General features: G+C 36.2%; 9 protein-coding genes across 14 annotated transcripts; 4 read left to right on the top strand and 5 right to left on the bottom strand.

Annotated features, from left to right (window-relative positions):
* Nucleotides 1–11912: 11912 nt before the first annotated feature.
* LOC137723203 (uncharacterized) lies at nt 11913–12675 on the top strand. The gene is made up of 2 exons (XM_068462375.1): nt 11913–12376; nt 12429–12675. Exons 1-2 carry the CDS (start codon nt 11913–11915, stop codon nt 12673–12675), a joined length of 711 nt encoding a protein of 236 aa, XP_068318476.1.
* Nucleotides 12676–35335: 22660 nt separating this feature from the next.
* LOC137721868 (vacuolar-processing enzyme-like) lies at nt 35336–37944 on the top strand. Its single transcript, XM_068460895.1, has 9 exons — nt 35336–35586; nt 35685–35849; nt 35956–36112; nt 36242–36324; nt 36424–36620; nt 36772–36820; nt 36930–37121; nt 37277–37483; nt 37622–37944. Exons 1-9 carry the CDS (start codon nt 35398–35400, stop codon nt 37769–37771), a joined length of 1389 nt encoding a protein of 462 aa, XP_068316996.1. The 5' UTR covers nt 35336–35397; the 3' UTR covers nt 37772–37944.
* Nucleotides 37945–39496: 1552 nt separating this feature from the next.
* LOC137723202 (uncharacterized) lies at nt 39497–40993 on the bottom strand. The gene is made up of 4 exons (XM_068462374.1): nt 40853–40993; nt 40141–40243; nt 39952–39996; nt 39497–39837 (listed from the first exon to the last, which is right to left on the bottom strand). Exons 1-4 carry the CDS (start codon nt 40991–40993, stop codon nt 39497–39499), a joined length of 630 nt encoding a protein of 209 aa, XP_068318475.1.
* Nucleotides 40994–46982: 5989 nt separating this feature from the next.
* LOC137721870 (vacuolar-processing enzyme-like) lies at nt 46983–49422 on the top strand. The gene is made up of 9 exons (XM_068460898.1): nt 46983–47206; nt 47325–47489; nt 47592–47748; nt 47878–47960; nt 48074–48270; nt 48422–48470; nt 48577–48768; nt 48924–49130; nt 49270–49422. The coding sequence occupies exons 1-9, from the start codon at nt 47018–47020 to the stop codon at nt 49402–49404; spliced, it is 1374 nt and encodes a 457-aa protein (XP_068316999.1). The 5' UTR covers nt 46983–47017; the 3' UTR covers nt 49405–49422.
* Nucleotides 49423–49751: 329 nt separating this feature from the next.
* LOC137721871 (uncharacterized) lies at nt 49752–52486 on the bottom strand. 3 transcript variants are annotated; one of them, XM_068460900.1, is made up of 5 exons: nt 52465–52486; nt 51478–51556; nt 51129–51282; nt 50419–50519; nt 49752–50271 (listed from the first exon to the last, which is right to left on the bottom strand). In XM_068460900.1, exons 3-5 carry the CDS (start codon nt 51224–51226, stop codon nt 49766–49768), a joined length of 705 nt encoding a protein of 234 aa, XP_068317001.1. In that variant the 5' UTR covers nt 51227–51282; nt 51478–51556; nt 52465–52486; the 3' UTR covers nt 49752–49765. The 3 variants fall into 3 exon arrangements, with proteins under 3 accessions (XP_068317001.1, XP_068317000.1, XP_068317002.1); XM_068460899.1 differs by having other exon boundaries at nt 51478–51553; XM_068460901.1 differs by having other exon boundaries at nt 51129–51350; nt 51478–51553; nt 52465–52485.
* An 8955-nt stretch (nt 52487–61441) lies between these two features.
* Nucleotides 61442–67243, bottom strand: LOC137723498 (uncharacterized). Its single transcript, XM_068462691.1, has 10 exons — nt 66876–67243; nt 66211–66370; nt 65562–65623; nt 64006–64165; nt 63792–63912; nt 63472–63553; nt 63283–63392; nt 62041–62119; nt 61904–61954; nt 61442–61785 (listed from the first exon to the last, which is right to left on the bottom strand). The coding sequence occupies exons 1-10, from the start codon at nt 67128–67130 to the stop codon at nt 61702–61704; spliced, it is 1164 nt and encodes a 387-aa protein (XP_068318792.1). The 5' UTR covers nt 67131–67243; the 3' UTR covers nt 61442–61701.
* Nucleotides 67244–71944: 4701 nt separating this feature from the next.
* LOC137722830 (15-cis-phytoene desaturase, chloroplastic/chromoplastic) lies at nt 71945–80631 on the bottom strand. The gene is made up of 14 exons (XM_068461933.1): nt 80286–80631; nt 80058–80190; nt 79790–79878; nt 78895–78952; nt 77735–77890; nt 77151–77299; nt 76114–76233; nt 75529–75742; nt 75330–75432; nt 74753–74800; nt 74137–74182; nt 73601–73788; nt 72973–73135; nt 71945–72337 (listed from the first exon to the last, which is right to left on the bottom strand). Exons 1-14 carry the CDS (start codon nt 80478–80480, stop codon nt 72275–72277), a joined length of 1725 nt encoding a protein of 574 aa, XP_068318034.1. The 5' UTR covers nt 80481–80631; the 3' UTR covers nt 71945–72274.
* A 1831-nt stretch (nt 80632–82462) lies between these two features.
* LOC137722623 (coatomer subunit beta-1) lies at nt 82463–95897 on the top strand. Of its 3 annotated transcripts, none has more exons than XM_068461669.1 (6): nt 82463–82603; nt 89874–91930; nt 92739–93248; nt 94216–94301; nt 95246–95477; nt 95654–95897. In XM_068461669.1, the coding sequence occupies exons 2-5, from the start codon at nt 89888–89890 to the stop codon at nt 95448–95450; spliced, it is 2844 nt and encodes a 947-aa protein (XP_068317770.1). In that variant the 5' UTR covers nt 82463–82603; nt 89874–89887; the 3' UTR covers nt 95451–95477; nt 95654–95897. The 3 variants fall into 3 exon arrangements, with proteins under 3 accessions (XP_068317770.1, XP_068317769.1, XP_068317768.1); XM_068461668.1 differs by having other exon boundaries at nt 95246–95485; XM_068461667.1 differs by having other exon boundaries at nt 95246–95897.
* Nucleotides 95898–97584: 1687 nt separating this feature from the next.
* LOC137722599 (DNA topoisomerase 3-beta) lies at nt 97585–107909 on the bottom strand. Of its 2 annotated transcripts, XM_068461641.1 has the most exons (15): nt 107751–107909; nt 107531–107587; nt 106402–106505; nt 105708–105801; nt 105515–105614; nt 104686–104926; nt 103559–103721; nt 103357–103476; nt 102295–102374; nt 101281–101559; nt 100366–100534; nt 99944–100072; nt 99618–99830; nt 99176–99355; nt 97585–98335 (listed from the first exon to the last, which is right to left on the bottom strand). In XM_068461641.1, exons 1-15 carry the CDS (start codon nt 107772–107774, stop codon nt 97700–97702), a joined length of 2589 nt encoding a protein of 862 aa, XP_068317742.1. In that variant the 5' UTR covers nt 107775–107909; the 3' UTR covers nt 97585–97699. The 2 variants fall into 2 exon arrangements, with proteins under 2 accessions (XP_068317742.1, XP_068317743.1); XM_068461642.1 differs by lacking the exons at nt 107531–107587; nt 107751–107909 and having other exon boundaries at nt 105708–105796; nt 106402–106499.
* Nucleotides 107910–112583: the final 4674 nt, after the last annotated feature.

The raw sequence follows: 112583 nt of genomic DNA, 5'->3' as shown, positions 1-112583 counted from the left end.
CCATTTTTGGTGACCTCTATCCTTTCCAAAACTAGCATGCAAAATACCATCTTTACAAAACACTATCAAGATGCAATAAGAAAACCGAAAATAATACAAAATATTTTCGGAAATGGTCTTGCAAGGCTAGTGAAGTAAAATCTCTGCTGAGAGAAAAGAATTTAATTAAAGAGCGAAAAAATTAGTTCTGTATATCATCGTAGATCAAATTTGATCCTTTTTAATCGTTGATTTGGACTTTTGATGTGAAGATTCATCATTCGTTTCTCTTAAATAATTTTAAATCTGGTGTGCCAGTAGTTTCGTTATTTCATGAAAATGAGAAAACCTATGTTGGATTTGGTCTCTAGACTCCGATGGGAGGGAGGTACTTGTGCATTATAATTTATATAGTCTCGTCATACGCGAGGATTTCCAATCTCATATATTTTTTTATTAGACGTCATATCTAAAAATTCAACTAATCAAAATACAATACTAGTTCCAAACTAATTTCAGAATGACAGACAATCAACCAATTCTCCTCCTCTTCGACGTTCTGACTTGCCTTCTAATATTTCTCACCTTGCTTAATTGAAGACGTCTAGAGCTTCTCACCATTCGAGACATGCCCACAACCTGAACAGACCTTCCCCTGGACTTTAACCTTACATGGTGATGGCTACGAGTAACATTCCTAATTGAAGGGGTAAATAGAGCTCTGCAGCCTATCCTTTCTTCTCCCGGTGAATAACTTCCGCTTTCTACTGACGTTTAAATTATGATAGTTATCCCACATGTCATTTTCTTTACTCGAACTGAAGCCTTGTTCTATGTCTGGAAGTTGGCGGTGGCGATGGCAGTGAGGTGACGCAGTCGGCCTATCCGCCTAGTGTTCCTTAGCTTGTACCACAAGAAACAAGTAATATCTCCCAATGCAAACCCATACGTCTCACATGCAGCCCAACACATTTTACATAGGCTTTGTCCAATGCATTGGAAGATCCCCAGCTTGAATAATAGATAGAAGAACAATAAAGCTGAAAGAAAATAAAAGATACGAGTAAGCAACAAATCAACCATTCTGAAAAGTGAAGCTCAAATTTAAATGCTCTTCGGAGAATCTTCGAATCGAAGAAAATAGCGAAATTAAGATTAAACTAATTAAAGAAGGAAGAATTACTTATGTAGCAGAGGATCGATATCCTTAACAATCTCAACAGATTGGAGACACAATGATGCTCAATAAAACATATCAAATCTCCCCTTCTTTTCAGACTATGTTAGCTTTCCTAGTTTCCGCTTCTTAAATTAATGTGCATCTCGGCATACATGTTTGTCTCACTTTCTTGTTTTATTTTTTTCTTAACCTTGTGATGTTCCTTGTTCTGGTTTGTAGGTTTAGACCTTTAAGTTCGGCTTTAAAGGGGTTAGATTTCATGTTCCCCCCCCCCCCCCCCCCTCCAACCCTCCCCTCTTTTTCTCTCTCTTTTCCTTGTATCTTTGTTGTTTCTGTTTCTAGAAGGGTCAAGTTTATGTGCACCCCTTCTTTCATGTATTTTTATCCCTTTTTTTTTCTTGTAATAAGGGGTTAGGTTTCTGTCCTCCCTGACTAGGTGTACTATTTTTTTCGATATCAATAAAACTCCTTTCGTACCGTCGAGGTTTAAAAAAAAAAAAAAAAAAAGAATCTCCCCCTTCTTTTCATGTAATTTTTTTTATCCTTTTTTCTTTGTATTATAGAAATAGTAGTTGTGAAGTATCATTTACATATCTCTCTTCTATGCCTTTGTAATGCTCATATGGTGCATAAAAGAACATAAAAGAAGCAGGGCATAAATCAAATAGAAGAGACATAATTTTGCTGGGTTGTGTAAAAAAAAAAAAAAAAAAATCCCAGGGTTCTAAACAAACATCTCTGTGGAATCGAAAATATTATAGTAACCGTAGTTGTGAAGTATCATTTACGTATCTCTCTTCTATGCTTTGTAACGCTCATATGGTGCATACAAGAATAAGAAGCAGGGCATAAATCAAATAGAAGAGACGTAATTTTGCTGGGTTATGCCTTGATAATTCATCGAAGGCCTATAGTGTGTAGTATGTACATAAAAATGCTAAGGAGAATTTCCACGGACTTTTTGCCATTTTTTTTATTTATACAATACTTTATAATGTTGGCACATAAATTAACGTTAAACTGTAAGGTGACAGAGAGTCCATAAAAAGTCTCACTGTGAAAAAGTCCCCTTAGCATTTACGTACTATACAAAGTGATATAGTGAAGATACATATGTACATTTAAAGGTATCTCATCTATTAGTGTATTTATAATCCCTCATATCTAACATTTTGTTATTATCCTTCTTACTAACTTGACATCAATTCAGTGGGACTTGGAAATCTTTCACCCGAACATAGTCTTCATAATTCTTGGAGTTCTTTCACCCGAACACAGTGAAATCAATAATTGTTTGGCCATTTGACATTCGTATTTTCGTTTTAGGTTTTTATTTTTTATTTTTTATTTTTTTATTTTTTTTCCCCTTCAATCAGTTGACATATTTAATGACATAATACACACCAAATGTCAATAGTTCTCACTAGTAAATCATTTCGCATATCATTTATACAATATTTCTAATAAGATAAAGATACAAACTGATGAAACTTACACAAAACTTTGTATTATTGATCTTACACAAAACTTTGTATTGTTGATCTGAGACAGCAAAGCGACATTCCACGGGTGTATGCAATCCTTTCCTAGATGGAAGAAGTTGTGACCCGATAGCCCAAGATGACGTAGGACATTGTGGACAGTCCAGAAAGCAGTGAATAATATAAAACCAAAACCTATCAATTAATGACAAAATTTAAAGAGAACTGTTATTAGTGTTGAATCCCACATCGTCTATACTTAAAAATAAGTAATAGTTTAAATATCCTAACTCCATTCTAACTAATATCGATGTTTTTTTGTGATAAAACCCCACACCTGATGGATTGTGTAAGTGGTAATTACCAAGTTAGGGACAATATCGGTGTTGTTGGAAGTGAGCTGTATGGCCCGTCTCTCTGATAATTCTACATGGTATCAGAGTCAGAGAGTGGGTCCGTACTATACAACCACGTGATGGGTGGGCCCCCTTGGCCCCACGCGATGATGGTAGATACCTTGCCCCCACGTGTAAGGTGAGTCCCTTTGGCTCCACATGGTTGCCGATGTGTGAATCTTCCACGTGTGAGCCACTAATTAGGTCCCACGTGAGGGGCGTGTTGAATCCCACATCATCCATACTTAAAGATAAGTAATAGTTTAAATATCCTAACTCCACTCTAGCTAACATCGAGGCCTTTTGTGATAAAACTCCATACCTGACGGATTGTGCAGGTGGTAATTACCAAGTTGGGGACAATATCGGTGTTGTTGGAAGTGGGCCGTATGACCATCTCTCTGATAATTCTACATGGTATCAGAGCCAAGGAACGGGCCCGTACTGTACAGCCACGTGATGGGTGGGCCTCCTTGGCCCTATGCGATGATGATGTGTCCCTTGGCCCCGCGGGTAAGGTGAGTCCCCTTGGTTCCGCGTGTAGGGTGAGTCCCCTTGGCTCCACGTGGTTGCCGATGAGTGGATCTCCCACGTGTGACCCACTAATTGGGTCCCACGTGAGGGAGCGTGTTGAATCTCGCATTGTCCATACTTAAAGATAAGTAATAGTTTAAACATCATAACTCCACTCTAACTAACATCGAGGCATTTTTCGATAAAACCCCACACCTGACGGATTGTGCAGGTGATAATTACCAAGTTGGGGACAATATCGATGTTGTTGGAAGTGGGCCGTATGGCCTGTCTCTCTGATAATTCTACATGGTATCATAGCCAGAGAGTGGGCCCGTACTGTACAACCACGTGATGGGTGGGCCCCTTGGCCCCGATTGTAGGGTGAGTCCCCTTGGCTCCATGTGGTTGCCGATGTGTGGATCTCCCACATGTGACCCACTAATTGGGTCCACATGAGGAGGTGTGTTGAAGCTCGCATCATCCATACTTAAAGATAAGTAATAGTTTAAATATCCTAACTCCACTCTAACTAACATTGAGGCATTTTTTGATAAAACCCCACAGCTGACGGATTGTGCAGGTGGTAATTATCAAGTTGGGGACAATATCGGTGTTGTTGGAAGTGGGCCGTATGACCCGTCTCTCTGATAATTCTACAAAAAAATTAAATTTACGGCCTAATTTTCAAGTATTGCATAATTGGGAATATAATACATGTAATCCTTGTTCTTCAAGATAAACTAAAAAATGACATAAGAAATATCATTCCTAATAAATGACTCTAATATTTACACAATATTTACATTCCCATTCTAAACTAACTCACGCAACACTCCCCTCAACTTGGAGCATAGATGTCACACATGCCTAACTTGACAAGTGAGTCACCAAAAACTCTACTACACACGACATGAGTGAGGATATCCGCAAGATGCTTTTCTGAGTTCACAAATGATATTGACACAATCTTCTTCTCGAGCTTTTCCTTAATGAAATGTCGATCAACCTCCACATGCTCCGTTTTGTCATGTTGTACCGGATTCTCTGCAACTTCTTATGCCGACTTATTGTTACAATACAACTCTATAGCCTCCTTTGGTTTGAAACCAATACCCTAAAGCAACTTACGTAACCAAAGAACTTCACACACTCCATGCACCATATCTCTGAATTTGGCCTTCGCAGAAGACCTAGACACCACATTCTGTTTCTTGCTTCTCCAAGTAATCAAATTTCCACCAACGAACGTAAAATATCCAAAAGTAGAACGCTTATCAGTCACATCACCTGCCTAATCAGCATCAGTGATCCCCTTAATTTTTAGATGACTAGAATTTCTATACAAGATTCCTTTCCCTAGGGCCAACTTTTTAAACACCAAGATATGCATAAGAGCACTTCCCCCGTGGGAAACCCTCTCCCAGGCTATTCACTATTTAATTCACCTAGTGAATAGTAACTGCCTTTAATGAACAGTAACTACTTTTTGCATCTCCACCGTTGCACTTGAATAGCCCTGGGAATAGGCAATAAAATATTAATTTTTTAAAATAATATAAAATAATTTTATTTGTAATTTCGGATATGATTTTTAATCGGTCTCGTTGTACCATTTTCTATTAAAAAATTATTTTTATTATTTTTATTATTTTCTTTTGACATGGTGATGCCAATCCAAAACCTTTATTATTATTATTATTATTATTATTATTATTATTATTATTATTATTATTATTATTATTATTATTATTATTATTTTCTTCTACTCTTTCACATGGTGCGTTGGCACCATTCCAAAAGCCCAAACATTTTCTTTTCAACCCGTGTCCCCCCCACAACCCCACAACCCCCCAACGCACCCAAACCCTCCTCATCTCTTCCTCCATCTTCACCACCCCACCGCCGCCTCTCTTCCTCCATCTTCACCATCCCACCCACCTCAGCCTCCATAAACGGTCCCGATCTTCCCCGTTCCCTAACCAAACTCTCACTCTCTCCTCTTTCCCCAGAAAACAAATCACAAATCGTGTGATCTGGGCACGCTAATGGAAGGAGGAGGATCGCGAGTGCGTGGGGGCGAAGGCGGTGTGGGGGTGGAAGAGGATCTCTGCCATTTTTCTGTGGGTGTTCATCAACCTTGGAGACGAATTCCGACGAGAGCCGTTGAGTTCGAAGCCTGGGTTTTACAATTTTTAAATTTTTTTATTAATTTTACTTTTTTATTAATATTTAATATTTTTATTAACTTTATATTATAGATGATGTCACCCTGACGTCAGCCCATGTCACGTTGTCTTCAGGCTTTTGGGTTGGCAACTCGTGTCGGGCTTCTCCCTCGGGCCCGCTCGGGCTTCATCGCTAGCACACACTGGACTTGGTTGCTCGGGCTCTTTGCCACTATTCATGGGCCTGTCCCTCGGGGAAGAGCACACGATGGAAGTGCTCTAACAGTAGCCATATGATCCACACTTGGTGAGTGCATAAATTGACTCACCACACTCACTGCATAGGCTATATCTGGACGGGTATAAGCTAAATAAATTAGTTTTCCTACCACCCTCTGATATCCGCCTTTATCCACTAGTTCTTGATCCCTAAGTGATGTTTCTCCATAATAGGCGTATCCACAGGTTTACACCCAAGCATACCTGTTTCCTTTAGCAAATCAAGAACATACTTCCTTTTAGACAAGAAAATAACTTTGACGAAATCAAGAATATACTTCCTTTGAGACAAGAAAATACCTTTGGACGAACGAGCAACCTCAACTCCTAAAAAAATACTTTAAGTCACCCAAACTCTTCATCTCGAACTCAGCCGCAAGGTTCTTCTATAGTTTGACAATCTCATCTGAATCACCCTCTGTAATTATCATATCATCCACATAAATAATTAAAGCTGTTACTTTACTGTTCCTTCGTTTCACAAATATAGTATGATCAGAATGACTCTGATAATACCCATTCTTTCTCATGGTCTGAGTGAATCTTCCAAACCATGCATGAGGTGACTGCTTTAGCCCATAAAGAGACTTCCACAATCGGCACACTCTCGTTTTTCCTCTATTATCATATCCTGGAGGAAAATCTATATACACTTCCTCCTCCAAATGTCCATGAAGAAACGCATTTTTTACATCAAATTGTTTCAATGGCCAATTCAAATTTGCAGCTAATGAGATAAGAACTCGTACCGTATTCATCTTAGGCACTGGAGAAAAAGTTTCCTAGTAATCAACATCATACGTTTGAGTATATCATTTTTCTACTAACCGCACCTTATACCTGTCGAGTGAACCGTCAACTTTGTATTTAAATGTAAAAACTCATCGGCACCCAACTGGCTTATTCCCTTTTGGAAACTCCATTACTTCCCATGTATTATTTTTCTGCAATCTCTTCATCCATTGCTTCCACCCATTCTTGACTCTTCAAAGCTTCCTGTACCTGAGTTGGCACTTGAATTGACTCCACATTGTTCACCCAAGCTTGACGTTCAAGTGAAAGGTTTTCACATGACACATAATTTGTTATGGGATACTTTACTTTTCCTTCTGGAGAGAACCTGCCAGGAGGTACACCATGATTTTGCCTTGGTGGCAGTTTATATGTACTTATAACATCATTAGTTACATGAGCATCACTAGTACTTACCTCATGGATATTCAGAGAAGACAGATTGGACGATGGCACAATCGAGCTAGAGAAAGGAGGGAAGCTTCGGCATAAATCTCATGGCAACTAGCTTCGGCAGATGCTTGCGGTGAAGCTAGCTCGGCCTCGATAGCAACTGGCTGAACACCACCTGCAGCACAAGGGCTCTCAGTACAAGTTTCCTCATCAACAATCAGTGGCTGCCCATCTATATCATCTTCATGAGGAAGCAACCGAGACCCTGCTTCCTCCTTTGGCACGGTATTGTCATCTCATTCTGAAAGATGCACGTCTTGGACCTCCAACTACCCAAACACACCATTAAGATCACAAATAACACTCTACCCCTTGGGATCGGAAGGTGAGAATACAAGAGTGTAAAAATACTCAGATTCAGAGAAAGCCACATCCATGGTGACATACATGTGGCGGGTTTCAGGGTGATAGCATTTATAACCCTTCTGTCGGGATGCAAAGCCAAGAAAAACACACCATAGAGCACAAAAGCAACACCACTCGAGGAGTAAGAGTGTTGGTAGAGACAACCTGAACATGTTCTGTCAGAACTTGGAGTGGAGTACGGAATTCTACAACCCGAGATGACATGCGATTGATGACATACATAACATTCGTAATGGCGTCCAGCCAAAAACTCACGGACGCACCAATATCAATGTACGAGCAGTTTCCAAAATATGACGGTTTTTCCTTTCAACCACCCTATTTTGTTGCGGGGTATAAGGACAAGTGGTCTCATGGAGAATTTCTTGATCTCGGAAAAAAGAAGAAAGCTCAGAGTTAACATATTCACCCTCGTTATCATAACGAAGAGCCCTAATAATGAAGGAATATTGTGTAGCCACCATCTGAGAGAAAGACCGAATAATCATAATAACATCACTTTTATTTTTCAACAGATAAATCCATATCATACGAGTGCAATCATCAACAAATGTAATAAACTATTTAATTCCCGAAGTAGTTGTAATAGGGGAAGACCCCAACACATCAGACTATACTAGTGCAAATGAAGAAGATGCTCTATTCATACTTGGAGGAAATGAAGCACGATGACTTTTGTCTAAAATACATACTTCACATTTCAATTATGAGTCTTCAATACCACTGAACAAATCAGGTAATATATGTTTCAAATAACCAAACGATGCATGCCTCAAAAGATGATGCAATAACAATACCTTCTGTAGATTACGATTACGTGACTCACGAATCAAATTAGCTCTTTCAAGAACCACGTTATCCAGATAATATAGCCCATCTCTCTTAGTGCCACGTCCAATGATCTCCTTTGTTTGAATATCCTGAAGCAAGCAAAATGAAGGATACATTAATACAACACAATCCAATTGTTCAGTGACTTGAGGTACAGACAATAAGTGATGTGACAATGATGAAACCAATAAACAATTATGTAAGGGAAGAAAGGGTGTAAGAGACATTGTTCCTGCTCCAACAACAACAACAGTAGAACCATTGGCAGTTGCCACATACTTTCTACGAGGACGTGTCATAGATTGAAATAAGATTTTATTATACGTCATATGATCCGTTGCATCGACATCCAAAATCCAGCTAGTATTTGACATTGTAATAGCACACAAAAGTATTACAAGGCAACCACAAATACGCGACAATTATCCCAATACACGATAATTGTAGCAAGAAGGCACAATGATTACTGCTTCTAGGGCTTGATTACAGCTTCTGAAACACCACTCATGGAAATACAGACAAGACCACACGGCCACAGATTATCACCTGCTGCCAAAGGCAGCAAGCAGCTAGAGTTGAGCAAATCCATTTTTTATTTTATTATTTGGTCAGTACCTTTACATGTTGCAATCATGCAACAAGCAGCATCAAAATCCCCTTTTGTTTTGGTCAGCAACAGCAGCCAATCACTGTATAAAATCGGAAAAACCCGCATGCCTCAATACACGGCACAATTTGTACTTTGAAGCAGCAGCAGGATCACAGCCTGCAATACCAGGTTACACGGCCTGAACTGATTTCTGCAACAACTGTGCAGGAACCAATTCGACCGACACAGCAGCGGAAGGAAAAAAGTTTCATAGTTTCTAGGGTTACGGCAGCTAGGCTTTGATCACAAATTGAATTTACGGCTTAATTTTCATGTATTGCATAATTGGAAATATAATACATATAATTCTTATTCTTCAAGGTAAACTAAAAAGGACGTAAAAAATATCATTCATAATAAAGGACTCTAATATTTACATATTTCTATTCTAAACCAACTCACGCAACAATTAGTACACTATAAATCTTATTCTACACTCCTCATAAGTCATGAGTATATTTTTCTTTCTAATTATAAAAAATTTAGAATGTAAAATGAGATTTTTAGAATGTTAATAGTAATTTCCAATTTAAAAAACAAACCTATTAAAGCTAAACTTAATAAATCTTGAGGAAAATATAACACAAATTCAATGTCCCGCTGAAAGCCAGCAATGCCTTGTTCCCAACCACAAGGGCACAGGAACCAAATTTCTGATATGATGCCAGGCACAGAAGACAAGACAGTGCCTCCCCACCCTAAATATTCTGCTCCATCAAAACCCACACCCTGCCATGCCCTAGCGGCAATGCAATTATCGGATGCTTGTTACTGTAAATATTTTAACTATTAGAACTTTATTTAAAAATATAAAAATTAAGATTTAACGATTAAAACATCAAAAATAGTAGCTCAAGCATTTTTGATCCCCCGTAACCCATTAACATATCTCGTTAGACATTATTCGATGCTTGATACTCTAAGTGTTTTAATTATTAGATTTTTATTTAAAAATATAAAAATTAAGATCTAACAATTAAAACATCGAAAACAGTCCTCAGCCCAAGCATTTTTGATCCCCCATAACCCATCACACCAGACTCTACCATGCAAAAACCATGAACACTGTAGCTTACAAGGCTAGAAATAGACTAGGGGTGGTTCGGTATGGAATACCATACCGAAACTAGTATCCCGAATCCCAAACCAAAATTTTTTGGGACGGGAATTTGAAGACCAATACCAAACCAAATTTTCGGGAATCCCAAATTTCGGGAATTCCGAAATATTTTCGAGATTTTGGGACAAATCGGGAATCCCAAATTGAAATATGAAATTATGAATTGTTCTTCAAATATATAATTCAAGAACACATTCATGAACTAGGAATTTCATTTCATTCACACTACCATTTAATTGAACACTGGCATGCCTGACTGTTTTTATCATAATCAAAATTCAAATTAATTAAACCCTTTTTGCAATCTGTTGAGAGACAAAAGAATCAAGTCTTTTGAAATCATCAGCCATGGCAGCAACAATAATAAAATCCACATGAATATCAAACAGAACATGAAAAATATGCAAGGTGTAGGGCATTCCAGGTTGCAGAGCATGAATTAGAAACTACTAGCATCAATTATAAAAGAATAATATATATATGTATAAATATATATATATATAATAATTAACATTATATATTTTCGGTTCGGTATGGGATTTCCGAAATATTGAGAAGCCAATCCTGAATCCCATACCGAAATTTTGGGATCGGTTCGGGATAGCATCCCACGAAAATTTCGGGAATTTCGGTTTGGGATTGGGATTTTTTCGGTTCGGTTCGGGATTTTTGGAAATTTTTTTCCACCCCTAAAATAGACAACCTTCAGAACTTTATTTATTTTTTTTTTTTACAAAACCAAAATACTATAACAAAGGCTACACAATCCTTAAATACAAAAACAAACTCCTAATCAAAAGCAGAACTAGACGGGCTAAGCATACAATTAAGGTGACTTCAACTCGTCTGTTAAGCATCTCCTAGCTCTAGTTTTGTTAAAAAAATTGTAACCGACTCTATTTGTACATATCACCGTTCACAACTACTGTTTTTGGTGCCTGACGCCATGATCACTGCAACACATAGTAGTATTATCTTCTGCATTGAGCTGCGTGTACTTTTTGGAGGAGCCCTTGCAAAGCTTGACTTGGTATTTGATGGCATTGAGCTCCAGCTTTCGTGGTGCGGCTTTACCAAGATAATGCCACAAACGTCAGAGAGCCTAACCAGGTAGAGCAACACATCTGAGAGCTCTTCCCCCAGGTGTTGCTTCTCTTCCTCTTTCCAGTATGGCAGTCTTGGAACCTCTCCTTTCCACTGAAATATCTCTGATAGCTCTCCCACTTCTCCGACCTGAATGCACATTATACACCAAATTGGGAAAGGAAAATAGGGGATCTCTGACCAAGTTATAATGATTAGAATCTCATGAGTAATCACATCAAAATGGGGTCTTTTGACAGGAGAATTTTCACAGACACAAATAACTCCACCAAATCTGCAGAGGAATGTTGCACAAGTCAACCAGATAACAATCCTTCAATTGTCTCCACTCAGCCAAGATCTTCTTCATCATATTAAACTTGCTGATTGTATTACATTAATTGCATAATTACTTACCTGTAATTGTTATACAAAAGTCAATGACGTATATACTTATATATGTACCAATTGATATAGCAGATAATCAATTAAGCTATTCTCTGAATTACAGACTTATTACTTCCTGCACTCATTTTCTTTCCGCTGCACTCTCTGCTGGTCTCTCCTTTTCTGCATGGTATCAGCCTTAACCAACAGCTAACGCTACTGCATTTCGATCCTCTATGGCCTCTCCTACAGCCCCCTCAACCACCTCCTCTTCTGCTGCTCTCTCGTCCGACTCTTCTTCTATCAGGACAACAATCACCCCAACCCTTCCCACTACCTTCAATATCTCTCACATGATCAACACTCCTATGGATTGTAACAATTATCTCAGTTGGCGATCTCAATTCCAAGATGTTCTTGAGATTCATGGTCTTGAAGACACTGTGGTCTGCAATTCTCAACCCTCCAAAAGGCTTGACGACAGCTCCGTCAATCCCACCTACTCTCAAGACAAACTGGTCCTCAGTTGGATTAAAGCCACATGTTCCTCCTCCATCAAGCCTATCCTGCTTTCTTGCACCACTGCCTATGCTGCCTGGTCACTCTTGGAGAAGCGTCTCTCTCCCCTCTTTAAGATTCACCTTCGTACTATTCGAGACGAACTCCGTAACTTGAAGAAAACTCCCCGAGCAACCTATGAGTGAGTACTAATTGCATGCTCGAAGCCTTTCTGATTCTCTTCACTATGCTAGTTCTAGCATCACTGACGATGAGCTTATCGAATCTATTCTTGACGGGCTTGGTCGCGAATATAAGGAGTTTAAGACATCAGTTCATCTTCGTCCTTCTCTTTCTTTTGATGACTGTTATGATCTGCTGCTTCAAGAAGAGCATCTTATTCAAAAGATGTCGTCTCTCTCCTTGTCCAATGGCGCTGCCTTCAATGCAAAAAGGGCCACGGGTAATTTCCGAGACTCTCAGCATGGTGTTGTTTCTTAGAAACATGGCACAGGTCGTGGTCACGGCCGTCGTGGTGGTGGTTGGCGTCCTCCCAATTCCAACCGTCACCGACATTGGTCTTCTCATCAGACCCATCATGGCTCCTCCAGTGATTCTCGACCTCCTCTGCTTCCCACACCGGCATCGCCCCTGCCTCAGTCAAACTTTGAGTATGGAAAGCCCTGTGAACTTTGTGACAAACCTGGTCATAAAGCCAAGACATGTCCGCAACGTGGAAACTTTGCATAGCTCCCAGCCACCACTGCCGCTTCTCCCTCCTCCCTGGGTCGTCGATTCCGGAGCTACCCATCACATGACTAATGATCCGTCTCACCTCACTCAAGTTCAACCTTACACAGGTACTGATTCAATCATAGTGGGCAACGGTGAGCATTTACCTATCTCTCATATTGGCAAATCCTCCATTTCTGTCTCACGCGGCTCTCTTTCTCTTCAAGATGTGTTGTACGTTCCTGCAATAAAAAAGAATCTATTGTCGATTCGCCGATTCTGTTATGATAATAATTGCTGTTTTGAGATGGATGATATATGTTTCGTGTGAAGGACAAGACGACGGGACAAATACTTCTTATTGGGCATAACTATGGCGATCTCTACTATATTCGGGCTGCTTCTCACGTCACTCCCAAGCTTGTGTTCTATGGCGAACGAACAACCCGAGATGTGTGGCATGCTCGATTGGGTCATCCTTCTGATGCTATCTTTCGTGTTTTGGCAAACAAATACCACATCCCCATTGGCGGTGATGTTTCTTCTAATAAGAATTGTCACATTTGTCCGTTAGGCAAGGTATGTCGACTACCATTCAATGCTCGAACGACCGTGACTTCCCACCCTCTAGAACTTTTACACCTTGATGTATGGGGTCCTGCACCGACTTTGTCTAGTTTTGGCTACAAGTATTATTTATCTATTGTCGATGATTTTTCACGATTCGTTTGGCTATTTCCTCTTGTTCGCAAATCCGATGTCGCGACTACCTTGGTCACTTTCAAACGCATGATTGAGAATCAGTTAAATCACACAATTAAAATGTTACAAATTGATGATGGTGGTGAATTCATTAGTTTGGCTTTCCGGAATTTCCTCATTAATCGTTTCCTCTACATAACCTTGGGAATGTCTCTCCTTATGAGAAATTATTTGCCATGATTCCGGATTATCGCTTTCTTCGAACATTCGATTGCACTTGCTTTCCGTACTTAGTTCCCTACAACAAACACAAGTTGATGCCCAAATCAGTGAAATGTGTCTTCATTGGTTATGACAACAATTACAAAGGGTATCGTTGTCTCGATATGGCTTCCGGTAAGGTTTACATCTCTCGTAATGTTTCTTTTGATGAATTAACCTTTCCGTAACAAGAACTCAGGTCTCCTTCTCAGCCCGGCGAAGCATCGATTTCATCCCCACTCTTTTTGGAGTCTTTGCCCCTGACACAGCCTCGCACTGCCGCTCCTATTCACTCTACTGATCATAGCTCCGACGAGCCAGCCCCGTCCGTCTCTCACCATGTTGCCAGCCCAGCGTGCGCCACCAATAGTGACACTCACGCATCTGATGCTTCTCCAAATGAGTCTGTAGCTTCTTCAGAAGCACAAGAACCCGCGACCCCAGACCAAGCTTCTACTCCAGTGACGTCAGACCATGCATCATACCATGCTTTAGACCAATCTGATGCCATGCACAATTCCACCTCTATCCCAGTTGTTGCATCTCCAGATTCCTCTCCTGCTCATCACAAGTTCAAAAGTATCAATACTTTGACTTATGGCACGGATAGACACCCACTACCACACGGTTTAACAGCGGCTCTCCATGATCCTCTTTCCTTTGAGCCAACTAGCTACACTCAAGCTTCGAAACACCCTCACTGGCAGCAAGCAATGAAGGAAGAATATGAAGCCCTCATACAAAATCATACTTGGTCCCTTATTCCCGCCACACCAAAAATGAACACTGTAGGGTGTACAAGGGTCTTTCGAGTTAAACGGAAAGCGGATGGCTTTATTGGCAGACACAAAGCTCGCGTCGTTGTCAAAGGATACAATCAACAAGAAGGCCTCGACTACCACGAGACCTTCAGTCCTGTGGTCAAACCGGGAACTATTCGGACCATACTTGCCCTTGTTGATTCCAACAATTGGTCCCTCCAACAACTCGATGTGCATAATGCTTTCCTTGATGGGATTCTACATGAGGGAGTTTATACAAAGCAACCACCTAGGTTTGTTGATTCCCAACACTCTAAGTATGTTTGTTGGCTTCATAAAACTCTTTAGAGCAACTTCAACGTGGGAGCCCTCCCCCAAGGCTATTCACTATTCAATCCACCTAGTGAACAATAACCGCCCTTAATGAACAGTAACTGCCATTTGCATCTCCACCGTTGCACTTGAATAACTCTAGCAATAGGCAATAAAATAATAGTATTTTTTTTTTTAAAAAATAATAGTATTTTTTTATTTATAAAATAATAGTATTTTTTTCACAAAACTTGTCTTAACAGTTGCATCTCCACCGTTGATTTCATTTGCTGCTACTGCCTTTGTCTCTGCCGAAGCGGGTTGATGGAACCCTTTTGTCCTCCCCCACTGGCTTCCTCCGCCAAGCATGCATCCAATCTCATCCCAATTCCTCCCACCCTCTGCAGTGCCGAGCTCTAGAGCTCTGCTTCAGTGTGGCTCTGGAGCTGTTGCCCACTGCCCAAAACATGAGTCCTGGCATGGAGCCCCCCATCTCTAATGCTCTCATGGCCGCCTTGAAGCAAGCTCAGGCTCACCAGTGCCATGGCTGCCCCGAACAGCAGCAGCAACCTTTGTGGCCCTCAAAAAGCGTGGAGACGTCGTCCTGACGTCAGCCCACGTCAGATTGCCTTCGGGCGCTCGGGCAGGCACGAATCGACGGGCCTAGCACTCGAGCCTGCTCGGGCTCCCTCGCCAGCCAACGCTGGACTTCCTCCCTCGGGCAATCCAGCCCTGTTCCAGAGCCCGTCCCTCGAGCAGGAGCTCCCGCTGGAGCTGCTCGTACCCCCCGAGCTTGGTTCCAACGACTTAATGCTTTCCTATGCGAACAAGGATTTTCTCACAGCAAATCTGATGCGTCTTTATTTATTAATCACTCATCTACATATTCGTTGTATGTTCTCGTTTGTGTTGATGACTTGATTGTCACAAGATCTAATTCAGCTGCTATTCACATGTTTATTGATTTGTTGTGCGCCACTTTTGCTAGCCGCAAGTTAGGGGATCTTCATTTTTTTTCTTTGCATGGAGGTCACACGAACAAGAAGTCATCTTCTTTCTATCTTAGACTCATTATGCTTCTGACTTGCTCAAGAAGTTCAAGATGGACATGTGCAAGCCAAGTCCTACTCCATTTCTTTCCTCCACCCGCTTGTCCGCATATGATGGCGATCCCGTTTATGATCCTGAGTCTTATCGAAGTATGGTTGGTGGCCTTCAGTAGTTAACTTTGTCTTGTCCTGACATCGCTTATGCAGTCAATCAAGTATGTCATTTCATGCATAATCCTAAGTCCACTCATCTTCAAGCGTTTAAGCGCATTTACAGTTATATCAAGGGAACTGTTGAGCAAGGCATACTCTTTCGCTCCTCTCAAGACTACTCTCTTCGAGGTTTTTCCGACGCCCATTGTGCTGGTTTTGTTGATGATCCTAGGTCCATCAGCGGTCCTTGCATTTTTCTGGGTCCCAATCTTCTTACTTGGACCGCTAAGAAGTAAACTACAGTGTCCCGTTCTAGCTCTGAAGCGGAATACCGTGCTCTCGTTCTCGCTACCACTGCGGCTGAAATACGATGGTATCGTTATCTTTTTCGTGAGCTAGGCATTCCCATACGCACTCCACCTTGCATTCTTGTTGATAATATTTCAGCCCTACATATGGCTGCCAATCCCGTCTTCCATGCTCGTACTCGTCACGTCGAAATTGACTACCACTTTGTTCGTGAATTACTTGCTCAATGCGTTCTTCAAACTCGTCACATCTCCTCTCACAATCAGATTGCCGACGTCTTCACCAAAGGCTTTTCTCGCAAACGGTTCTCTTTTCTTACCTTCAAGCTCAATCGTTACTTCGTTCCATTTCGCTTGAGGGGGGATGACAAGAAAATTATCACAGCCACAAATAACTCCACCAAATCTGCAGAAGAATGTTGCACAAGTCAACCAGACAACAATCCCTCAATTGTCTCCACTCAGCCAAGATCTTCTTCATCATATTAAACTTGCTGATTGTATTACATTAATTGTATAATTACTTACCTGTAATTGTTATACAAAAGTCAATGATGTATATACTTATATATGTACCAATTGATATAGCAGATAATCAATTAAGCTATTCTCTGAATTACAGACTTATGACTTCCTGCACTCATTTTCTTTCCGCTGCTCTCTCTGCTGGTCTCTCCTTTTCTACATCTTTAACTGTGTGCAGAATCTATAGACAGAGATTGACTTATCGACACCTGGATCACGGTCTAATCCTGAATGAATAATATGATACCGTGTGTTTTAAATGTCCCACAAGGCATCTCGTTATTGTCTCAATGCACAGTGCTGTACCGAGGTGTAGGAAAGTTTCTCCCGAATATAGGCACTCATTTACCAAGATGCATACTTGGAGTTGTTCTAAAATTAATATTGGATGACTAGTACATTTATCTTTATATTTACTATAACCTTTTGATCCAACTCTGTTTGGGGCCTTCTTCCCTTCTTGTAGTTGAGTTCACATATGAAAAAGAACAATGATAAAAAACAAACAGTGAGAGACAAGCTATTCAATCAGTTGTACACATGCCTTCTTTCTTCTTTTTCCCTTTTGGTTCTTCCATTTTCTGCAGTTACAATTCATTGATGGGAACCAAACATCTGAGAAAATATAAACTCAACAACCAAAACCCAGAATTATAAATCCAAGAAGATAATTGAAAGTTTCTACATTTTCTATCCGTATCATTTCCTGTATAGTTGGAGAACAGAAACTAGATCTTACTATTTCCTTGATTAATTTAGTATTATATTTTCAAACTCAAACAAACGCAGAGTACTAATAGAACTTTACGGGAATTTTTCTTGTATTGCTTCTTTAGAAATATATACATGTACAATCAGTGTTCAACAAGGAAACAAAATAAAGCTTATAAACAAACCTACTTAATAAAGGACTCCTAGTATTTACATTCCTTTTTTCCTAATATTTACTCATGACTAACACTCCCCCTTAAGTTGGTGCATAGATATCACACATGCCCAACTTGACAAGTGAGTCATCAAACTTTCGAATACATACTGCATGAGTTAGAACATCTGCAAGTTGCTCCTCCGAATTCACAAAAGGTATTGACACAATCTTCCTTTCAAGTTTCTCTTTAATAAAATGTCGATCAACTTCTACATGTTTTGTCATATCATGTTGTACCGGATTATCAGCTATATCTCTTGCTGACTTATTATCACAATATAGTCTCATGGTCTCCTTTGGCTTGAACCCAAGCCCCTCAAGGAGTTTTCGAGGCCAGAGAATCTCACAAATGCCGTGAGCCATCCCTCGATACTCAGCCTCAGCTGAGGATCTTGATACTACCTTCTGTTTTTTACTTCTCCATATAACCAAATTTCCTCCTACAAAAGTAAAATATCCTGAAGTAAACCGTCGGTCATCCACACTTCCTGCCCAATCAGCATCTGTGAACCCTTCAACCCTCAAATGTCCATGCTTCCGATATAAAACTCATTTCCTAGGTGCAGACTTCAAATATGCTAAGATACACATAACAGCAACTATATGATCTACACTCGGTGAATGCATAAATTGACTTACTACACTCACTGCATAAGCAATATCAGGACGTGTATGAGCCAAATAAATTAGTCTCCCTACAAGTCTCTGATATCTCCCCTTATCAATTGATTTCTGATTCGAATATAAACATAGATGGTGTTTTTCAACAATAGGAGTATCTACTGGCTTACATCCCAGCATACCAGTTTCTTTTAACAAATCCAAAACATACTTACGTTGTGACAAGAAAATACCTTTCGAAGATCGAGCAACTTCAACTCCAAGAAAATACTTCAAATCCCCTAGGTTCTTCATTTCAAACTCAGCTGCAAGATTTCTCTCCAACCTTGAAATCTCATCAAAATCATCTCCAGTAATAATCATGTCATCTACATAGATGATTAAAGCTGTCACTCTTTCATGTCTCTGTTTAACAAACAATCTATGATCAGAATGACTCTGATAATACTCAATCTTTTTCATAACTTGAGTAAACCTATCAAACCATGCACGAGGCGATTGCTTAAGCCCATAAAGAGACTTACACAACCGACATACTCCGGTATTTCTACCAGCACTGTATCCAGGAGGAAAATCCATATATCTTCCTCCAAGTTCCCATGGAGGAAAGCATTTTTCACATCAAACTGTTTTAATGGCCAGTCCATATTAGCAGCTAAAGATATCAGAACACGTACCGTATTCATCTTGGCAACTGGAGAGAACGTTTCTTGATAATCTACACCATATGTTTGGGTGTATCCCTTAGCTACCAACCTTGCTTTGTACCTGTCTAATGATCCATCGGCTTTGTATTTGACAGTAAACACCCACCGGCATCCAACTGTTTTTTTTCCTTCTGGTAAGGATGTCACCTCCCAGGTATTATTCTTCTGTAATGCCAACATTTCTTCATCTATTGCTTTTGCCCACTTTGGATCCTTTAGAGCCTCCTCCACACGGGTTGGTACTCGAATAGCCTCCATATTGTCCACCAAGGTCTTGCGTTTTGGTGCAAGACCATTGCAGGAGACATAGTTGGCTATTGGATACTTCACTTTGCCTTCCGGAGAAAACCTATCAGGTGGCACACCCCGATTTTGTCTCGGTGGCAGCTTATATGCATTTACATCATAACTCGCGTTAGTTACATAATCATCCACAATACTTACCTCAGGTATATCCAGAGAAGATTCATTGGGCAGCACTGTGGAGCTAAAGAGAGAGGGGATTACGTTCGCAGACTTGTCAACGATCTGCCCTGACTGCAGATCACTCTCGACAGCAACCATTCCTGACTGCATGCTGCTCTCGGCAGCAATCATTCCTGACTCCATGCCGCTCTTGGCAACAATCTGCCGTGGCATTCCAACCCCATTATCACGCACGGCATCTATGATCACTGCCTCATTATGCACGGCATCAGCTACAGTGTTCCCTCCCAAGTCCAACCATTCCAGATCACCACTAGAGCTCTCCCTCTGGTGATCTGAAGATGAAGATACGGGAGCATAAAAATACTCCGATTCAGAAAAGGTCACATCCATGGTAACATACATATGCCGAGTTTTAGGGTGATAACATTTATATCCTTTTTGGTGAGATGAGAAACCAACAAACACACATCGGAGGGCACATGGATCCAACTTAGTGCGATGAATTTTCTGAATATGCACATAAGCCACACACCCAAATACCCGGGGGGTGAGAGTATGAGTAAACACCACTGGAACATGGTGAGTGAGGGCTTAAAGAGGAGTGCAAAAATCAACCACCCGAGAGGGCATACGATTAATCACGTAGACGACATAAGTAACTGCTTTAGGCCAAAAAATCTTAGGAACTGATGCGCCCAGAAGTAGAGCACGTGCCGTTTCTAAGATATGGCAATTTTTCCGTTTAGCCATCCTATTTTGCTGTGGAGTATAAGGACAAGTTGTTTCATGGAGAATGCCTTGATCACACAGAAACTCCGACAACTCACAATTAATATACTCACCACCATTATCAGAACGGAGAACTTTAATCACAGACAAGTATTGTGTCCGAATCATCTGAGAAAAAAATCGAAATATCATACCAACATCACTTTTGTTTTTTAACACATACATCCACGTCATACGAGTGCAATCATCCACAAACATAACAAACCACTTAATCCCAGAAGAAGTAACAACAGGGGAAGGTCCCCAAACATCCGAGTGCACAAGTTCAAATGGTAAAGCTCTTTTATTCATACTAGGAGGAAACGAAGCACGATGGCTTTTAGCAAGAATACATACTTCACAATGTAAGTCTGATTCATTTATTCCACTAAATAGACTAGGTAACATATGCTGTAAATACCTAAAAGATGCATGCCCTAACCGACGATGCAACAACCACACTTCTTGTAAATTACTAGACCGGGACGCTCAAACTGCATTAGCTCTGCCAGAAACGACGTCGTCCACATAGTACAACCCCTCTCTCTTAGTGCCACGCCCAATTATCTCCTTGGTCTGAATATCCTGAAGTAGACAAAAGGACAGATACATTAGAACAACACAATCTAATTGTTTAGTAACCTGTGGTATGGACAACAAGTGATGGGATAAAGAAGGAACAAGCAAGCAATGATGTAAGGGAAGTGACGGGGTGAGATGCACAGTGCCGGCACCACACACGGGTGCCAAAGTACCATTGGTAGTTGATATATTTTTTCTGTGAGATGTAGTCATGTATTGAAACATATTTTTATCATATGTCATATGATCCGTTGCCCCAGAGTCCAGAATCCAACCTGTATGGTGCTGAATTTCGGAGACTAAGTCGGAAGACGAGTCACCTCGAGTACGAGTCAACAAATTTTGACTAGAGTCACTGGGGCTAAGCACGGCTTCCTGGACTGTTGGTGTAGCCGCAGCAATCGAGGCACGGCCTCCACTGGACCCGGATGCTCCACGCTCCTTGGCACGCAATTTTTTCTTTAACTCTGGAAACCAATCAGGCACCTTATGCTTAGCAAAGCATGTATCTTCAGTATGACGGGTTTGTCCACAAAAAGTACACTTCAAATCATCTTTATTTTCTCGGTTAAAGGGACGAGAATTTAAAGATTGAGTAGAAGAATTACTAGGACGAGAAGCACCAACTGGCCGAGAGATCATGGCCATGGACGGCAACCCTCCGTGATTGTTATTTCCACCCATCATAGTAGCATGTTGTTGAGCTTCACGCCGAACAACATAAAACACCTCCTTAACAGATGGTAGGGGCTGAGTACGTAAAATATCACTACGCACTTTATCAAACACATCATCCAAACCCGCCAAAAAGGCATACACACGATCAATCTGAATTTCTTCTCGAAGTGTCTTGAGATCCACATCACATTCCATCTTGATTGGTCTCCGTTGATCTAACTCCTGCCAAATGGACTTGAGATCAGCATAATACACGCCAATTGGCCGACCCTCTTGACGAAGTCTGAACGATTTAACCTTCAATTCATAAATCTGAGAAATGTCTGAACCATCATAATAGGTTCGAGCCACCTCTTCCCAAATTTCTTTAGCGGTACGCAGGTGAATAAAAAATCTCATGATAGCAGGTTCCATGGAATTGATCAACCACCCTTTTACTATTGCATTTCCTGTCTTCCACGTCTCATACTCAGAACTATTCTCAGCCGGCTCTTTGGTACTCCTAGTCACAAAGCCCTTCCTACTGCGTCCAGCGATGTGGATCTCCAAAACTTTGGACCAAAGAGGATAATTTGATCCATTTAATTTCACGGTATTTGATACAACAGACGCATCACTCTGAATAACGACCAGATTCAATACTGGATTATTGGTTGAGTTACTGCCCTCTAACTTCAACATGCCACTGCCTCCTCCTGACGCCATTCGGTTTTTCCCAAAAAATCAACACTAATGCACGCACACGGCAAAATTGTGCAGAAACGCCAATTAAACACAGTCCAGCCACACACTGCTGCACACGCAGCAAGATCACCCACTCACGGCTACCCTGTTTTCTGCAGAAAATTTGCAGAAAACGCAGTCAACCAAGCACAGCGGAAAGAACTAGGGTTTCGGCAACTCTAGCTCTTGATACCAAATAGAACTTTATGGGAATTTTTCTTGTATTGCTTCTTTAGAAATATATACATGTACAATCAGTGTTCAACAAGGAAACAAAATAAAGCTTATAAACAAACCTACTTAATAAAGGACTCCTAGTATTTACATTCCTTTTTTCCTAATATTGACTCATGACTAACAGTACTGATGTCAAATATTACCAAGAAAAGAGAGATTTTTGTATCTATGTCAAGAATCAAACAAAAAATCCCACCCAAAGTAAAAATCAATAACAATAATAACAAGGTTTGACAAAAATACTCTTAAAAGGTGGTCAAAGGTTGTTCATCTGACAATTTAATAAGATTTTTCATAGACTTACCAAAGTAATTTACAGTGGACAAAATCAGGGTTTCATTACCATTATGCAATGTCAGAGACCATTTTGGATAAAAATAAAATTAATAAAAATGGATAATACTAGGAAGACTAAATTTACAAATTAAATGATATGTCACTAACAAGAATGAACAAGTTTATTAACGTTTAAGTAACAATTCAATCATCAACTCACATGTCATTTAATTTACAAAATTTTGTCTATAAATTTAATCTTCCTAACATTACTCAATAAAAAATAGGAGAATAATAGATAATGGGTATGTGGACAAACAATCATAGAAGCAGAAACGATGGATGTAAGCAAGTTTTACTAAGATTTCACAAATGGGTACTGAACTGATGTTAGGGTTTTGAAGTTGTACAAATTACTAGAGCCAAAAGCAGATTTCTAGGCTATGAAACTGATCCTAGTCTCTTTCCCTTGAAAACTCAGCCATTTTCTTCTTTATCTCCTGCAGAGTAACACCTTCTCTTTCTGCAACTCCAACTCCAGCCATATCTCCAACCGCTGAATAATCACCAAACCCTCGAACTCTTACAGACTCACTGTCAGTCTCAAACTCTTCTGGTGGTGGCTGGTCTATTTTCTTCATACAGGACCTTATTAGACTGGCTACCGGATTTTGCAGGTTCCATCCGGGGGGATTTTGATTTTCATTTGACAGGCACGCGCCGGTTTGCTGGTAGGGATTTGGGGGGACCAATTGTTGTTGGTTGGGGGAATATCCCCGATGGACATTTTTGGAAAACCGTATCGTGCAAAAGTGCAATGATGGCAGAACCTTTGGCTTCGGATGTGGATGGACTCGTGGTCACTCAAACACTAACGTCAAGTTGATTTCATCTTCTGTGTGAAATGGTGCCACACGGTTATCAATCTCTTTTATTTTCATGACGAATAATGTCAAGTAGATTAATTTTTTTTTTTTAGTAATGCTAGTTAGATTAAAATTGTAGACTAAGAGCTTGTTTAGAAATGTTTTTAAAATAATTGAATGAGTTTTTGGTGAAAGTGTTTTTAGGTTCTAAAAGCACTTAAAGTGCTTTATGCAAGAAGCACTAGTTATGTGTTTCTTGCAGAAAACACCAGTTATGTGCATCTTGTAGGATTCACCATTTATGTGCTTCTTGCAGGATCACTTGCACTTTTACTAAGAATTGGTTTAAAAAAAAAAAAAAAAAAAAAAAAAAAACTCTTCAAAAACGATTTCAGTCATTTTAAAACCACTTCCAAAAGAGTTCTAAATTTGCAAACTAAATGATGTGTCACTAATAAAAAATAAGCACGTTAATCAACACTTAAGTAATAATTCAATCATCAACTTTCATGTCATTTAGTTTATAATATTTAGACTACATATTTAATCTCTAGCATTAGTGTATCGTGCAAAAATGCAATGATGGGAGAACCTTCGGCTTTGGGTGTGGATGGACATGCGGTCACTCAAACTCTAAAGTCAATTTCATCTTGTGTGTATAGGGGTGTGACACAGTTATTAGTCTCTCTTATTTTTATGAATGCTAGGTAGACTAATTTTTTGAGTAAGCTAGTTAGACTAAATATGTAGACTAAGAGCTCATTTAAAAATGCTTTTAAAATAATTGAAGAGGTTTTTGGGTTCTAAAAGCACTTAAATTGTTTCCTGCAAAAAGCACCAGTTTTATGCTTCTTACAAGAAGCACTTCAAGTACATTTTTAGGATTCACTTGAATTTTTACTAAGAATTGGTTCAAAAAACACTTCCATCAAAAGCGATTTTAATCATTTTAAAAGTATTTACAAACGAGCCCTAAAGTTGCTAAAAGATGTGTCACCAATAATAAAAAAAAGCACATTAATCAACATTTAAGTAATAATCCAATCATCAACTTTCATGTTATTTAGTTTATAAAATTTAGTCTATATATTTAATCTCCTTTAGCATTACCGTATTGTGCAAAAATGCAATGATGGGAGAACCTTTGGCTTTGGGTGTGGATGGACATGTGGTCACTCAAACTCTAAAGTCAAGTTGATTTCATCTTGGGTGTACAGGGGCGTGACACAGTTATGAGTCTCTCTTATTTTCTTGAATGTTAGGTAAACTAATTTTTTTAGTAATGCTAGTTTGACTAAATTTGTAGACTAAGAACTTGTTTAGAAATGCTTTTAAAATAATTGAAGGGGGTTTTGGTGAAAGTGTTTTTGGGTTCCAAAAGCACTTAAAGTGCTTCTTGCAAAAAGCACTTCAAGTACTTTTTCAGGATTCACTTGCACTTTTACTAAGAATTGGTTTTAAAAAGACACTATCAAAAGCGATTTAGTCATTTGAAAATAACTTCCGAACGAGACTTAAATTTGCAAACTAAATGATGTGTCACTAATAAAAAATAAGCACGTTAATCAACACTTAAATAATAATCCAATCATCAACTTTCATGTCATTTAGTTTATAAAATTTAGTCTACATATTTAATTTCCTTAGCATTACCGTATCGTACAAAAATGCAATGATGGAAGAACCTTTGGCTTTGGGAATGGATGAACCTGTGGTCACTCAAACTCTAAGTCAAGTTGATTTGATCATGCTTGTATTGGGGTACGACACGATTATCAATTTCTCTTATTTTCACGATGAGTAGTGTTAAGTAGATCAAATTTTTAGATTGAATTTGTAAACTACATAATGTGTCACAACAAAAATAAGATGTTAATCAATACTTAAGTAAATCTGATCATTAACAATCACGTCATATGATTTATAAAATTTGGTATAAAAAATTTATCTTTGTAATATTACCTTTTTGTGATACAACGGGTCTTAATTAAGAGAGTTTGACCAGTATTTAGTAATGTCATTCCTTAATAAATAGAAATTAAACTAGTGAATTCCCAAGTATTATCTATTAACTTGACTCTTTAACGAATGAGAAGGATTTCTTCCCCAATTTACCACGTGTTTGATCGACGGAGCTTTATGTGTGACGACCAGTCCCTAATTTTCCATGTAATTTCCTTCCCGAGTGTGTAAAATGACGATTATGCCTTTGTTGGCAAAATGGAACCTGACGTTGACGTAGTTATTCGTCTTTTATATATTTTTCCTATTTTCGTAATTCAATAGTACTTGTTGTTACGAATGCGTGAGTAGTTAGACCCGAATTAGATTTGTAACAAAGAAGTTGCGATTAGTTAAAGTACGTTAACAACGGGTAAAATTGTACACGCGTGTGCTAATTATTTAGAGTTGGGAATACTGTTTTTGATAAGGTGAGCCGGATTATGTATTTTTATATTGTACCAAATCTTATCACTTTTTCTCTTTAAAAATTTGTCACGTGACCATACCTCACCACCAATCAACTTTTGCCCCATTTCTTCTTAACCAATCGGAGACCTCATTTTTGTCCAATCAAAAGTCTTCCCCCTCTCTCTCTATCTTCTTCTTCTCTCCCTCACACCGAGTCTCCCTTCTCTCTTCAACAACTAAGAACCATCATCAAACCTCACGGATTAGACCTTAAATCACCACCATCGTGATCCTCTCATTCCCACGAGTCTATCCGTACGAACTGATTAAAAAATGATCGAATTTTGAGCTTCCAACTCGGAGCAACTCAAAGCTTTGACTTAGGTGGTTCTCCAGTGACTTTCCACTCAAGTTGCAAGGTTTTGGAATGTTTAGATGTAACTATGCAACTCCCTGGAGTCCCTAACCTAAGTTTGAAGTCGAGCCAACGTGTAAACATGCGGCTTTGGGAAGTTGGAGTTGGTCCGAGACTTTTGAGCTATTTTCAGTCCATTTCCGTCCACCTTTTGGACTTTCGAAAGGTACAATCTTGTTCTTCTCTTCCCAAGTTTCATTTCCATATCAACTACATCGAAAATGGTTGAGAAATGACAAAGACATGGAGTTTTAAAGTTTTTACAAAATCTCGGCAAAATTTTCCAAAATCCGGCAAACCAAACGACGGCGGAAGACAATTGGAAAAGAAGGAGAATAATCTATTAAAGTTAACGAAATATTATGACGCTGTTAAGGTAACACTGTTAAATTTAATGGAATATTCTATCAAATCTGACGGAATATTCCCTGGGGATCTACCAACGCGTGGGCAAGCGTGACCTGCTCGTGGGCGCGCGTGGCCTGCTCGTGGGCGTAAGTGGCCTACGTGTGGGTGCATGTGGCCTGCGGATAGGCACACGTATGGCTGCGACTTGGCGGTGCGTGGTCAACGTATACGGGTTCGTGACGTCGACTAGAATGTTTTCATATATTTAAACCCTCCGTTTGAGCAAAACTATGGGGGCGATTTTCCTAGCCTTTTGGTGTATGTCCTAATTAATTAATTACTATAGTTGTTTCACATATAGGAGAGAATTATCCCGAGGAGGTACGAGGACAAACAAGGCTAGGATGCTACGATCCGACTACGTATCAGTAAGTGGGCATATATGTGTGTGTGTATATATATATAAAGTTTTATAGTTTCCAAAAATGCTTTTAGATTGATATTATGCCTATCATGCCATGTTTTATTTAATTTAAAAATGCTATTATATTGTTGAGATTTATAAATTGTCATGCATATTCATATACATTATACTTGATCATCATGCATGCTTGCATCGGTGTAGTACTCGCCCGGGCTAGGGCTAGGCTTCACATGTATGTTCAAATTGCAATGCACGCTCACCTTGGATCCATTGTAGGTGCTAGTCCTATCATAGGTTGCAATAGGCAACTAGGACTCGTATGTGATGCGCCTAGCGCCAATCTTCACGTGATTGTAGTACCAGAGTGTATATTATGATTACACCCAGTCCTGGTCATGTTAGAATCCCTCTGCATGAACTCGTGTGTTAGCATAGATTGATGAGCACTAGATTTTTTTTTTATGCCACGGTTAAGATATCATGATTTGTGTATTTCTAGAATTATTGTTGATTTACATTTGATATCATACTTATACGTAGTATGATTTTCTGGAAACTATAATTGTTTTATGGCTAGAGGACGGCTAGGGGTTAGTATGTTCAGAAAATAATTGTATTTTTAAACCTTTGTTTTTGCCCACTCACCCTTCTGTTTTTTCGCCCCTCCAGGACCTAGTTAGCTGAATTCTTTGTGGCGTACAAGGGGTTTATGACGGTTCTGACATCTTCATAAATAAATGTAGGAGCTTATTTCCGGTTGTGTAATAAGTACCTTAACTAGATTCAACTACTCTACTTAGGTCGTACTGTCATCTATGCTCTGACTACTTATGTTTTATGGATTCTTCCCACTACTGCGCACTCTCTTTATTAGCTTAAATAAATGCTACTTTGGTTAAATTGATCCATATTTTTATGCATCACTTCGTTTTGGCTACATCACCTTCAGGTGTCGGCCAACGTGCCTCGACTCCGGTCGGGGATGTGTCATTATGATTATGATCGGAATTGTTCATATTAGAAAGTAATTTGTAAGGATCACATGTGCAAAAAATAAATAAAATATGAAATAGTTTAGTCATCAAACCATTTTAAAATAGATGGATGGATTTTATAAACCGACGAGAACCGTCTATTTATTTCTAAAATGATCTTCGTTTTGATTAAGTTTTTGCATTGATAATTTTTACGTATAGAATTATAATATGAATGATTAACGTGAAATTTTATGAATCGGCGACTAAGTGAATTGAAGAGGAAGTCTTGAGGAGCCCAGATAACATAATTTTTTTTTTTTCAATGATGTCATACGAGATTTTATTAGCATCTCTCGAAATTGATTTAACAAGTTTCAGTTGGGCTTTGGAGTCAAGCCCACTATTATTTCCTATGGTTGACCTCGTCGTCAACTAAATGTGAAGAATGATTTTCTTCTTGGATATGTGGTAGTGGCACTACTGCTGTTTTCATGTCTCAACCTCAAGGATTTGTTGATTCTATTCACCTTAGTCAAAGTTGTCGACTGCACAATTTGGTTGACTTCTCCGTCAACTGATGTGGGAATGCTTTTCTTCATGAATATGTGAGCACTAATGTTTTTACTCGACCATCCCGGGATTCGTTGATGAGAAGTGATTTTCACACATTGTTTTTAACTTTTTATACAAATCCTTTTTAATCGTGGTTGTTGATTTTGTTCGATTTATTCAATCTGATTACCATAAATAAACAAGGGTATGTGAGAATCTGAGAATCTAAAAAAGATGTGTGAAAATAACTTCTTTTGTTGATTCTGCTCATATGTCACTTCCTCGAGATTGCCAACTGCACAAAGCTATTTATGGTATTGAGCAAACTGTTTGAGCTTGGTTTTAGTGTATCAGGATTATATCTTTTGCTTGTCTTCTGGTATTATGAATCAGGATTCTATCTTTTGCTTGTCTTCTGGTATTATGGTTCTTATATTGTATTTTGATGCTACGTGTTTCGACTAGCAATCAACCCTATCTTATTTTCTTAGTAACTATTACATGTGGCAATGAGTTCGAACTCTTTTATCTTGGTTCGGCCCGACCTCTAGGTCCTCTATCGATGTTGGACTTCGTCCTTCACAAACCAAGTATACCAGTACCTTCTCAAGTACCACAATATGTCAGATTGTAAGCCATGTAGTTTTCTAGTTTGTACCCTGAAATTGCTAATTTGGTGGATCGAGACCCAGTGCTGACAGTAGTTTCAATCCTACTGTAAAACAGTAAGAACAAACAACACAAGTAGCAGTTCGAAAGCAAAGCTACGAAACACAGATTTGCACGAGTGCGAGGGAAAACAGCTTTTTCACGAAGAGATGATGATGTGTGAATGAATGCTAAGTTTAGAAAACTTTCACCTCGTTGCTCTCAAAACCTAACATATGTTAAAACTCTCCTTTGTCTCATAGTATTTAAGTACTTTTATTTTGTTCTTCTCCCATTCTACAGGTGGGGTTTGGTCATCATCAAACCTTTGAGAGCCTGGAAAATAATTTGGGTTACGCGTTTTTTTTGTTTGTTTTTTGTTTTTATAATTTTTGAAGAGACGGATTAGGCGAGATTAGCTCTTCGTTAACAGTGGTGTGCGAGGCACCAACCCTCTCCCGAAGGAGAAAGGACCGTTGCACCCAGAAACTAGACCTGACATTAGTGTAGTGTTTTTCGTGTTCATGCCGTTTTCGTGACATACCTAATATCTTAATGAGTTGTATCGTGTAACACCCGTTAAAGTAAACGGATAATATGATCCGACCCGAAACCGGTATGTTAATGTTATCAAGTAATATGATTCGACCCATTATCCGTTAAGAAAAATATGTTTTAAATCAATAAATAATGAAAATGTAAAAACATAATTTGACCCTAAGAAAATTGAAAAAAAAAGGAAGAGTAAAATAAGCACGGGAGGAGAGACTAGGCCAATACCCACTAAAAATAATATATTCTAGTTTAAGAATTCTTTGACTTCCGTCACCTAAAATTGATTTACTATAAATCCACTGCTCATATTTCACTGCCAAAATCCACCTCCACAACAACAATTTGCTTTCATGAAATTTGGGTTACACGTTGAAAGTGATATGGAGTGCATTCATTATCTTTATTTTCATTATTAAAACTTGATGGGTCTAAATGGTCATTTCATATGGTATATAATTCATTTAGTAATAAATTTTAATAAAGCTCCTTTCACAATACATAAGGTGCTAATAAAAATAATTATAAAATAAAATATAAATTGTATATAAAAAAAACAATACATGAGGTGCTAATAAAAAAAATTATAAAATAAAATATAACTTATATCAAAAAAAAAAATGGTTGCATTTATTTCCTAGCGCAGCTGTTCTTCTAGAAGGGAAAATAAAATAAACGTCACACCGTACAAATTACTAGGTCATATAATTTTTTGGTAGACTACATATATATGGAAGACTATGATGCATGATATCGAAGATAAGCCCACTCCATTGTTGGTCAAATAAAATAAACATTACATGTTCAACGTTGAAATAATTATGTGAGCCATTAATTTGGTTCAATACAAGTAAATTTTTTTTGGTTCGAGAGGAGTTCGGATAAGTCACATAAAAGGCAGCCTAATTTGGTATCGAATTCGTCATCCACGAGATTTCGTTACCAATTAGCTCAAATCTCGTGAAGATGAATACCATCAGACCATAAAATTTAGAGATGATACAAGCATTCTTTAAAAACAAGAATTTTGAATTCTAATAACAACCATTGATGTAAGGTGGCTGTGCACATCAAATTAAAGGATGTCCTTTCCATAGCAATTTTTCATGGGTGTCACACAGCAATTCTGTGAGAAATGCCAGTACATAATCAGCAATGTATTCAATTGAACGGAAGAAATTTATCCAAATTTGCATGATTTAATTCCTCAGTTATAGCTACTAATTCCAATGTGAAAATAGAAGATCTATAGTCCAAAACCATGACCCCCTTTTTGGATGACCAAGAATTTTATTGGATGATCCTTGTATGGATGACTTGTGCTGAGAGGCAATTATACCATAGTAAAATATCCAAACCCAAAATCTTTTTTTAGGCAATTAGCTCAAATCAATCTAAGTAGGACATTGTATTAAACATTAAGGAATGGAAAATTTGGCCAAGTTACACAATGTGTTAGTCAAAATAATTTGATGTTAAACTTACTAGATCTACGAAGTCGAATGTAAGACCACTCACTTATAAGTAAAGACAAGTTTTTCATATACAACGATATTGTGGGCTGAAATTTTGGATAAGTCATACGATGAATCAACCATATTTTGGTATCAAATTCAAGGGAGTTGAAACCTATGACCTACCATGCACTTATAAGTGAAGAGAAATAACACTAGATTGTAATACTAAGCTTATCATTTTGAAGAATCAAACATAAACCTTATATTTAAAATATAGAAAAATACCAGTAAACTATACTGTAATAAACTAATTTTCATTATCTTTTACACTATATGAGGTTGACAAATGACAAATCGTTGTCCCTAATGGAGGAAAGGGATCATCTCTCCCTTCCACCAAATCCACTAATCCAGACCCTTGAAATTTGATCAAACAGTTAAAGTTATTATAACTTTTAAAGAGGGCCCTTGTTTTTAGTTGTTGAATCAAATTTCAAGGGTCCGAATTTGTGGATTTGGTGGAAGGAAGCCTGGAGAGGATCCTTTTCCCTAATGGATGGTTGTAGTATTTCATTATATTTGTTAGAATTAATCCATGATAAGTGGGCCACGTACGCCTAGGATCACAAAGTTGATGATGACGTGTTTAGTGAACAATACTTGGCTACTTAAAGATGAGTATGAATTCCTACTCAAAACTCTTAGTATTTTAAACACAGAGTTTTGTACTTATGATCAGAACCGTTCATACTGTGAATCACACTGTAAAAATCATCTCAGCAAAAATAAATTAAAATTAAGGTCGTTTAGGCAATCTATTGTAGCAAATACATAAACAGTTCATAATGCTTTTACCAATACCGTTCATTTGTTTTTAAATAGTTTGATGACTAAACGAACTTAATTTTAATTGATTTTTTGCAGAGATGATCTTTATAGGGTGATTTATAATATGAACGTTCTGATTATAAACACAAAGTTCTATAAATTGGCAATGAACAATTTTGAGGAATTTTAAGTAGAAGTTCCTACTCATCTTTGAGTAGCTAAGTATTGTTCGTGTTGAGTGGGTTGATAAAGTTTGAAAAAAATTATTCGTCAGAGGTTTTTGACATGCATATATATTTTAATCAACTTTCTTAATTGTACATCTCTATAGATAAGGAATCCCTTGTTTATGTCCTACCAAGTCCTAATTGTATAGTACATATGGAACCGTAAGTTTAACTACATTGGTTAGAGTAAATGAACTCCTGCTTGTACTGTTAAAATATAGAGCATAAACATTGTTATGCATTATTGTCTCTGTCGAGGGATGAATTTATCGAGATACCATCTTTGTTGAGTAAGAAGAAAACATTTTTAATCTATTTTATAACAAAAAATAAAATCCTAACCTTTGTACAAATGGAAGTCTTGCAAGAAAAGAAAAATAAATCACAATTCTATTTTAACTTAGATGTTGACTCACCCCAACGTGAGCACCCGCCGAAATTTGAATTTTCAACCCCAAACTTTAAATTAATTTAAAGTAAAATATAACTTGTATCGAAAAATAAATTGTACATTTATTTCCTAGCACAACTGTTCTTCTAGATGGGAAAATAAAATAAACATGCCACACCATACAAATTATTAGGTCATATAACTTTTTGATAGACTACATATATATGGAAAGCTGTGGTTGCATGACCTCGGAGACAAGTCCACTCCACTATTTGGTCAAATAAAATAAACATCACATGTTCAACGTGCAAATAATTATGTGAGTCATTAATTTGGTTCGATACAAGTATTTGCTTTTAGTATATCAATATATTTACACTAAAGAGAGTGATGAATTCAGCTAGGTAGCTTATTATTGAATTCGTCAGTTAAGATATTTGAACTTAAGATCTCTTATTTACAAATAAAAAGAAATACCACCAAACAACAATAATGAGTGACGCTACAAATATTCATTAAAAGCTAGAATTTTGAAATCGAATAATCACCATTCATATAAGGTGGTTATGCACATCAAATTAAAGGATGTCCTTTAAAGGATTTGGATCCTCTTCTGAGCCCAATGAGAGGATCCTCCTGACCAAGACACATGAATCGTTGAATTTTTATCCAACGGTTATAATTATTATAATTTTAAAGGGATCCCTCTGTTTGTAGCTGTTAGATAAAAATCTAACGGTCCACGTGTTTTAGTCAGGAGAATCCTCTTCTTAGGCTCAGGGGAGGATCCAAATCCGTCCTTTACATAGCAATTTTTCGTGCGTGTCACACAGCAATTCTGTGAGAAATGCCACTACATCATTTAATTCATCAGTCATAGCTACTAATTCCAATGCGAAAATAGAAGCCATGACCTCCTTTTTGGATGACCAAAATTTTTGAATAGATGACTTGTGCTGAGCGGTAATTATACCATATTAAAATATGGAACTTTAACGAAAAGTTTATGATACTGTTCACTTTAATGAAAATCACATTTTTACACTAAAAAGTCAATCTTGGTATCATTCACATTACCTTTTATTTTGTTCTTATCGTTAAAACTCAAAGTTTTCAAGTCATTTTCATGAGTTTTTCTATTAAAATATCCAAACCCAAAATCTTAATTAAAATATCCAAACCCAAAATCTTAACCTCTAAGGCAATGAGCTCAAATCAATCTTAGGACATTGTATTAAACATTATGAATGGGAAATTTGGCTAAGTTACATTGGTTCTAAAAAACTTTACCTGCCAGTCGGGCGGCGGACTAGGGCCTACTGCCTAAACGGCTAGGCGGGGGCTTAGGCATATTAGACGGATTTAAGTAAATTTATGATATATTGTATAAACAAAGTAAATTTATGATATATTGTATAAACAAGTGCCAATTTATACTTTAAAAAACTCAAAATTGTAATGGGATACATAAATTGATAAATAATATGACATATAGAATATAAAGTAATAGACAACCATATTGAAAATATGGAGAACAAGCATATAATGAGTGTTCATTCAAGTATTCAACAAGTCTCTTGAGAGTCACGATAGAGGTGGGTTTAGGAGTGCTAGGCAGGCTAGGTGGAAGCCTAAGCAGGTTTAGGCGCATTTTCTTAATTTTCAAATGCCTAGGTATTAATCGGGGTTATGTCCAGCCGCCTAGCACTTTGGTGGGAATTTTTAGAACAATATGTGTCAGTCAAAATAATTTGATGTTAAACTCACCAAATCTACGAAGTCGAACGTAAAACCTCTCATTTATAAGTGGACACAAATTTTCATATACAACAATACTGCGGGTTGAAATTTTGGATAAGTCATAATATAAGTCAATCATAATTTGGTATCGAATTCCAGGGAGGTGAAACCTATGACCTACCATGCACTTACAAGTGAAGATGAATACCACTAAACCACAATACTAAGCTTGTCATTTTGAAGAATCAAACATAGACTTCATATTTAAAATAGAGAGAAATACCATTAAAATATACTGTAATAAACTAATATCTATTTTCATTATCTTTTACACTATATGATAGCTGGCGTTTTTCATTATATTTGTTAGAATTAATCCATAATATGGTGGGCCACGTACGTCTAGGATCACAGTTGATGATGAAGAGTTGAGTGGGCTGATGAAGTTTGAAACAATTATTCCTCAGAAGATTTTAGACATGCATTTCCTTCTCGAGCACGTAGGGGGGATTTAATCTGAACCGTTCATTTCAACCGTAAGACATCTATAAATTGACTCCTTCATTAGAAGAACATGCAATCGTACTTGACTTGAGAGTTTGGGTATTGGTTAGTCAAGGTTAATCTGCAGATCATGGATAATCATGGTTATTGTGGGGTTTTACTGTCTCTTACTTTGTTAAGTTTGGCTATTCATGGAAGCTTCTGCTTCCCTGAAATTAATGGAGATAACAAGGGCTCTTCACGTACCACTACTGATAAGGGAAAAGGATGGGCAGTTCTGGTTGCAGGATCAAGTGGTTACAGCAACTACAGGCACCAGGTTTAAGCTTGTCCAAAATTTTGATTAATTAGTAACATTTTATGTTAATTGTGTTACAAGTAATAAAATTTAGGGCTAATCCTTGTCGTTCCATGCAGGCTGACATATGCCATGCGTACCAGATACTGAAGAAAGGAGGACTGAAAGACGAGAACATCATCGTTTTCATGTACGATGATATCGCATACAACTCGGAAAATCCTCGAAAAGGTGTCATCATCAACAAGCCAAACGGACCTGATGTTTATAAAGGAGTTCCCAAGGTCGTAACTAATTTTCTGAGTCTGATTTTTAATTTCTAGCTGGTTAATTTGTTAGTTTAACATTGTTTAGTTACCTGTAAGTAATTTTTTTTTTTTTCTGATGCAGGATTATACAGGAGATCATGTTAACGCACGCAATCTCTATGCTGTTATTCTCGGAGACAAAAGTGCTCTCACCGGAGGAAGTGGCAAGGTTCTAAGTAGCGGTCCGAATGACCATGTTTTCATATATTATGCAGACCATGGTTCTGTAGGATTACTTGGTAATTTGTAGCTTTTTTTTATTTTAATTTTATTAACTTTGAAAATATATATTTAGTGATCTTATATAGTCCCATAAATTCAGTAAATTTTGTTCTTCGGGTTGCATATAAACAGTATATTGTGTTCAGGGATGCCTAGCGATTATGTTTATGCGAAAGATCTCATACGTGTACTACAGAAGAAGCATGCTTCTAAAGGTTACAAAAGCATGGTAAGAATGTTCACTTGAGTAACAGTCTTACTGAAGTCTTCAACTCTTTTTTTGATGATTTTCTGAGTTTTGATGCATTTATGTGGAAAAAAAAAATAGGTATTTTACCTTGAAGCTTGCGAGGCAGGGAGCATGTTTGAGGGCCTCCTTTCAAGTAATCTGAATATTTATGCTACCACTGCATCGAATGCAGAAGAGAGTAGTTATGGAACATATTGTCCTGGTGACCGATCACTTCCTGACGAGTTTGATACTTGTTTGGGAGACTTGTATAGCATTTCCTGGATGGAGGATTGGTAATGCAGTGCCTTTCTTTTTGAAAATGCTGTTCTAATTTAACAGAGTACATTATTTTGTCAGTTTCAAACACATTTTCGATCAAATGCCTATACTAATTGCTTTGTTGTTTCGGTGACTTTTGGACCATATTTTCACATTTGAGAGCAGTGACATAAGTGATTTGCATAAAGAAACTTTGGAGAATCAATATGAAAGGGTAATATTTTGAAAGTTTCTCGTGTGTAAAATATTTATGGATATCATAATGTCTAATGTTGGTGAAATTAGAATAATATAACCATGTTACCATGTCGATTGAATTACAGGTTCGAAGAAGAACAACTAATTCGCATGTTATGCAGTACGGAGATATGAGTCATAAACAGGAGTTCCTCTTTGCTTACATGGGTGCAGATCTTTCTAATCGTAGCCATACTTCCACCAGCGATATCTCTTCACCCTCGATCTCAAGGGCTGTTAACCAACGTGACACGAAGCTCCTCTACTTTCAGCAAAAGGTTTCTGCTCTTCTTTTATTCTGAATTGCAAACTTCAATGTGTTTAATTTTCATGTATACACATATATGAATTGATTAGTACATGCCAAACTGTCCGGACAGAGAACTTTTCGTATGTTTTTGACAATTTGTACTTTTTGTTCTATATGTTTCAGCTGCAAAAAGCTCCTACTGGATCTCAAGAGAAACAGGATGCTCAGAAGCAGCTGCTGCTTGAAATTGCTCATAGGAAAAACGTGGACTATAGCATAACGAAACTAGGGGAGGTTTTGTTCGGACACGAGAAGAGCTCAAACGTTTTAATGAATGTTAGGCCACAGGGGCAACCTGTGGTAGATAATTGGGACTGCTTCAAGAACTTTGTAAGTTTATCTCCTGTAATTCTATACATCAAATTGATACAGACGACACGCAAGTGCTTGTGCTTCTTTGTTCAGTTTTTTAAAGTAAATCAACAACTTTTATCTCTGAGATAATGATTTTGAGTTCTTTCCATGCAGATGAATATTTATGAGAAGTACTGTGGACATTTATCTGCATACGGAATGAAGTACACGCGAGCTATAGCCAACATATGCAATGCTGGGATTACCACAGAGAAAATGGTTGCAGCATCTGATCAAACTTGTGCCAACAAACCCAATGTCTAGAACTTCCTTTTGATCAGATAAATGATCAATACATATATGTGTGATGTGTTGGATGCTAAACTATTTCTGGAGTTGATCTTGAAGTAATTGCAGCAGCTGGACTAATAAAGCCAACGGCTATTTCCTTTGGAAATGTAACGGCCAGTTTAAGTTAAGTGATAGTTTTTCTACAAGTGTAAGGCTTGGATTAAAAGCTCCAATGAAGGGCTAAGATTAGCTTTGTACGAACAGGTTGGTGAGCATTTTGTCAGCTAGCTCCAATGGAGATAAAGGCTGACTGCAATGCCAAAACCCTATCAATGACATATATATGTGTGTTATGAGCTGCCGGAGTAGCCGTCTCCAATAGCCGACAATCCCTTCTTAAATTCTGTGCAGTCATCACTATTTTTGGTGATCTCTATCCTTTCCAAAACTAGCATACAAAATGCCATCTTTAATAAGAAAACGAATTAATACAAAATATTTTCGTAAATGGCCTGGCAAGGCTAATCATATGAAGCAAAATCTCTACTGAGAGAAAAGAATTCAACTAAAGAGCGAAAAAAAAATTAGTTATGTATACCATCGTTGACTAAGTTTGATCCTTTTTAATCGTTGTGAATATTCATCCTTCGTTTCTCTTAAATAATTTGAAGTTTGATATGCCAGCAGTTTCGTTTTTTCATGAAAAGGAGAAAACCTATGTTGGATTTGGCAAAGAAAAGAGTAATATTATTCTTACTACAAATTTATACCACATTTCTTTACCATCTTAGGTGGCATATGAGTTGGACAAGCTACATCATTTAATTTCAATCTTTTTATTAATTAACACACTTAAATAATCTTAGGTGGCAGAATAAGTCTCATCGTATACCACAATCATCATTTAATTAAAAATCTTTTTATTAATTATTGATTAACATTTTGAAATTAAATGCTAAGTAATTTCGATGATGTGGCTATTCACATCAGATGCCACCTAAGGTGGTATACAATTGTGGTACAAAAATATGGTAAGAATAGCATTATTGCAAGAGTAATGTTATTCATACCATCTTTTTATACCACATTTCTATACCACCTTAGGTGGCATCCGATGTGAACAGCCATATCATTTGAAAAATTTGCAAAACCTAAGGAAATGAAAGAGAAAGACTCCTCGTATACCACAATCATCATCTAATTAACTAGTTTTTCTTAATTATTAGTTTATTAAATAATGAACTAATTTTAAAAATCTGATTAATTCAAATGATATGGCTGTCCACATCAAATGCCACCTAAGGTGATATGAAAATGTGGTACAAAACATGGTATGAATAGCATTATTGTTATTGCAAAGGGAATTATATTGCAAGAGGGAAAAAACACTTTTAGTTTTGCAGTTTTGCGAAATGAGGACAGAATAAGTATTGGGAAGATGTTTGGTTGGGCGATTCTTAGTTTGAAGTTCGGTTTCCCAGGCTTTATAATCTATCTAGTTTCCGAAATTCTTCCATTTGTAACATTGGGGAATCTTGCAGAGGAGTGGCGAAATGGAAGTTCAGTTTAGGACAGACCTGAAAGAAGATGAGGTAATTGAACATCCTCTGTTGAAGGTAATATGGGAGGGAGGTACTGCATTGTCTCGTCGTACGCGAGGATTTCCAATCTCATATATTTTCTATTAAACGTCAAATCTTAAATTCAACTAATCAAAATAAAATACTAGTTCCAAACTAATTTCAGAATCACAGACAATCATCTAATACTCCTCTTCGACGTTCTCACTTGCCTTCTAACATTTCTCACCTTGCTAAATTGAAGACGTCTAGAGCTTCTCACCGTTCGAGACCTGCCCACAACCTGAACAGACCTTCCCTGGGACCTTAACCTGACATGGCGATGGCTGCGAATAACATGCCTACTTGAAGGGTAAATAGAGCTCTGCAGCCTATCCTTTCTTCTCCTGCTGACTGACTTCCGCTTTCTGCTGACGTTTAAGTTATGATAGTTATCCCACAAGTCATTTTCTTTACTCGAACTGAAGTCTTGTTTTATGTCTTGAAATTGGTGGCGGCGGTGGCAGTGACCACGTCGGTCTACCCTCCTAGTGTTCCTTAGCTTGTACCACAAGAAACTAGTAGTATCCTCCAATGCAAACCAATACGTCTCACATGCAGCCCAACACATTTTACATTGGCTTTATCCAATGCATTGGAAGATCCCCAGCTTGAATAATAGATAGAAAAACAATAAAGCTGAAAGAAAATAAAAGATTTGAGTAAGCAACAAATTAACCATTCTGAAAGTGAAACTCAAATTTAAATGCTCTTAGGAGATAATCCTCGAATCGAATGAAAGAGTGAATTAAAGATTAAACTAATTAAAGAAGGAAGAATTACTTATGTAGCAGAGGATCGATATCATTAACAGTCTCAACAGATTGGAGACGAAATGATGCTCATAAAACATATCAAATCTCAAGGTAATGAGATTGACATAACTCTGCATTTTGATTTCTGACAATGAAAATCGATAGAAGTGTCCCTAAATGTGTCTACTGTAAATCGTTTTGGTTATTTCATACAAAAATTTTATCAATATTCTCGTTAAGTGAAGGGGTTAGTCTGACAAAAATACTCTTAAAATGTAGTCATGGGTCGTTCATGTGCAAATTTAATGAGATTTCAAAGAATGACCAAAATAATTTACGACGGAAAAAGTCAAGTTTTCATCATTATATAATGTTAAAAACCCATTTTGGATTAAAAAAAATTTTAAAAATTAAAAAACCTAATAAAAAGAATAATATTAGGGAAACTAAATTTGTAGACAAAATTTGCAAATTAAATCATGTGTCACTAATTGGAATAAGTAAGTTTATCAATGCTTAAATAATAAATCAATCATCAACTCTCACATAATTTGGCTTACAAAATTTTATCTACAAATTTAACCTCTGTAACACTACTCAATAAAAAAATAGGAGAATAATAGATAATGGGTCTGGAAAGACAATCATAGAAGCAGAAACAATGGCTGTAAGCAACTTTTACTAAGATTTGACAAATGGGTACTGAACTAATGTTAGGGTTTTGAAGTTAAACAGATTACCAGAGCCAATAGCAGATTTAAGAGGCTATGAAACTGATCCCAGTCTCTCTCCCTTGAAAACTCAGCCATTTTCTTCTTCAGCTCCTGCAGGTTAACACCTTCTCTTTCTGCAACTGCAACTCCAACACCAGCTCCATCCATATCTCCAACCGCTAGATAATCACCAAACCCTCAAACTCTCTTGGTAGTGGCTGGTCTATTTTCTTCACAAACAGGACGTCATAAGACTGGCTACCGGATTTTGCCGGTTCTTCCATGGGGGATTTTGATTTTGATTTGACAGGCACGCGCCGCTTTGCTGGTAGGGATCTTGGGGGACCAAACGTTGTTGGTTGGGGGGAAATCCCCGATGGACCATTTTGGAAAACCGTATCGTGCAAAATTGCAATGATGAGAGAAGGGCTGTATCGTGCAAAATTGCAATGATGGGAGAAGGGCTTTGGGTGTGGATAGACCCGGGCTTTGGGTGTGGATAGACCCGTGGTCACTCAAACTCTAAAGTCAAGTTGATTTCATCTTCCTTGTATGAAAGTATTTTTGTTCATCACCATTTAGAGTAGTGTATCTTACCATCCTATTTATCATCGTTATATAAGTTTAAATTTTGAGATTCGTATGTAGAAGTGCGACACAGTTATCAATTTCTCTTATTTTCATGACAAGTAGTATTAAGTAGATTAAATTTGTAAACTATATGATATGTCATAATAAAAAATAAGAACGTTAATCAATATTTAAGTAATAATTTAATCATTAACAATCACGCCATATGACTTATAAAATTTGAAATTAAACTAGTGATGTCATTCCTTAATAAATAGAAATTAAACTAGTGAATACCTAAGTATTATCTATTAACTTGGCTCCTCAATGAATGAGAAGGATTTCTTCCTTAATTTACTACGTGTTTGATCGACGGAATTTCATGTTTATGATCAGAATCGTTCATATTAGAAAGTAATTTGTAAAGATCACATGTGAAAATAAATAAATAAAATATGAGATAGTTTAGTCATCGAACTATTTTAAAACAAATGGACTGATTTTGTAAAAGTATTGAGAACCGTCTATTTATTTCTTAAATGACCTTAGTTTTGATTAAGTTTTTGCATTGATAATTTTTATATACAGATTTATAATATGAATCATTAAACCTGAAATTTTATGAACCGGCGTCTTGAGGAGCCCACATAACGCAATTTTATTCAATGGTGGCATATGAGATTTTGTCAGCATCTCGAACTTGATTTGACATGACTTTCAGTTAGGCTTTGGAGTCAAGCCCACTATTGTTAGATTTGTCTTGCATGGATCAATTCCCTTGGTTGCCCTCTTCGTTAACTAAAAGTGAAGAATGGTTTTCTCCTTTGGTTGACCTCTACGTCAACTGAATGTGAAGAATGGTTTTCTTCTTGGATATGTGGCACTGCTGTTTTCATGTCTCAACCTCAAGAATTTGTTGATTCTATTCACCTTAGTTAAAGTTGTCGATTGCACAATTTGGTTGATTTCTCAGTCAACTAGATGTGATAATGCTTTTCTTCATCAGTATGTGAGCACTAATGTTTTCACTCAACCTCTAGGATTTGTTGATAAGAAGTGATTTTCACACACTATTTTTAAGTTCTTACACAAATCCTATTTAATTATGGTCGTTAATTTCGTTTGATTTATTCAATTTGATTGCTATAAATAAAGAGGAATATGTGAGAATGTAAAAAAATGAGCGAAAATAACTTCTTTTAATTTCCTTTGCTTCTCTCATTCTACAAGTGGGGTTTAGTCATCATCCAACCATTCACTATATTCTCTCTGTTTACTTTGACTAACATGCACGCATGGTTTGCTTGTTTCCCGTTCAGCTTATAACCGGATCAACTTGTTGGTTTCTCAACCGACCTCTCCATGCACCGTTTGGAAGTTGGTTGTTTAAAATTCTAGTCCTTTCGGATCGATGGTTTTGGGAGGAGTGTTTGACAACCCACTTAATTTGTGCTTAATTTTTGTTTTAGATATAGTTTACAGTAATCAACTTTCTTTAAGTGTACATCTCTATAAATAAGGAATCCCTTGCTTATGTCCTACTAACTCCTAATTGTATTGTACATATACACGTGAGTGTAACTATATTGGCTAAAGCACATGTATTCTCGTTTATGCTGTTAAAATATAGAGCCTAAAGCTTATGGAGAATATTCTGTTATGCATTCTTCTATCTGGAGGCATATATTTTACAGAGATACAATTCCTTGCCGAGTAAGAAGAAAACATTTTTAATTTATACAATAGGAAATAAAATCCTACCTTTATACAAAAATAAATCTTTCAAGAAAAGGAGAATGTATCACAATCCTATTGGATGTTTTTATTTTTTATTTTTAATAAACGATATTATCTAACTAAAGAGAATGAGATGGGTTTAGCCTCATAATGAGCTTGTGGTTCAAATTCTCTTTTGAAGAAAATCAAACCTAAAATATCTCACTTACCAATAAAAAGGAACGTAACTAGACAATAGTACAAGTATACATGTTGGATGTTGACTCACTTCCATGTGCACCCACCTAAGTTTGAATTTCCATTCGGAATTTTAAATTAGTTTAAAATCAAAAGTTGTTTTATTCACACCATAAATATTGTTGAATACACCTCACATCTACTTTTTTCAATTGATATTCATCTTAAACAACTCACATTCTTTCTCATAGTACCCTCACACCCCACCCTTTCTAATTTTCTCTATGCACACCACAACCCACATTAACCTTTTGTGAACCATATTCGTCTCTTGATTTCAAATTAGATGGTGACGCTACTTCCTTTTGCGCAATTAACCCCATCCTAAGGATGTCTTTCTCTCACTGAGAGAGAGAGAGGTAAGGAAAAAAAAAAAAAAAACACCTTGCATCCATAACATATAACCTAACAGCCTCTTCTCCAACCATTTGGAAAGCAAAAGCAAGTGTACACTTAGTATTGACAGATTAGTGCTATTCATACATTCTTTTTTACTTTTCACACACCATTGTTAATCTTTTTCAATTCATTTGATCTGACGACCGAAAATTGAAAGGAGTGTGAAAAGTAAAATTGAATGTGTGGAGAGCACCAACCCATATATGAAGTCTTACCTCATGTGAAAGACCTCTGACAATGTCAATTTTATGTTCTATTTGTCAAAAACAACATTTTCTAATCAACATATTTGTCCTTTTATTGGTTAGAGTTTTGTTATAGAATAGACGATGGGACACTGGGAGTGCCTTTGAGAGCTTGAAAAGTAATTTGGGTTACACTTTGAAAGTGATATGGAGTGCATTCATTATCTTTATTTTTATTGTTAAAACCATATGGGTATAAATAGTCATTTCATATGGTATATAGGTTATTTGACAATAAATTTTAATATACGTCCATTTAACAATACGTGAGGGGTTAATAAAAAAATCATAAAATAAAATATAACTTGTATTGAAAAAAAAAATGTTTGCATTTATTTCCTAGCACAACTGTTATTCTAAAAGGGAAAATAATATAAACATGTCACACCATACAAATTACTAGGTCATATAATTTTTTGGTAGACTACATATATATGGAAGACTGTGGTGCATGACCTCGGAGATAAGTCCACTAAATTGTTGGTCAAATAAAATAAACATTATATGTTCAACGTTCAAATAATTATGTGAGCCATTAATTTGGTTCGATACAAGTTTTTTTTTTTTTTTTGGGTACAACGGTATATTTATAGTAAAGGGAATGAGTGTTCGGTTAAGTCACACAATTGAAAGCCTAATTTGATATTGAATTCACCATCCATGGGATTTTGATACCAATTATCTCAAATCTCGTGCAGAGAAATGTCATCAGACCATAATACTAAGTGATGATACAAGTATTCATTAAAAAAAAAAAAAATTTTGAAATCGAATGACAACCATTCATGTAAGGTGGTTGTGCACATCAAATGAAGGGATGTCCTTTACATAGCAATTTTTCATGGGTGTCACACAGCAATTCTGTGAGAAATGCCAGTACATAATCAGCATTGTAATCAATTGAATGGAAGAAATTTATCCAAATTTGCATGATTTAATTCCCCAGTCATAGCTACTAATTAAATGTGAAAATAGAACATCCATAGTAAAAAACCATGACCCCTATTTTGGATGACCAAGAATTTTATTGGATGATCTTTGTATGGATGATTCGTACTGAGTAGCAATTATACCATTGTAAAATATCCAAACCCAATATCTTAAATTTTTAGGCAATTAGCTCAAATCAATTTAAGTAGGACCTTGTATTAAACATTAAGGAATGGAAAATTTGGCGAAGTTATACAATGTGTCAATCAAAATACTTTGATGTTAAACTCACCAGATCTACGAAGTCGAATGTAAACCTCTCACTTATAAGTAGAGACAAATTTTTCATATACAACGATATTGCCGATTGAATTTTGGATAAGTCATACAATGAGTCAACCATAGTTTGGTATCGAATTAAATGGAGTCGAAACCTATGACCTACCATGCACTTATAAGTGAAGATGAATACTACTAGACTGTAGTATTAAGCTTGTCATTTGGAAGGATTGAACATAAGAGCAAGTCCATTGTGGGCAATAGCCCTGTGGATTAGCAACAATTGCAAGCCAACTGCACCTAAAGTCACGCCAGCCCAGTTGGGCAATTGGGCTGAGGAGGAACCTGTGGTAGAGGTTAGGCAGAAGTCCAAGGCCTGAGCACCTGAGGGGGAAGTGATGCAAAGCTGACGTTAGCCACATTCTAAAAGAATTTGCGTCAGGCGCATGGACAACATGCGTGCGTGGGAGAGCGTCTCCGACAGCATTTCAAACGTTGGGGCTCGCGTGGCATCCCACTCAATTACCGTTTGATGCGGCACAATCTGGACATTTGATTTCTAGATCAACAGCCCACATTCTTCGGCTTTAAAAAAAAAAAAAAAAATGTTACCATTGGGCCATGTGTCAAAATCTCGACTATTGGATTTCAATTTTTGTAATCCAACACTCCAGACTAACTAAGTTAATAAAAATTTTAAAAATATTAAAAATTAATTACAATTTTAAAAAAAAATTATGATTTTTTTTCTTTCTATAAACATGTAATTTGAATTTTTTTTTCCTATTAATTTTAAGTTAATAACACCGTTTGGTATGTAATTTGTATTTTAATTTAGTACTTTATGTAATTTCGTATTTATTTAATTTGGTGCTTTATGTAATTTTGCATTTATTTAATTTGGTACTTTGTGTAATTTGTATTTTTTGAATTTGACACTTTATTTAAAATTAAACCTGTTCGAAATTAAAAAATAGAATCATTTTTTTATTATTTTATAAAATAAATAAAAAATACTAATATTTTAATACGAATTGTCTTGGCTATTCAGTTTTAGGAGAGAAAATGCAATAGACAATTACTGTTCATTAAAGACGATTACTATTCACTTGATTAGCCACACTATACTACGGTTTGGTGGTATTTCTCTTCACTTAGTTGGAAGTGAGAGGTCTTAGGTTCGAATCTCGTGGATAACGAATTCGATACCAGATTAAGCTGCTCATTGTATGGATTAGCCAAATTCCTCATTCCCAATATCGATGTACTAAAAACAACATAAAAAACAAAACAAAAACTCCCCCTTCCCTTAATGTAAAAATATCAATGTAATAAAGACAAAAAAATTTCACGTTGCCAAGAGGGACCTTTATACACTAGAAGTACTCTAAACCTCATATTTAAAATATAGAGAAATACTATTAAACTATAATGTAATAAACGATTATCTTTTACACTATATGTGAGGTTGACAAATGACAAATCGTTGTCCTTAATGGATGGTTGGAGTATTTCATTATATTTGTTAGTATTAATCCATGATATGGTGTGCCACGTACGTCTAGGATCACCAAGTTGATTATGAAGAGTTGAGTGGGTTGATGAAGTTTGAAACAACTATTCCTCAGAAGATTTTAGACATGCATTTCCTTCTTGAGCACGTAGGGGAGATTTAATCTGAACCATTCATTTCAACCGTAAGACATCTATAAATTGACTCCCTCATTAAAAGAGCATGTATTCGCACTTGACTTGAGAGTTTGGCTATTGGTTTGTCAAGGTTAATCTGCAGATCATGGCTAATCAAGGTTATTGTGTGGTTTTACTATCTCTTACTTTGTTAAGTTTGGCTATTCATGGAAGCTTGTGCTTCCCTGAAATTAATGGAGATAACAATGGCTCTCCAAGTACCACTGCTGGTAAGGGAAAAAGATGGGCAGTTCTTGTTGCAGGATCAAATGGTTACTACAACTATAGGCACCAGGTTTAAGCTTGTCCAAAATTTTGATTATTTATAGTATTATTAGTAAATTATTTATCTTAGTTATGTTACAAGTAATAAAAATTAGGGTTACGTCTTAATCTTTTATCGTTCCATGCAGGCTGACATATGCCATGCGTACCAGATACTTAAAAAAGGAGGACTGAAAGACGAGAACATCATCGTTTTCATGTACGATGATATCGCGTACAACTCGGAAAATCCTCGAAAAGGTGTCATCATCAACAAGCCAAACGGACCTGATGTTTATAAAGGAGTTCCCAAGGTTGTAACTAATGTTCTGAGTTTGATTTTTAATTTCTAGCTGGTTAATTTGTTAGTTTAACATTGTTTAATTACCTGTAAGTATTTTTTTTTTCTAATGCAGGATTATACAGGAACTCACGTTAACGCACGCAATCTCTATGCTGTTATTCTCGGAGACAAAAGTGCTCTCACCGGAGGAAGTGGCAAGGTTCTAAGTAGCGGTCCGAATGACCATGTTTTCATATATTATGCAGACCATGGTTCTGTAGGATTACTTGGTAATTTGTAGCTTTTTTTTATTTTAATTTTATTAACTTTGAAAATATATATTTAGTGATCTTATATAGTCCCATAAATTCAGTAAATTTTGTTCTTCGGGTTGCATATAAACAGTATATTGTGTTCAGGGATGCCTAGCGATTATGTTTATGCGAAAGATCTCATACGTGTACTACAGAAGAAGAATGCTTCTAAAGGTTACAAAAGCATGGTGAGAATTTTCACTTGAGTAACAGTCTTACTGAAGTTTTCAACTCTTTTTTTGATGATTTTCATGTATTTTCTGAGGTTTTGATGTATTTATGTGGAAAAAAAAAAAATTAGGTATTTTACATTGAAGCTTGCGAGGCAGGGAGCATGTTTGAGGGCCTCCTTTCAAGTAATCTGAATATTTATGCTACCACCGCATCGAATGCAGAAGAGAGTAGTTATGGAACATATTGTCCCGGTGACCTATCAGTTCCTGCCGAGTTTGATACTTGTTTGGGAGACTTGTATAGCATTTCCTGGATGGAGGATTGGTAAAGCGGTGCCTTTCTTTATGAAAATGCTGTTCTAATGAAACAGAGTACATTATTTTGCCAGTTTCAAATACTTTTTCGATCAAATGCTCATACTAATTACTTTGTTGTTTTGGTGACTTTTGGACCATATCTTCACATTTGAGAGCAGTGACATAAGTGATTTGCATAAAGAAACTTTGGAGAATCAATATCAAAGGGTAATATTTTGAAAATTTCTCGTATGTAAAATATTTATGGATATCATCTCTAGTGTTGGTGAAATTAGAATAATATGACCATGTGACCATGTCGATTGAATTACAGGTTCGGAGAAGAACAATTAATTCGCATGTTATGCAGTATGGAGATATGAGTCATAAACCGGAGCTCCTCTTTGCTTACATGGGTGTAGATCTTTCTAATCGTAGCCTTACTTCCACCAGCGATATCTCTTCACCTTCATTCTCAAGGGCTGTTAACCAACGTGACACGAAGCTCCTCTACCTTCAGCAAAAGGTTTCTGCTCTTCTTTTATTCTGAATTCCAAACTTCAATGTGTTTAATTTTCATGTACACACATATATGTATTGATTAGTACATGCCAAACTCTCCGTATAGAGAACTTTTCATATGTTTTTGACAATTTGTATTTTTCGTTCTATATGTTTCAGCTGCAAAGAGCTCCTACTGGATCTCAAGAGAAACAGGTTGCTCAGAAGCAGCTGCTGCTTGAAATTGCTCTTAGGAAAAACGTGGACTATAGCATAACGAAACTGGGCGAGGTTTTGTTCGGACACGAGAAGAGCTCAAACGTTTTAATGAATGTTAGGCCACAGGGGCAACCTGTGGTAGATAATTGGGACTGCTTCAAGAACTTTGTAAGTTCATCTCCTCTAATTCTATACATCAAATCGATACAGACGACACGCAAGTGAATGTGCTTCTTTGTTCATATTTTTGAAGTAAATCAACAAGTTTTATCTCCGAGATTATTAATTTTGAGTTCTTTCCATGCAGTTGAATATTTATGAGAAGTACTGTGGACATTTATCTGCATACGGAATGAAGTACACGCGAGCTATAGCCAACATATGCAATGCTGGGATTACCACAGAGAAAATGGTTGCAGCATCTGATCAGACTTGTGCCTAACAAACCCAATGTCTAGAACTTCCTTTCTGATCAGACAAATGATCAATACATGTACGTGTGATGCGAATAAGAAAAAAGAAATAATACAAAATATTTTGGGAAATTGTCTTGCAAGGCTAATCATAGGGCAGACCTGAAAGAACCTGAGGTAATTGAACATCCTCTGTTGAAGGTATATGCCTTCATCTGTCCCCTGCAGATTCTCAGAAATGGTCTCTGGACTCCGATGGGAGGTATTCGCGCATTGTCTCCTCATACGCGAGGATTTCCAGTCTCATATGTTCATCAAATATATCATATCTTAAATTCAACTAATCAAAATACAATACTAGTTCCAAACTAATTTCAGAATCACAGACAATCATCTAATTCTCCTCCTCTTCAAAGTTCTGGCTTGCCTTCCAACAGTTCTCACCTTGCTTAATTGAAGACGTCTAGAACTTCTCACCGTTCGAGACCTGCCCACAACACGAACAGACCTTCCCCTAGACTTTAACCTTACATGGCGATGGCTGCGAGTATCATGCCTACTTGAAGGGTAAATCGAGCTCTGCAGCCTGTCCTTTCTTCTCCTGCTGACTGACTTCCGCTTTCTACTGACGTTTAAGTTATGATGGTTATCCCACAAGTCATTTTCTTCACTCGAACTGAAGCCTTGTTCTATGTCTCGAAATTGGCGGCGGCGGCGATGGCGGTGACGACGTCGGTCTATCCTCCTAGTGTTCCTTAGCTTGTACCACAAGAAACAAGTAATATCTTCCAATGCAAACCAATACGTCTCACATGCAGCCCAACACATTTTACATAGGCTCTTTCCAACGCATTGGAAGATTCCCAGCTTGAATAATAGATAAAAGAACAACAAAGCTGAAAGAAAATAAAAATATGAGTAATTAAGCAACAAACCAACCCTTCTGAAAGTGAAGCTCAAATTTAAATGCTCTTCGGAGATAATCTTCGAATCGAAGAAAATAGTGGAATTAAGATTAAACTAATTAAAGAAGGAAGAATTACTTATGTAGCAGAGGATCGATATCATTAACAGTCTCAATAGATTGGAGACACAAAGATGCTCAATGAAACAAATCAAATCCCAGGGTCCTGAACAAACATCCCTGCGGAATCGAAAATATTATAGTATTAGTTGTGAAGTATAATCCAAAGGTAAATTTAGCATACAGTCACATCATCTTTGCTTGAATATGAACATATGCAAGCAGAGAAGTGTTCATCTTCCCATCTTGCAAAGGAATACTTCCCCTTTCGATCTGCATCAATGCCTACGAGCCTAACGCATTGTCCACTCAACAACCTCAGAACATAAAGTGCCTATCAATAAGTAAAAATATGAACGCCAATGGCAAAACAAGGACATATAAACTTAAACTTCATGTATAGCATATCTGTACTAGCATGAAGGGCATTACAATATTTAAGAAGTGCATTACGAAGAAATTCCTTCTGCCAACAAAGTAATTCACCAAAATATTTTACCATCTAAGTAAGTTTACGAGAAAATGGAAAAAAAAATGTTATACAAAAGAGACTTATAGGAAGCCTCCGAGTCAGTGTAACAAACAAACTACTGCAGATGAAATGAAGTCAGCATCTATTCCGGCAAAGGTGTAGGACATAAAGCATCATACTAATTTTTTTTCTGAAATTAGGTCATCTGGTTGGTTGAACAGAACATGGTCAAGAATAAAGAGAACAATACAACTTACTCGCACGAGGTATTGAACATAGTCTTAAATGGAGCCAAAAATGCTTTCTCAAGTAGATCGCCGACCCCATTTGCAGCTTTACTAACGACATCCCCCATTACGATACCAAGTTCAAATGACTGTGTTTCCTGCTGCCAACTCCTTTCCAATCGCACTGTGACAAGAAGTCGAACGTTCTTAAGTTAAAGACCAGAGCCCTAGTTAGTCACAACCAAGATCATACTGCACGAATACCAAAAGATCCAGTTACAAAACCAAATTCCATTTTTCTGCTAAATTTTCTGGTAAGTAATAATGCAATGACGGTTACAAATATGAAGTTATCAAATAGGAAATACATACTACTTACGTCTGTCTACTCCATTCCAACGAAGTCGGAGATAAAGTACTTGTTAGGATCGGAGACCTTCTTCCAATCTTCAAGCCTGCTATTAAAAAAACAAACCCACCAAAATCCACGTCAAATACATACTACTCAATCCGGCATAACCTAAAATTTTGATGGAGTTACTCATCCATAATGTATAAAACTAACATTTTCGGACATGCCAAATAACTGTAATTTCATGATCCACATAACAACCCAGTCCAATCAATTATATTGATGTAGGAAAAGGAAAAGTACTTAAATTTGAAAAACTAACAGAATCGCCATCTAATTATCTAAACAGAACTTTGACTTGCCAAAAAAAGAAGAAGAAGATGTACGAGGAAGAAGAAGAGGGGAACGATATCTCAGATGTGTAGGGTTCGGTGTTGGGGCGTGAACAAATTACAGATAGGGGAGATGATGCTTGAGAGTGCGTTACAGAGGACAGAAGACGGATATGTGCCATCCGACTTCTAGAGGGGCGGGAGTATAATTTGAAAATGAGAAATTTTATTCGTATCTAACCAATTATATTAGAGTGAATCTCAATTTACTAACTGAAATTTCGTGGTTTTCAACATTGGTACATGAAATTTTTTTTTATCTTAGAATCATACCTCCAGTTTAAATTTTGGGATAGTTTCATACATTCATTAAAACTTCTATTAACTGATGATGTAGCGTCCACGTAGATAATAATTGAGCGCCATGTGTTAAGGCCCACTTCAATATTAAAAAATTATAAAAAAAATACAAAAAACCCGCTCGTCGTCTACCTCCCCCAACGCCCTCCCTTCCTTCTTCCCTCTCTGCAACCCGCACCCCTTCCAGATTTGGGTAGAAAATTCAAACAAAACCCAAACAGTTGTACTGATACTAAAATGCCTTCGTCTTCCATGGAAGAAATTGAAAATTTAAACCACCCATCAAAGCAGAAAATTACGAGGGAGAAAATCAAATCATTACCTGAGACCCGACGAGAGAGATGTTGTGCCTTGGCTGATTATCTTCACCAACATACAAACCCACAGTTGAATAGTTTAAAATACAAGAAATAAAGACACCGAGAAATTTACGAGGTTCGGCAAAAACCTGCCTACGTCCTCGGAGAGATATTGCTCTTCACTATGAGAAAAACAGTACAAGTTACACATGAGTTAAATCGACATAACCCAATCCCATATCCCTTGTACACCCACTCACAGAATTTTCCCAAGAGCCTCACTCTACCCCAAGAGTTCTTTCACTAGAGACCTTTCACTCTAGCTCTCTTGATTTCTCTCACCCGTGCCCATGGTAGAGCCAAATGCTCTCACCATCTCTTTGGATGCTTTTTCCTCTTCATCCTTTTCTCTCTTCATCTACACCTCTCTCTCTACAACTCTCCCTATAAACCGAAAAAGAGCTCTCACGGGTGTTGAAGACAACCAAACTTTTCCCTTTTACTTTTCCCTTTTTTCTTCCCCAAAACAAGGAAAGCAACAATGATTTTGTCCACCTTATTATTTTATTAGCCGAAAGTGGATGTGAGTTGGCCACTTGGCCACATATTCCAACAAGAGATGCCGAGAGACGTAGAAGAGTGCAAGAAGATGGGAGGATTTTTTTTTTTTTTATCAGATCAAGTTCTAAAGATGTTGGTAGGGTAGCTCGGTGGTGTGCGAGGGGAGAGTGAATTTCTTGTTAGGGTTTAAGAGAGAGTGGTTTTGGGGGTTTCAATTCGAACCGAGAGAGACTGTGCTCGCGAGGATATATTTGTTATTTGAGAACATAGGATAAGGAGGAATGGAGAGAAGGGAGGGAAGGGTGTGGGGGTTGGGGTGCAGGATAAGGAGGAGGAAGAGGAGGGTGGGGGTTAGGAGAGGAATGGTGAAGGGGGGATAAAAATGGGGGAGAGAAAACGGAAAGCCGAAGAGGGTGTTGCAGGTGCAGAAGAGAGAAGAGAGGGAAGGGGTGCAGGTTAGGGATGGGCAAATAGCCATTGGTTATGGTAACTGCGGTTATCTGTTTATTTAAATTTGACGATTACAGTTATGGGTAACCATTTAGAAAAATAAATGGTTATGGGTATAACCGTTTACCTGTGAAATTTAAATGGACGGTTATGGATATTACTCGCGGTTATAAATGGGTACCCATTTAACCGTCTATTTTAATATATGTAAAACAAAAAAAAAAATTAGTTTCTAACTAGGTTTAGTATCCCGAGATATATTTGGTTATAAAGGGCCATATAATATATATATATATATATGCCTCACTTGAGAGGAAAAATATAATTGATAAAACGGGCTAATGTTTAATATATGTGATTGAATGTGCTAAAGTATTACAATGTTCGACAATTTTGTTTTGGAGTCTTTTGGAGCTTTGACTAATTCAAGATAATGATTACCTTGAGCATTTAGAAACATGTTATTATCAGATAATACGTACCTATATATATTATTAGAGTTGTTAGAGATTGAAATGAAACGGGAGTCATGTATTATTCTATTTATTTTCTTCACTAGTATCAAATAAGAGAAATGAACGTAGAGAGGGACAAATGAGGAAAACATGATTATTACTTTATGTTTTTCATCTTTTTGTATTACCCATACGATACAAGCATACGCTCTTTTAATGCAATATAATTTTGACTTCTATTCTTCCACTTTCCACCCTTAGCCATATGTGGTTGTTTTTTTTATGTGGGCATTCACACCAATGTCACAACAGAAATCATTACTTGAATATTTATAGTCTCAACAACTACTAATGTTAGTAAGAAACAATTCAAAAATTAATTACAAAAAACAAAAAGGCACAACTTTGTATTACTTGTAGGGCAAGTAACCCCATTATTTTTCTTAAAAAAGGCACAAGGTACGGAGAAATATCATCACAGTAATTCTCAAGCCTATATTTTCTCTTTATGCAACTCCACCCCTCTCTCTCTCCTTTAGTTAATTTAGGCCACAACGCATTGTTAAACACACTCCTGACACTGAGCTAAGAAACTGAATGCTTGTTTACTACAAAGTCATTCACAATATTCATCAAGCAATCCAAGTAATCTATAAAACATGGTTTCAATTTTGATATTTTTTTTTTAGCAATGATTGCTTGAAACATTCACCATGAAGCATGAACTCTAATTTTACGTTTTTTTTTTTTTTTTCAAATTATAGATTCAGCTTCAATTTATTGTTCTTATAATTATGGTGAATTGAATATGTGTGAATAAGAGAAGGAAGAAAATGGGGTTTTTCAAACCCTACACGCATGGGAGCCGCAGCCTGAAGCCGCGCTGCCCGAGCCAAGTCGTTCCTGTTCCAAAATTCTAAGGTCCAAAACAAAGTCGTTTTACATCACCTTTCTTACAGACCTAAGCTGCCTGCAGTCGACCCGCAATCCAATTGGGCATATGCACCAAACCGTCCCACTTGTTTTTTTTTTTTCTTTTGGGCCTTATTTTATTTTTGGCTCACATGAAATAACAAGCCTATGGGTTAGGTCTTGTTTTTCATTTTTCCTTCTTAGCCCAATAATTGGGTATATAATTTGTTAACCCATTTACTTCTCCTTTGTTGCCCAGCAACCTAACAACCACTCTTTTGGGTCTGCAAGCCACGATAGCCCCATATTTTGGGTCGTCATTCATTCTTTTCGCACATAGGTCCTAAAGCTATTCTCGTTCACTACATATGTATATTGCGTTTGTTTACAGGTATCATGAACCTAGAGTTCGTACTTAAACTTGAACTTGAAGTTTTGAAAATAAGTGCCGTAGAAATTCGAAGTTTCATAAAACAATACACCCGTAAAAATCCAGAGTTCTTGTAGGTGATTTATTAAGATTACATGTAGATGATACTTTTAAAAACAACTGTAAAATTTAGTTTGTGCAAATTACTTTATTGTCCATAATTTTATTTTGTAATAGAAGACAAAAATATTTTTTCACCCTTTTATAGTTGACAAAAAGAGTTTCATTAATATGTGGTTTAAATTAACTTCTTCCTTACAAATCTGGTATGTGTAAATAAACTAGCTTGAAATAGGTCCAATTTTATAGAAAGAGATCCTCTCCAGATCTTTTCCACCAAATTCATCCAATCAATCAATTCAGGCCCTTGAAATTTAATCCAATGGCTACTAACAGGGGACCCCTTTAAAAGTTATAATAACTTTAGCCGTTGAACTAAATTTCAAGGATCCGAATTAGGTGATTGGGTGGATTTAGTGGAAGAGATCCGGAAATGATCCATTTCCCAATTTTATGGCCTAACAATTAGATTAGTCCAATTTTTAGTTATTTTTTTATTTAGGTCCATGAATAGGATTCCATGTGTCAACACTTTTTGTTGTTAGGTTATACTTTACATTGTGATTACTATTTTACTCTACTATAGCTATTCAATGGAAAAAGAAAAAAAAAATGATACGATCGGTACTTTGCTAACTATTCTTTCTCAAAATAATCGCTAAAAAGATAGCGACTATTAACAGAAAAAGTCGCTATCTTCTTACCGATCCCTCCTTTTTCAATTTTTTATTTTTCGGTTTTTTTTTATTTTTTTATTTTGTTAATGTTTTTTTTATTTCTCTTACCATAACAACAAATTATCATATTCGTGTTTTTCCAAATATATTTTTTCCGTGCAAAATATATTATAATTCACTTTTAAACACTTGTAGTCAATGATTTAAAACCTAAATTTAAAGATATTTTTCTATTTTCTCACTTTAAGAATCAATAAAAAATAGTTTCAAGACCTAATAATCGGTAGGATCACATCCAAAGGTTTTGCAATATTTTCCTTAACTCCAGCGCAAAATATTTCTTAAAGCTAAAAATTTCAAATTTTTTTTTTCACAAAAAATTGTGTGCTATAAGCCAAAGTTAGAGTCATTCTATTCGCACCAAATATTTCCTAAAATTAATTTAGGACATTTCCAAAATTTCAGACACCTATAAATCTCTTGGGGGGCCTCGCTATTAGTTATATTATTTTCTATTTTTTTTTTTCAACTCAGGTACCCTATTAGTCGACATAAACCCAGATTTCAGTTGATCTTTTACAATCTAAGCTACCTATTATATAAGTACTTTTATAATCTAAACTACATGTCATATAAGTACTTGTACAAGCTAAACTACCTATCATATTATAATATTAGTCAACGTAAACTTAGATTTCAACTGATCTTTTATAATCTAAACTACCTATTATATAAGTATTTTTACAGTCCGAACTACCTGCCATATAAGCACTTGTACAAGCTAAACCACCTATCGTATTGTAACTACCTATCATGGTGGAATAAGAAATTTTACATAATTCTAACAGTAAGATGTAGTCTTCCATCTTGGTAATGTTAAAAGCCCCCGAAGCTAACACAATCAATGTCAAAAGCATCTTGAGCAATTACTTACGTAAGACAATCAATGTATAATACTCACGAATCATGTAACAAATACTAGCAAAAATGAAGCTTACTGTTGTAAACGACTCAACGAAAACATGTAAAATTACTTATAGTTCTCATAGCTTCATGCGAATTCAAATTCAAATTTGGATACTAATCTGCAAGAATCGTGAGGAAAATTCAAAACATGAGCCGGATAGAGTTTTTTATTAAACCATGAGATTTGATGAGTAACTTCTTTTTTTTTTTTTTAATACAACAATATATTTTACACTAAAAAAGATGAGAGTTTTTTTATGAAATGATAAGATTTGATGTGTAATTTAAAGTTTCATGTTAATTATGGAAGAGCCATGATAAAACATTCAACGACAGTCGATGCAATTTTGTTTTCAAATTATGGACACTTTAATTGCTCTACGTATTAGACCCTACCTATGAATGTGCAATACATTAGACCCATATCAAAACATACGGATCAGGATTCTCTCCTGAGCAAAGGGTGAGGATCCTCTTAACCAAGCCCATCGGGCTGTTGAAATTTTATCCAATGACTACAAACAGAAGGCCCCTCTAAAAGTTATAATAATTGTAGCCGTTGGATAAAATTTCAACAGTCCAATGTGCTTGATGAGGAGGATCCTCACTGCGGGTTGCAAAGGAAAGAAGGAAGGGAGGGGTGGGGGGAGGTAGAAGACGAGTGGTTTTTTTTTTTTTTTTTTTTGTGTTTTTGTATTTTTGAATTTTTTTAATATTGAAGTGGGCCTATATTGACACGTGTCGCTCAGTTATTGTCCATGTGGACGTCCCATCATCAGTTAACAGAAGTTCTAATGAAAAACTTAATGGATGTATTGAACTGTCCCAAAATTAAGACTTGAGGTATGACTCTGGAATGAAAAAACTTCATGCACCAAATGTTGAAAATCATGAAACTTCAAGGTAGTAAACTGAGATTAACCCATTATATTATTACAATTGGTGTACCGACCTTGTCCCGTCACACTAAAAAATCTCAAGTGGAAAAGGGTTGGTTGGGTTTTATTTTAATTTTTTTAGTGGTGTTATACTCACCCCGTTGTCTTATTTTCCCACCCATCTTATATTCTCACCCTGCATAAAAAGTGAAAAAACACATAACTCTTTCCTCACCCACCAATATTCCCAAAACAACCCTAAAGAATTTTTTTGTTAGATTTAACAAAGATATAATTTTAAAAAGCAATTATTATTAGACCTTAGTTTAGTTACAGCAATGGAGAACGGGTGCCATTCTCGCTGACATGAATTTGTATCATCTCTTTACACCTAGCCAAACCACCATCGGCACCCTCAAATCCTCAGCCCAACCGCACCATTCCCCAAAACCCCATCTCAGACATACCAACACCCTCAAAACCACGCCACATCAACACCCAGTTTCCGCCTAGGTCGCCAACCATCGCAACACCACCACACCTCAAAAATGCTTCAGTGCAGAATCTCTATCATTATCCACTTTAATATAAGTCTTCTATGAAATCTTCCACGAAATCCTCTGGGAAAACCTCTTGACGAGAATTCTAACAATTCACTCAATATTATGTTCGTCTTCCTCCACTTTGGTTCCTTGACAACCAAAAAATATGAAACAGTAAATGCAAGGATGGGAAAACCAAAAACCACCAGGTCCTATTGCAATGACTGATACAAGTACAACTCCTGACAAGGATTTTTCATTGTATTGGACTCAGGTTATGTGTATTAATACCGTGATTTATTTTGGGAATGCCAATCCATACGCACGCTATGAATATTTCTGAATTTTGTGCTACAATAAAATGAAAAGAAAAGTTAAAAACATTCATAAACCAGACGAATAACACTTACCCGTAGAACCCCCTACCAGTAATCTCCACAAGAACACTTGCCTTCTTTAAAGTGATGAAATCTACTAGCATCAAGTACTATGATCTCTCGATTTTTCTATTAGAGATATGTAGTTAATAGCACCATGACAATCGATACAAACCCGCAAATTCTTCATAATCCTTACTTGTACACCCTTAGGAATGTTCATTAAGGCAAAAGCAATCGCCAACTTCTCACTATGATGCTTTAGGTTTCAAAACTTTAAAGCGTATAACTAATAATTATGTGACAAAACTTGATTGGTTGGTCTTTAGGTATTTGGAGGTCATTTTACAAGGATAAATTTGTCCATAAATATATTATTTTCAAACGGGTAAGAAAATAAGACAATGGAGTGTGTTTACTAACACTTTTTTTAGAGCTTTCATGAAAAGGGTTTGGGCTAATTTTATTTTAACAAAAATTCATGCTATAAACTTATTTTTAATGAAAAATAATTAAATATTAATGAAAAACCCTTAAATTTTAATTTAAAAGAAAAGGCAAAAGAATTTAAATTTTAATGAAAATGACACAATTTTAATATAAAAAATTAAAAAGAAAACCTAATGCCAGGACCCGTGTATCCATCACAGACACTGTTTTTGAAACTGAACATTATTTATGAAACTGAACACTATTTATGAAACTAAATGGTACTACACTATTTATTGGTCATGTTTCATAAATAGTGTCTAGTTCTTGGTCCACTTTCATAAATAGTGTCTAGTTCTTAGTCATGTTTCATCAATAGTGTCTAGTTATGAGATTCAGTTTCATAAATAGTGTCTAATTATTGGTCCACTTTCATAAATAATGCCTAGTTCTTGGTCAGATTTCATAAATAATGTCTAATTATTGGTCTAATTTCATAAATAGTGTATAGTTTAATTTTATAAATGGTTTCCACCTATAGTTTAAATTTAGAAATAGTATCTAATTCTTAATTTCATTTCATAAATAATATCTACTTTTGGTCTAGTTTCATAAATAATGTCTGCAAAATTGAAAAATAACGCAAACTAAATCGATAATGTCAAATACAAAATATCCATCAAATAGTGAGTGCACATATAAAGCTTTCGATCATTTTAGTCTCGGATACTAATTATTTAATTAATCATGATGGCAAGGTCATGCAAGACCCTAGTGGAATAAGCAGGAGATCAAGTTTTGTTGCATTCTCAACTCCTGAATTAAATAAAAAAATTCTTCATCGTTAATGATTTCCAAGCATTAGTGGAGATCTGGTTTGATGATAAGAACAAGTTGGAGATCAGGTTTGACAAGAAGTTGTACCCAAAACAACGCTTTTGCCGCTTTTCTTACTCTTGCTTTTAATTGGGGTTTTTTTTCTAGTCTTTATCGTTAAATATATATCCACTCATAAAGTGTGTGAAATTTTTTATTTTTTTTTATTTTTGTTTTTTAAATTGAAGAAGAGAGGGAAAGAGTGTGAGAGAACCTAAAAGTAAAGAGAGGGAGGAGAGGTATATTTTTAATTTTTATTTATTTTTTGATTTTTAATTGTTGTAAATTAGGAATGTTACGTGAGATTCAAACAAAAACCAGCAAAATTCTTGTTCTTATCACCAAGCCAGATCTCAACAGAATCAATGATTTTTAATTCTATCATTCGACTTTTCTGTTTACTCACAAAAAATGTGGGTGATTTGAAAACGTGACAAACTTCGGATAATTTCGATCATGACTCATCCATCATCTAACTTCAACTTAAACAAGATATGAAATTTAGGGATGAGTACGGTTTGGTTTAGTGCGATTTTGAAGCCAAAACCGAAATGAAACTAAACCGTTTGGTTTGGTTCAGTACGGTTTCAAATGGTTTCGGTTTGGTTTTTAAGAAAAAAATGTACAATTTGCAATTTAACATATTAATAAGCATTTCCCAATAGCAATAAGAAAAGGACATTTGTTATGTAAACAATTAGCATGTTGCATTGTGATGTTAAAACATGTTTGTGCAACAAAAGGGTGTCCCTTACAATGTTTATCATAAAACAAGTTGAATAAATTTGAATTCATTAAACGTGAGCGAAACTTTCATACTAGAATATGTGATATCATGCTTCAAATGAGTAGACTTCATTAGATCATTGTTCGACTCTTGATAACAAGGTTAGTCCACCCTTATACATATATGTGTGTGTGATGATATAAAATAACAAAGGTCCTTCAAGTTAATGAACCAAAGAAAGTGATGAATGATGACATTCTAGTGTGGTTGAGTCCATACTAAGTGTATAAATTCTAACAAACAACCAATTAAAACATGAAATCTAATATGGACATTTAATTAAATATTTATTAATATTTGCAGTGTAGTTTGGTTTCAGTGCGGTTTTCAAAAGCTAAAACCAAAACCAAACTGTTTTCTATGTTCGTTTCAAAACCGCAAAACCAAACCGTTTGGTACGGTTCGATTTGATTCGTGTTTCGGTTTCGGTTTTCAGTTCTAAGTGCCCACCCCTAATGAAATCTAATCAAATTCAATCTAAACACCAAACTAGGTTTATATGTAAAACAACGCACAATGATAATTGATTAAAATTGGACTTCAGCTGTTCATCTGTACTTTGAGGCAAATGCAATGAAAACTGAAAAGCCAACTCATTCCTAACAACAACAAAGCGTTCTATTAACTAGGGTTTGCTGTTTGAATTCTAGATCATCATTCCACTCAGTTACGCCAAGTCCCAATTAATTTCTAACAAAAGGAAATTAATGTTAAACATGTATGATATCGACCAACCTTGGCTCGTAATTCTTTTATACAGCTGAGAGCGGAATTTGAAAAAATATATATTTTTTTTCTTCTAATTTCTATACAGAAAAAAATCACAACCTGAATATAACTGTGGAATGGAACAGATTCATCTACGGCACACGCTCCAGTACATGCTGCAGGGCTTTTTTGATACCTTCCTGATCAAGTGTTGTAGTCAGTTGTATTTCCTGAACCTGAATCATCATATAAACAACGTTTGTATGTGTGCACTTCCGAAAGCGTACATGTTCTTAACAGTGTTTGATTTGAGAGAGAGAGAGAGAGCGTGAGGTCGAACATAATGAAACTCACCTGCCTTCCCGCACGAGCAAGGAGAGTAAATTTCCGATTAATGGCCGGTGACTGTTTAAAAATAAGATAAAAATGAAGGTTTTACAATAAGAAAATAGAGTTGCTTAGATTGAGTCATTTCGCAGAAAGGAACTCACATTCGAAAGCCAAAGCTGCAGGTCCTGTGAAACCACCCTTTTCTCAAACCCCTGGCGACTGATTCGTACATCATCTATACTGGAAAGTATTAAGGCAGCAACAATCAAGACATCAGTTTCTCAAAAACCAAGCAATTCACACGGTATGTTTGAACTCCAAGAAGATAATTAACGAGCAAGATGAATATACACACGCAAAATAAGATTACATTGTGACTACAGAAAATCATTCAAAGGAGGCAAATGCTTTTGTAGCTAGCAAACTCCTTCCTCATTTACACCCATTCTGGAAGGCAACATTCATCAAGTCTGGAATACTGTTGTTATAACATTACTACTCATATAATATAATAACTGTTAATATAATCAATGACCCAAAAATCAAGTTATGAATTGCAAATAAAATATATCGATAGCTCACTACACTCTCCCTATTCATATGTAGCCCCATCCTAGGGATGGAGATCCAAAGAATTGGAGACATCGAAACACAAATGGGCGTAGCCCCACCCTGAACCTTGCAAACCAAAGAAGCAGGGAATGGAGATTTGAACCCAGGACCTCATGCAAACCAAGGCTATGATAGAATGTAAGATAATCGCCGACCCTTAAAAGCTTAAGTTGTTGGGGAATGAGCCAATAATGTATATCAAGTAAACAACAAATTACTGTTCCCATTAGATTCAACAAATAAATGTTTACAAGACTCCTAATAGACTAATAATCTGAACTGCAATAGTTTACCACTCAGTCTTTGAAAGCGTGTAATTTAATCACAACCAATGCTTTGGAAACTTCATGCTTATAAGTGCAATTTTGGAATAATATATTTTGAAAAATATAATGAATTAACTTTTATCTAACGAGAAGCCAAAGAGGCCTGGACTACTTTGTTGCAAAAAAAATTAAAAAATCATCTTTGTGGCCTCAATTCCATGCATGAGTTGTCACCGAAGGAGTTGAATTTTGACCTCAGAACATGTATGAGTTCATGAATGGAGTTCGGTAGTCAATCATTTATTTCTTTATTTACACTTTTTTTGAAGTTCTGACAAAATCTAGTTTTTGGTAACTATCATCAGTTTATGTTGAGATAAATATTGTCTTGACTCTTGACAGCAATGTTACAGTCTTGGAACTTTTCCAAATCCTAAATATTCATACAGATTCTAGTTTCTCAATCGAAGCCATTAAATTATTCAGAAATAGCTCTTCATAAACCAAAAAATGCAAAAACCTTACCCATCTTCCTGTACTAGCTCTTCAAGTATGGATGCAAGGCCTGGAAGAGGTTCTATATCATTGCTAGTGCTAGTGCTAGTGCTCAAAGAATCAGGATCTACAGAGCCATCCTGTGAATCGTCAAACTCATCAGTTGAGAATTATAAATGAGACTACAACTGATATATCAGATATTTGCATGTTACAAACCTGTGGTATTACTTTGTCCAATGTTTCTAGAAGCGGATCTTCCTCCAATTGTTTAATGGAAAGTGTAATTCTTGACTTTTCTCTGCATAAGATTTTCACATGAAAACTCATGTGAATTTATCCGTACAGGTAAGTCAGGTGGAAACTAAACAATTTTTTTTTTTTATAATTTTATCATCACATGCACCTTAATTCTCAACTGTGAACTGTCCATCTGATCAAACAGATGAGAAATATGGCTTTATTTAAGGGCATTTTTGCATGTAATTGTGTGTGCGTGTGCATAACACCTAAAATTTTAATCATACAATAGAACTCACCTATCGATATTAATAATCTTGACCCTTACGTCGTCACCCTCAGTTAAAATGTCTCTTATATCCTGAACTAAATCCCATGAAACCTCTGAGACATGTACTAGTCCAGTCAGATGATAAAGACCTGTTTCATTGTTTTAGATGCCAATTAGGAATTCTGTTCTTTTTCTTTTTTTCATATCGAATCAAAATGTAGAACAGCATATAAGAAAAATACCATCAGGAAATCGCAGGTGAACAAATGCACCATAATCCTCCATAGAACCCACCCTAGCTTCAAAAACATCTCCAACACTAATTTGCTCAGAAAACTTTGACCAGACAGCTTCCTTTTCTGAGAAAATTAGTTTCTTGTTCTCTTCGTCTGCTTGGATCACCTAAAATATCAAGCAACTGAGATAAGTTGTACTTTAAAGACAACTCTTTTGTACATTCCAACCAGGAAAAATAGCAAATCTGTATAATAATTGTGACTAGGTAATAGAGTGAAACTTAAAAATGAAATCTTTGCATATCATCATCTGGTCTCACAAAAAGGAAAAACACGACTGTAAAATCTAAAAAAAGACAAATGCCGAACATTGCACCAACCATGGAATTGAGTACTGATACAAGTACGAGTCCAAACTACATTCGTTGTACATTCATATAGTACTAATTTCATCTTCATCTTCTAAGACTCTAGATGACTTTTATGTAGTCTACTTTTTCAAGCTACTTATGTTCTTTATGTAGTCAGCCTTTCAGCCTTCCATTATTTTTCATTAGTCTGATCGTCGGCCTGACCAATAAGGTCAGAAACAGATTGACCAAATTGACATGATTTTTTTTTATAAGAACTTTTGATTGACATATCAAAGAAATAATGGTTCAGTCATCATTTTGGTTGAAAAGTACAATGATATGACCCTCAACTAGTCACCACTCTCATGCACCCAGTTCTCTCTCTCTCTAACTTCCATGCAGAGCTTCAATCAAGCAATTAAAGGTCAAGACACCAAAATTGTTATATCAAAAGCCTTAGATTCACTGATCCCACACCTTTCCTTCTCTCCACCGTTAGCATGGGGGTGACTAACCTAACCGCTTTAGCATGGGGGTGACTAAGCTAACCACTTTAAACATATATACCAAGGGTACTCCTTGGTATCACAAATTCACAATTGAGGAACCATATCACAATTGTTAACCCTCCCATGAGCAATAATCCAATCAAACAACCAAACCCTTGGAGGTACTTTCATCCTTCAAACTGTATTGAGGAGATATAATAGGATATAGAAGGGTCCTCCATCACCTGACTCGAATAAGATTTAAAAGGAAAGACCCCTTATGGCCCCAGCATCCACCTCCACCTATCCATCCTTGATGAACCCATATCTGACTGAGATAATAAGGGCATAAGCTCCCCAACTTCCAAACCATTCAAGTTTCCATGAAAGTTGAAACCCAACATCCCAACTTCTTTGAAACTGAGAGGGATTAACACACCCCCTAGGTATGCAAAAATTGTGACACTGATAGTCTGTATAATCTAGGAAAAGAAAAGGATACGGAATTTTCCCCAACCCACCTCTCTTCCGAAACCTCACCCTTTTCCCACTATTCAACACAAAACAGGAAAAAAAAAAAAAAAAAAAAAAAAGAACAAGTTCATGCCTAGTGAAATGCCCTTTTGATAAGATGGTTTTTTCTAAAAAGATCAACAGTTTGGGGTGAATGGAATATTTAACAAATTAAGGAAACATATATTTATGTAATTAAGATCATCACCTTCACGGATATAAGTGTACCAGGTAAACCTTTTGCAATCTCTTGGAGGCCTTTTCCCCGTTCTGCATGAAATGGAATCATAAACATAATAGAATATAAATTACAAGTACACTTCCTAGAACATAAAGTTGGTAAAAAAACTCATTCCAATTAACATAGATGTATGGATAATCGGATATCAGCAGACTAGTACGAATATGCAGGATTGGTTCCCCTAATAGTAATTATTCAAAGTAAAGAAGGCACTGCCAAGGCATACTGCATGCCTGTAAGTTTTCTTCATAGGAAGACTTTGAATTTGAATAATATACAAACAGAGGATCTTTAAATGAAACTTTAAGAAAAAAAATCATGTCAAATGTTTAACTTCTATGTCATACAACGTATACAAGTAGAAAACAAAAGGCTAACAAATAGAACGGCTACATAGAGAGATATTTCCCACCCTAGCCAAACCTTGCCCCAACATAGGGTCATAATCTCGTAAGGGAAAGTGAAAGGCATCTCAAATCCATCCACATGAAGACCATGCGACTCAATGGAAATTGTTATCGACACTATGATATCAACAAAACTTAATTAATTAAAAAAAAAAAATTTGAAAACAAGAACAGAACAAGAAGAGCAACTACAGTTAGTAAATCAGTACCTTTGCAAAAATGTGATGGGCTCAACTGTGGAAATGGAAGAAACCCCACTAGGGAATGAAACTTAATCAGCAAACCTCCACCATTATATCCTTCAACCATGCCCTCATAGATCAATCCACTGTCAATATAAGCCTTTGCTACCTTCCAATCAGCAGATCTCTACTTCTTTGCAGAAATTAAGTATTAGCTCGTACAAGAGTATGGAGAATTAAACTTGTGAAATCAGACCAACTTGAAATGCTTCTCCATTTTCAAATAATTATATTCTTCTTGCGGATAACGAATAAACAGAACAAACCACAGCAATGTCTCCGTTTATTCTGGTCTATCCACACCGGTAAAGGAAATATAATAATTTGCATGCTCTGAACCATTGCCATTATATTCATTCGACGGTAAGAACTCAAAAATTAAGGTACTTAACTCTACCTCTGATCACTCCCATTTAAAAACATTGCCCTTAAAACATGGGGTTGGGTTCTGTCATTCCAAGAGGCAAATGGGGTTCTTCGAATTCACATTCAACACATATACGCATGCCATACAAAACACAAAACCCGAAAGCATCGAAAAATGAAAGTACCCAATACAAAGTTACAAATTCAAAAACACACACTACTAATCAAGCGAAACACATGACAAGAAATTGGAAAATTCAACACACCCGAGCGTCTTGGAGGGCCTCTGCAGAGGGAGCCGAGTCCTGAACCAGTCCAGAATGTTGGGTGTCGGAGACTCTGCTCGACGCGTAAACCGAACATCTTCTCTTGCAGTGAGACTTGTGGGAATGCCTTGAGAAGTTGATGTGATTCAACAGACAAGACTTACTGCCATTGTTGCAGAAGGCAATGGTATCGCCGGTAGTAAAGAGCTTAGAGGAGGCTGAACCCAGAGCCAGTGCACTTGTTTGCAGTGGCATTTCTTCTGCAGAATCTGGATTCTGGGTTTTGGGAATTTGGATAGATTATCTTAGAAACAGGGGTGGATTGGATAACGTTTCATTTTTGGTGGGGAAAAGCTTTTGGGGAACCCTGCTTGAACGTTCCAAGTGTCATATTCTAGCCCACATAAAATCTCTATCCATTTTTGTTAATAAAGGCGGGTTTAGAAAGGTTTTGCAGGTTTAGAAAGTGTTTTTAATATAATTGAAAATGTTTTTAGTAAAGTTAATTTTTTATTTTAAAAAGTTTTTGAAGTGCATTTTTAAGATTCATTTGTGTTTTTACGTTATACATCAACAAATTATGGTTTCAAAGGTTATCCAAAATGAAAAGATCTATTTTTAAGTGGATATGTGAAAGTACGCTATGATTATTAAGAGAAACGTCTGGTTTCTGAACCTATTGAGATGACCCAAGAATTTCTCTATTTCAATTTTACTAGTCCTTGGGAGCAGCGCAGCGACGAATGGTTTAGAATAGAATAGGACAGGACAGATCCTTGGGAAATGCTATTTGATTTGTAAGAATAAGAATAAACTTTTAGCATCGGTTCCAAAAGCATTTTCATCAAAAGTGATTTCAGTGATTTTAAAAGCATTTCCAAATGCATCCTAAATGAACGAAAAATCAAGAGATAGAAATAAAAGAGAAGTGCAGAATGAGAGAACGAAAGTGCAGAAATTATAGTTTTTCATTTGGAGGGAAGCAGTGAAGCAATGCTACTTAAAACTCCATCGTCTGACTATCGTCTTTGAAGTTGTCAAAAATTAAGTAAACAGAGTTTGGATGCCAAGATTATAAGGAAAACGGTCAGGTAAAAATGGAGGTCTAAGCAAGAATCAAGGTCCTGCTTAAATTACAGTCGGCTTCTGTCGCTCGATACACTTCTCATCCAAATCACCAAGAGGTGGATATAATACAAAAATGTCTAGTTCTATAGTTGATTTGGGCAGCTCATGAAGAAGAATTCTCTCCCTTCATACGTCTAATAAATTTGACGACCCACACCTTAAAGATAAATTAAAATAACACAAAATTTGGTCTCCCTCCTTTACTGTGGTGTTTCATCAGCTTGTGGTACCTACCTCGCAAATACAATCAGAACCCAGATTGCATACTAAAAATGTGTAATTTCCGGCAAAAAGTACGGTAGCCTTCAATATCGTATCATATGTTTATTGACATCGCAGGAAAACTGCCTCATCGAACATAAATTGAGTGCAATATCTAGCTTTTCAAATGAAAATTTAACATAAAGTTCGGCATAGAACTTTTCGGATATTACAATTAATGGTTTGACAAATAGTGTGTGTCCAAAACAGGGTAAAGATATATGTACCCTTGCAATGGTTGTAGAGGTTACAGCCTTCCCGGTCTGCACAAGGCTTGAGTGGCGGGGAAAGTGCTTTATCTTAATCGAGGAGACTTAAATGAAGAAAGTAGCCTCCCTTGGCTAAATCTCAAGTCATATAAGTTAGCAACAAATTCCATGGCTTTCCAACATAACTGATGGTGATGATGGGATGGAGAAAAAATCATGCATGCTTGAACAGTTTCATGCTGAGCCAGTGAAAATATACAGCTACCACGAGGACCGGCAGAGTCAAGGGCACCAAGAAGCAATAATACCTGTCAAAAATAAAAAACTAAGTTGGAGAAAATATGAAAAACAGGAACTTTCAGTATACTACTACTGCCAACAACAAAAATCCAGTCAATTAAGTTTTCTATATTTGAAGGTCGTGCTAATCTTTATTTTTCCAAAACAACTTGATACCTCTAGGCACTAGTTTTCTATATTTGAAGTTCGTGCTAATCTTGATTTTTCCATATCAACTTGATACTTCTAGGCACTAGTTCACTTAATCATACTTAAGAGAAGTTGGAATCTGTCAATCCAACATTATTTTGGTCCATCAATGGATTTTCGATCACCACTCAGTACCTTTCGCTTTCTTCTCCATAAAGAGTGATGCTATTGGGAGACACATGAACACACAAAAGCCATATCTCTTGTAATGCACAATTAAACAAGCGAATATGTATGTATGTATGTATAGGAATCCTTTAACAAGAGGGATCCCCATTTTTCTGAAAAAATGGGGACACCCTCTCAACCATTGGATTTGACTTTAATGAAATTGTGTGGTTGAGATTGTGTGGCCTATGATTTAATCTCAACCACACAATTTTATTAAAGCCAATCCAACGGTCAAGAGGGTGTCCTCATTTTTTTTTTTTTTTTTTTAAATGGGGATCCCTCTTATTAAAGGGCCTGTATATATATATGTTTAGTGAACACAAAAAAGCATCCCATTGCATGATCGAGCAACTTCAAAATTTTCCTCTACTATCACTCTACGCCTGTCTTAAATGAGTCTAAATTTAAGAATACAACTTGTAGAATATGTAGTGATTGATAATTTGGACTTTTTGCCTGCCATTAAAGCCAACAGTTGAGATTTTTTAGGTTTTGCGGATAGAACTTGCAAGCATATTTATCATCTTGTGTGTCTGGTTTTGTGGATTTTTTAAGGTTCAAGAATTGAATAATGCAGCATCTTTATTTAAGCACTCTATGATACGTGCTTGCGTCGTGGAGCACAATCAGCTAATAACCTTTTTGTACCTGCAAATTTTGTAAGGATGGCAACAAGGAACACTAACTTCAGCCCCTCCGACTCATTGGTGTTGGAACGAACATGTTATGATGTGTGATCTACCATCAGTCTTCACAATTATGAATGATGCCTAAGAGCCCCTACTCTGATGCCTACATTGGTTTGATTAATCTGCCTCACTGCTGTGTTTCATCTTAGGTAATTACACACCTCCTGAATACAATTAAAACCAAGCTTTTCTCACAGATTGTAGCATCTTTGAAAGCTTCATTTCCGTCGAAAAGTAAAACCCTGTTCCTTCATATCATGTTTACCGAGGGCAAACTGCCTCATCAGCATAAATTTGCTGCAGTCTCTACGAATTCAAATGAAACCCGAAAGCCAAGTCTATAATTCTGTCCCAAATTTAGCTTTGCTCAGGGCATGTTTACTTGGTATGGGAAATTGGGTATGCCATAGCTAATTTCGAAGCAGGATCCACTTACTTTTCTATAACTTGTGCGTTAGTAAAATGCAGCATATTCCCTGAATGAAAATGATGCAAACACGCCAACTGACATCAATTTAATGAAATACCGAAAGGTCATATGATCTAGTCGTGGAAACGGCCTCTTTGCAAAGCAAAGGTAAGGCTTCTTACGATAAACATTCCCCCGACCCTCACAAAGCGGGGAGCCTTATTGGCTTGGGGTCGCCCTTCCTACTCCTCTAAAATTTGACAATAATTCAAAAAAAATCCACCAGCTGAAAAGTAACAAGTAAATCATACATATTGCTACCAAAAATCTAAAACCATTCATTGAAAAGATCAAACAAGATCATAATATGGTGAAAAATTAATGCTTGCCCAGAAATATAGACAAATAAAAAATCAGGGAAAACAAAGAGAGAATGATGGAATTACCGGTCGCTTTGGATCGCGGAGACGATAGGATTATCTGAAGGCGGAAGAAGCTTGGATATCACGGCGGCGTAAAGAAAACCCAGAAAGAAAAGGGAGCCAGAGGCGATGAAAACCCATCCCCAAATCAATTTCTGTTGCTGCATTTCCTTCCACTTGTATCCTCCAGACTCGTGACTCCAAACGAAACCAACAAAAACGTCAATTCTTTGGGTCTGATTGTTTGAGCAGAACAGAAGTACCAAATTAGAGAAGGAAGAGAAGCTATGGTGGTGGACTGTGGCCGCAGGAGGAGGCGGAGGAGGAGGAGAAAGCTTTATAATGGCAGTGAAGATTCTGGGGAAGAAGCCGAGTTCACTACACTTTACGGGGTTCTGTTTCTAATCTCAGCCCTTTGTTGCATCCAACGGTCATCATTTCTTCTGAGTTTTTCTTATATAAAGAATTTTTTTTTTTAACAAACAATAGTATAGTCTAACACTATGTTTGGATAAAGAAATTTAAGACTACTAAGGAATTTTAAAATGATTGGATTTTATTTTCTAGAATTTGTGAATTTTCTTGTTTGGTTAACCCTAAAAGAACAATAGAATTGAATACCGAATTTGTTATTTTTAAACTCTCAATCATAGAAATTGGAAAAAAAACACCTATTTACATGGAATTTAAACTTGGGAATTGAAGGTCTCAAATTCCAAGTTTTTTTTCCAAACGGAAATTCTAAATTTATATGTTTATGAATCCAAACAAGGGAATTGGTGCATGTCAATTTATAAATTCTGACTTTTATCCAAATTCCAAGTTTATTTCTCTCATTCAAACATAGTGTAAGGCTTACAACAGGCTTGCCATAATAATGCAGTTCAACTTCATCTTTGGCGAGAATCGAACATAAGACCTCTCACTTACTAGTAAAGAGAAATATACCAGTAGACCGCAATACTAAGTAACTATAAAGATTTATATTTTCTATTTTCGAATCCCCTCAAATTGAGCCAGGTTTCAACTTTTTTACATTAACCTTGAAATTTTGAAATTGTATCAATTTTATGTCTTTTGCCTGACGTATGAAATTGAAAATTTTGAAAAACATCGTATGATATTGAAATTAGACGAGAAGTTGAGAAGGTTAAATGTAGTTTGGACAAAAAAAAATCGTTCGATGTTTCTGTCTATTGATATGGATCAAATGAAACTCATGCATTATTTCATTTAGGCAAAGAATTTACAAAATCCCCTAAAAAATGTAATAGAAAAAACAGAGGAAAAATTAAGATGCAATGCAATGAATGATCTGATGGAATTTGCTAGTTTCTGACCACATCACAACTCTTAGAGCTCTTTGTGTTGCTTTAGCAAGAACAAACTGTAGAGTAACATTTCGACAACAATTAAACATCGTCTCCACTTAATTTCTTTCCGGAATTGATGTCTTTGTTAACAGATCTCCCTGCTGAATCATAGGGATCATATTTTGTACATTTACACGATAATATCACACGGTAAACAAAAGATAACGTCATTTGTGAAGCGATGCAGTACCAAGGGGCTGAACAGGTTTATTTTCGTATAATTGCTTAAGGGGACATTCAGATTCTCGTCATCGAGCAGCTGCCTCAGGCAACCTTGTTTTTTTTCCCCGGGCAGCAAGCAATTCATAATCCTGCATATTTTAATACATGAAAGTTCAACGGTTTAGGGTACACTATATACAAGCAGAGGAGAGAACAGAAAATATAAATGATTCCCCAAGCACATAAAACTCAATGCTAAAAGGATTGGAAGGAAAAGGAGAAAAAAGTGAGGAGACAGAACATAAATGTGAAGGAGAGGGGAGAATGTTACTCCAGAAATTAAAAGAAAGAAACCTAAAGAGCTTCTTTTTCTTTTTCTTTTTTAAGGTTTCAGCTTTATGCATTCTCTTTTATTTCTCTATCGCCTCTCTCGTTGTCATCTCTTTACATTCATGAAAACAGCAGTTTAAACTCATTCCTCAGAATTTCGCCCGATTAAGAGATTTTCTTTGAGCATCACAAGAATTATGTTATGGTAATTATAAACACAGAAAACTCAAGTCACTACCAAATACTTCCATTACTTAATAATCAAAAATAAAAGTAGGAAGACTTTTGTAAAGTGAAGCTGCCAAAAAATGAAGGCACAAGTGATGCACAATGGACCTTTCTGTTTTTTCCACCGACCATTTTTGTAAGAAATCAGTTTTAAGTAGATTCCGGAATAGATGAACAAAAGATGTTGATCATACCACATAAATTCCAAAATCGTGATGGAAATTACCTGTACAATCGCCTGAGCACAAAGTTTCCCTGATAGAACCGCTCCTTCCATGGAAGCTAAATACTTTTGTTTTGTGTAATCACCAGCTAAATAGAAACCCTCTAGGGGAGATCTTTGCAAGGGACGGCAAGGTTCACAACCTGGTACAGTCTTGTAAACAGACCTGAGACATCAACAAGTCATAATTCAGTTAAAACACTAATATCCATAACCAAGTCATCCACAGGCACGTCAGGCAGTGGTTGTATGGCCATGCCCCCCCTCTTCCTAGAGCATAATTCTTGGCTCAACCGCTTATGAATAGAAAATGGAACCCCTTAGGAAAGGTAGGACCACTGAATCCAAAATACCAAGCCAAAAATTACAAGTAAATCAAAATCCAAGTCTTCCAAGGAATTTTGTTGCCACGAAGTTTCCAATTTTTTATTAAAATTTTGCATGAAAATTAGTTGCTCGAAATTCCCATATTATATTGACAATTTAGATAGGTGACTATTAGACAATATGTTAATATTTCAATCAAACAAGTTCATGTGTACGAAAGAGAATCCCTGCCATTTATTTTCCATTGCGTATTGTGACATGATTTTTCAGATAATATTTGAAACTTTTGGCTTTAAAGACAGACCTTGGTGTTTTCACAACATGGTACTTCAAAATCTTTGCTTTGCTTTGATCTGCAGCTATTTCGTCAGGAAAGAGTTTTGCAAGTTCATTGAGTGTAGCATCAATAATTTCTGAATCACTACATGAAATCCATTCTTCTGCCGGTGCAAAAACCAACTCCAGCATAGATTGGTTTGGATTGTAATATTCCTGCCATGATTTACAGTGAATCATGCCCCAATCTAAAGTAAACTAAAATGCAAATAAAAACAGAAGGACTTGAAATGAGCTAATACTTTATACGGGAAATAAATTTACTGAAGTTTAATTAACTGATTTTTCCTGGATAAGGAAAACTGGTACAATACACGTTAATATGTTGACATCAAGAATTAATTTAATAATTGTTTAGTTTTTCTAAACTAGGAATATATGGTTATATCCTCAAAAAATAAATATATGGTTACAATATTACATCAATGGTAGTTAGAAGTTAGAAAGATAAACCAACAAATATCTACTGTTGCTTACTAATAAGTAATAAATAACAGATGTTACCTTACATGTTACGGACATGTCAGCATACACACTTAAAAGAGGACTTCTGCATTAAGGAGAAAAAAGACACGTCAGAAACCATACTGGGACAACAAAATAGTTAAAAGGCAACTCTCACAAGTCAAAGGCAACCAAAAGAATCCATCACACATGTTTTAATACCTCATACACCGAACAGGCTGTAACTTTCGCATTTCTTTTTACTGACAATATTATATAAACAAACTTTTTATAACTTTGAATGTTTAGGCCTGAATGGTATGTCTTAGCATTTTGTGCAACCCTTAGATTTGGGGACCAAACCAATGCATATTATCTAAACCATCCCAACTTTGTTATTGACGATATACCTCCATTGTGGACTCAAAGATGATAAATTCTATCACCAAAAGAGAACAAACTTTTTCTAATGGTTAGGCGTGTGTGGCATGTCTGAGCATCTACACACACAGACACGTCTACATATGTGTCATATACTATCAGTAATTGAATATGACAGGGCTAGTCAGAAGGTAAAGCTGAAAGCAACAAGCATCAAAGAACCATGAGATACACCCTGAAAGTAAGAGTTAGAGTAAAATCTATGCTAAACAAAACAACTAAGTATGAGCAAGACCTGCTAAAAAGTAGGTGATCATATGTGTTCTTCAGCTTTCTATCGAACCTGCAATTAAAGAAAATCCATAGCATAAGATTATAACATATTACTAAAATTTTACTTCAGTGCAACAAAGAGAAACTTCAGACTGAAATGAAAAAACAGAGAGAAAGTGAGTAAAGTAACAGTTAATAGTAGGTTCAACATTACACCTGGAAATCACATTTTTGGGCCATCTAAGCAATGGAACTTAAAAGGTATGGTTTCCTTTTATGATGACTGGTGAAGAGAACTAAAGTGAGAGCCCAAAGAGATTAAAAAAAAGTACCCATGGCAGTCCCAATCTCTAGGGATAAGGCTTGTATTTAACTTAAAGAAATTGCAATGAACCTATTGAAAAATTCTCTCATTTATTGAAGAATCCCAGTTTAAAGAAAGAAAACCATAAATTGGATCAATTCACAATAGAGACCATCCAGGTTTATTTTCTGATAATGCAAGATTAAGGAATCAAGTGTGTGTATGTGTGAGAAAGAGAGAAAGAGAGAGAGAGAGCTATTTTTGTTCTTGTTTAATTCAGTTAGTCTCCACTTACCATATGTGAACATTGATAACTGGAACTCCAACTAGTTTCTCCAATTTCTTGAAATATGGCATCTCTTTCCAGTTTTCAGGCAATAGAAGCTTTAAGATATCAACTGTTTAAAAGAAAATCAAACAATCTCAGGGAAACTTCTTGAATATAAATTAAAGACCAAATTATACAATCTTAAATAATAAAAACTGTGCCAAACCTGGAGTGGCAAACACATACGCATCTGCTTCAATCACACTCCCATTATTTAGTACAAAACTCTTTACAGTTCCATCATTATTTAGATCAATTTTCTGTATTCGGGAATTAGTTCGGACTTCACCGCCCAATGACTGGATATGATCAACAATTGGAGCACAGAGTCTCTCAGGGGGACTACCATCCAAGAAAGCCATCTTGGAACCGTGTTTCTCCTATTCATGTGTGCAAATCTACTGGTCAGCAAGTGCTAGGTTGTAACAAAAATTTGTCCAACTAAGTAATACTTTATTGATCATCTATGTACGATAGTGCATACAGAGAAAGAACTAATCCAAAATTAAATACTGAAGTTCCGCAAGGAATGCTACTCTAGATATGTTGCTTCTGATCTGACTTAAGCTCTGAGTAATATACAAGGAAACGAAAAAGACACGATTCTAAATTTGCATTAACGGTGCACATGAAGCCATAACATTATATCATGAACCGGTTTATTTTCCTCCATACCAAGTTTACCAACATTATATGAAGGAAAAAGGAACAAGATTTTTACTAAAATTCAAGTCCGGGTAATTCAGTATACCTGAAGAAATCGGTTCAAAGCAATCAATATGCATTGCATTGAAAGTTCATCAGGGTTAATAAAGTTAAGGGCCTTTGACATAGCTATAAACACCTCAGTAGTTACTCGATCAGGTATGCCCTGTGACAAAAGGATAAATCATAAGTTACTGGTTGTTTTTCCTTGTATAAACCATCTTCATCAAGATAACAGAATTCAATCTGATCAACCAATGATACAAGATCATAAGAAATATTAAACTGGCCTGCAGAGCACCAAAATTCTGTTCCAATATGCATATTAAATACTATTTTTTTGGCTGCTAGTTCTTCCAATCAATTAATTAAACATAAGTTGTTAAATCACTAAGACAAGCACAGTATTGTGTCAAAATCTCTGAGATTTTTTTCACTTCTATAAGTATCTCTTGCTCTCTTACTGGACATGTAATTTGTGGATTTCATTTATAATTAATTATGAGTACGTATAAGCTTAAGCCTATTTTTTGTTCAAAGAGAAAAACGGTTCAATTTTCTTAGTTTATTTCAAGATTTCGAGAAGTTTTTCAAAACTCCTACTTCTTCTCCCATTCACGAGGCTAACACTGCCTCATTCAAATCTTGACCATTATGAAACAAAAGCTGTAAATGGACAACCAGATACTAGTGCCTACATAATTTCACCCATCCAAACTAGTGTCAAATAGGTTTTCTATGTGCCAGAAAAAGTAGTGTCCATAGACTAATAATTTACAAGTTTAGCAGATCTCATTTTCATAGTTTCATTGTCTATGTCCTAGTACCAGGAATGTTGACCAGATTAATATTCTCAGCATACTGTACTAAGATCAACAAACCTTGGAACAGTTCAATTTTGTGAAACTGAAGGACCAAGAAGCAGGTTTGTCTAAGCACAATCCTCTTATGTTAACTCTTTAACTTTCAACTCATTATGATATGAGTTCATGGCACACAAGCTAGCCTAACAATATGTATCACAAACACGTGACTTGCTCAATAAAACATGCAAAAAGAACATGATCAAATATTTTAGAGTACCTGTTTCCTCATCCAGTCTTTTACGCTCAAGCCATCTTGGGCTTCAACATAAGCCTGCCCACCAAGGATTGCTGGCAGTAGTCCAATTGCAAACTTGATTTTCTCTGGCCAAGTCAGCATCTCATTGTTCTTCAATATGGCCCATATTCCTGCCAGCCGCAATAACAAGAAGCTCAAAAAAAGTAACAATAGACAGTGACATGGAACACAGATGTAGATCATGAAGCACCAGTTGTCTCCAAGAATTTTGAATTGAACTTTTAAAATTGTCTTTTACAATGAGAGTAAAGACATATTTGTATGAATATTTGTAGGGTGCCCTGAAGCTATAGTGAGGAATTACTATTCTTTCATTCAAGTTTTGGTCTTTAGGTCACAGTTAATAACAAAGGGTTGGCAGTGCAAGCGTTGGTTATCAAATATGGACAGTCAGACAATTGGATAGACTAGGTATTGCAGTACTTCCATCTATGAAATCTTTTGTAATGCGTGTATAAAGCAAGGTACCTTCCCAGGAACAGAAATAATTTTCTGCATTTGTAAACAAACTACTTTCAATCTTCAAGAGGTGACTAATATCTTACCATTTATGGGTGCTGGCAGAACTTCTAGGAAATCAAACCGACTGAACTCCCCTGGCTTGTTTGGCATTGCAAATATCATAGAATGTTCCTTCCACTGCAATCGATCATTAATACCAAGCTCTCCAAACAGGTTCTGAATATTTGGATATGCTCCAACTTGCCAACACAAACAAAAAGAATTATATCATAAGAAATTAAATCCACAGTGCAACTGTCTATGTAAAAGCACTAGACGACAGTAGTCTACTTTTAAGAGCATTCCTAAAGCAAAGAAATAGAACCAGTTTCATTAAGCAATGTGTAAATAATGTACATTCACCTTGGACAGAAGATGACAATGAAAACAGATGTTGGAAATCCTGGGGTCTGAACCCCTACGGACGTTAGGTACAGCTACGGAGCTACCTTAAATTTTCTGATTTTGTAAGTACTGTTTTAAAACCCTATCAAATATAGGGTCCCATTCTCTTGGTCAACAGGTGACCAAGGATTCCCTTAAATTTGATATCAAGGGTTGAGATTAAAAGACAAGCACATCCATTTATTTTCCACCCTTCATATCAAATCCAAGGGTGAGTGACCATACATTTCTTAGTCACCTCGTGACCAAGAGAAATCAAATATAATCCTCAACATTTTGTTTCATTAACATAAAGAAATGTCCACCCAGAATTAGTTTTATTCCCCCCTCTGTCGCAGCTTGCTTGTTAGCTAAAATATTGTAGTGATATATAATATTATAAATTTATACAACGGCGAATTCTTCTCCTTGGTTTAGTGAACATCTCAATCTGACTTTCACTTTATCTTTTCAGAGAAGAAATCACTTGCCAGCGTAATTACCTGACAGACAGTGTAATTTGCTCATCATTCAATACTTCTAAAGAGGGATTTTATTTTCTTTTCTATATATAGAACATAAATAGTGAACTCCAAGTACCCTGGCACACTCTGAACTTTGAACCAAACACTGGAAGGAGAATAATGCAAGCTACTAACTACTAGGAATCTCATTCCCAGATTTGTTACACAGTTACACTCTATCATCCTCTCCTATACCAGCCACCCAAATGTAGCATGAAGAATCTATTTGGAAAAAGACTTCTCTATAAGTTTTAAAAAGCATTTTCGTATAAGTAAAAAAGAATAATTAAACTCACAGAATATATGGAGGCCTGTTTCGTACCAGTCCCCATCACTATCTTTCCATGCTGCCACCTGTAGAAAAAATGGAGATTTAAATAAGCAAAAAAAAAAAAAAAACAAAATAATCAGATTTCAGACTTATCGAGTTAGAATGTTGATATAATTGGACAATGACCCATCTAAATGGCTGCTATTGTTAACACCTAAATAAATAGCAGGGCACCCTTACACATTTAGGACCTGTGAGACAACACATCCCCCATCCCGACACACACACCGCCACCAAGAGATAAGAGTGCCTGATCAAAAGCACTCAACTCTATAATTCCCAACCCACCATCCTTCATCATAAGAAAATATGTCCTAATCAATAATGGTACTGAAACTCAGCATTCAAACAAGCTAAAAAGAAAATCCATTCTGTCTTTCTTGACTAAACTATTGGGCAATGGTTTGGGATAACAACAAGCACAAGACATAAGTCCGAAGACAAGAAAGCACAATTATACAAGTTGTATCATAACCAAAGAAAACATAGAGCTTCGTATTCATAACGTAAGACTGAAGCTTCTACTTTTGCACTTTGTCAATTTTTTTTTATGATTTTTGAGCAATTCCTAATTTAATCCTAAGTAAATAAATACTAAGGGATATGAATACTTAAACCCGAGGATGATTTTTAAGCAATTCCTAATTCAATCCTAAGTAAATAAATTTCCTTAAGCACGTAAAACAATACTTCCCTTGTAGTACTACTAAATTGATTATGTCTCTGTTCCTTATGTTTCCTTTGATAATTTTTTAATAAGAGATTCCAAATTATTAACCATGAAACATGTAAGTTATAACATTTTCAAGCTAACAGCAATCTGGTTTCATAAAAGGATAAAGTTAGAGAAGCTGAAAAACCTTTCCGCCTAAAACATCTCTGGCTTCTAGTAGTATAGGTTGATGACCCGCATCCGCCAAATATTTTGCAGTTGCCAGACCGGCCAAACCTGCAAAAACACATAGAAAATAAATATTAATCCCTTAATAAAAGAGAAAATACTATATTTCGTATACATACAGGATTCCTGTGAGACAAATTATAAACAGAAGAATAAAACCCAATTCAGTTCTAAGCAATTTAAGAATTGATTTTCCAAAAAATATAAAATCAGATTGAATTAATCACCTGCACCAGCAATCACAACTTTTAACGGCTTGGTTGGGCGAGGAGAAGCTCGGAAAGTGGAAGAGAAGCACGCAGCTTCTAAGAAATTAGCAGTACTGTCAAGGTCTGGTCTTGGATAATCAACGCAAACGACCTGTGCCATTACAATCACACACAAATAACTTGACCACCCTTTTAACAATTCAACAATTTAGCAACAAGAACACAAAAAAATTACAGAAAACAAACCTTCAAAGGGCAAACACCATTCCTGGGCCTTCTATAAACAGCTTGTGGGCTTGAAAATCTCCAGCTCTGAGCCATAAATTCACTGCCTTTGAAAGAAAAGGCATCGCATCGGGGACTGTTTCGTTGCTTCTGAGTGTTTACGATGGTAGCTTGGCAGCTCAAGTTAGCAGCGGAGACACAAGCCCACTGCGCCATTTATCAAACAGGTTGCGCGCAGATCAAGAGTCTCAGCCCCCGCGAAGAAATGGAGCTTTTTTTGAGCTCCAAATTTGGGTGGGGGAGAGGAGGAAAGCTGTGCGAGTGCGATGAGTGATGAAATGGTGAGTGGAAGTAAAGCTGAACACATGAGCTTGTTGGCTGAGTTTTCCGTGTCATCTTTGTCTTGTTGCAAAAGTACGGGCTGGGAATCTGGCAAAATTGGCATTTTGAGTTTGTGGGTTAGGCCAGCCATGAGAATATTCTACTAACCGCGTTTAACTGTTGAAAACACATTTTATAATGACTGAAAGCGTTGTAAAGAAAAAAAAAATTGTTTTGAAAAGAACATGAAGTGCTTCTTACAAAAAGCATTAGTTAACACACATTGTTGAACAATTCAGTCTAATACGTTAAGGGTTAGTTTGGTACTGTTGTGGTTTTGAAAAAATTGATTTTACTGTCTTGTAAGAATAATTAGCTGTGAATTTAAACAGTTAGGTGTGTTGGTAAATTGTGTTTCTAAAATTGCTTTGAGTAAAAACAAAGGTGTTAAGGTGTTTGGTAAATTTTTACGTAAAAGTGTTTTTGTTTGTGTGCAACAATTAAAATGGTCTTCATTGTATTTAATATTCATGGATATCGCTTGTGTCCCTCTATAGGGGACTTTCTTGTCCTCCTACTTACTGATAACGAACATTTACCACATGAAAATCATAATTGAAATCATTCATTCAGTTTATCATCATCTAGATATCATATCAGCAAAAATTATTCAAGCCTAAAAGGTCTTTAAACCCAGTGTCTTTACATATTGTGAAATAATTAATTGGGAGAGAATGGAATTAGGTTTTCCAGTTTAAGGAAATTGGAAAACAAAACACCACACCCTATGCTCCTTGCTGCACCTGCTGGAGGAAAAGGCCCTAGCAGTTTGTTATCTTCCTGCTTCACCAACCAGAAATTCATTTGAGTGGATAATAGTAGAGAGCTAACACATGGGAGCCTTAACAACGATTTCATCCTCATAAATATGAAAGGTTGAAATTCTAAACTTAATTTAAGTTTATGCATGTGTTCTTATTTTATATGAACACAAACACGTCGATGAACTTAGATCATGTGGATCAATTTAATAAAATTAACTGGAATCGTTCTGCTAACCATGAATGTAAATTAAATTATATATGATTATGTTACCTTGCCATGCTATATTAAAGTGGCACACAACCCAATAGTGGTATCAGATCTTACATATTTTATTTTGGGAGTTTAAAAAATATTTGTATCACAATCGCAAGTGCATTTTATTTATTTTATTTTTATCAAGTTTAGGGAGAGGGAAGGCTACCCATCCTAGGGTTATCACATACTACAAGTTTTTTTGAGAATTTGCAAGGGTCTTAGCCTTGTTTTAGTTTTTAAAGATGGTCCACCAAGAGAGATCGCCGATAGTGAGACTTGAATCTAGATCTTGCTCTAGCGAAGAACGATCATTTAACTCAATCAATCCTCATTGACTATCTTATGATGTTTTATAAAACATCTTATTCAAAGGATTTGGATTCCATCTGGATCCAAATTGTGAGGATTCTAAGGATCCTCACATCTTAGCTATTCATTTTAAAACTAAACACAAATAGTAATTGACAAAAACTGATCGCACGATGTACGATGAACGACTAAAATGTGAAAATCCTAGCAAAATGGGTCTGGAGAGGATCCTCTTCCTTATTCAAAACCAAACAACAACTAATAATCATGATTTAACCTATATAACACATGTAACATTTTTATCGGACAATTTAACGAGATCTTTTTGTTATCAATTTAACATGTGTCAAGCATCTATTGAAGAAATAATTTATTTTTCAAAACATGTGGCAGACATCAATAAGACGAATGACACCACGAAACTATTAGCACCGTGTAAAGGAGCAGGGTAAGTAAAAATGTAAAAGGGTAAAACTGTGCCCCGCAGATCGAACAGCTATATGAGCCTGTAAACTGGTTTTTGTAAATATGATATAAATATTCAACCATTTTGGATCTGATTCCTCTGTGCACTCTCTACGTTGCTGCCTCTTCTCAGCTCAAATTTTGACGCAGGACTAGAAAGAAAGGTCAGTTTCTCTCTCTCTCTTTCTCTGCTAGTCTCCAGATCTCAAAACTTGATCATTCTTTTCTGTTTGGTTACCGAGAAAATTGAGAGAATATATTCTCTTTGACGTATAACGATGCCGGATTTACATGGAATAGAGCTTCTGGTTTTTGTTTGATTTCAGTTTTGCTCTCGTCAACTGATTAGCGCTGAAACTTGTGCTTTGATTGATTAGTGCTTGCTTGTTTTCTCATTCCGAAGCTAAATTCGATAATTTGAGGATTTTTTTTTCTCCACTTCAAATCTTGTTGTTGTTGATCTGAAATGGTAGAATTTGATTTGAAATTGAAGAGAATTCTTGTTGTTGCTTATAGAAGTTGAAACCGAGGCTTGGACGTAAATGTAGACGCAGATCAGTAATGTACATTTGATAAATCCACCCGAGTCAATTCCGTTAAAGGCTAGAATTTCAGATCTGATTTGTTCTGTTTCGAGCAAATTCGGAAATTGATTCTCTCTTTTCACACATTTCAAAGTATAGATTTGGTTGATCAAATGTATTTGGTTACCGTTTTCTCGCAAGTTAAAATTGACTGTCTAATAATCCTGTCCATGAATGGCGGCAGCAAGATTCAGAATAAACGTGACAGAAGAGGGGTTTTTGTGAGTCTGTGCACGGCATGATTTTTAATTTTGATTGCACTTAACATGGAAACAGGTGTATATGAAGTAGAAAAGTGAGCTTGTTCGCTATAATAAACTTTTGTATGAGTCCTTCTGGTTCTCTATGAAGACAAATACATAGAGTGCCAGAGTTGTTGGGTAGTATGTATATCTATATGACATATTGATAAACTCGGTGATTGCATTTTCTGCACTTAAAGCATGGAGTTCAGTTGTTGAGCTAAATATTTTGTATTATTAGGAAGTAAGTCAAATTCAAACATTTTAGATGTGATTACGCAGTAAACCGTATAAGGCATTGTCCTTATGTACCTTGACAAACAGCCCAGCTATTATATATATATATATATATATATATATATATATTATATATATTTGGACTACTGAGATGTGTACGAATTTCTAGGTTTTCGGACTTCAGAAACCTAATTTCGTCTTTGATTTTAATAACTTCACGTTGGAGATCTTTTATTGTGACTTCTTTCTTAGTCTTATTGAACCTTTCTAAGGTTGTGCTAAGAAAGATTTTTGGAGTTGATTGAGGTTGGCTAGTGCCAGATTCATCAGAAGAAACTAATTTATTTAGCTTCTTAAGATAGAAAGATTTAAGCATATTGGACAAGGAGTCCCAGATGCAGTCAATACATTGCTTTTCACAATTATAGAACATTTCATAGGAACACCTAGTAATGTCACTTCCAGGATCCATGATCAACTCAGCAATCTGAGATGTCCAACTCTAAGCGACTTTAGATGGTACAAAGATGTGTTCATGTCTAGAGTCATGCTCAGAGAAGACAATAATCAACCTTTCTGGAAAGAAAAATTCATAAATGGATTAACAAACCTTTTTGCACACAAAATCAGAAGTGTCTTAGTTAATGAAGAAGGTATCATACCATATCATACCTTTACTTATGGAAATATAATTAATATTATCCAGAAGGAAGGCTTGAAAATGTGTATCGATATGAAGATTTCAAAACAAGTTAACAAAAACAAATCCATAGCCAAGTATGAGCTAGGAACATTATGTGAACAATACGGATTACCTCCTATTGCTTCCTCCAACAAAAAGAAAAAATCTCAAGTTTATCACAAGTACTCCAGTTCATCTGCCACCCAACAAGAGTTAATTAATGATTTAATTAACATCAAGTTAAAGTCAGTCGAAATGACCTCCCAAGTCACACACCTAATATACCAACCCCAAGATCAAGGAGAACAAACTTCTCCTACAGAATATGATTTTGACACAGGTCAGATTAATCATCAAGTTTTAGTTTTAAACAAACCTTTTAAACCAAATAGAAAAAAGCTCAATGCTGATATTGAAGCTGAAGAAAATATTCCAAGATGAAATGTTTTCAGAAATAAATATACTCATGAAGAAAAATTAGAAATTCATAAAAAATGGAAAAATTTTATGCAAATACATAGATTTGAAGCATTTTTCTTCGATTATGTTAAAAAGTATTACGAGTCTAAAAAGAAATTAGAAGTAATAACCAAAGAAAATTGGCTTAAGAAGACAAAACTATTGTCTCCTCTAGTCATCCTTCACAAGAAACAATTCTTATTTCAACTGCGTATACGCAAATCCCAACAACTCCTTTTAAACTTCTTAAGGAAGATGCAGGAGTTAAACCTGTTATTGAACAAAACAATTTTACCAATCAAAGTCTCCACACCATTGGTAAACAACTTGATAAAATTGAAACTAAAATTGACAAACTTTCTCAACCAAAGTCGTTAACCAGGGAAAAACCTCTAATTAATTTCCTAGAATCCTCTTCAAAGGCAAGCCTTAAAAACACTCTCCACAAGTCAAAAAATTGATCAAATGTTAACAGAACTAAAACAAGAAAAGACAGGTTATGTCTTAAAATATCCTTCTCAATCAGAAGTATCTTCATCCTCTTCTGAATCAGATGATTCGGATTCCATTCGAAAAGTTGAACAAGTTTTTCAAAATCTTGAATTAAAAAGGATTACCAATAAAAGAGTCAACCCAACGTCTCTTACCAAGAATTGGCATCCCAGGCCAACACCTCCGGATATCCAATTTGAGGAAAGAAATATTCAAAACCAATTCTCAGTCTCTTCTGATAAACTCTATGAATGGAATATAGATGGTTTGTCAGAACAAGAACTTCTCAACAAACTTCAACATATCTCTATGGTTGCTAATAGTTATATTACCAATCATAATCTCATCCAAACACAAGTTGTCGGCCTTTTGGTCATTGGATTTACAGAAATGCTTCATTCCTAGCGGGAAAAACATCTCACAAAAAGATGAAGAAGGAATACCAATTTTTGACAAGGATATTGGACAAGGAGTCCCTTCTAAATGAGGCTACTGACCATTTCTTTTTGTAAATATTTTTACTTGAAACCTTGGGGATGTTCCAATCTCTAAAGTCAACACTTTCATCAGTTTGAAAATCAAGTTTTTGTTCTTCATTAACAATATCTAGTATTGTGCCTAAACTGGATCTAGAGTTAGTACTAGCCATTGAATTAGATCTAAATAATCTACTCATGAAATTCACAAATCAAGCAAATAAAATACAAAAAACTTATTTGATTCACTTTCCTCTCGTATTCGCTAAATTCCTTAGGACTTATTGTTTGGACCATGCCTTACTGTTTGGCTGGGAATTCAAATAAATTTAGAGGACCGACAAATAAGATAGACTGTAAATTGAAAGATTAATTATGAACCTAACTTGCCAAGACTACATTCATTATAGGGATTAGGACAGCAGATATCAGACTAAAGGATATAGATGCAAAGAAAGAATTGAACAAATGACTGATCAGTATTTACCTTAAATTTGAGATACTCAATGAATTTACTGGGATAAAGACATAATTGTCAATTAAAATCAGTGGTAATGAAAATATTCTTCATAATGAATTTAAATTAATGATGCAGATATATATTTGAAAATAATTTTATTTCAAATTGGAAACCAAGTTACAATTTTGTCTACTGATGATTAATGGGAAAAACAGTGATGCTCGCAGGCATCCTTGATTGAAAATAAAATACAAGTGTTTGATAATTTTACTAGAAATGGGATGGAGCTGAATAATGGCTTATGTTCTTAAGAGAATTCGTAGAAGTCTCAGCTATGTTTGGACAAAGTTCGACCCTTTGTTCAGAAAATGAATTCTCCTTTTGTAGGGAAAGGAGTCTCGATTATTGCTGTAGGAATCTTGGATTGCATGTGCTATAGACTATTAAAGCTAGCGAATGATAATACTTTTTTACTGTGTATTCACGCTGTTGTCTTTCAAAATAATGGATGAATAGTAAAAGTAATTTTACTATTCATGAATAGTGACTTGTCTGGTGCTACTGCTGATTAATAGTGCTTTGTCTGAATGACTGCTGCTGCTGATTTGTGATAAAATCATATGGCTTCTACTGTGCGATTTACAAGGGTAAAAACCCCGAAATAATTTCAAATTATTACATTTTCAAAATACAAGATCCCCTAGATCATGACTTGGAATTACGAGATCGAAACAGGTGAAGTCTACCATTCCAGATGGGTCAAATGGTGGGATAAATTTGACTATTAAAAAATCAACTTGGTTTCATCAGAATTTCCCATTGTACCTGTCTCGATGGTATCTCCACCAACAACAAAGGCGTTGCCAGAAATTCCAGAACAAACACAATCTTTATCAGACATTAGTCCTTCATCTTCTTTCAAAAGAAAACCTAAATCATCTAGATCATCCAAATCAAGTTCGAAGAAAAAAAAAGAAATCCTCATAGCTCAAAGAATTGGCTGACAAGCTTATGGCAGAAGCAGCTTTGCTGCACAATGAAGAAGAAACAAGTTCCAACTCATCAGACCTTTTGTCTCAACCAATCAAGTGGGCAGATTCTCAAGACCCATTTGAAATTAGAATTTTGAAAATGTAATAATTTGAAATCATTCTGGGGTTTTTACACTTGTAAATCGCATAGTAGAAGCCATGTGATTTTATCACAAATCAGTAGCAGTAATCATTTAGACAAAGCACTATTCATCAGCAATAGCAGGAGACAAGTCATTATTCATGAATAGTAAAATTACTTTTACTATTCATTCATCATTTCGAAGGCAGCATCATGAATACACAGTAAAAAGTATCATCATTCGTCAGCTTTAACAGCCTGTAGCATATGCAATCCAGGATTCCCGCAGCAATAATCGATACTCCTTTCCCTACAAAAGGAGAATTCATTTTCAGATCAAAGGGTCGGACTTTGTCCAAAATATAGCTAAAACTTCTACGAATTCTCTTAAGAACAGAAGTCATTATTCAGCTCCATCTCATTCCCAATTAAATTATCAAACACTTGTACTTTATTTTCAATCAAGGATGCCTGCGAGCACTACAGTTTTTTCCATTAATCATCAGTAGACGAAATTATAAGTTGGTTTTCAATTTGAAATAAAATTATTTTCAAATATATATCTGCATCATTAATTTAAATTCATTATGAAGAATATTTTCATTACTACTGATTTTAATTGGCATTTATGTCTTAATCCCAGTCAATTCATTGAGTATCTCAAATTTAAGGTAAATACTGATCAGTTGTTTATTCAATTCTTTTTTTGCATCTATAGTCTTTGGTTTGATATCTGCTGTCCTAATCCCCAGAATGATTGTAGTCTTGAGTGTTGTCCTCATAATTTCTATCATCGTCAATAGACGGTAAGCTTCCACCCCCATTTGGTATCAGAGCCAAGTGGTTGGTAATTGCATTAGCATCTTTATAATCTACAAGTCAGGTTCATAATTAGTCGTTCGATTTACAGTCTATCTTATTTGTCGGTCCTCTAAATTTGTTTGAATTTCCAACCAAACAGTAAGGCGCTGTCCAAACAACAAGTCCCATGAGAGGGGAAGGAATTTAGCGAATGCGTGAGGAAGGTGAATCAAATAAGTTTTTTATATTTTGTTTGCTTGATTTGTGAATTTCATGTGTAGATTATTTAGATTTAATTTAATGGCCAGCACTAGCTCTAGATCTAGTTTAGGCACAATTTCTTTCAGATCTCCTGAACAAATTGTTTGTTTCCATTCAGGAGTATGGAACTCTGCACAAGCTAATTATAGTACTCAACACATTGTTAAACTTCCTTACATAAAGGAGTTTAATGAATCGAAAATCCTAACTAAAGCTAGACCTATCCAAATGAGTCAAGAAGTCTTAGAATTCTGCAAAACAAAAATACAAGAACTTCTTAATAAAAGAAGTATCCGTAAAAGTAAGTCACCATAGTCATGCCCTGCCTTTTATGTTCAAAAGAACGCAGAATTAGAAAAAGGTACTCCTAGACTAGTTATTAACTATAAACCTTTGAATGAAGTTTTGGAATGGATTCGGTATCCAATCCCCAACAAAAGAAATTTAATAAAGAGACTTTCTCAAGCAGTCATTTTTTTCAAAATTTGATATGAAATTAGGCTTGGCAAATTCAAATTCATGAAAATGATAAATACGAAACAGTTTTTGTAACTCATTTCGGACATTATGAATGGAATGTAATGCCTTTTGGCCTTAAGAATGCTCCAAATGAATTTCAAAATATCATGAATGAGATTTTTAATCAATATAGTCATTTTTCGATTATGTATATTGATGATGTTCTTATTTATTCAAAGTCCATAGACGAGCATTGAAAACATATGCATTTGTTTGCTAGGATAATTAAGTCCAATTGATTAGTTGTTTCTGCATATAAAATCAAATTGTTTCAGACCAACCTTAGATTTTTAGGATATAATATTCATATCTACCAACCAGCCTATTGATAGAGTCATCCAATTTGCTGATAAATTTCTAGATTAGATTATTGATAAAACTCAACTTCAAAAATTCCTTGGATTACTAAATTATGTATCTGAATTTTATCCTCATCTTCGTCAACAGTGTAAACCATTGTTTGATCGTCTTAAAGATAATCCTCCAGCATGGTCTACCATTCATACCTCTATTTTCAAACAGATCAAATCCCATCTCTTTGTCTTGTCTTGGCATTCTAACTCCCAACTCTTTTAAGATAGTTGAGACCGATGCATCTGATATTCGTTATGAAGGTATCCTTAAACAGTCAACTTCTTCCGGATCTCCATCTATGTTATCCAGATTGACTAGACTGTTTTGGATAGCTACTGGCTTGCTTTCATTAATCAAACACCAATTTGAAGGTAAACTGATATCTGACCACCTAATGGTTTTGGGAACTTTGATGTTTGCATTTTCTTGGTTGGTTTGGATTAAAAGTGTGTGGTCTCTAGGACTCTTGGTTAAGGCTTGGAAATTCATGTTTGTGCCAGTGACTTTATAATATACTCGATATATTAAGGCTAAAGGTTGTGTTCCTTCAAGGACTTGGTATCCCGAAGTTTTAATGTTTAGAGTGAGTGCTTTAAGGACTTGGTATCCATTATATAAACTTTACTCAATCATTCCAAGTATACTATCACTCTATATATATATATATGCATATGTGTATGTATATGTATTGGTTATCACATGCTTAAGTCATTCTATTGATGGTTTAAACTAATAGGAAACCATTGTTTTTCAGGAAGCAAATTAGAAATGGAGAAATCTTGTAGTCTGCTCGTTCACTTTGACAAGGGGACACCTGCAATTGCAAATGAAATCAAGGAATCTCTCGAGGGCAATGATGTGGATGCAAAGATAGATGCAATGAAAAAGGCAATCATGCTTTTGTTGAATGGTGAAACGTTACCTCAACTTTTTATTACAATCGTAAGATATGTTTTGCCTTCTGAGGACCACACTGTCCAGAAGTTGTTGCTCCTATATTTGGAGATAATCGACAAAACTGATCAAAAGGGTAGAGTCTTGCCTGAAATGATTTTAATATGCCAAAATTTGAGGAACAACCTACAGCACCCCAATGAGTATATTCGTGGTGTAACTTTGAGGTTTCTTTGCCGGTTGAATGAGCCTGAAATAATTGAGCCATTAATCCCTTCTGTTTTGCAAAATTTGGAGCATCGGCATCCTTATATTAGAAGAAATGCTATATTAGCTGTGATGTCCATATATAAGCTACCAAACGGGGAGCAACTCTTGGTTGATGCACCTGAAATGATTGAGAAGATTCTTTCTACAGAGCAGGATCAATCTGCTAAGCGGAATGCGTTTCTCATGCTCTTTACTTGTGCCCAGGAACGTGCAATTAATTACCTTTTGACCAATGTTGATAGGGTGTCTGAATGGGGTGAATTGTTGCAAATGATTGTGTTAGAGCTGATACGAAAAGTGTGTAGAACAAACCGTGGGGAGAAGGGGAGGTACATTAAGATCATTATATCTTTGCTGAATGCGCCTTCAACTGCAGTTGTATATGAGTGTGCTGGAACACTTGTTTCCTTGTCGTATGCTCCTACTGCTATTAGAGCTGCTGCCAATACCTACTGTCAGCTGCTTCTTTCTCAGAGTGACAACAATGTGAAGCTTATTGTTCTTGATCGGCTGACTGAGCTAAAGTCTTCTCATAGGGAAGTTGTGGCTGATATGTTCATGGATGTGCTTAGGGCACTTTCTAGTCCAAATCTTGATATCAGGAGGAAGACCCTAGACATTGTTCTCGACTTGGTTACGCACAAGAACATCAATGAGGTTGTTCTTACTTTGAAAAAGGAAGTTGTTAAGACTCAGAATGGAGAGCTAGAAAAGAATGGTGAATACAGGCAGATGCTTATTCAAGCCATTCATTCTTGTGCAATAAAGTTCCCAGAAGTTGCGAGCACAGTGGTACATCTGTTGATGGATTTCTTGGGAGACAGCAATGTTGCTTCTGCTGTTGATGTGGTGATTTTTGTCCGAGAGATAATAGAAACCAACCCTAAACTAAGGGTGTCTATAATAACAAGGCTATTGGACACTTTCTACCAAATCCGAGCATCACGGGTTTGTTCTTGTGCCCTTTGGATTATTGGAGAATATTGCATGTCACTTTCTGAAGTTGAGAGCGGAATTGCAACAATTAAACAGTGCCTAGGAGAATTGCCCTTTTTCTCGGTTTCAGAAGAAGAAAGTAATGATTCTTCAAAAAAGGTTCAGCAAGTAAACTCCATGACCGTGTCTTCTAAAAGACCAGCTATTCTTGCTGATGGAACTTATGCCACACAGAGTGCTGCATCTGAAACTGCTTTCTCTCCCCCTACCCTTGTTCAAGGATCCTTGGCATCTGGGAACTTGAGATCCCTGCTTCTCACTGGTGACTTTTTCCTCGGGGCAGTTGTCGCATGCACTCTGACCAAGCTTGTTCTGAGATTGGAAGAGGTCCAGCCATCCAAAGTTGAAGTGAATAAAGCATCTTCACAAGCACTGTTGATCGTTGTCTCTATGCTGCAATTAGGACAATCTCCGGTTCTTCCACATCCAATTGACAGTGATTCTTATGATAGGATTGTCCTCTGCATAAGATTGCTATGCAATACTGGTGATGAGATCAGAAAAATATGGTTGAAATCTTGCCGTCAAAGTTTTGTTGACATGCTTTCAGAAAAACAATTAAGGGAGACAGAGGAGATAAAAGCAAAGGCTCAGATTTCTCGTGCACAACCAGACGACCTTATTGACTTTTACCATTTAAAGAGCAGGAAGGTACAACTTATGCATTTGTTATCCGTTATATATGTCTAACCGTATCTGCAAATTCTGTGAAGTCTGACAATAATTTCTGGACCTGACATTCACTGTTGTCATTTCAATTTTTTATGTTGACCAATTTATATAACTTGTGATGTACTAGTACACTACACTGTATGGTTGCTTATCTGTTAGTTTTGGCATTTTTTAAGGGTTAATGTTAGTTTAGTACCCTGATGTTGCATGTTCATACCTGTGGTTTCAATTTGTAGACTTTATCACCCTTGCGTCGTGAAATTTTGACAGTATGGTTCCGTCATTAGGTGACTGTCAGGGGAATTGTAAATTGATAATGTGTCATATTTGTGAGACTTTGTCACCCTTGCCACGTAGATAAGATAAATTAATAGAAATTACAATTGTTTACAATGATTACAAAAGTACCATTGTTGACAGTGATTATAGAATACAATTGCTTATGTCGAAATGTATCATATGAGATGTGGTTTCCTCATTCTTTGCTTGCCGAGCTCATGCCTTTTGAGTGACATGCTGATTATCTTGCTATCTTTCACAAGGATATATCATGGTCTTAGTTCTATGTCTCGTATGAAATTTGCTTACACGCTTAAGTTTTCATTGGAGTTTACTCCCTAAGTCAGGTCTAGGTTAGTTTCAAACAAGCCTTTAGTCTTATTTCGAATCTTTTGGTTTTTATTGGTTTGTGATAGCTAAATTTGATATTTTGTTAAACTTAAACATATGTGCGTATTGGATTGGTATTATATTTAAATTAATTCTCCATTCTACATCTTTAATGAAGGGTATGAGCCAACTGGAACTGGAAGATGAGGTTCAAGATGATTTAAAACGTGCTACAGGACAGTTTGTCAAAGATGGGGATGATGCAAACAAGCTTAACCGAATCATCCAACTCACTGGATTTAGCGACCCAGTGTATGCTGAAGCATATGTGACTGTCCATCATTATGATATTGTCCTTGATGTCACAGTTATTAATCGAACCAAAGAGACCTTACAGAACTTGTGCTTAGAGTTGGCAACCATGGGTGATCTTAAGCTTGTTGAGCGGCCACAGAATTATACTCTGGCTCCTGAATCTAGTAAGCAAATAAAGGCTAATATCAAGGTGTCCTCAACTGAGACTGGAGTCATATTTGGAAACATTGTTTATGAGACCTCGAATGTGCATGAGCGTACAGTTGTCGTCCTCAATGATATTCATATCGACATAATGGACTACATCTCTCCTGCTGTTTGTAGTGATGGAGCTTTTAGGACCATGTGGGCAGAGTTTGAGTGGGAGAACAAGGTATGCAGCACTCCTTTCTGTCACCGTTCCTACACCAATAATAAAGTTGCTTGCATAAATTTTGCCATCACCACTAGTTTTGGGGGCATAGCAATATTTCTGTTACTGTTTTATCAAATCTTAAATTGTATTCACCGTTCTGGTTTGATGAATTTGTCTTGTCATACTTGCCTTTTTCTCCCCTTTTGAACTCAGTCAATCTCTTTGTATCTGTTTATCGGTCATGTATAGATTGGTGGATCTTTTATTCCCTCATCTACTATATCGTTTTAGTGCCTCAGTTTCTAGTGACTCACATATTCTTGGATATGTAACGACTAGGGAATATAAAAATGCTGTACTTAGTGGGCCAATAGGTGAATACATAACAAGTACATGAATCCTGCAGCATACACTGAATGTAGTACAGTGCCTATGATATTATATATGTACATGCTGATAAAAGATAAGGAAGAATCAAGTTTTCTGCAATTACTCTCTTTAAGTTCTGTGACACATGTTATAGCTAAATATGAAGTGATGTGGTGGTTGAAACTTTCTAGTTCATGGAAATTTTCATTACGCAGGGAAAAGTGTTCTTTCATTCGAAGTTAAGTTGACGTTGTTGCCTTTTTTCTCTCATTGTTACTCTTGTTTGTTTTTTATATATTAACCAGCCAAAGTAAACTTTAATTTAGTGATATCTTATTTAATGTATTGTGTATGGCTTGCGTGTTGATCTTAAATTTGTATTGGTCATGGACATATGCAGTGTGTTCATCTTGTCTTGAGATCTTGGATTTGCTTTGTATTTCAGATCACCGTATTCAGTTCAGTTTCTTGCTTCTACCTTTTCATAAAGGCTCCATTTCTTTTAATTCAAAATTAGTATCTAGTTGAGCAACTGTGAATGGTCTTAATTTTCCTTTTTTGTTTTTGCTTTAGAGTAAATGGAGTTAAATCTTGATGACATTGTGTTCCGTTTCAGGTTGCTGTCAACACTGTAATTCAACATGAGAAGGAATTTCTTGACCATATCATGAAATCAACTAACATGAAGTGCCTCACTGCACCGTAAGTCGTCCTTTCCACTGCTAGAATTCTTTTTACTACAATTAGGGTTCAGTGAGAAGAATGTCCACACCCTATCATGCCTAGTTTGGTGTTACTGCAAGCTGTTAACCATTAAAAAAAATTGTGAATTTGTGATTCCAGGCTAAACCGCTCATGCTAGGCTTATTGCTGAAGTTGATTTCCATGTTATTTAGTTGAAGTTATGTTGTAAATAGGAAAAGGATTTAAGGGCCTGTTTGGTACTCTATTTGAGTCCAAGTTTTATAACTCAAAAACTGTTTTTCAGTTTTTACCTCAAATACTTGTTTGGTACTTGGTAGTCCCATTTTTAAAAACTGGATTGAAGACTGACTCCAAAAGATAGTCCATTTCATAAAAACACAAATTTTTTTTATTTTTATTTTTAATTTTGATTTTTAAGATCTCATAATAGTTTTAAATTCCATACCAAACAAGTTTGAGTAATAAAAAAATTTACAAGTTGATTTTGAAAATTACCAAAGTTTTTTAATAGAATACCGAACAGGCCCTAAGTTTCTGAAATTTCCTGTAATGGTTGGAACATGTTCATTGTCGAATGCATTGTGCTGGGGCTGAATATTCAATGGAGTTAGTTGGGCTTGCTATATCAATCTTGTTAGACTGATGACTTTTCGCATTATTTGGTTTTAGATAGAGATGATGAGGACAGATATAATCGGCAATCTAAACTATGAATCGGCTTCTGTTCTTTATAGCAGATAAATAATCGTTGGATTTCATAAATCTAGATTTTTTTCATTTCCTTGGGCTATAAGATGTGTGATCAAGCTTGGGTCTGGTTGTGTTGGCTTGCATGAACCAATTCAGATCTCAATGCTGTTGAAGTATTTGTATTTGTATACATCGTTTTGTCTTTCTCACGAAGCATTTGTATTTGTCTCTGACATCCTGTCTGATTTCAGATCGGCACTGGATGGTGAGTGCGGATTCCTGGCTGCCAACTTGTACGCGAAGAGTGTGTTTGGAGAGGACGCCTTGGTGAATGTTAGCATTGAAAAGCAAACAGATGGAAAGCTTAGTGGCTATATCCGGATAAGGAGCAAGACCCAAGGAATTGCTCTCAGTTTGGGCGACAAGATTACTCTCAAGCAGAAGGGAGCCAGTTAAAAAGACGTTGCAGTTGAACATACACCGGTACAGTGGTACTCTTCTATCTGAATCTGTGACATCGAAAAATAAACAAATCCGACGGAACTTATTAATCATTTGCGGTTTCAATAATGCATTTGAATCATGCCTCTCCTCCTGAATGCAAGTTTTGTTCCTTTTCACTCTGTTGGTTGGTACGTCATAAGCTGCAACTTGTGCAGGTGATTCTGTTCAAGTTGAAGGGTTACTCGTCGCAAACATCTTAAATTTTCAACTTAGGGATTCATTTTAGGCATGTATTTGATTCGAGAGGCTGCTGGAACCGCAGCAGTACTCCGTTTTGCTTCCGTTGAGGTGAGTCATTTTTCTTTCGGATAGTCTTTCATAAAATTCAATTGTATGTATTATTTCAACATTACTGTTTGTTCAGAATGCTTAGAAACCAGTACATTATTTGTTCAGCCATTGAGAATTTTCGTATCGGTAGGGTTCTCGAGGATTTGATTAAATGAGTACAACTCAGTAAGTGACTGCAAAACAGTCAAGAGAAAAATGCCGAATGCATGCTGCTTGCACAATGAACTCGTTTTTCATGCTATTTATGAAACGCAACATTCCCTGATATGACAGCTGTGACTGTACTCAAATCCCTCGTGCAATCAATACAAGATAGATATCACCTGGTTATGCATTCCTTTAGGGCTCGTTTGGTGGACCGGACATGATTGGTTATTGTATTTCAGACTGGTTAGGGTAGGATTGGAAGGGATGGGTTAAGAACTTAAGATACTTGTCTAGTGTATAGTGTAAACAAAGTCAATTGGATAGGCTGGGATATGAAAAACATTTTAAAGAAAATTTGACAAGTATCTTAGATTCTTACACCAAACATTAAACAAGTATCTCATCTTAACCCGTCCTTTTCAATTTTAGCCTAACCAATTCGTAATACAATAACCAATCTTGTCCGGTCCACGAAACTAGCCCATAACTCACTTTCCTTTCTTTAGATATGAGGGAAAATTTATGCGTTCCTTTTAACTTTCTTTAACATTTTTATGCATTCCTGAGAGAATTCTTCCCAATCAATGAGAGATTTTTCAGTATGATTGGAACATGGGATGGTACATCATTTGTCATCATGCAAATGGTGGGATATGTGTGTTAAAAAATTAATAATTTAAAAAATAAAATTTCTCACTATGTATATAATAAAAACACGTGGTTTACCATTTGTGTTTCGGTCACAATAAAAAATTTCTCTCAATCAACCAGAAAATCGCAATAAATTGGGCCTCAATCATCTGATTTTTTAGGTTTAAGATCACTTTTTCTTTTTAAATATAGAAATTGAGATTTTGTATAAAACAGAGTACAGAAAGTTTGTGGGCCCAAAAGGGAACTGAAAAAAAAAAAACCTTTTATAAAGAAGCCTAACCATCTTGCTCGCAAATTACATTTTAATTATCGTTCTCCAAAGAGGCTCCTCCTCCACCCATAAAGTAAAACCTCCGTTGCTAAGTCCATATTTTGCTAATTCATGAGCTACAATGTTGCCTTCACGTCACTGCCACCATTAGTAAGAAAGATTGAACCTACTCTTCAAATCACTACTGTCCTTTAAAGTACTGTCATCCTAAAATACTGTCATTCCTATCAAAACGAACACCAACTGCATTAATGCACAACGCCTTTAACATCAAGTTCCAAAATAACTAATTAGTACACTCCAAAATCCAACGCAATATCAATCCCTCTTTAAATCACTAATTAGTACACTCTAAAAAAATCACAATAAATCGGACCTCAAACAATTGTTAATCTTTCTAATTACATTCCTTCAATCTCTAATTAGTTCCCTCTTCGAACCCCAATTTCATTCTTCTCCATTTACGAGTTTGTGCTAAGAAAAATGAAGGAAAATAAATAAATAAATAATTGCGGTCTAAAGGTTAAATCCCTTCTATTTCCAACTACCTAGCTGATTCATGGAATTCTAACCTTTTTAAGCCAAAAACATTTAGAGAGATAATTTACCGTCATGCCGATTCGGGGTGTTAACAAAATTCAACGAAATTTAGCTCCTTCAACCGCAATTATCATGCTTAAATCTGCTATTATATAGGCGAACTGTAGATTAAGAAAATTCGTTTATGCAATCGAATTCCATTTCGAGACTGCCATCAAAATCGAAAAGCATTATCTGAACAACGTAAACAACGATGGCAGTTACAAACCACAAAAAAGGAAGCCAAGATTGGTACAATTCAGAAATCCCGGAAGCTCATTCTGGGATCCACCTTCTTACCCGTAGCTCGCCCTCTTCCCCTATGTCCACCTCTCCTTCCTCTGCCCCTTCCTCTTGATCCGAAAAACGATTTGCCATATTTCATCTCCACTAGTGAATGGAGCAATTCATCACAAAGAATGCAACCGGTATACAAGGTCTCTCCGTTCTCCAAGGGTGTCGTCTTTTTATTGAAATCCACTTCTAAGATTGTGGAGTCACAATCTGGACACCGCTCTCGAGTAGTGGAAATTTGGTGAGCACCTTGGGGTAGCAAGACAAGGAAATTGCACATATTGCAGCAGAGCCGCCACTTGGGAGCACTCACGGGGTCTAGGACAAGTGTTCCACTACATTCCGGGCAAGCACAGACTCCTTGGGCTATCAAAGAATGCCGACAGGTGGGGTGTGGGCAGAGGAAGCATGGCATGCCGGCTCCCTTTCCCAGCTTGCCAGACGGGCCAGATTTTACAGCACCAAAGAGTGTGTCGATACCTTCAAATGGAGGACTATTGTAGCAGTATGGGCAGAGAGAGAATGACTTGCCATCTGGGCCGGGCATGGAGCAGATTAATAGCTCAAAGTTGTCCAGAGGACAAGTAATTTCCTTGTAGAGCTGCAAAAAAGCAATTGCTTGATTACACATGAGAAGTTTGACAATAAGCTTTTGGAACAAGATACTGGGTCATAAAAGGCATTCTGGATGATGAACGATAAAGTTCATAATTTTGAGCCATATATTTGAACTAATGTTGAAAACTAAAAGATGAAGCGAGGTCATGTTTGTACATTTTTCCAGCTTCAAGATGTGGGAATATATAGAGTGAGTCTTCCGATCCTGTATTATATATATTACACTGTAACTGGGGTATCCGGGTCATCAACCCAACAAATTCCAAAGGGCACATGTCGATTCTCCATCCTGAACAGCCAGGACAAACAATGGAGGTGCCTCACAGGAGTGTATGCATCAGCTGGTCAGACACAAGGCCTAGGCTTCTAGAGGATAAGATGCTATCTGTATCACCTTCGTATACATTTGCTTTTGTTAAAGTGAGAGTACTCAGCCCAAAAGTAAATATTTGGTGCAAGGGTTTAAATATTCAAATAAAATGTATATTATTTTGCTTCGTAATTTACTTCGTATAATTTTTTTCTTTCTATTTTTATGCAAAAATTGTATTTAGAGTCTCACTAGTTTACACTCATCTTTATAACTTCAATGTCTATTTTCAAAAACCTTAACATTTATGTAAATCTATTACTTCTATATCGTCAAAAAGGGAAAGGCATGCCAGTATAACCTGGAAACTGTATGTTATATTCCATAAAAAAATATTAGAATACAAAAATGGGTATTTACTGACCTCGATTTTAACTTGTTATGCATATCATATTAAAATTTTAGTTGACGCTTTTCAATCATAACTAAAAAGCATCAATTAACAGAGTATACCTTTATGCTACCCTTTTGAGGAAGATAATAAACCTCCTCGCATGTATTACAATACAACCGCGAAGGTTGGCTGGAAATATGCTTCATGTACCGTAGACATTTTCCACATTTACTGAGAACTCGTCCGGAGTCAGCAAGGGGAGAGAATTGTGCTTCAAATAATGCATCCATGTTTTCAATCTGCACCATGTAGCAGAAAATGGATCATACAAACTTAGAAGCTCGCGATGTAATCAAATAAACCATACAGCTTAATAAGGAGGCTGAATAGCAACATATTCAAGGTGGCCCAAAGTATTTGGAGTACAAGGTTTCATTACCGAACCCAAGTTGGCACAGTCAACATAAACAAGCACTTCACAAATAATTGGCCGTAAAAACATAGCCAAATCATCAAGCAAGCTGTAAAGTAGGCATATTTCAAATGATACGGTATTCTAACCTGCTTGACAAAATAACTGTATTTTTGCATGAATTGTTGCAGGACATGCTGCACAACACGAAAATGATCTGCTTGACCCTTAGCAACAAGAGTAATCTGTTGCTCAATGAAACTGCGAATATCTGGCAAACAGAGATCTGGATCGATGCACTGATAGCCTCTTATTAGAGTAATACCCAAGGCAGTCGGAACCAACTTCCTGCCAGCTTGTACCTGCCAATTGATTGTACAGCAGAACCACCTCATGGAAATGCAGTTTAAAATATATTTGTATCAACTCCCATACAACAAACAAAATCCCTATAGAAAAGAAAGAGAATAGAAACCTGCACATAATTGCGCTCGCATATGTTGTTAATATGAACAGATATTGAAGCATCCGTGCCAATTCCATTTTTCTCCATAAGGGAAATTAGCTCGCTCTCGCTAAGATAATCTGGAGGTGAAGTCAAACCCTGCACCGTAATTTACGGATTCAAAACTCCAAATTACATACCAAATCACACCATGCTACTAAATTATCCTATTTACACCTTTTCTCTTGCTTTCCCCTTAGTCCCAAACATCTCAAACAAGAGCATTTCCCTTTCCATCAAGGAGCAGCAAATGCTTGGAAGACCCGACCAAATGAAGAAACTATTCAAACAGAATCCAATAGAATGCAGATTCGGAGAAGATATTGGATCAATTGAGGAGACTTACAAAAAAAACTGAATAGAAGTGAGATTTGAAGGATATGCACGTCTACCTCATGAAGGTCCACTTTTGAAACTTCTAATTTCTCCCCTTTTGTAAACTGAGGAAGATTTTTCTCATTTATTGCCAACCATGGCATGATAGAAGTAAATCCTTTCACCAAAACACGTTGCCCGACACAATGGAAGGATTCTCCACCGATAGAAAAATCTACCTTTGTTCTGGAGTGGACATTTAAAAACCAAAATAATAAACACATTATATATTCAGCATATAATATCTGTCTCATAAACGTTGTTAGAAAAGTAATAAATATCAAACTAATAAGGTCAACTTTAAGCAACTTCAAACAAAGTATCACCTTTACTAGAAAAGCTTATAACATTGCTTACGTAAACTTCCTACCACAAACAGAAGTTTGAACCAGATATAGCAATACATGATGTCTAACTTCACTAAACAGGTAACCAGAATTTAACTTCAAAATGATTTCTCATCTCTGTTTGACGTCTTCTAATCAATGGTTTCACCCACCAGCTAGAAAATCCATTTAAAACCAGGCTAGGTAAGTATCGACCAGAAATAAGCCATCTCGCACTGCATCTAGGGTGAAAAACAGCTTCCCCCAATTCTTATATATCAATCTTATTCATTACTGGAATTCCATCTAGCCGACTAAAAAGGGTTACACTGGTCATAACATTAGTATGATTTTTTTTTCTCACTCAATAGTCAATACTACTATCACATAATAAAGAAAATGAGGTAAACACATACTCTAGGCATACAAGGTGGAAATCATTATGCTTCTTAAGTTGATACAGTGAAATTAATGGGCTCAGCCTTTTGAGTTACATACATTAACAAGATGCAACAGCAAACAGACATCCAATCAAGTGTAAATTAACTCCAATTATGTAGTTGGTCAGGTCATCTAACAGAAAACAGTGAACACTGAAACTTTTACCTTACATATTTGCAGTCAGGAGATACAGTCCCAATGAAGTGTTTACAAATGTACTCATATAGTCTCCAAGCATCATTTCCGAGCATGTCCTCAGTTGCAGACCTCAACGGAGTGACAGGAGGATGGTCACCTACATCTGTCCCTGATCGTGGCTTCTGATAACCATCAGCAAGCAGCCTCTGTACATAATCACCCCATGTTGGGTTATTTACTTGTGCACCAAGTGTGCCTCTAAAGTCAAAAGAAGATGGATAAGCTGTGCTCTCGGTACGCGGATAGCTAGAAAATCAGCATATGAAAATAGTCAGACAACTACGACAATCCTCGAACCAAAAGAAACTTGGCATTAGAAAAGACAAAATAAAATTTGGTGAAATAAGCACACTTCAAGACTAATGGTTGAAGCTAAGTGTAAGTGATGTGCATGAAGGGGTGTCAGGTTTAAAGTTTACCACTTCAACCAGCAACACCATGAGATGAAATTCTACAAAATAAAAACCTGGACGGCACACTACTTGGAACAAATATTTTTCATTGCAAACAGAACATTCCCTAATAAAATTATATTTGGAACTAGCTATTGAATAGCACTTGATACTAAGATCTTAGAACACCAATTCACATAGAAAGTCTAGAACCATAACAATGTTAGAATATCCCCTTAAATTCATTCACCTGAAAATTTGTCTATCAATAAATACTGTTCTATCGTTGAAATACTTTGCATAGCAAATAAAGTAGTATCAATTTTAACAAATTATGGGTGTGGTATTGAACATTTATGGGAGGACCTTTGAATAAATTGTTTCCCAGACCTCTTCTCATGTAAAGTTATGAGATGGAAGCAAAGCTCCAAAGCCTCCAATTCTATTTTTCTCAAAAATTCATATGGTGAAATTTACTTTTTACTTTGCTAGTTCATGTTTCTTCAATAGCTAACTTGTAATATTCACTGTCCTGGATGAAGAATTTTCTTGAAATTTATTATATCAGATGGAGAATTCCAACAATTACCTGATGAAACCTTGAGTATACAAGCGTTCAGCAATTTGCATAGCCATTTGTGGTCCAAAGCCTAGTGCACTTGAAGCAACCTGAATTAAAAAGTTAAAAAAGTAAAACTCGTCAATGTATTCAAATAGCCAAATGAAATTATGAAATTATCTCATTGCATATACAAAGAACTTGAACAAACTGATTAATCCTTTTTATGTTTTATTGTTTATAATAGAAACTAGAGAACTTTTAAGAATGACTTTTTTAACTTAATTTCAAATTTCTAATGGGGTCACTGAAATTGAACTTAGACAATGTTTTAAGAGATTGCTTCATTATAATATTTCAAGCTAATACTGTGCTCACAAATTACAACACTAGCAAACAAGCCAACCCAATGAACTAAGATATCCAGAACAATCACATTTCTCTTCTAGGTGAAAATGATTACAATATTTTCTTTTATTTTGAAAATTTGAAAGAAGAAATCAACTGACTTAGGAGTTGTAATAAGATTGGTTGTCTTTAAGAGCACTTTTAATTTTTCAGGTTTATATAAACTTTCAAACAACCAATACTGACATTGACTTACACAATCATTACTACCATTTTACCTTAATCCACCTCACATCACTGCCTATCGGCATGAATTTCTTAAAATATTTAGCTTCTAAAATAATTATTCGGGAAATTGGGATCTGGGTCCAATGACTATATTTTATCCCAAAATTATGAAGTAGCCAATTACGACCTCGTAGCTCTTTATTTCCAGCACAAAACAGGGCTGGGGAGAATCTAATTTGTACATTCTTTATTTAGCTGAGGTCAGATGAAAATTATGCTGAACTTTCTATGCAACTATCTAACACATGACGAAGATAAACTTTGTAATCTGCAGTCATCTACTTCTTCATATTTTCCCTTATTAGGCAGTCTTTTTTAAGTGTGTAAGCGACCAACATGCAATGTCCAATATTATATAAATTGATCACTAAACTTACAGTCATATGATATTAGTAAACAAAACGTATCATCAATCATCAATCTTTAGTCTTTTTTATTTCTTTGCACTTATCTGACCTTCAGAAGATTGACCGTATTAAGCCCAGACGGACGACTTTTGCTTTCCTGCTTTTCTGCTATTTCAGTCACTACTAGCATTCCATCTTCCATTACTAATTTTTGAAACATTACAGCGACCTGCAACATTAAAAGCCTAAAATATATTATCAATGAAAGCGACGTCAAGACAGGAGAAAGTTTATAGTAAAGAAGGCCTCACATCGAAGTCAAACAACTTGTTACGTTCCCATTCTAGCTGAAGTTCGTAGCCCTTCTGTATTATGTATGGACGTACGACCCAGAACTTTTCTGGTTTAAATGTATTTATCTGCAAATACCGCTGTACGCAAAATCCAAGGGTCGGAGTTTGGCAAGGGCCATAGCTGAAAAATGAACATTAAGCTTTGATTAGTCTATGAGATGAAAATGGAACATGGGAAAAACAATCACAAATAAAAGAAAAATGATAGAATAGAATTATAAAGAACCCCCATGCACTATTAGAACATCAAGATGAAAAAAAAAAATTCCTAAACTCTGCCCAACTTGGTGTCAATCCTTACATTTCCCCTTTTACCCACATCTACTTTGAACTTTTTGATTTCTTTCAAGGTACTTTCCTTTTTCAAACAAAAAAAAGCCATGGCTCTGTGCCAAGGATGAAGGAGAGGAATGGGGAAAGAGGATGGCAGAGAGGCAGAGAAAGAGGGGGTTGAAGGCAGCGGCGAGGGAGACTAATAGCAGTTGCTTTTAGGATTAAAGTGGGGAGGCAGAGGACTGGAGGTAGCTGGCTTTTAGGTTTTAAGTGTGTTCATTTTTGGTAAGTATACATGTTTGTTGTAGTTGCTATGATCAACGGTTACATTGTTGTTTCTCCATTCTAGTCAAGTTTGAGGGAAAACCAGGTGGCCTTCTGGTTTGTTGTGTTTGTATGGCTATTCTTTCTTTTCTGTAAAATTCCTATTATAAAGAAGAATATAAAAATATAAACAGATGTCCACATTACAAGTTTTCCAGTGCTCAATTATAGTGGCCCTTGTTTACAGCATAAAATTTCTAGGATATAAATGATCCCAATTATAACACAACCACATAGATCTCTACACAGGAAAAAGTTTGATGGCCTTAAGAAGGTAACTAACATAGAAGACCAACATACATATACGGATATGCTATTGCACAAACAAGAAGCTGAATTAGAGCAAACTATCTTAAGATCGGTCAAGGAAATGCAATATGTTCACAAGATACAAGTTCTATGGTTCAATCAGATAAATGCATAACAGACTGGAAGCCAAACAGTATATTAATAATAATTCGTTAACATAAATGAGAGAGAAAACCAACGAGATAACTCTGGCATCAAGATTTCCGTATTTCCCCTGGAAAAAGTGTGTTTGAAATCGTGTAAATGCAACTCCAACTTTCAAATCTATCTCTTGGCGAGCATCTACTGACAATGCCTCGTCTTCATTAGGTTCAACAAGGTTGTCCATGGCCTTCAAAATGTCTTTCTCAGTAACAGAGGAAAACCGAGCACGGTAGATCTTCCTTCTAGTCTCATTTGAATGGCCAATACAATCGATAACTGCAACAAAAAAATTTAGTGCCTTTTAGACATACCAACATTATATTTATTGTGTAGGTAAGGGGAACATAAGAAATGAGTTTCTAAACTTCACTTTCTAATTACATGTACAAGTATCTCAGAGTAGTTGAATATAATTAGTAACAGATTAGCTACAAGACTACAATTGTACAAATTAACAACCAGATTCCTGGTTACGAACAAAACACAAGTATAGGCTGAAACAAGGTTTGAGCAGGAAAATATATGTTTTGCTTGCTATGTGTTGTCAGTCAGTCTAGAATTTTTATGAACTTTTCCATTCTCTTGTTAATCAACGCCAATGGAAATTAGCCATCAATTTTCTAGTCTTCCCTATTTCATACCAATTACAAACTACATTCGAGATTCCCCTTCTCTCATTAAAAAAAAGTTTACCCTAACATATTCCTCCCTTTTCTTTTCCCAGATGTCATATCAATAATGAATTAATGATAAATTTGAATTCACTAAATACACACCATTTCATGAGAAAACAAACTTATTAACAAGTATTAGATAGAGAAGCAGAGAGAGGAGACTGATAGGGAGAGGGATTGAGAGAGATACCTTCAAAGCAAATGTTTTCCCCTTCACGATCACAGTCCAACCACAAAACCAAGTTACCATAACCTCGAGCTTCTTGGCTTAAATGCCTGCGAATGTGAGCCTTTACACCAAGGTCATCCCAACAAATGACATAAGAATCAGAGGAAAAAGTTTTACAAATCCACAAGAGGACGCAGGGTAAAAAAAGTTGTACCTTTGGATTTGCTTCTGTCTTGAGAACTGGAGCTTGAAAAAGATCCAGAGGATCAGTCAGTGTCCAATTTTGATATTTTTCTGGAAAATCTACACTACAGTTCGAAAGAAGAAAAGGCACCGAGTTAGAAACATAACAAATAAACTACTCAACTTGTGCACAAAGCGAGACAATTATGCCAGATAACATTGAGAGACGATTGCTAGATTTGCAATGTAATGAAATATGCTGGTTAAGACGAACAAAAGCAGAAACCCTATACAACAAAAGGAGAAATCCATCCAAAACCAAGTTAAAGCTACTTCAAAAGTACTTAATTGGGGTGCGTGTATATCATGACAACCATAGAACCTACTACCTGAACCTACCCATAACCTGCCAAGGAGTTCCATCCACTTAGGAATGGGCAAAGACCAATACGAAAACATCTAAGGACATAGCACATTTGAGCACATATCAAATAAGAAAAGGTTAATAAGTATATGAATAAGGATTTCTTTACAGAGAACGAGAGCAGAAGGAACAAGGTAAAAAAGTTAACTAATGGATTTGAATAAAGAAAAATCTAATCTAAACCCCATCCAATATTTGAATAATGACATTGCTTAAAACAAAGTTTAATAAATCATCGCATATTATAACCAGGGAGTATCCAAAGATGATTTTTCTTGTTAGAGATGAGAGAGAAAAGGACCTGAACACATGACCAATAACTGATGTCACTTTAAAATGCACATGCACTCCAAGAAACTTTCCTTCAAATTCATGGACTTCCGTACTACCCCTTCTTGTAGACATCTGTATTATGAAAATATGAGCTGAATGTCAATATAAATCATTTGCGAAAAACATGGAATTATGATTCTTACAAGCAGAACTTAGACTAAAGCATGAAAATGGAAAGAAAAAAAAATGTGTCAAAGTGATACAGGGTACATTAAGTTCAAGAAAAAAGCACATCCATAAACCAAAGAACTAATTTTCCTCCCATAATTTCAATGAGAACCTTATTGGCATACTCCACATTACAGAAATTATTCAGTTGTTTTCTCTTGATGCTAGTAAACTCCTGGTTAGGTTATATGTGTTCTCTCAAGTTTTCGAAGGCCCACTTTCTTTATATTCTGCAAGCATGCTGAAACCAGATGTAGTTGAGGCTCATGGGTCCTTAACTCAGTTTTATCTTTATGTTACGTAACGAAGCCTGCCTTTGTTATCTTCTTATAAGTTTCACTTTAACGTGTAAGTCATCCATTTAAGAATAAAAAGTTAGCCCAACAGTATAAATGCAGGTAAAGGAGTCAATATAAGGAGCAACCATCTCGCCCTCCCCCGACTGTTTATCTCTTAAGCTAAATTGCCATCCAAAACAAATAGAATAGACACTGACTTACCCTCTATTTCTGTAAACGGATCCGATAACCAACATCGAAGCTAAGCATCTAATAACCCTCCTTAGAAGTTAGAAGTTAAAGTTCTCTACTTCATGGAAGAATTAAGCACCTCTATGCCACTAAAACCAAATCGTCCTAATAATTCACCCTCCAATTTCATGCCCGAACAAAAGAACGGAAATCAATCACCATGTTCTTTAACTGAAAAATAAAAATTGGGGTAGCCCAGTTCTCATTTCTAGCTGAGTTCACTCCATCTAAATGCTCATCCAACAAAAAAAAAAATGAAATTCCAGCTTCTTTGCTGCCTCCTATATTTTATTAGCATTCAAAAAGTCCTTAACTTGGAGATTTAGAGCTTTGGAGCTAGGGTTTCAAAACGTGAGCTTTTGAGTGCATGAGAGAGAGAGAGAGCGAGAGAGGACATACCTGGCCATGGGAGAGAACGGAGGCTATAGAAAGAGCTATGCTCGGCTTCTCGGCGACCTGCAAAAATGTAAAAGCACAAACAGAAAGGAGAATCAAAGACAAAACTGCAGGCTCCGCACAGAATCATGATACATCTTGTATGTCTATATATTGAGAGAGATGTGTGTGTGTGTATATATGTATGTATATGTATACATGTATGTGTAGTTTTCGTTCGCACCATGAAAACTCTGTTGGAAGCCATAATTTTGATTGAAAAGTTTGAATCTTGAGCTTTACACAGCTTCAGTGTGACCCAATTTAAGGGGCGGTGGGTGGCTGGTTTTGTTTCAACTTTCAGCCTTGAGGGAGGAGCTGCTCACTCGACCCGACCGCCTGTTTTTCAAGCGCCAGTGAGGTCTCCGTCTCACTTATATCTCGGCCGTACGATTGAGTTGTTTTAGATCCAACGACTGAAACGTGTTCCCATGCCTCATATGTGGGTCATGGCTTTTTCGAGTGCGAATTTGCTCACATCCCATTCAATATGGTGACCGTTATCAGTACATCTTTTTTCTCGGAATCTGGGAATCCAATAATTATAATCGTTAATCGTTAATCGTTCATCATATATCATGTGATCAGTTTTTGTTATTATTTATATTTAATTTTAAATTTTGAAATGATTTTTAACCGCACGATATATAATGAACAGTCACGATCACAGGATACCTAGAATCCCAAAAAAAATGATCCGGCGAGAATCCTTTTCCATCAGTCCACCCTTCTCAAATCGCAATGTGCGCTCGTGATTTAATCATTTTTTATTATATTCTATTACTCATCTGATATTTTTTGGTCTCTTGAACTCGCGACATTATTTGGTAGTTTCTCTTTTGTCGGATTATTAGTTTCTTTATATAGGAAATTTTTAAGGGAAGGAATTACTACTTTTTTTAAGGAAAGGAATTACTAATTTTTTAAGGGAAGGAATTACTAATTTTTTATAAAAACAGAGATTAATTTTAGTGTACACACCACATCGAATTTTAACAATCTGAAACGTCTATTTTTCAAGTTGCATCTCGTAGATTATTCTTACAAAATATTAGCCAAATCACAGAAATATTTAAGACGTCTAACTTTGAGTTCAAAGAAATTAACGAATACTTTGTTACGTAAGAAACAATGAAATTTTATCTTGATAATTAAATAGGCAAATGGGTTTAGATTGAATTGAATTTTTGCATATATGATCTATGAATTGAGACTTTCAAAATAGACGGTTCAAATCGTTAAAGTTCGATGTGGAGTAAGCCCCACACCTAATCTCTATTTTTTGAAAAAAAAAATAAAGATCCATTTGCATAAATGGCCTATATATATTTATCTCTTGTTGCATTGCTCTTCATATAGAGAGTTATAGGTATTGGATGGTGATGTGCATCTCAGCAATATGAATTGTAGTATTGTGCCTTCTGTAATTGCTTTATCTATATATTTTTTTTTTTTAATAAAAATAAATAAAATTCTCTCGTCTGAATTATGATGCATGCCACCATCTTGATGGAAAATCACGAGAGTGAAATTAATTCATCTTTTGACAAACAAAAAATTAATTCGTCTTGAAATGTTGTAGCGACACTGAAGAACATAGTAATATTATACGTTTGGGTTTTGTTCAATGTATTTTTACAAGCTATATATGGGGAGGAAAAAAACCGGAAACCACTTCTACAGATGAAGGCCCTGCGATTGCTGCTGCAATTAGTCAAGTATTAACTGATTCTCACCATCGGCTTTGCTTGTGGAATATATTTCAAAATGCTGCAAACAACTTGAAGCATGTGTTTTCGGAGTTTCAGAAGGTTGTAGATTTAAGGTTGGAACTGGAAAGTGACGATGGAGTAACACGGAGATATATATATATATATATATATATATATATAGTTGAGAATTCAGGGGCTCGGACAGTGAGGTCACTTACATATAACCCTTCTACTCAGTTGGTAACTTGTACTTGCAGAAAATTTGAATTTCAAGGGGTTAGACTTGTCGAGTTTACCACCTAAATATTATTTGAAGAGAGGGAGCACTGATGCTCGACGACGAGATGTTGATTTTGATGCATATGGGGAAGCAAATTTGAGTAATCCAACCTCATCCTCCATGGTTCAATATAGCGAGTTATCTCACACAGCACAAAGAATAGTATCAAAAGGTGCAAATAACAACTCATCGCGTGCTACAGCCAAGTCTGAACTTTTAAAGCTCGAAATTCTTATGAGTTTTGAACAAGAAAATGCTCCAGCAAGTGATGCTGCACTGCACGGCAGGATCAAGTGGATGAAGATGTTGTGCATCTTAAATTTGCAAGGCCCAAAAATACAGAAGTCCAAGCACTCTAAAAAGGTTAGTGCGTGGTTAATTTGTATGTATTAGGCTTGCATGTGTGTATGAAGCCTGTTAGAACATAATTCACGTGCAAGTGAGATATGGGGCCCATCAAGAGGTTTACATGAGCATATCTAGGTTGTATTTTATGTGGAAATATCTCATAACGATCTTATCTCTGAGAAAAAGAAAAAGTTTAAATATCTTAACTTTTATTCTAAATGATAACAAGGTCTTTTGTGATAAAATCTCATACATATCGAACTGTGCAGGTAGTAATTAACAAGTTAGGAACAATATCGGTGTTGTTGAAAGTAAATCTTTGGCCCATCCTTCTGATAATTTGACATAGTATCAGAGTCAGAAAGTAGGCACGTACTCCCACATGATGTGTGGGTTCCCTTGGCACTGCATGTAAGATGAGTTTCCTTGGCTCTACGTGGTTGCCGATGTATGGATCTCACATGTGTGACCCACTAATTTGATTCCACGTGAGAGGGCGTGTGAAAATATCTCACATCGACCATATCTCTAAGAAAAGAAGAGTTTAAATATCATAATCTCCCTCCAAGTAATATTAAGGTCTTTTATGATAAAACCCCACACTTGTCAAATTGTGCAGGTGGTAATTAATAACTTAAGGATAATATCGGTGTTATTAAAAATGGACCTTTAATCCGTCTCTCTAATAATTTGACATTTTCATAACTATTTACATTAGCATTCAAGATTTTTATATAGTTTCTTCTCAATCTAGGATGATCTAATCCGAACTTGATCCATATTACACCTAGAAAATATGGACTACAATTTAGAGTAATATTTTTACAAGACTTCAAAACACAAGAAATTTGTGATTTTGACATGTGTATAACTTAGTGTCCTATAAGCTCAAAAAGAAACTATCCATTCATATTAACAATGGGGATATACAATGATATTTTTACACTTAAAAATAAGTTAATAAATTGGTATCGAATATATATTCATGATATTCAAATCTAAGACTATTCATAGGTACCACCACATCATGTTAATTCATTCAATCAATTTCTTGTTGGTTTAACATTTTGCAAGTTCTTCGAGCTAGAAGGGATGTTATGTGACAAATAATGCATCCAACACTGCACAATCTCGTCCAGTTGCACCCAAGATTACCTTATGATCCTTTTTAGGATTTTGGGGTTGAATTGTTCATTGTACCACGAGTTATAAAGTATCTTAATCAAACAACAGAGAACATCGCGGCCAACGTTGGCGTTTATGAATGTAAGACATAATACCAATAATCTAGATGGTGTCCAAAATGAAGAGGATCATCAAACAACGGAGCATGAAAACAACAACATTTGTGTGGCAAGGACTCAAGTTGAGGAAGATCATTAAACAACGGTGAATGATAACAACAACGTTGATGTGACCTTAATTGTTGGCTCGAGTCGCTGCCGTACCAATGTTATTATTATTATACTCTGTTGTTTGATAACCCTCTTCATCTTAGACACCATCTAGATTATTTTTACTAAGTCTTACATCTATAAAGCCAAGGTTGACCGCGGTGTTCTATGTTGTTTAGTTAAGATATTTTATAACTCGCGGTACAACGAACAATTCAACCCCAAAATTTTGCGAAGGATGATAAGATAATTTTGGACGCAAACCGACGAGATTGTGCATTGTTAAATGTATTATTTGTCACACAACACCTCTTCTAGCTTGACGAACTTGCGCAAATGTTAAACCAGCAAGATATTAATTGAATGAATTAACATGATATGGTGGTATATATTCTAAAGATGTGCATGAATCACTCACGTAGGATTTGACCCGATCACCTTTAAACAACAGAATATTAATCCATGTATCTCCAGCATAATTGTACATCATGCTGCTGTAGTTGGGCCAAAACCTGTGAAAATATTTATAATGTTAATTAACTAAAAGAAATAAGAAAGAATAAATTTTGGAATTCAATATTTAGCACTTTGGTTTTAAAAAATAAAATAATGACCTATAAATTGAATAAATATATTATTTATGACGACACCAAAACTCCTTAATCAAAGTTTGAAAAAGACATCGATGTCAATTTATTCTTCGCACCCTTGTTTATGAACATATCTTATTTCCAAAAAAAAAAAATAAATAAATAAATCCTTTGAGAAAGTCCAAAAATTAATATGTAATATGAAAAAGCTACTAGACAGACACAAGGCGAAGTATAGCTTACCCGACATGGATACGGAGCAGGATTAGTTGAGACAAGCGGTTCGCGAGAAGTTGATTCATGAAGAATAATTGCAACAACAAGAACCAACTTCTCGCGAACCAAATGCAATGCCCGTCATTTATACTACTTTCGGTCGGATTAACTTCAGCAACAACAATTGCGACCATGTTCTTCTTGGAAACATCTTTTCAAATGATAATATGAACCAGTAACGATCCCCAATACAAACTATTTTCCCTATCAAAAGCTCTCACTCTCTGTTTCTCTGCGTTGTGTGGTCGTGTGAAGGGCAAGACTTGCGTTTTAAAAGAGGAAGGAAGGTCTTAGCTGGAATTGTCAGTTTTCAGGAACGCAAGAACTAGTGTGCGTTAAAGGGTGTCACTGACTGATACACGACAACTCCACCAACTAACAATTTACTCAGATAAGTAACGTCAATTGATGTATATC

The sequence above is a fragment of the Pyrus communis genome, chromosome 17 (assembly GCF_963583255.1).
Source record: "Pyrus communis chromosome 17, drPyrComm1.1, whole genome shotgun sequence".
NCBI lineage: Eukaryota > Viridiplantae > Streptophyta > Magnoliopsida > Rosales > Rosaceae > Pyrus > Pyrus communis.
The sequence above is the reverse complement of the archived record's forward strand: the minus strand, read 5'-3'. Positions and strand labels throughout refer to the sequence as shown.

What these genes read in the sequence shown, in the direction of transcription:
- LOC137722830 (XM_068461933.1), bottom strand. Translation starts at nt 80,480, where the DNA reads ATGGCGCAGTGGGCTTGTGTCTCCGCTGCTAACTTGAGCTGCCAAGCT. An exon ending in AGTTGTGATTGCTGGTGCAG is followed by an intron (nt 79,879 to 80,057) that starts GTGATTAATTCA and finishes GTGTTTTTGCAG; the next exon opens with GTTTGGCCGGTCTGGCAACT. An exon ending in CTTTGAACCGATTTCTTCAG is followed by an intron (nt 75,743 to 76,113) that starts GTATACTGAATT and finishes ACACATGAATAG; the next exon opens with GAGAAACACGGTTCCAAGAT.
- LOC137723498 (XM_068462691.1), bottom strand. Translation starts at nt 67,130, where the DNA reads ATGCCACTGCAAACAAGTGCACTGGCTCTGGGTTCAGCCTCCTCTAAG. An exon ending in TCACCTGCGATTTCCTGATG is followed by an intron (nt 63,913 to 64,005) that starts GTATTTTTCTTA and finishes ACAATGAAACAG; the next exon opens with GTCTTTATCATCTGACTGGA. An exon ending in TGCAGCTTTGGCTTTCGAAT is followed by an intron (nt 61,955 to 62,040) that starts GTGAGTTCCTTT and finishes ATTTTTAAACAG; the next exon opens with TCACCGGCCATTAATCGGAA.
- LOC137722623 (XM_068461669.1), top strand. Translation starts at nt 89,888, where the DNA reads ATGGAGAAATCTTGTAGTCTGCTCGTTCACTTTGACAAGGGGACACCT. An exon ending in AGTTTGAGTGGGAGAACAAG is followed by an intron (nt 93,249 to 94,215) that starts GTATGCAGCACT and finishes GTTCCGTTTCAG; the next exon opens with GTTGCTGTCAACACTGTAAT. An exon ending in ATGAAGTGCCTCACTGCACC is followed by an intron (nt 94,302 to 95,245) that starts GTAAGTCGTCCT and finishes GTCTGATTTCAG; the next exon opens with ATCGGCACTGGATGGTGAGT.
- LOC137721871 (XM_068460900.1), bottom strand. Translation starts at nt 51,226, where the DNA reads ATGGGGGATGTCGTTAGTAAAGCTGCAAATGGGGTCGGCGATCTACTT. An exon ending in ATGTTCAATACCTCGTGCGA is followed by an intron (nt 50,520 to 51,128) that starts GTAAGTTGTATT and finishes TCGATTCCGCAG; the next exon opens with GGATGTTTGTTCAGGACCCT. An exon ending in ATCGATCCTCTGCTACATAA is followed by an intron (nt 50,272 to 50,418) that starts GTAATTCTTCCT and finishes ATTTTCTTTCAG; the next exon opens with CTTTGTTGTTCTTTTATCTA.
- LOC137722599 (XM_068461641.1), bottom strand. Translation starts at nt 107,774, where the DNA reads ATGGCTTCCAACAGAGTTTTCATG. An exon ending in ATACGGTCAATCTTCTGAAG is followed by an intron (nt 102,375 to 103,356) that starts GTCAGATAAGTG and finishes TTTTTAATTCAG; the next exon opens with GTTGCTTCAAGTGCACTAGG. An exon ending in CAAAAGTGGACCTTCATGAG is followed by an intron (nt 100,073 to 100,365) that starts GTAGACGTGCAT and finishes ATTACGGTGCAG; the next exon opens with GGTTTGACTTCACCTCCAGA.
- LOC137723202 (XM_068462374.1), bottom strand. Translation starts at nt 40,993, where the DNA reads ATGGATGGAGCTGGTGTTGGAGTTGCAGTTGCAGAAAGAGAAGGTGTT. An exon ending in ATCGATCCTCTGCTACATAA is followed by an intron (nt 39,997 to 40,140) that starts GTAATTCTTCCT and finishes ATTTTCTTTCAG; the next exon opens with CTTTATTGTTTTTCTATCTA. An exon ending in CAAGCTGGGGATCTTCCAAT is followed by an intron (nt 39,838 to 39,951) that starts GCATTGGATAAA and finishes CTAGGAGGGTAG; the next exon opens with ACCGACGTGGTCACTGCCAC.
- LOC137723203 (XM_068462375.1), top strand. Translation starts at nt 11,913, where the DNA reads ATGGCCTCTCCTACAGCCCCCTCAACCACCTCCTCTTCTGCTGCTCTC. An exon ending in ACTCCCCGAGCAACCTATGA is followed by an intron (nt 12,377 to 12,428) that starts GTGAGTACTAAT and finishes TCACTATGCTAG; the next exon opens with TTCTAGCATCACTGACGATG.
- LOC137721870 (XM_068460898.1), top strand. Translation starts at nt 47,018, where the DNA reads ATGGCTAATCAAGGTTATTGTGTGGTTTTACTATCTCTTACTTTGTTA. An exon ending in TGGTTCTGTAGGATTACTTG is followed by an intron (nt 47,749 to 47,877) that starts GTAATTTGTAGC and finishes TATTGTGTTCAG; the next exon opens with GGATGCCTAGCGATTATGTT. An exon ending in CTAAAGGTTACAAAAGCATG is followed by an intron (nt 47,961 to 48,073) that starts GTGAGAATTTTC and finishes AAAAAAAATTAG; the next exon opens with GTATTTTACATTGAAGCTTG.
- LOC137721868 (XM_068460895.1), top strand. Translation starts at nt 35,398, where the DNA reads ATGGATAATCATGGTTATTGTGGGGTTTTACTGTCTCTTACTTTGTTA. An exon ending in TTTATAAAGGAGTTCCCAAG is followed by an intron (nt 35,850 to 35,955) that starts GTCGTAACTAAT and finishes TTTCTGATGCAG; the next exon opens with GATTATACAGGAGATCATGT. An exon ending in TGGTTCTGTAGGATTACTTG is followed by an intron (nt 36,113 to 36,241) that starts GTAATTTGTAGC and finishes TATTGTGTTCAG; the next exon opens with GGATGCCTAGCGATTATGTT.